At 44.8% G+C, this 134747-nt stretch overlaps 5 protein-coding genes across 5 annotated transcripts; all 5 read right to left on the reverse strand.

The window, feature by feature from the left end:
* Positions 1-6569: 6569 nt before the first annotated feature.
* INTS5 (integrator complex subunit 5) lies at positions 6570-15330 on the reverse strand. The gene is made up of 9 exons (XM_078864288.1): positions 15193-15330; positions 14386-14496; positions 13724-13957; positions 12890-13238; positions 11929-12302; positions 11172-11384; positions 10133-10318; positions 8695-8995; positions 6570-8264 (listed from the first exon to the last, which is right to left on the reverse strand). Exons 1-9 carry the CDS (start codon positions 15288-15290, stop codon positions 7062-7064), a joined length of 3069 nt encoding a protein of 1022 aa, XP_078720414.1. The 5' UTR covers positions 15291-15330; the 3' UTR covers positions 6570-7061.
* A 2384-nt stretch (positions 15331-17714) lies between these two features.
* EIF2AK4 (eukaryotic translation initiation factor 2 alpha kinase 4) lies at positions 17715-61992 on the reverse strand. The gene is made up of 42 exons (XM_078864289.1): positions 61558-61992; positions 60827-61023; positions 59275-59387; positions 58631-58733; positions 57998-58171; positions 56180-56260; positions 54683-54831; positions 53941-54053; positions 52313-52470; positions 51716-51876; positions 50603-51031; positions 50034-50146; positions 47699-47850; positions 46844-47391; positions 45460-45520; positions 45305-45349; positions 44519-44617; positions 43877-43999; positions 43419-43526; positions 43239-43305; positions 42968-43047; positions 40585-40686; positions 39634-39684; positions 37752-37988; positions 37059-37134; positions 36006-36127; positions 34883-34932; positions 33522-33687; positions 32146-32262; positions 30615-30680; positions 29049-29219; positions 28343-28477; positions 27239-27346; positions 25852-25980; positions 24040-24117; positions 23781-23893; positions 22870-22928; positions 22376-22473; positions 22185-22253; positions 21994-22038; positions 20226-20344; positions 17715-18960 (listed from the first exon to the last, which is right to left on the reverse strand). The coding sequence occupies exons 1-42, from the start codon at positions 61679-61681 to the stop codon at positions 18903-18905; spliced, it is 5367 nt and encodes a 1788-aa protein (XP_078720415.1). The 5' UTR covers positions 61682-61992; the 3' UTR covers positions 17715-18902.
* A 1348-nt stretch (positions 61993-63340) lies between these two features.
* On the reverse strand, positions 63341-84161 carry SUPT5H (SPT5 homolog, DSIF elongation factor subunit). The gene is made up of 29 exons (XM_078864290.1): positions 84024-84161; positions 82658-82764; positions 82147-82315; positions 81486-81551; positions 80535-80607; positions 79930-79998; positions 79627-79695; positions 79090-79120; positions 78916-78984; positions 78194-78445; positions 77522-77611; positions 76825-76895; positions 76558-76663; positions 76110-76203; positions 75096-75235; positions 74176-74331; positions 73346-73492; positions 72974-73120; positions 72386-72511; positions 71887-71971; positions 71657-71755; positions 71129-71234; positions 70427-70557; positions 70009-70117; positions 69301-69456; positions 68602-68767; positions 67783-67986; positions 65792-65887; positions 63341-65161 (listed from the first exon to the last, which is right to left on the reverse strand). The coding sequence occupies exons 2-29, from the start codon at positions 82739-82741 to the stop codon at positions 65021-65023; spliced, it is 3252 nt and encodes a 1083-aa protein (XP_078720416.1). The 5' UTR covers positions 82742-82764; positions 84024-84161; the 3' UTR covers positions 63341-65020.
* A 1397-nt stretch (positions 84162-85558) lies between these two features.
* Positions 85559-91907, reverse strand: LOC144937055 (uncharacterized). Its single transcript, XM_078864291.1, has 8 exons — positions 91653-91907; positions 90578-90791; positions 90360-90422; positions 89650-89749; positions 89348-89462; positions 88758-88816; positions 88562-88636; positions 85559-88004 (listed from the first exon to the last, which is right to left on the reverse strand). Exons 1-8 carry the CDS (start codon positions 91744-91746, stop codon positions 87867-87869), a joined length of 858 nt encoding a protein of 285 aa, XP_078720417.1. The 5' UTR covers positions 91747-91907; the 3' UTR covers positions 85559-87866.
* A 7846-nt stretch (positions 91908-99753) lies between these two features.
* On the reverse strand, positions 99754-116846 carry LOC144937056 (cdc42 effector protein 3-like). Its single transcript, XM_078864292.1, has 4 exons — positions 116594-116846; positions 107304-107536; positions 105375-105635; positions 99754-102844 (listed from the first exon to the last, which is right to left on the reverse strand). Exons 1-4 carry the CDS (start codon positions 116754-116756, stop codon positions 102257-102259), a joined length of 1245 nt encoding a protein of 414 aa, XP_078720418.1. The 5' UTR covers positions 116757-116846; the 3' UTR covers positions 99754-102256.
* Positions 116847-134747: the final 17901 nt, after the last annotated feature.

Below are 134747 nucleotides of genomic sequence, written 5' to 3' on the forward strand. Positions count from 1 at the left end.
GTAATTGATCGTGAAATACATTTCAGATCATAAACCAGAGCTTCTGAAAAGTATTGATCGTGTCAGTACTATGTGCCACCCAAAGTTTGAAGGAACGTCCCTTCGCCTTAGTCGAAGTCTCCAGTATTCTTCACAAGAGAAGCAGATGTGCAAGCCTGCTTGAAAGGTCTAACACAAGCTCCGAGCATAAAGGAATCAAAACTAGTGCTTATACAACGTGACTCAACATGTTTGTGCAAGGCTGTATTGTTCAGGGTAATGCAAGTCCGCATACGTCATTCAGTGCGCTGAAGACCTCCTCCACAGCGTGTCCATCCCCCACGGTCCCATGATGCTTCCATGAAATTCATGTTTTATAAAATCACTGGCAAGAGGACAACCAGGCTTGATATTGATGGACGCTGTGGTATGCAGAACCCCTCTGGTGAATTTACTCCTGCAATTCGTGGGATCAAAATTGTCAAAGAACCTGCGAATAGGATGTATTTTGCACGTGACTCCTCTTAATATTGTGCATTAGAAAGGCACTTGCTAACCACAGATAATAGGGCCACGAATATTATACGTTTCTGGGGACCACAACTCCTACATATAATAGGAAATGCGGGACGTAGGGCCACTATTAACAGTTCTTCTGTAAATGCAATGGATGTGTGAACATGTAAAAAACTAACAAAAACAGAGTTCACAACCGATAAGTCTAAAAATGCAAGTTTATAACTGCACAATATTAGTGCCATAACATAAACTTCTCCTTAGACACCAACGATGTGGTTAACATTTCTCAAGTTGCAATTTCACTTTGTAAAATGCAGTGAAACGTTGCGATTATTAAACATGCAATCACCATTGGGCTCTCTCGTGCCGAAATCGGAGTTTCTGTTCCTCCTCCGCGCTGTGATCAACGTTTTCGGCCGGGCTCACGTCGAGCCGTGATAAAACGTGTGATCGGCAACTCGAATCAAGCAATTTAGTATAGAAAGTTGACCATTTCACACCCAATAGATACCGTGAAGCTGTAGGCAAAAACTAAACACCAACCACTTTGGTAATGCTGCGTTGGCAGTAGTGCACAAGCACAGATAACAAATATACCTCAGCACATTTGTCAATAACACTGTGGCCTTAAGATCTAAAACTATAATAGGCGACGTTCAAGGTGTTGGCCTTTCTTCACACCACATATATGCAAATTACCTTTTTTATTTTTAAGGCAGTGTTATTGATAAAGTGCCACAAGCACTATATATTACTTCAATGTAGTGCAATGTGTAATTAGTGATAATCAAAAACAGAATCTTTATTTAGACTGGAGAAATCCGATGAGCTATGAAGCTCTTTTTCACAGACGTGGTGTCCAGTACAGATGTCGAGATACGAGTGAGGCACACGGTCTTCTGTAAATGTGAAGTCTTGTGAAATCCTGGAGCCATTTAAAAAAACAGCCGATGTACTCGTCTTGAGCGTCCAGGCACGCCGCTTCATTCTGTGGGGGGAAAACACAAAACCCATCACTTTGTAGAACTGTGTATAACGAAAACAGAACGTCTATACAAGTAGGTTATTACTCAACCAAACGCAACGTAGTATGATTTTGAATATTTATCAGCAATAGTGTAAATCCTTTGACCAAATCACCTGTAAATGAGCCCAATCTCATCAGATCTAGGCAGCTTAACATCTGGATAAGTGTGCTTAGATGGGCGACCAACATGCACACTGGTGATCTCGGCTTTGTGCACAGTGGAGGAGGGTAAGTGGATCGACCACAACGGCATGGGGGGGAAGCCGTTATCCAGCAGTGGATTGGCAAAATATGCATGGAACGTGAACATGTCACGTAAAGATTCAAAGTACAGCATACAAACGTGCAATCACATTAATTGCACGTACTGTATAAACACACTTCTTCACGAGAAATGACCACTTAATTCATCACTCTGTACCTGCAGGAGTTTCCGTGTATGTTTGGTTGTGTAATACAGGTCAAGCACATTAGTCGTCATCTTTAGCTTGTAGTAAAGTCCACGTGGAGAGGGATTTTACTGGCAGCCTGAGATTCATCAAGACCAAAATCGAATGCTGGCATCTATCAATAATTACTTGCAAATTATTTATATCGTGATAGTTATCTTCTATGCCATTTCTACGTCCAAAAACCAAACCTTTATCTTCATCATTAGGACCTTTAACTCCATAGCTGTGGGAAAAGCGTGCAATCATGACGCTCTTGTGAGGTCACCCAATTAAGTTAAACATTAATCATTGCAGCAACACCATGGCTACAACGCCCAAACAGTGACTTTAGAGCTTGCTTCTCCTATAAATCACCTGCCGACTTACACACACACACAGCTTGGGTCAGACTTTGTGTGTGTCTGTGTGTTCAGCCACAACGCGGCCCGGGCCCCTGTCCCGGCGAGCCATTCCTGACGTCCACGTGGGCTCGGTGCACCTAGCCTGGCACATGCCTCGTCGCCATAGTTAGAATGACATGTCTAAACCATTGTCACTGTGTTTAATGTTCTGTATTGTATCATTTCGTATTGTTTGTGAGGTGATTTATTGTTGTCGATTTCTTGCCAAGTCCCCCTCGCAAAGGAGGTTTTTAACCTCAAGGTATTTTTACCTGGTTAAATAAAGGTGAAATAAAGGTGAAGTAATAATAAAAATCGATTAAACTTCTGCACTTCACAGGACTTGATGTGGGGGCTGCATTTCTTCAATTTCGTTTTAAATGTCCGAGGCTGCTCGCCGACCGCACTGACCTTGTCGAGACTTGGGCCCGAGAGGTCACCACCATCACCACCATCACCATCACCAATAACACCATCACCGCCACCATCACCACCGCCACCGTCGCCAGCAACACCGCAAACACCAACGACGCCAGAACTACCACCCCGAGCGCACGCGAGGCGACAGCTGCGAAGGCCGCCGCCTTCGCCGCAGCTCACGCCAGGTCCAGCTTCTTCTGCGTCTGTGCGAGCAGCGCCTGCAGCCGCCGCTTCCTCCAGTCCAGGAACCTGCGGCGCGTCTTGTTGCCCTGCCAGCCCAGCAGCGCGCCCGCCACGAACGACAGCGCGCACGCCGCCATCAGAGCGCGCTGCGAGTAGTCGCCCATGGCGAGCCAGCGGGAGACGAGGCCGGGGGGGGGGCACAGGGGGGCGGGTGGGGACCGTGGGTGGGGCCCACGGTGGGTGGGGAGGGGCCACGGTGGGTGGGCGTGGCCCACGGTGGGTGAGTGGGGAAGTTGGGTGGGGGGGACGTTGGGGTGGGGTGGGGGTGACCCCCACCACCACGTCGCTGTCTCTCCGCTGCTGTGAAGGCGCTGTCCATGTTGCTGGGGGTCGGCCGCGTCCATTGCTTCTGAGCGCCGTGGTGTCGCTGGATGGGCGGAGCGGAGACGTCTCGGCGGCGCTTCCGTGCGGTTGGGGCGCGCAGTCTCCCCGACTCGGATGGCCGCCAATTGCATTGAGGGTCTGACAGGCGTCGACTGTTTGCCGCGTGACATTGGCAGACGCGTGCTCAATGTATCAAACTATATTTTGGTTCTCTCGGTAAAGTCATGTAGATAGAAACATTATAATAAAAATAAAGTGCATAAAAATAAAGTGAATAAAAAAACACTGTCAACTGTAGCCTGGTTATTAAGCTGGGTGAGTGGACTGGCAGTCTATAATGTAGACTGTAGCAATGGTTATTGATCCGGGTGAGAGTACTGGCAGTCTATAATGTAGACTGTAGCCTGGTTATTAAGCTGGATGAGTGTACTGGCAGTCTATAATGTAGAATGTAGCGATGGTTAAGCTGGGGGAGCGTACTGGCAGTCTATCATGTAGACTTATTATTTGGTTCTTTCGGTAAAATAAAAAAAACCACGACGTTTCGATCACAACACAAGCGATCGTCTTCAGGAGGAAAGGGAGGGGGGGTCACCGAAGGCCACCGCTTTTAAAGGTTAAAAAAGTGGCCGTGGCACAAGTGCCCCGGCGGTGAAGCACGGGACAGGCAGTGCCCAGAACACGTCCTGGTGTCAGAACCAGTGGTGAAGCACGGGACAGGCAGTGCCCAGAACACGTCCTGGTGTCAGAACCAGTGGTGAAGCACGGGACAGGCAGTGCCCAGAACACGTCCTGGTGTCAGAACCAGTGGTGAAGCATGGGACAGGCAGTGCCCAGAACACGTCCTGGTGTCAGAACCAGTGGTGAAGCACGGGACAGGCAGTGCCCAGAACACGTCCTGGTGTCAGAACCTGTGGTGAAGCACGGGACAGGCAGTGCCCAGAACACGTCCTGGTGTCAGAACCAGTGGTGAAGCACGGGACAGGCAGTGCCCAGAACACGTCCTGGTGTCAGAACCAGTGGTGAAGCATGGGACAGGCAGTGCCCAGAACACGTCCTGGTGTCAGAACCAGTGGTGAAGCACGGGACAGGCAGTGCCCAGAACACGTCCTGGTGTCAGAACCAGTGGTGAAGCACGGGACAGGCAGTGCCCAGAACACGTCCTGGTGTCAGAACCAGTGGTGAAGCACGGGACAGGCAGTGCCCAGAACACGTCCTGGTGTCAGAACCAGTGGTGAAGCACGGGACAGGCAGTGCCCAGAACACGTCCTGGTGTCAGAACCAGTGGTGAAGCACGGGACAGGCAGTGCCCAGAACACGTCCTGGTGTCAGAACCAGTGGTGAAGCATGGGACAGGCAGTGCCCAGAACACGTCCTGGTGTCAGAACCAGTGGTGAAGCATGGGACAGGCAGTGCCCAGAACACGTCCTGGTGTCAGAACCAGTGGTGAAGCATGGGACAGGCAGTGCCCAGAACACGTCATGGTGTCAGAACCAGTGGTGAAGCATGGGACAGGCAGTGCCCAGAACACGTCCTGGTGTCAGAACCAGTGGTGAAGCACGGGACAGGCAGTGCCCAGAACACGTCCTGGTGTCAGAACCAGTGGTGAAGCACGGGACAGGCAGTGCCCAGAACACGTCCTGGTGTCAGAACCAGTGGTGAAGCACGGGACAGGCAGTGCCCAGAACACGTCCTGGTGTCAGAACCAGTGGTGAAGCACGGGACAGGCAGTGCCCAGAACACGTCATGGTGTCAGAACCAGTGGTGAAGCATGGGACAGGCAGTGTCCAGAACACGTCATGGTGTCAGAACCAGTGGTGAAGCATGGGACAGGCAGTGTCCAGAACACGTCATGGTGTCAGAACCAGTGGTGAAGCATGGGACAGGCAGTGTCCAGAACACGTCATGGTGTCAGAACCAGTGGTGAAGCATGGGACAGGCAGTGTCCAGAACACGTCATGGTGTCAGAACCTGTGGTGAAGCATGGGACAGGCAGTGTCCAGAACACGTCATGGTGTCAGAACCTGTGGTGAAGCATGGAACAGGCAGTGCCCAGAACACGTCCTGGTGTCAGAACCAAGTGGGCGGGGCATGTGCCCTGGGGTAAAGTAACAAGTAAAACACAAGTCATGACTTGACCCTGTGCTCCCTTGACAAGTCCACAAGGACGGGCGTCAAGTGGATGCCTGGATGGCGTCCGTCTCAAATTTTTCCATGAAAAAATTGGCTACAACCGGAGACAAGGGAGAACCCATGACGTAGGCGTGGTCGTTGTGGGGATCCAGGGCCAGGATCGGCTGGAAGAGGTCTCTCCCTCCTCGTCGCCGGGCGGTGTTGGATGAACCCCCGTCCCGTGCAGACGAGGGAGAGGGCCCCAAGGGATAGTCGAGAGTTGTACAATACAGAATTCGGGGGTCCAGGGTAAGAACCAAGAATAGAGAGCACCTCCCTCTGGTGTGAGTTAGTGTTGTGTGAAAGTGTTAATAAAGGGCAACAGCCCTTATAGTAAATCCCGTCTCCGTGTGGTCTACTGCACAACACATTTAGCTGACATTGTAGCGGCTGATGAAGCAGTCATGTTATCTACATGTTCCCAATCAGATGTCGACATTTTTTCTGTCAATGTTGTGATTTCAAGAGTGTCTTGTCTACATGATCTAGTTCAGTACGGAGCAGTCTAATTCTCCCTGAGATCAGGGCCAAGCTAACCCTGCACAAAATTCGTTTGCCATTGGCAGATGTGACGGCAACAGAAGTCGGTGTAAATGAGATCGGTATGACGCCTTAGAGTCGTGGAATCTCTTCAGAAATGTGAGTGACTCGATCAGATGAGATTTCTTGTCTCGGAGTTTGTTAAAAGATCTTATGGTTATGTGGAAACCCTCCTCATAAAGGCAGTTACATTTTTACTTAAAACTCGTGATTGCAGAAATTCATATTATTTGGTTCTTTCGGTAAAATCACGTAGATAGAAAAATTATAATAAAAAATAACTGATTTGTGTTTGGTTTGTTGTCCTTCCCCCGTACCTCCGATTAGCATGGTTGGCTACGTTCGGTGCAAAAGAAGTTCCACGTACATATGGCTATGGCTTGGAGAGGCTTCATTAACGTCAATTATGTTCAATACATAGAAACCTTGAATTTCAGACTTACAGAGCCAAATTGTTTCACATACATACATAAAATAACACTGACACTGGTTCCCAGAAAAGTCCTTTTTAAGTTTACAAATATCTTGCCAAATGCAAAGCAAATCGTAAAAAAACCCACGATAATTAACACAACCTTTAATAACAGTGGCACTGGTGGGAGGAACAAATTACAGGGTTGGATTATGCTCCAACTGGTAGTACTCGGCTATCAGTACACAAGCTACAAGTGAAAATCTGTACAGCTGTATTGTAATTGTCTGCTTCCTTACAACAGGATAGCGCTGCATTTAGATACAGAAGTGAAAATTGCTTCAACAAAGGCTCCGTGATTGACACAAAATGGCAGCAATGAAAAGACTTCATATATACACAGCATACAAATAATATACATCATACGTTACAATTTGAAAAGGATTTAATTATCAGTGTTGACTAATTTATGTTTGCCCGAGCCTGCCTAAGCACACACATGGTTTTCCAAGAAAATCAGGTCTGTGGAGCCAATAATGCGAAAGACCATTAACTTATAAGTTCCTTGTATGGCCTCAAAGCTCGAGAAAAACTTAGATCTGAAATCTTCCTAGGAGGTGACCAAGCGTATCTATGTTCTTGTGCAGGACACTGTAGAGCTCGGTCAGGTGCTTGCCAACATCACCGTCCCTACTAAAGTCGCGGTAAAACTGCCCCGCGTGCGGCTGGAATGTGAATTTCTGTGGCAGTGGCGCATTGTCCTGCACGTACTGCCAGACGGACAGCAGCAGCATGTGCACCTCGTGTGGTGTTATCAGGGCAAACAGCTCGTGCACGTTGGCCAGCACAGGTGGCAACAGCTGGCCCTCTCCCATGCTCGCGATCAGCGCCTGCGAGGCCTCCAGAGCCCAGGCCGAGTCCACGGCTCGTGGCTCGCGCGATGCCTCCCAGTGCGTCAGCAGCGTGGCAAGCAGCCCGCGCAGAAGCACCGAGCAGTAGCACAGCGCAGGCCGGCCAGATGCCACGAGCCACAGCAGCTGGAAGAGGAAGGGGTTGTCCTCAAAACGCCGCTGGATCTTTAGGTCTCGCTCCACCGTGTGCCGGGCGTGCTCCTCAGGAGGCCACGCCAGCTCGCTGTTGGTCACGTCGGGGCAGATGCTTTCAACCAGTAGCACGGCGAGAGAGCGCGCTGCCTCTGGGTTGATGGGCATGGGCGGATGCTCCTGGCGGGCGTGCTGCTGTTGCTGCTGCAGCTGCTGAGCAGCGTCGCAACCCGGCTCTGGGCGACAGGCACCCACGGTGCTGCTACTGCAGCAGCGGATGAGGAGGCTCAGTAGCCACTGTGTGTTATCCTGGCTGGGGGGCTCACGGCTTGGCTCAGTTGGCGCCTTGAGCCCACGACCGATCACGCCGGCATGGAACACAATCCATGGGCCAAGGCCGTAGTTGGCAGCAGAACCGTGCTTTCGGTTCAACGCGAGCAGGCGAGTCTGGAGATCCTCCGAAATCGGGTCGGTGGTACGGGATGCCTCCGTCTTTCCTCCAAACAGCACGGCATTGTCTGCATGCATGGCTCCCCTAACCAGCTGCGCGAGCACCTCCTTCTGACCACGAGATGAAACGGAGCTCAATTTGGTGAGGAGCCTGGAGCAGTGGCCTATGGCGCCTGCCTGCTTGCTGTGAAGCAGGATGAAGAAGTAGGCGGTGCCTGCACTGATGGCATTGTACAGCTGGCATACGCCAAGGGTCTTGGGAAGAGGCAGAACGGCCAGCATCGCTACACATGCCTCCGCCACCTGCGAGAGGCGAGGGTTACACACTTTAGCCAAAACATCTGTAGCAAATGTGCAAATAAAATTTTAGATAGCTAAGCAAGGAACCGATAGATTACTAAAATATCGCAAAAATGTTAACACTTTTTTAAAATGTTACATATATATATAGTAGATGCATCTACATAACAGCCTGTCCTCAAACTCAAACCAGTGCTTGGGTTTGCTATCTTAATTGTCAAACTGATTATACATAAAAAAGAATATTCCCCTCAAAACCTTTCCATTTGGGAAAAAAATACCAAAACATTCCCGCAAAGCAGCATTTGTTCTAACAACTCCGGCAGTGTAATGACTCGCTAAGTCAACCCCCAACTGAGCCTTTGACTCAGAACTATAACAATTATACAGACAGCCCCATGTTTTAACCGCACGGTGCAATGCAGCCAATTACCTGGCCGTCGGGGTGCAGAAGCAGCCGGCTGACTGCCTGCAGGTGCTCGCACACGGCCTCGGTGAGCAGGCGACCCGCGGGCACGGGGAGGGCCCTCTCGGCCACCCCGTCGGGTGGGTCCCACTGCAAGAGGCAGGCGAAGTTGTTGAGCAGGCAGGCCACGCGGCGAGCACTCATGTAGCCCTCGCCGCTGCACAAGACCTGGGCCACGGAGAGGCGCACCGCGGCCGGCAGGAGCCCCGTCATGGAGCACGAGAGCTCGGCGTAGAGCTGCACCACCAAGCTTAGCTCCTCCGGTCCCCTGAAACAAAAATTTCATCAGTTTTTACTTGCTGACAAATACCGGTGATTAATGTCCCCTGCCACCAAGGTCTTGAGCTGTGACAGCCTCACGTCGGTTCTCTGCTGTCGCCCCCTCGGTGTGGAACTCTCTACCCCGTTGCACATCCACAACATCAAATCCACTCCGACTTTCATGAAACATTGAAAGGCCTAACTGTTTGGTCTGAGCAAAATCATGTAAAAAAAGTCTTCCCAAATTCAAACTGTGGCTGTGACATCATGTAATAATATGAAGAAATCTCAATTCAGAACTCACAAAAGCACTGTACCACGACATACGTGAGATCAGTCATTGGAAGGTGACATCACACAAGTACTTTTGAAATCCCTTCAACTGCATCTCTTCCATACTCAGTGGTGAACCTCTCATATTCCTTGCTATAGAGGTGCTCATTATAAGACAAAGTGAAAATTGTGTCATTTTTAGACTGAAAATATGCGAAATTTGTGAAAACCAACGTTAATAAAGGTTATAGTTGTGCCATTGATGACCAGGCTAAGACCATCAACTTGCCACACTTCAAAACCTAGTTTACATAATACAAATTTTTTGTTACCCAATAGCTACTAATAGGTAAATATTCATATAAAAATAAAAAATTGTTCATCAAGATTTGTTTTATTAATTTAATTCTGATCAGGCCCCTATGGTGTCGAGCGCAGTCTCCAACTCGCATCTCTTTGGCCTCTGGATTCACGTGCGATGAAGATGGGCGATTGCCCAAAGCAACAACTTTTGTAAACTTTTCCATTTAGGTCCACATTGTTATTGAAGAATGTAATGACTTTTCAGTTTAATGAAGGGTGCTTGCCCATATTCAAATCCAGGATCTAGTAAGTACGAGCTCTCGTGGTATAAGCTCCATGAGCCACCCAACACGGTTGGCTACGCAGTGCAAAAAAAGTTTAACATACATGGAATCTTTGTTTTTAGACCTAAATGAAGCAGTAGTAACACCATTAATCATATTACATGCACAATAAGTAGTGGCTTAGCCGAAACCATCCAAAGTCACTGCACTTAACCATGTTTTATTAAGACGGTGATAAATAGGTCCTGAAAGCCTTGGAGATTAAAACACAGCAGGCAGCTCACCTTGCGAGGGACAGAGAATGGCAGAGAGCCTCCGTGGCCAAGCTCGCCCCCCCATACACACAAAGGAGGCTGAGCAGCTGCTGCAACCAGAGGTGGCACTTCCAGTCGAGGCGAAGCATCTCCTCGCATATTTCGCCGACTCGTGACCGTAACCCGTCCAGAAAAGGCACCGATGTGTCGCTGAGCCTATGCCGGGGACACAATGTAACTGTGTAAGAATATGTAATGTAAGAACATGAATCCCTGCAGTCACGAAAGCTTTAAATCGAAACACAATGTAACGTTCAATAACCCGACCGCCGCATGATGTGCTTTTAGAAAAAACATTAGCGTCCTCACAAAAGGACACTTCTAGTGCTAAGTGAATGCAGTGAAAGGTCCAGGCCCTTTGGAAAGTTTCATATTTAAGTAGGGGAGACAGGTGAAAACATTGTTTAATGTATTTTGGTGGATTCTTGCACGTTCTGCAAAGAAAACTTTAGACTCTATAGTCCTCGTGTTTCTCAATATGTTCAAGCTTGCAGAGCAACGCTCAAATAGAACAAAACACAGAGCATGTGGTTAGTGCATACATGCGGACAAGTTGGACAACAAGTGTTGATATCAATATCGCGCTACTGATAAAGATGAGTGTAGATTGGTGAATGCAGGGGTGGAAAGATCAGGACCAGTTCAGGTATTATTGTTCATGTTAGCCATGGCCATCAATTGAACTCTGATTACTGGGATCGCAGCGGTGTGCTCATCACCCTGACACACAAATACAATACGTAGATATTACAGTATTGTTACACTATTAATGCCATCTATGATCTAGGTAATGTAAATTCCTAAAAAATCTAAGATAATTAAAGACGTGCACATGTCACTTGCAAAGCCACACAGGAGGTGTTAATGACTACGCCATCGTTCAACCCCCTTCATTCCTTGACTGATAATACCACACACAATCAAATGAAATGATGACAGCTCATTCTGCAGAGTACATTTTTGGTTCCCAAAGTTTCTCTCCACCAATAATGGGGCAGGTGCGTCACACCGATTGTTTGGCCGGTTGTAGACCATCTTGTGCAGGTTGAGCAGCAGCAGCTGCAGGATTCTCTCGCACGTGTCGCGCACGCCGCTCGGCACGTTGTGCTGACCGCCACGCAACGTTGCCCCCGCCACATCTTGCCCGGCCCCACCGCTGCCGCTCCCGGCTACCGAAATCACGGAGGAGGGGGTGGCCATGCGCACCAGGAACTGCAAGACCCTGTCAACATAACACACACACACACATTCATATCAATGTCATTTGTTTAAGGTAAAGTGTCACTGCAACATGGGCTCAGGATAAACAAAGGCAAAACAGGTCACGTCGAACAAGTTCGTTAAATAATTGGAAATGTGTGGGAGGAAGAGTATGTAGACCTAGGACAATTATTCATGGTGGACCAGAATAAAATAGATAAAGAAGCAAACAAGAGTCAGAGTGTGTTTCGAAAGCTGAACTTGATAATGAAAAGTAACATGAAAGAGAAACATGACATTGACAATTACAATGTAAGAGCAAAGAACAATGAGAGATCCATGCTTGGAATTACACCGAGACAAAAAGAACAAGTAGATCAGAGATCAATTGCAATTTAGGCATTATATCGGCCGTTACGAAAAGTAAATGGCTTGGACTAATCACTGAGTGGCGGCCGGAGGAACACGCACAAGAGGACAACCGCCACGGAGCTGTAGTAACGATAACAGTTCGCATTATGGATCACCACATCACGAGACCGTGGATCGTTAGGCAGCGCTTGTACCTGTAGGCGCCGGCCTCGCCCGTCTGCCCCACGAGGTGCACGGCCATGCCCAGCATGTTGTCGAGCTCGTCGCGCGGCAGCGCCGTCAGCTGCTGCTGCAGCCGCTGCAGCACCGCGGCCGGCGCCAGCGCCTCCATCAGCTCCGAGGAGACGGCGCCGAGCAGCGGCGGCGACAGCGACGCCAGCTGCAGCAGGAAGGGCACGGTGGCCGCGCGCAGGCGCACGTCGCCCGCCGGGTCGCGCCCGTCGCCGTCGGGAGGCGAGAGGCTCTCGTGGAAGAGCTTGAGCAGCTCCTGTTTGATGCTGTCAGCGTGGTGCCCCGCCAGGTGGCCCAGGATGCCCACCACCGAACCGATCTTGGCCACACGCTTGTCCTAAGACGTGCAAGCCGGTGTTAGTTTATTCCTAATTTTGTTTTGGTCACAGTCTTAGTCTAGTTGATGACAACCTATGTAATATTAGTCATGTATTAGTCTGTGGATATCATTTAGTATTTTTTTTAGTCTAGGAGACTAATGCAGTAAACATTCTTGTCGATGCAAAGTCGAGCCTTTGAGAAATGCTACTTTTGGGTGTCTATTTGGAGTGGAGTCAATTCTCAATTTCCCAGGGTAACGGACACAGGAAACATGGACTGGATAAACAAAAAAAGCTTCATCAAAACTTTTAAATATTAGGTCATAAACACGTATGTATTACCTTAAATTGGGGTTGACGTAAAATGTCATGTTATTTTTTTATTTTAAGATTTACTTGCCGGAAATGTTTTTGTCACATGGGCAATGAGTCACTGATCCCACAATGAGTGAGGAGCAACTCATAATTGCAACAAACTGCGCCAGAAAAGGTTGCGATAATGGATGGTCAACCCGCAAACCCGAATAATTCACCCGTTAATAATCGCGAGTTAACTGCACTCAACTTCTTCCCCTTTCACAACAAAGCAAGCCCGAGCCATAACCTGATAGACAGGGTCCACCGCCTGCGTGCCGACTCCGGACAGGCAGAAGTCCTTGAGGCCACAGGAGAGCACGCGGCTGATGATGGTGCTGGGGAACGACGATCCGATATGCGCCACCACCCAGTCAAAGTGCGGCGAGTGCCGGACGGACGTGTCGAGCAGCGCGCCCACACACACGTCCAGCGAGGGTCCATCCAACGATGCCAGGCACTGTACGTACATGTCCATGAGGGTGCGCGTGGCCTTGCAGCCCATCCAGGTCTGCAGCAGCTCGTTAAGCGAGCCCGTGTGCGGCACACCGTGGCGGCCCGCATACTTGCTGCTCAGCCGGCCCATGAGCTCCACTGACCTGCGGCAGGACCAGTGGAAGTATTACGCATTAGAGAATGTTAAGTCTTCAGGATAAAGTCGGCGGAGCAATTCATAAATGATATGGATGTTTTGTTTACACTCGCAATAGGCTGCAAGATTAACTTACGATATATGCACGTTATATGAACGTTATATGTTTAGGTTTAATTTGGGCCCTTGCAGCAAACTGAATGACATATAACAGATGTAAATAATAAAAACAAGACAGAAGGAATTATTCATTAACGTTTCAACCCAGAATTCTAACAATACAATTGCTGGGAGGATCATTTTTTTAATGCCTATCCAAAGTCTAATTCATGCTTCGCGGAAGGAAAAAACAGATCAATTCTTGACAGAAAAATTACCAAATCTCCAGGTTGATGCACCATATTGGCCCAATTTCAGCCAATACGCCAAACAGTTGTTTCAGTAAATAACAACAACCACAGCTTCAGATGCTTCCCCTTGGACCATACGCACCAGGCTGAGATAAGCGGGGCCCAGGCTCGCGGGTTCACGCGCACAAACTCGGCGATGGTGCGGTGAGCGTCCGTCACGACGTCATCCAGGTTGAGGCTGAGGCCCAAGTTCTGCATGCCTCCGCCCATGCTATGTCCAGGTTGCTCGTCCATCTCCAGCACATAGTTGCCCACGTACTCATCAAAGACACCGCACAGATGCTCCAAAACCGCGCCACGGGACGCCGGCAGGTGCCTGCGTGCACATGGAGGCGACCACGACCACAATACAAATCTCCGACATGTATTCTGGTTGTACCACGTTTAGTTCGCTATGGTGCTCATTAATCCAAACAAGACTGCACAACCTGAAAACCCATTGCAGGTCTCCACTAATGGCAGTCATAAAACACCTTTAAAATATCAATTCACTGGAATACATAACAGTTATTTAATAAATTAACAATGTTAACAAAATAATGGTTGTATGAATGGTTAGTGTGTACGCATAAAAGACAACACAAATTCACAGTGTCTTAACGTACCGAATACACCAACAATGCTAAAACCTATGGAGTGTGAACATTTCAAAAATGCAATGCAGAGGTTAGAGCATGTATGCGTCTGTATTCGAATTTTCGGAGCTGCAATTTGCACAAGAATAGACAACAAACGAGGCAGCACCTGAGCAGCAGGAGGGCACACTTGGCGTGGTCACGCAGGGTGAGCTTGTTCCCATGCACCGGGTCCATGCCCGACAAGAAGGCCTTGATTTCATGCTGCACCTCCTGTGGGCTGTACACAACATACTGGCTTTGTTAACTAACTTTGTCAGGTTGGCAGTTTCACCACAATGTTCGCCGCAATGTTCGGATGATGGTTTTCAAGCCGTTTAAGAGAGTAAGGCGATGGTTTCTGAGCTTTTTAAGTGTAATCGTGTACACGCACTTTAAGCATCACAGTGTCTGTCAAAGTCACACAAACTGTCTCTGGGGTGGTCATTCATGTCAAAAAGGCAGGCCCTGCACCAGCGGTGGAAACTCCACATTCCCGTGGATGGACTAGGCGTTGCACAGGCCAAGAATGTCGAACCTTTTCCGTACCGAGGGTCGAACTGAACTTTCAAGATAACTTTGAAAGCACGCATCCCTCAAAAGTCCCTGCTGCTGTAACTGCAAGAGGCAGATGCAAGTGACAGCAGGTGACCGAGACAGAAATAACAAGCAGAGGTCGGATGCCAAACGCCACAACGAGCCAACACTTCCACGCGCAGTTGCCACTCGTTCGAGCCATCCCAGTGCCCCGGACTAAACAAAAACAACCACGGCCACGGCAGCTTCAGCAGCGGCATTGGCGGCATCATCCACGCGGTGGGCGAGAGGCGAGAGCCCCCCCCCCCACGCGGCCCTCGGGACCGACGATCGCTGCCGGTGACCGAATGCGAGCGAGGGTCGCTTCGCTACCGCCGGTGCAGGCAAGACGATGACGAACCTGGCCATTGTGTTGCTGCTGCTGCTGTTGTTGTTTGTGAACGAGAAGGGGATGGAGCCGCCACCACCGCTGCCGCCTCCTTCCACCGCGCTCGCCATGTTCGCCGCGATGACGTCACCGCCGTGTTTCTCAGGCTTCTGTGATCACGTGGCTCCTCCTGCTGTGATCACGTGACTCCTCCTCCCTCTGCTGTGATCACGTGACTCCTGCTGATCCGAGCACGTGGCAGCAGCAGCATAACAAACACTGCTCTCGCTGCGTCTCGTGCCGGGTGGCGGGGGTTGATGCCGCGCTTATGAGATTCCGTGAAGCGGTTCAGTGTTGTTGCATAGGTAGTGAGTGTGTGTCTGGAATGGCTGCTGGTTTTCTTCGAGCGTAAAAAAAGGAGTTTTGAAAGTTGGTTGCATTTGCTTATCACTTCGGCAGCCTTCTAACATCCTGTACCATTCTGGTCCTTGTGTTGTGTCGGCAATCAGTTCAGGAGCTGCATGTCGAGGTCTGCTGGCCACGAGGGGTGTGTTCGTGTGGTCTTGCTCATTCCTCTGTTGGTTTACACTCTTCCAGGTTGGATGGCATGCACACAATCACTCATGCGGGTTGTCGTTCATGATTCTAGATTTGAAGCTTTGTGACTGCAAGGATTCATACTCTTAGGTTTTTTCGGTAAAGTCACGTAGGTAGAAAAATTTAAATAAAAAATAATAGAAGTAATAATAGAAATGCTCCACTCGTGAATATGAGCATCCTTTCATGTTTTCCAGAAAATGTGCATTGAGGATTTAACCTCTAAATGTAAAAGTTATTTATACAATTCTGAATAGTGCATGGCTCAGCTATGAATACGAGTGGATTCAGTTGATTATACATTTATAATTAATTGAAGCAATTAACTTGCTAATTTTAGCAGTATACTTGTTTTTTTGTTAAAACTTTCGTGACTGCAGGAATTATTATACTTTGGTTCAGTCGGTAAAGTCACGCCGATAGAAAATAATAACATAATAAATAATAGAAATAAACATTTTCAAATTTATAAAAATCAAAAACTCACGTTTTGATAGCAACACAAGCAGTCATCAGGCGGAGATGATGATGACCGCTTGTGTTGCGATCTAAACGTGAGTTTTTAAATTGTATTTGTATTTTATTTTCTATCTACGTGACTTTACCGACAGAACCAAAGAATAGTACATCTAGAATAGTATACTTATTTTTTGGTATGGAGTAGGTGCTGATTATTCGATAAAAAATATTGGGGGGAAATTGATGAGTTGCTTTTCTATCAAACATTCTTAAAAAATGTATCCAACTTAATAACGTGCTCTTCATACATTTTATATTCACCTTTAATAACGTGTTTATATTTAATTGTAATTCAAATAATTTATATTTTCGCTCTTTTCATTTTCTTTCAATCCCTGTATCTGATCCGTCAACAGTAAACTTTCTCATCCACGTGTGCACCTTTTTAAATTCCGGTCTGCATTCAATCATTCCCAGGTGTATATCCGGCTGTGTTTAAGTTGTCCCGGAGATTCTGCAACTCCAAAATTGGTACCTTTTATTGTACTCACTTTAATCCGCTTTGCATCCTTTATTACAATATTCTGACACTTAACCATTGATTGTTATCACTATATTTTGTCAAATTATATTTTAGCTTTTTGAAATCCAATATTTAAAAAAACCGGCACTGAATAACTCATGAAATCGTAGTTCATTTTCTGACTCCCTTTAACCATCTTAGAAATTATACATTTTTAGGTTGTGTAAAAGCTTGGACTGCATCAATTCTCCCCCGAGCCAAATACCATTTAATAGTCTGCAAAGGCTATGCCATTTGTAATACAATATTCATCTGTCTTTTCCAGAACATGATTGACGGTATGTACAGAGAACATGGTCAGTCGTGGAGAAACCCATCTTAAACCTCGGTTGCTCATGTAGTTGTTTGGGTACTACATTTCCTGATGTTGCAAATGACTTTTGTGATTAATTTATTTACGTACAAGAGACTCAATCGTGGAATGGTTCCCCAATTATATTTATCATCACAAATATGACTTCAAGAATTAGACCCACGTACGCAGAAGGCTCTTTCCACTCGTAAGTGACGCGATATTCTTCTTTGGGTCTTTCGGTAAAGTCACGTAGATAGGTTCAAATTAATAAAAATAAAATAAACAAAAAACTACGACATTTCGATCACAACACAAGCGGTCGTCTTTTTCCCTCCTGATGACGATCGCTTCTGTTGCGATCGAAACGTAGTTTTTTGTTTAATAAATTTTAACCTATCTACGTGACTTTACCGAAAGACCCAAAGAATATGAATTCCTGCATTCACGAAAGCTTTAAGTCTGTTAAGCGATAGTTTATGTAATATCGTTTGAATTGAGGTGTATGTAAAATACGTAGGTTTTCTGTAGCTATTATTTCGACCCTGTACACTTTTTTTCAATGATTTATTATACAAGTTTTGTATAATATATGCACACATTGAGTTTAAAATAAATAAAATGTAAAAAAACGTAATTCAAGTTTATTGAAACTGCCGAGCTTGCCGTTTTTGGTTTCACAATCATAACCAGAGAGACTGGACCCTGGCTAGAATGTCACATTGTCCAACATTAAACGAATAAGCCATTACAAAAATATACAATGATCTCTCTGCAGTATTCAAACTGTCAATGTACATGCAGCTACACAGCAATTATTTTTTTGCAAGAACTTTAGATATAAAAACAGAAGTCTTCGTATGAGTTAAGGGTGCAACTATTCAACATTAATTGAACCACGTTCCAAGACTCCGTCCAAGGACCCCTTTTTTCTTTACAAATTGGTGAACGTGGCAGCATCCTTGTGGCTCAAGTCACATTATCTATGATACACAAACACGTGAATCAAAAGATAATTATGATTGATGCATCAAAACAAAGGTGCTTCTATGCATGGCATAAGAAGCTAAGAATCGATATTAATCGATATTAAACGATGGATCGTTACACTCCTGGTACTTCACAGCAAGTGGGGGAAAACAGGGTTTAAGGATTTTAAACCTGACATTGTAGACTTACACATTACTGAGATAGGCATGACGAGCGTACTTACTTACACACGACTAAAGTGCACTCACACATCGTCAACATTATCAGTCTTGTACAGTATTCTTTAATCCTATAAACTATCAAATCTGACACTTTTATAATCACTCGTATTAGGCAAATGTGAACACCTTTATAATGTACATTAATTCAATTAAAGTCCTCTCTAAATGCATAATTGATTTTTCTCTGAATAAGGCTGATGACTAACAGTATCCTATTTCCCTAATCTAACAAGCATTGAATACAAGTTTTTCACTAAAGTAACAAAACATGAAATTACGTACATTTATGTATACTTGAAAAGCATCAGTACAAAGCACGATTATCTTCATAACATTTTATTGAAAAACTCATGCTTTTGTTGCATGTATGATCGGCTCAGTATCTGTAATGTGACATTTCCGTGCAGCTCAACGGGGTCTTTGCATTAACGCACTTCATATGAAATACACGGTCGTCCCATGCCAATGTGTGCCCTTCCTCTCCTGGCTGCCTCCTCTCCCCATCTCTGGTAATTTCCCCACCGCCTGCGTTCAAGTAATACTGCTGGAGGCGCAGTGAATGGTAACGGTGGGTAGGCAGACGTGTGCAGCTGTGCCCTGCTCAGAAGATGAAGCGGTGAACGTCATCCCTGTAGCTGTAAACGATCACTATGGGCACCCTGAAAACGAGACGACAATCCATGTCAGTTGTGTTTGGCAGCATCCATCTGCCAACTTGACAAAGATCTGTGGACAACTTTTGTATGGGGGCTCTATTTCGATAATGAATGCGTGATGTACAATAAACCTACCTCTGTCCACCTGGTGGTATAAATGGGTGCACCACAGGATTGGTTTTGGTGGGGTAAAGTCTCTCACCTCTTCCAATATTTCTGGCCAGTTTGGAAGAGTAGGCCAATACTGAATTGAGGGGTTTTCTAGAGCCCCCTCTAGTGAAGGACTTTACACAGATATAGGAGTGGATTACAGAATAAATTGCTGGGCTGTACCTTGACCTTTTAACCAGTCAGAAGGTTGTGAGTAAAAATCCCAGTTGGGTATTATCTCAGCCATCATCTTTAATCGGTTGATAAAATTGGTAGTTGTACCACTTTGTAGGGGGTCAACAGTGGTTGCCTTAATGGAGGTATTGACCTCTGTCGTAGGAATGTTTAATTTACACATCAGGCTCGAATCCACCAACACACTGCCCAATGGTCAGATGTGCATTAATGAACTTTTAACATTAACAAAAATTGCTACAGAATTTACATTAATGTTTTGACTGAAATATACTTTGGAATGGAATCCAAAACCAACTTCAAATGTCATCAAACTTTAATGTCATTTAATGAGAATAGTTCTCAATGAGAGGAGTGTGTTTCAATCTCATCCGATAAAATAATAAATGATCATATCCATAAAAAGTAGCAACAATAAACAATACTAAAGCAATCATTACGTTCAACAGTGAGAAATATGAAACATGTTACCTACCATAACCTAAACACATTGCTAAATGTAAGATGCCCACAAAGGTGTCCTCCATTAGTAAAGAATAGACATTGGTTTGTTTGGTGGTATGAATATTTTATCATATTTGGTGGTATATTTTATCATACAAGTACCATCACCCTCGATATCCACATGTCCGCCAAGGTGTCGGCAACACACAATCGTATCAACATTTTAAAGAACTCCAGGTGTTTTTCAATACCTCCGCTGTGATTGCTTATTCTGCTTCTGTTATGTGTTGCTAAAGATATGCTATTGTTTGGTTTAAGAAATACCCAAGTAGAAAAGGAATATGTTCTGAATATTTAAACAGTGCCGTTCAAATGGCTAGATAATATAATTATCATGGATGACACCTCAATGGATACCCTGTAGAACACAATGAATAGTGTGAATTTGATATTTAATCTGTCACTGGTGAGCCACCCACCGTTTTTCTATCTTCAGCTCGTGGATTTGATCGCAGATATCCTCCAAATACTTTCGCTGCTTTGGCAATTTGACGATTAATTCCTTTCTGCTCTCTTCAAAGGACTCTTCATCCTCACACTGTAAAAACAACAACAATTAAATAAGGCAAACCCCACACAATCCGAAGTCACCTCTCCTAAAGTTAAGTTGCATTTAAGTATCCCTTCCGGATGTATTGTCTCCTGAACATAGATGAATGTGTTGGTGATTACTGTCACAGATGTTAGTGTCAACTCTACGGACCACAGAGTGGATTTTGAAAAGACCCAAAGGCTGACAAAGTCTGATGCAAAGGAGCTTTCAAATCAGTTATGCAGTGGCCGCTAATGCACCCAATGGATGTTTTACCCGCAAATAATGTTTGGGTGAGCATGTTCAGATGAAAAGAATGATTTAAAAATAAGTAGATAGATCTCTTCCCTTTGCCACTAGTTTTTTAAAAATAAGTAGATAGATCTCTTCCCTTTGCAACTAATTTTTTTAAAAATAAGTAGATAGATCTCTTCCCTTTGCCACTAGTTTTTTTAAAAATAAGTAGATAGATCTCTTCCCTTTGCCACTAATTTTTTTTAAAAAAGTAGATATCTTCCCTTTGCCACTAATTTTTTAAAAATAAGTAGATATATCTCTTCCCTTTGCCACTAATTTTTTAAAAATAAGTAGATAGATCTCTTCCCTTTGCCACTAATTTTTTAAAAATAAGTAGATAGATCTCTTCCCTTTGCCACTAGTTTTTCACGGCACGTAGCCAACCGTGCTAAGCAGAGGTGCGGGGAAGGACAAAAAAGACAAAAAGCAGTTCTACAGAAATTAGTTTTCAATCTGAATGTTAAAGTGCATAAGCTCCAGTGGCTTCCTAATAGCGGAAGTAATGACGTTCCAGATGACTGCAGAAGCACATTCCTTGGTTACAAATACATGGGTGCAAACTGGACACCTGGATTTCGCATCTGCGACTTACAACGCTTAGACTCTGGCGAATCAATCTTGTTGAAATGGAGACAGAACTGGGAGAAATTGGGACATAGATGGTATCAGCAAGGTGAAGAGAAAGGAGGATAGCTCCTTATTTAATAGAGAAAGAGTAAATAATTAACACCAATTGTGGAGGAGTGGACTGAAATGTGTGGTGCATTCCAAGTGATTCGGTAACACGAGTATTATAAACATCCATGGCAATTATTTATGAGGGACCAGGGTCAAAGTAAAGAAACGAGTTGATTAAGAGCAACAGACCAATGTCCATAAATAAGGACATTTCCAAGTGGTGCATATTACTTGTTGTGACATGGATCATAAACATGGATACTGACAAAGGAAATGGAACAAAAGCCGAAACGTACACAGAGAAGCATGTAGAGATGTGTGCTGGGAATGACATGGAGAGAGAAAGAGGAAGACATGGATCAGAGAACACAAATTGGTCGTTTAGAAAAGTGGGCTTGAGCAGGTGACACAGCGAGAATGGATGATGACCCATAGACGGCACCGATGATGGAGCAGCAGCCAAAGGAGAAACCATCCCCGAGGGGACAACCACCATGGAGTGATGAGATGAGCTCATGTGCAGGAGCGAGATGGATTGTGCCATCACACAATACCATGAAGAATGGCAACGATGTCTAGAGGCATTCATCTAGCAGTGGATAAATCATGGCCGATGCTGACAAACACATATGGCTATAATATCCTAGTGCAATGATCTAGAATTACTTTAGTCTATATACCTCCAAATGGGCAAAATTCTTCATCATGTTTCCTGGTAGATCCACCTGGTATTGGGAACAAAGACAATGTATGAATTCAGAAGTCAGATAGTAAACACAAGTATACAAATCTTTATTTGAAGCATATTAAATGTTTTTTAGCTTTAGTGTCCATTGAATACATCGTGATGATAGTAATGTCCAGAACTTACCGCAATCACTTCAACATCCAAGTGTTTATGAAACATGTTGCTTACGACTGTGTGAATCCGAGAAATAATCTGAAGCACAATATAAACAAGCTTTGGTAAAGAAGAATAAATTAGAAAACAACCCAATTAAACAATGTAATTTTTGATCACGAAAATAACATCGTGCGACTTATCGAGCGAGTCAAACTTGCCTGTGCTTCATATCTTTTCTTGGTATTGTAGGGCAGCTTTTCAGTTGTGACGAAGTTAATGTTAGGCACCGTTACACTTCCAAACGTTTCACTGGCACCTGTGAATTACAAAAAAGAATACAGGAATGTATTCAGTCTGACCACAAGGTAACGTTTACCACCATGCTCATAAACAAGCCACCAAACTAATTGCAAGCTGACCTATCAATAAGCCTGGTTTAGTTTATAATGAATGAGACGGTGATGCTCACCACGTTACTACATTTCAGGAGAATGTGAATTTAATATTTAACGTTTTTGAGGTAATTTATTTAAAGCTCCTGGTAAAGGTATTTCATCTTTTATGCAGTGGTCTATTGACGCTTTAAATATTAATATTGGCCTTGTAAGTGCTCCCGGGAGAATACCGATATGGACTCAAAGAACTGAATTCAACATTCGTCGGGTTCAGCAGATTATAGCTGGTGCATTTTAGACCAAATACACAACCTCACCTGTGCTGTTAAAAGTTGGTCCCTTTTGAGTTGTAACAATGACTCCTTCTGATGTATCTCTGCAAAAAAATGTGAACAAATTGTCGATGATAAATCCTTGCTTGTGTGGCAACTTCACGAAACTGCCGAGACACCAACGCGTGACACTGTGTGACAGCCATTGTTTACCCAGGAAAGGATTCACTGACGCTGCGTTTTCATGATCATTGGAAGCATACATTGCTGCTACATTGCTGCTTTAGTGCTGCTTTATTGTTCCTTTATTGCCCCAATGCTGCATGAGCCATGTGGCTCCATGGACTTGGAGACTGGCTCTGCTCCCCGAGCTCTCTCTCCCCTCCTCCTTTCCTCCCAAAGCAGGAGGAAGCGATTTTGATTAAAAACATTTTTTAAATAGGTACACTTGGTAGCTCTCTAATGAATCAATTATGCATCCTTCAGTTCCTGAAGAAGCTCCTAGCATGAGGAGCGAAACGTCAGACATCTTGCTGAACAACACGCGGTACAACCAGAATATACTTCAGAGAGCTAGCTATAAAGCACAACAGCAAAAACATGCAGCAGTAAATCTGTGGATTTGGCAAGGCTATCTCAAGCAAATAACGATGAGTTTTATATTTCCACCATGTTTTTAAACACCAAAGCCATTCCACGACAAGGCTACATTGGGAATGCGAACTTAACCCAGTTACCTGGTTCGTGAATCAGGTTGGCTCACTATCCAGTGGTCACGGGAATATGTAAATATTCTTGAGACTATTTTTCAGGCGAGGCCTAGTTATAATGTTTTGACGACGCCATTCCAGGATTTTTGCATGTCGAAGGAAACTGGAATTGCAAGGAAAAAAATCTTTGGATGTGCATGTGGTGGTAACATAAACAATGACTTCACACACAAGATGCCAACCAACCTGCAATTCCTTTCTTCTGCAGCACGACTTTTCAAATTCTGCTGAAGGAAGCTGATAACTTCAAAGTCGACAACCTTTTTCTCCGACTGCCATTCCTTATCTACGGCCTTCACCTAATGTAAGAAAAAAAGACCCCCACAGTGATCACCACAATTGAGGTGCACATTAAAGCCTTAACCAAATTAACCAAATCATCGGCATCCATCACAAATGTATTAACACTACAATGATTGTGATTAAAAGACAGAGGTCCACGTACTCGCACAGTCCCAGACTCCAGCAGCACCAGAAAAGGGATGTCTGCTTGCCTGCAGTAATCGTGTAGGTCCACCTGCGACTGAAGAAGACAACATGCGAGCATTATTAATCATTGCCATTTTTGTTCAACAAATTATTTGGTGCCACTGTATTGGCAGTGGTGCACAAGCACAAATAACACGAAAAAAATACATCCATCAATCATACTGCCTGAAAGGAAAAATGTAAATAGGCTACGTTTTGGTAAATTTACCTTCTCCTGTGAAGAAGGGCAGTTCCCCAAAACATCTGAAATCTCTTTATTTATTACAGAGGCAGATGACGGTCGAGAAAAAAACGATCTGATGGCATGGAACAGGCAATGAAACGAACAGGAATGACATTGAAACATCAGCAACAGTTGGTATATTGGCAAAACCTGACAATCACCAACAATTGAGGACTCCTACTGCCGGAATTTCATGGGCCTAGCGGCTTCCATAAAGAGGCTGTACAAGATCTGATATCTTTTGTAAAGCAGCCCATTGAGTTGTGATCCAGGATATTTTGAAATCATCCCATCGGCAAGACGGGACAGAAACATGTTCTTCCGTAAGGAGTGTTTTGCAAAAAGGATGGAATTGGGAGTACCCAAGATGCAACGCAGGAGAGAAAACCCATGGCTCGACTGCTATCCGCTGGACACATCACAGCCCAGCAGATTGGGAGTGTCAGAAAAAATGACGATCTCTGAGGGATTTTCGCCAATCCAGTTTTCAAGTGGCAGACGACACGAGGGCACCACCAACGTGTTTGCATACGCACAAGCTCAACTGGTCCCGCTGAAGTTGGGACAATAGTATTAGCCAGAACTATATAGCTATAAAAAATAATAGTTTTTTTTACCCTTTCTGGCAATAAAACAGATGTTAAGATGTTCAAACAACAAATGGGAATCAAGTGTGCATTAACCACACATACCCGTGCGTGGTGAACATGCAAACAAACTTGATTCCTTGCAAAATATTTATATTTGGTGTTTCAACATCTTAACACCTGTTTTATCGCCAGAAAGGGTAAAACCTATTCTTATTTTTCATACATTGATAATTATGTAGATCTTGCCGATGACAAATCATTTGGAATGTACCCAATGTCATTGAATCACAAAAGCTAAGTATGTTTGAGCCTGGCTAGCGCTTGAATAGGTCGCCAACTTGTATAAAAACAGATCTTATAGGCTGCTGCAGGGCTATGTGGTGGGCAACATCGGGGAGTGCAAGACAACCCATCGCATTGTATTTCTTTGGTCTCGCATCGATGCTCTCCTTCACCGTGCACACCGACTTGCATGGCAAAACATATTTCACCCTTTCCCGTTCTGAGGCGACTGACAGTTGTTGCAGGGTGGGTCCTGTTCACTGCTGAATCTCGGAACGCGCAAGCGGTTCAACGTTAATTTTATTTAGAGAGGCATAGCGCCGTTGATTTTAAAGACATTGTACTCATCGCAGAGAACCAAAGCGACACGACCACACGCTATGATAGCTGGCGCCAAATTGTGTCACATGCTCTTCCCGCATGGTCTCGTGGAAGCCTCAGTACCTATAAAGTTATTTTATTAAAACATTTCTTCCGATTCCGTTCTGATGATGTACACGTGTGTCATCGGAACGGGAAAGGGGTTAAACAACCTCCACGGCCCGTGCAGTGTGTGGGGGGGGGGCCCTCTCATCCAGAAGTGGATTGACAAAAGGGCTGTGCATGTGCATACAGCTTGTGCCGATGGTACACGTTTTTGCTTGTGCAGTGCGACCACGATTCTCTCTCTCACCTGCGCCACGTCGTAGTGCACCCCGGCACGGAGGCCAGCGGCCCACATGTCCTTGACCAAGGAGCACGCCCGTGGACGCATCGCGTCCCCGACAGCGCCAACCAGAACGTCGCACAGGTTGAAGCGCGGCTGTAAAAGTGTGGGAATCCCCGTTGACGTCAAGACAGCACCACTGGGAGACACGACAAGAGGATTCACTGCATCCACTAAGGGGGTGGGAGTGGTCGTGCAGTGTAAAGGGCACAGTGCGATATACCCGAGTTTTATTTCCGGCAACATCAGTGGCGAGTGATATCTTAAACGGTCCTGGGCCCATCCCCTTTCACCAACCCACGCCTACCAGCTTGGTGAAGTATGGTAAGACATCCACCATGAGCCACACCTCGTCAGTCATGGTGTAGGCAGGCCTTCATCCAACAGTGGACTAAGGGTCTGCATTCAATAGTTTATAATTAATTACTCACTCAATTAGAAGTGTCTATCAGCACCAATGAAATGGTTGCATTTTAATAGTCAGTCCTGTTTGACTTTGTTGATTGGATTGTTTAAACCAATATACAGGTCTTGATTGGCTGGTGAGCACTGATTAAGGTCTGCATTTATTAGCCAAACTTAATCGTAAAGATTCCTCAAAAATTATTCCCCTACTTTGCTGGTCATACGAATACAATATAGGTTCTTAATAAAATGCAGAGGACAAGATTTCCTTTCACTACTTAATGAATGCACTATATCCACGCTTGTAAAAATATTGCGAATACCAGTTTAAATATTTATTGTAATCTTTGGTTCAGTAATCACATGAGAACGAACCATATTTAAGTAATGATACAAAAGTCCCCGGAATATGGCGACTGGCAGCTACCCTTGATTAAATTGCATTATCTAGTGCAGCCAGTTTAAGTCTCATCCCTGTTTCCAATGACGGAAGAATAAAAATAACATTTTACACTTGAGCGTGTTCCAGCTCTTGAGAGTGAAACATTTTGATTTCATTAATATACTACAAACACTCTTTTGACAGGCTTGTAATAAAACGTGGCCCTAATATGGATTAATAGAATGAAGTGAATGAAAAATTGGCCACACCGTGTTCCAGGACTGCTCTCTAACAGGGCGATGCACTTTAAGCTGCACAAGTTCCAAATGGCAAGCTTCATCTCCTGACATGATGTCGATAGCACGATTGGAATATAATTGGATGAAAAAAACATATGGAAGTTGTCAATAACCATCAGCGTCAGTGCACAAAGTCTGCAAATCAAATTAACGTTCGAGGTTTTCTTTCAGTGCCGGTGTTGAATGTTGCACCACGATGTTTAACCCGAGCCGCCGCAAGCCCAGGTTTGATGGCTGTGTCCATGCATAAGCCACCCCCCGCCCTCACCGGCTCCTCCTTGCTTAGGATGGCTGAAGTGATCTTGTCGAGCGCCAGGCTCACCCCAACCGCAGAGGGAACAGGCCCCGATGACTGCGGTGCTCGAAACAATGAAATCTGCACACGGAGAGAGGCACGAGACCAGCGCCCAGATAATGCTGTGGATGCATTCACAAGTCTATACAGTGATTGTCAATGTAGGTGGCGTAAAATACAAGTTGCTGTTGTCACTGTCCTGTACAAAATGCACATCAACCACTGCCTCCAGACCTTCAGGCCATGCTTCCACCCCCATATGAAAGTTGCCACCCAATTATGCATAACCCTGCCAAGCCACGCCCTTGCCCCCCCAGTGCTCCCTGGACAGAAGCTCCCTTCACTCTGCTGTCCAGATATGGAGCTGCCTCCCTGGACACATTGTCGATGAAATGACCAATTTTGGTTTTCAGGCCTTCAAATGCCGAACACATGGCCATCTCCTAGCTTCACCACACGTCTTGTAGGACGGAGTCACTGAGCTGCAGTGAACCAATGATCACGCCGATTAGCTGTACTAATGTCTGGTATGGCTGTTGTTCACAATTTCACCCAATAAAAAGAAAATACAGTGACTTGAACAAACACTGGGGAATACTCACTGCTGGTGACATGCAGCGAGACTGCATGTTAGGATGCAAAAGGGTACCACAGTCCTGGCCTCCAAGAAGTTCAGTTGCAGTAAGATAGCAGGTTAATACGTTTATGGCACGATTACCAGTTTGTATACTTGTATAACTTTCAGGGGCCCCATGGCTCAGTTATTGTCTCCTTGCATATAACGCTCAGTAGAAATGGCAATCCATAACCGACTGCCACATGCTGATGGGTTCCTCCACAGGTGAATCATCTTTGTTTCTCATGTTAGCATGCCTATTGCCTTTTTAAAAAGCTGTTCAAACGATATATAGATAATAATTTGTAATAAAATAAAAGCCATCATTAAAATTTTACAAAGAAAAACATTTTGTCGCGCGTGGTGGCACAGTTGTTGAATGCGGCGGCATGAGTTCAATATCCGTGTTCATGACTTGATAATAAACTAAGCGGAGACCCAAAGCTTCTGGTTGTCCTCACCAGGTTATCGTAGCGCCCCCCAGCGGCCAGGATGTCCAGCACTGTTTTGTTTTTGCGGCGGATGAAGCTGGTGAATTGAAAGATGAGTCCGCTGTGAAGCTGCACTTTGTAGACGAGTCCGAGGCTTATCACAACCTGCGCCGCAGTCACATCGAACCCACACCGCATGGCCCCACCATGTGACAATGACATGTTTCAGTACTTTTTTTCATTTAAATATTTTCAGGGTTGGGTTGCTTTGAGGGCCAATGCCCATGTAAAAACATTGATACACCACTGTTGAATTGAAATTTGGCAGTCATAAGGTGTCAAGCAAAGTTACCAATGACTACACCAATATAATACTAATGAAGTAAAGTCAGTCACGGCTAGTCCCTGACTCAATGTGATGGACTCATTGTAATCCATGGTCTGAAGAGACAAGGCCATATACCACACTTGGGATAGCAGTTTCCATAGAATGGCCTTGTTGGAAACTAGATTGTCCTGGGACAGAGGCAGAGGTCTTTGGCAAGGTGAGATTAGTCTTTCAAGGCCACTGCAGTAAATATAATTTCCACATGCACCACAAATAAAAAAAAATCAATCGATTCTTGAGTGAAAAATTACGACGATGAAGGGTGAAAAATCATTACAATTTCTAGGAGGGCAAATCGTTGTCTTTAAGAAACATTCATCGTCTGAATGCACTTCAAACCTAGCTCACCTGATGCCGAATGCACATGTACTCCAGGTGCTTCATGACCTCCTCCAGGTAGCTAAGCCCCTGCTTGACCAGCCCCACCGTCTTGGAGTGTTTGCCCGCGAGCGGCCTTAGTGCCGCCAAGACGTCCATCGTATTCCCGCGCCGCTCCACAAAGTGGAAGAGCAGCGTGACCTGTGAGAGGAGTGGGCGGACGGACCAATCACCCTGACTTCTGTGCTCATTGGCCAGAGCTCGTGTTATCGTTAGGAGTTCGCGGAGACAATGATTTCCCTTTTCGTCACAAAGACCAGTGCGTTTCTCAACTGCAGCCCTCGCAATGCCCCACACCGCAACTACAGCTTTCCGTGATTACCTATCATCATATGAATATAAAGATTGGTGGGGGGGGGGTGGAATTACCAAGTATCTTGAACTTCTTTTTCACACGGTAAGTAGCCAACCGTTCTAAATCGGAGGTACCAAGAATGGAGTTGAGAAACACTGCTATCTTTTTAAAAGGTGACCTGGGAGTAAATACTGTTGTCGCAAAGGGTATTAGTGAGCACCTATTAAAGTTGCAAGGTATACGAGGGGATAGTTTTAGCCAGCACAATACTGTCTTCCTTTTTTTATTCCCAGTGTTGAGCCTCACGTACTGGGCCAAACATGTGTTTCAGGTCAAGTCAACTTAGGAGAGACCCATTACAAGTGTAACTACCTATTGCCCATGATATGCATTGCTGGAAACCAAATAGGAGTTATGGAATCCTAAAGAATGGCTTTCCAACACGACACTTCTGTTTTCCCAGACATCACACATACAGACAAATATCAATACATCGCAAGTGTCGATACATGGCCGCAAAGGATTGTAGTCACATGAACAAAAAATTAAGTGTAGATTACAATTTTCAAAGCAGCATTGTACTGTGTGTACAAGTCCATATCCAGCCCTTTGCCAGAAATGGATGACAGCCGCCCACTACCGTATGGGTCGTAGGGTTATGGCCCAAACTTTGCCACGTCAGTCAGTGTGGGTTGGTAAAGGTGAGGAGCATTGACGAAGGAGTATAGAAGTGTGGTACAAGAATACATTTTGTTGGACTGCCCTCTGCCATCCACCATGTAGGGCCATAGGCTACGACACCTGGTACCCAGGAGGTCATCCATCTAAGCACAATCAAGGTCCAACTCTGCTTAACGCATGAGATCTGATGGGTGCATTCTGGATTATTTGGCTACAGAAATTAAACTGTATTTTTAACCCCATTCTTAGTTACCGCTAAATCCTTAATTTCATTCTGCATCATAGATTCAGGATGCAGTGTACAGCTGTGCCGTTGAGTGGGGAAGCGTGGGAGAGGGGACACGAATAGGGCTACAGATTGATTTAGTCTTCATTAAAAACAACACAAGTACAAATTAAGTACAGTCGTGGCATTTCCGTTTAGGTTACTGGAACATACAGCTGTGGTACCTAGCAGTCACATCACACGAATTATGGGAGAATTAAATGTCGTAGTTATCCGAAGGACAGCATCATTAAAATCCGCGTGCGTGAACTTGTAATGGCCGAGTGTGACTCACGGTGTCGGGATGCAGGCCCAGGCTACACAGACTTGCCATTATCTGCTGCTTTGTTCGTTTCTCATTCTGCAAACAAAAATAATCCAACCACAAGTCAAATTAAGGACTCACCTTTAGATCAACAGTGCATACGTTTATGTAAAAACACATGAAAATTGACTCTGAAAATATATTCTTATTATATATTCCATTTGTGCATATTAGTGTCATGCCACGGGACAAAGGACATGTAAAATGTTTGAACCCTCCCACAAAGCAATGCATAACACCATGGTAGAGAACGTATTATTCTGGTGGATATCAGAGCTCCTGGTGTGAGAGCCTTTGAACGTCCACTCGGGGGTGCTGCATCTTTAGCTTCTCATATCCATATGTCCTGCAACTGAGATGTTCCTCGCATAAAATATTTTTTTTTGCAATTTTCAGAACTAAACATAAAACCGAAACTTATTAAGTTGTTTTGCGTTTAAAAAACCAAATGGGCTGACATATATGCATAAACATATATAAGACTCATGGAAGCGGCTTCTTTAAAACCACAAAAAAGTTCAAAGGCAAAGTGGAAACCAGTTACGATAAATATTTAGGCTTTTACACAAAGGACACCCAGAGATAACACACATTTGGCTTAAACCATTCTCCATTCCTTGTTTGTTCCGTGACTTTTGTTTGGCAAGCACACACCCTCGTTACAAATTGTTGACAGGAGCTGCAGTCTTTTTTTCAAAGATAGATCTTATTTCGTTTCATAAGATACATTTGTTTAAGCCAATACTAAGCAATCCCTGTGCAGCCAATATCACATTCATTATCCAACCTTTTTAGATTGTACTCCAAAACTATACTCCGACTCACTCCAGCATTGCGCTCTCTCTGTTGGAAAAGTCCAATTAAAGGGATGGTATTTCCATAAAACAACATACGACGGCTCCGTGGTAATGAAACTTATTTAACAACTGATACCAGGAGCAATAACAAGCATGCTGCACATAGTATTATTCACTTTTGACTTTATAAACATCTAAGTGAATTTAATAAGGCAATGATAGAAAGTTCTTACTATGTACACATCTCCAAACCGTTTCATAAAACATAATTGCAGTGACAGGACTGGAGTACTTTGTACTGTGATTGTAGTCTCATTTGAGGCCAAGGCACACACACTGCCTGTGCATTCATCTCAAAGATACAATCCATTTTAGGCTTGCTTTTCATCTTTCTGGACCAAACATGACCTCTACTTTGCCACAGTTTTAAACCAGGACTGATGATACATTGTGGGCAACAGAAGGCAGTACAGAAACATTCATTGTTGTATTGTCATATTCTCTCCTTACCTCCAAGCGGCACGAGCCAGCATGGAGAAACGTGGTGAAACAGCCTACAAGCCACATGGCGGAGGGAGGCCCTCATCCAGAAGTGAATTGACAAAATGGCTGTTACATGCACATTTATTCATCATAGACATGTGGTACAAGGTTATGCATAAAAAACTAGGCCCTTTTATTTACGTATTTACGTATTGCCTTACCATGGTGTCACAGAGAATTCCGTAAACCTGGTGGTGCTTGTCTTCTGGAATTCCGCAGTGGATAAGGATGGCCTTTATGAGGGCTGTGTGGTTCAGATGCACGCAGTAGTTGCGATCCTGTAACCACACACCCAGCACACCCACGTAGTCATCAGCTGCGAGAGGTAATGCACACCATGCTTGCGTGGTGTATAATACTCTAGACTGCATTCATATCGGATTCACACACTCACTGGCACAGTAGTTCGAGGGCACAGCTGGTAATCAAAAGGTGTAAAGGTCGATTCCTGATTTGGGAACAATTAGGAACTTACCCCTATCATAAGAATGTTGAATTTGCTTAGAGATTTAAACGGAAATTGAGCCCCATTCCATACTCACTTGAGCAGAAACTTTTTATTGGTTGTTTAAAAACCATCAACACCACCATGATGCGGACCGACAATAAATGCAGGGCATTTGATCAAAAACTGCAAAAAAAACGAATCCATCTAAAGTAATTTAAAACTGCCTTTAGTATTTTTTTTATAATACAGCAAATGTCAGGAATTAATACACGAATGAAATTACTCCCATGCCTGCGTGCTGCAATGTCATCTGTTACATTTTAATCCAAAATAAATTATTTAAACCGTTTAAAATAAATGAAATTTGCTTGGCGCTTCTTTAAAAAAAAGACCATTTAGCTTTTTTTTCTGCGGCTTACTTATTAAGAGTGAACAAAAAAATTCTGTATAAATGTAACTTTTGTTTTAGGCTTGCTTTAAATACAAGCACAGTACGACGAATCATTGCAAACGAGCTCTCAGCGTGTAACACACGACACTGGTGTGCACAGTAATGGATTAAGGCAGGGAGGGCTTCCAGGATCAGAGTACATTTAGGAGGTCCTTGTTGAAGGATCGTGACCAGCAGAGGGATGGAGGGCTGCTATGAATATAGAGTGGGGGCGCCTCTGTGTAGCCCACCAGTAGAAGGCCCCTTTTCAGAAATGAGCGACACACCACCTGGCACCTTCTGGGAACTGCACAATGTTTTATTGTAATACACGAATCTGGTTGCTGCTCCCATTAGTAGTGGGCAACAGCTATGGCTACTTCCAATAAGATCGCAGAGGTCACGTGACTACCCGGCAGTAGTGCGCTCTGAAGGCCAATCATTTTTCACGAAACCCAACTTTACAATGAACTCCGTTTTATTTGGCAAGACAGAAATCATCCGCAGGTCACACTTGCATCGTCATACTGAGTTAGCACAACTACCCATTAAAAATGTATTGCAGGTGACAATTGCCGCCAACAATAGCCCTGAATTTGCCCTGGTGTATCGTGCTCCTCCAGAGGTGACCATGGCCACTTTCAAAGTTGTGCGCTTGCCTGCAGAGCCGGGAACTCCTGTATGATCTCGGACGTGGTGTAAATGATCTCGGCGTCCGGGAGGCAGCCACCGGCCGATGTGACGATGTCGAACGCACACTCGACGAGCTCGCGTGGGTGCGCGCGGTGCAGCTTCCTGGGCCGGAACACACGCTCCACGCAGTACCTGCCGAGGTGGTGCGCAATCAGAGAATTGGGAGAAACATTATCGCTCCTCATACAAAATTACGCGCATATTTTTTTTTTTTTACAAAGTTAATGGTGCAGCCCTTGTTAACTGCCTGCTCACGCTACTGTTGGCAGAAGGGCCTCAATGCTGGAGAGACATCTTGGGATAAAAGGGAGTGCCCCACATTCTACCTCACCACACGCAATCTGCCGATCGACTGTGATGTATCCATTTATACAGAGGTGGGGGGGTTGAAAAAACTTGCACCATTGTTTCAACTGCTGCGCCAGGAGATAGAATCGAAGCAGCGACCTCCGGATTGCAAGTCGAGTGTGCAGACCATTACACCATGGTAGCTCCCAATGCCCAGGTAAGAAATCTGCATTTCACTGCTCAATTAAGCCTTTTGCAGTGCTCATCTCTGTTGGTGACAGTGGTATAAATGTCACATTACTCTAGCAGTGGCCAGTCTCTACAAAGGACAAACAGTGTTAACTTTCCACTCATTGATATTAATTTTCTCGACTGACTAGGGTAGATGGTGGGCTGAGTCAATCAGAATCAGGATTTGGATTGGCAACAGTCAGGTGGTGATTTGATTGTATATTCGACTTGCAAACAAAAGGTTGCGACACGAACAAAAAAATAATATGAATACGCTGCCAAGCTGAGCAGTGTTTTATTGGAGTGTTGTCTTTCCGACAGCTCTGTTCTTCACCTGTGGACGGCTGCTTGTGTTGTGGCCGAAACGTCGTGAGAATTTAACGTTTTATCTTCATTATTTTATTATTTCCCTTATACGTGACTTTACCAAAAGATCCAAGAATATAATTTGAATAATCGTTTACAGTCCTTTGTCAATTCGCAAGCGAAATAAGGCCTCCCTGAACCATCAGCCACGGAGGCTGTTTAACTATACTTCACCAAATCGGTTACTGCAGGCTGGTGAAGGGGAGGCTTCTATACTAGTTCAGATATCATTCGTTGCCGATGCGAGACAATAAATCACACTCAGGTGGCCAGGTTCAGATTGCGCTGCTCACTATGTCACCACTCCACCTTGATGTACGATTTTAATGTCTTCATGTCATGTCTATGATCTTGGGAATGAAAATAACTCCACGATCATCGAAAATAAACACCGTATTGTTAGTTATGAGGAGGAAAATGCATTGAATGGCCTGGAGCTGACCTTTTGAGGTTGGTGACATTGTTTCTTGCCACAAACCGTGCAAAGGGAACCTAAAAAAAATGAATACAAATTAAAAGTTGAAAAATGCTTTTCGCCAGAAAATTCCACAAAACCTTTTCAAAAGCGCAGAAGTGCATGCCTGTCTTGTAAAATTAAACTGCAGATGTAACACGTCCCTTTCTGCTGCAAATTAAGAGGACTCTCTCCCATTTCTGTGCTCAACTACATTGCCTCTGCACTCTCTCTCCCCTTAAGTGCTTCTCTGTGGAGCACTCACCAGCCCAGCTATAAATACTAAAACCCACTCGTGCCAAGTGCCAAGTAAATATTTAAGACCTCGATTAGACCTATTCATCTTTATGCCTATTAATCTTCAAGAATAAACTCTAAATCACATGTAGGATTACAACAAACACCTATCATCCTTGGACTGCCTTGTAAAAGAGACTTGTTGTCATTTGTGGTTAATCAGGAAAGCCTCACGGATTCTCAAAACTTTTTCAGCACACACCTGTATTTGGATGTTTGGCCAATTCCCTTTAAGAGGTGTTTTGTATTTGGGAAGCAACTGAAGTACATGGGCAAACCCGTGCGTACACAAGGGAAATGAAAAGTTGCATACAGATCTATTCATGAGCCCCTTTGTTTGTACTGTTTGGGAATTACACAATTTTGCATTATCAACCAACCCGTACGTCTAAAACGCGGGATTAAACGTGTGCGCCATCATGGTGGGCATATAAAGGCCGCCGTAATATTAAATTATCGTAATTCACATCGATGAGCAAATGCATACCATCAATTCTAAACAGTTATATTCATTCATACTCTTTGTTGCAGTTCCAAAAAATATTGATGTGAATTCAATTCCACCACGTGGCACATACCAAAGAGTATACCCAACAATGACCAGGCATTTTGTGTGTTTATTTTGCGGTCCTTCCCCCGCACCGATGATTATCACACTTAGCCACGGATGATGTGAAACAAGTTCAACATACACACACATCTCCGGATATTACCGGGAGAACATTAAACGTTTCTGTAATGGTTTGTCGCTGTTGTTGTGGCTGGACAACGTCCTAAGCGCCGCACGCGCCCTCGCGGGATGGGGCACAGGTACCCTCAGGTCGTGCGGAAGCAGCACGAGGAAGCCGCTGTGGTCCATGAATGTCGCTGCCTCATTGTTCTCGTAAAGGTGCCGATTCTTGGGCATGAGCAGTGGCATGTGCAGCTTCACCGCACCTGCAGGCAGAAAGGAACAATTCTATTTTACGATCAAGTCACCGAGATGCCAGCTGCCTGCCACAAACTTCTAAAAAATCAAACTTGTGAATCATTCTTTAAGGCAACTGCAGGTAATTTTTCAACCTCAGGAAACATATGGTGCGTGTACATGCACTCTGCACCATAGATAGTGAACATACATGCACCATGCATTTGGCAGATATACGAATGAAGTTCTGATTAATTTTCTGCAGTTAATGGGAATGCCATTGCCTACAAAATGGTTCCCCAAATACTCAATGACGGTCACACGCTACGTCTTTTTGAATTCACCAAAATTTACCTCCGTTCAAATCTAAATTAAGTCGTTACACAGTGAGTGTGACATATTTAAATTATTTTTACCAGGTAACGCCCACTGACCTCAATAGCTCTTTTTCAGAAGCGACCTGACCACATATGATAGCTTAATGAAGTGGCTGATCATCACGTGGGCATTTGTAGAAGGATGCACCATGGTGCAGTGAGTTAATGTGTATTTGAACCATGCCAAATGGATGCGCTGACGTTCCAAATAGCAGGACCAGTAAGACCGGTTTATAAAAGTCTGTGAAACATTTTTTGTTGCTGAAGGTAAACAACTGGAGGAGCATTTGCTTCATGCCACTATGCTATTGAAGTCAAGTGCAGTGGCGGGTGACTTTGTTCATTTCCGAAAGGTGAGCAGGTATTTGACGTTAAGTTTGTGTTTTGGAGATATACTTTCTGGAAAACAAAGCTGAATATACATTCAAAAATGCATTCGCATTCAATGTGATGTGCAACCATCCCCAACATATTACGCACACAGTAAACAGTGCCACTTTGAGCAGATTAACTCACTTGGCAAAGTTGACGTCTGCTTTTTTTACATTATATAATGGAAAAATCAAACGTACGGTGAACTTACCGTGCCTCTCAAAGACTTTGCAGACAGTTTGGTAAACGTAGCTTTGCACCATGCTGGAAGTGGCAGCAAAATTCCCCTGACAAAAATACAAGACGAAGATATTGTAATGATAGGGTGGACAAACCAATCCATTGTAATATTTCATAATTATAGAAACACTAAATGAAAGTGAAGCGAAATATTGTTCACTCAAATATGAAGCCATCACCACACCAGCAACTAAAATACAGTTTAGTATTCAATTCCTGTTTTTCAGTAGCAGTCGGGGTAGTGATAGGGGTAGTGATATGGATGATAGGGGTTTGCTGGTTGTAGCTGTAGGGCAGAGGTAGAGAGTAGCAGTAGGAGAGCCAAGACCAGGGGTCGGCAAACAATATAACCAGAAACATTTTTTCGAATATGAGACGGGGGCCCTTAATAAACAACGTCACAAAGCAGTCCTAAACGAGCGGAATTTGGCTCCGGAGCCGCAGATTGGCTAGGGAGAAGAGAAGGGTTTGAAGGCAGGAACAGAATCAGGTTACGGCTCATCATCGCTAGGAACCAAACTCAAGTCCGCCAGGTTCACATACCAATGCATCAACCGCTGCACCGCCGATCCACCCAACAACAACACGTGCAGCGGCACACGTACGTATGTACGTTGAACTTCTTTCGCACCGTGCGTAGCCAACCAACCGCGCTAACCGGCACCTTGTGCACGTCGATGTCGTAGGTGAAGTCCGCCGGGAGCGCCACGCGCTGGGAGAAAAGCTCCCCGACGAGCGAGCGGTAGGCCTTGCCGTCAGGGTTCGCGAGCGTGTGCCGGAGCACCTCGTGCAGCTCCGACTCCTCGAGCTGTGGCGGGGGGAGCTGCTCGCTCTTGAGCAGCTCCTGCGCCGTGGGGCGCTGGCCCGCGTCGTGGTTCAGCAGCCAGCGGATGATGAACGCCTGCCGCCCCCCCCCCCCCCGCGGGAATGTCGTTATCGAACACGCGTCAACAGCCTTGTTTTGTTAATCCGCTGCTGAATGAGGGCCTCCCCATGTGGGGATGGTATTTAACGTGACAAGATGTTGAGAGCAGAGTGCAGTACAACAACAGAATTTGCTGCGTTGAACTCTGCCGACAACGCAGCCCCGCAGCAATCCATTACACCCGCGTCAAGCACGGTGGTCGCACACCTGAGCACCATCCAGGTATCTTCCGTGGCTGAGCTCAGATGCATTCCGGCTGATTTGGTCAAAGGAAAATCCCAGTAACATGTGTTAAGTAAGGATTTCCTTTCATACTTCCCCCCCCCCCCCCATTTCTATTCCAATTGTGCTATCGACATCATGCCATGAGGGTGAAGGAATTCCTATTCAGAACTCTTGCAGCTAGCAGTGTATCAGCTTGTGCCAGACAAACGGACGCAGAAGCTTATGTCGCTGATCTCGTCCCAAGTCATTTCAGTACGGGTGCTGCCCACGCGTATGTGTGGGAGCCATGGCCCGGGTGGAGGGTGGGAGGCGTGATGCCAGCACGATGCATGAACTTGGATGCGGGTGACGTGATCACCACTGCGCACTTGCCCACCCACGTGCCAGCCAGCCAGATAAAACTTGGAAAAATATAGTCTGTTCCTATATTTTTGGGATTAATAAAGCATCTATAAATGACCCCACCAAGATGCAATGTAAAGAGGGGCACATGCACGTCAGGATAATACAGAAGAGGGACGTTTGTTTAAGAATCTTATAAGGGCACATTTTACAGCATTTTTTCTATCGTCAATATTATTTATTTTAAATACAGTGCAGCACTTTTTGTTACGAGGCCCAAAAGTGCTTGAATAATCATTCAAACCTCTGCGATTTTTTCATTTATAAAGGAAAAAAACCTAGTAAGATGGGCTAAAATTGTAATAAAACTGTTTAAATTATCTCAAATGCTACGTGCAAATGTTATACACTCCCTCGAGTAATTTATCACCATGTACTCCATTTTAGTTTCAGGTGATTTCAAGTTCACTCCCAATAAAGAAAGTTAAGTGCTATTACGCAAACTCCCATTGCGCAATTGCCAAATCATCCCAATGCAGAACCAAAATCAGAATGCCCTCGAGGAGGATAAATAATTATATTATCGTTACTGAGGCTGTAAAAGGACACTTCTGCACTAAATGGTCATGTGCATTTGGCTCCAACACCGACAAAAATAACCCATTCCGTGAAAAGTGCACGGGGGATTTTGGTTTTACCGACTCTTGAGTGTGCTAAAGGACGGCAAATAGAAATCTCACAAAGAGATTCCGCACTCTCGTTTTCCATCCAATGAGAATGGGACCAAAGTTTGTGTCAAAACCACAACCACACACAATCACACACAAAGACACACACAGACACACACAACCACACACAGACACATACAACCACACACGACCGCACACGCTTAAGCCACTTGTACCATACGTAACAAGATACATTTCATTATCCAGGCAGCTGCATCGAGACACGCAACTGAGAACACGACACTTGCCACTGTGAGTGTTTAACTGGAGTCGCTGTGACATTCGCGTCACTTCCCATCTGTCCACAGAAGCACATGAGCACTCACCTGCTGCTTTAGTGTTTGCGGATGAAAATCTTCAGGGAACTGTATGGTCGGCTACATGAAAACAACAGAAAATTTACGCATTTTAAAATATAACAAAAGGTAGTATTTGTCCTAGCTTACGTCAACCGATATGTTGATTACGTTGTACTGGGTGTCAATAATGTCCTCTCACCCCATGGGTTACCCAGTTTGTTAAAAGACTAACACAGAATGTGGCGTAGGATCATCTCTTGTCATGCCAATGATGGCAACACACTGACCCTATGGACAAGTAACGGCTAAAAGTAAATGCTCTTATTAGTGTGACACGTATGAACAAGCCATCATAATTTGTTGTAAAGATATTTTACAATTATAAAAGTTTCATCCGTGGCACATCGGAGGAAGGGGAGTAGAGAAAATGATGCAATGTATGGAATAATAAAAGGAAAGGATGCTGGGATGTGAATCCTCAAGGCGGACAAAGAGGGCATGGCTCAAGATGAGCACGAGGAAGAAAGGAGCATCAGTCACGGATGGGAGGAGGGGGGAGGAGGAGTGACTGGGCCAAGATGTCAGCGACGAGAGGGGAAGAGAGGGAGAGGAGGAGTAAGAAGTGAGCTGCACGGAGCAGCGTCTGTTTTCCAAGGGGGTAGGGAAATAGGGGGGAGGGGATTCAGTGTTGGGGTGGCCACGCATTTTCTGGAGGTTTGAGCTGATTTATATCTATAGATTTTAAGCTCATTGAGATATATATATGTATAGAATAGTCCCTCGATTAACGTTTTTTAATCCATTCCACGAAAACTACTGTTAACCAAAATAACTATTTAGTCGAATAAAGGTTAACCGGAAAGAAAAAAAACGCTAACCGATGTTACTGTTAACCGAAGGACTACTGTATTCGAGTATATCTTACTTATACATATGACGACGCTAATAGGACATTGTGGACAGCTTGAATTTCCTTACCAGGCGTAGCTTCTGCAGAACAGCCACCCTCTCTGATCCCGTCGTCATTGGATGGTATGTCATCTCAAAGAAGATGATGCCCAGGCTGTACAGATCTACTTTCTGCAAATAAAGTTTCAAGGACTGTGTTAGCACGATGCATAAAGTGCGCAGTTCTATGCTCTAAAGAACCACTGCCTAAAGTGCCCGCTTGCTATGTATGCTTGTGTTAGTTAAGGAGGAATTGTTCGTGATAATTATAGACTGCCAGTATGCTCACCAAGGTTAAGAACCAGGCTACAGTCTACATTAGTGGTTTATTATTTTTATTCACTTAATTTTTTATCATTATTTTTCTATCTACGTGACTTTACCGAAAGAACTAAAGACTATACATTCACATACCTGTTAACCCCTTATCAGTGCCTACCTTATTACAGACCAATTCAGACCTTATTGGTCACCCCGTGCCCTTATAAATCTCAACGTTCATCCTACAAAGTCCCATCACAAGGGAGAAACACAAAGACAAAAGCAAATGTGTTTTCGCCCGTATTGAAACAGCTGTACACCGTATTGTCCTGAAAACTCAATTTCCCTGTACAAGAGTACGGGTAAACTGTATGGGTTGACAGGTATGCATTCAGCAGGATCATCACACATCTGCATCCCGATCTTCTTAGTCTATACATAATTAAAAATATATATATAAGATTTACATTAAGCCTGTAGTTGTGACATGTAGCAATTCAAATCTGCTGGCACATGTGAGTTTAATAAATTGTGAATGAATAATTCCTCTTTTACACAAGAGGAATAAAGATGAGAATCTGCCAATTGCACCATGACGGTATCTCACGTGGTGCGAAGGAAATGATTCGTGCAAGACATGTCGAGGAGAAAGTCACTGCACGTCGTGGTACTCTACCAAGACACGTGAATACTAATGATACAAAATAACCATAAGAATTAGTTAAGTAAGCAAAGAAAATAAATAACTTCCCACCGGTGTTTACAACATGTGTGGGGGTTGCAGACAGAAGCCTTAAATCACACCAGACCATGTTGAGGGATCTTACGATAAAGAGTAAATGTCAAATGCTGCAAAAGTCAAACTAAAGCGACACATTTAAGCACCTGTTTGCCTGCACAACTAAACTAGTTTTTATTTTAGCAGGTAAGGCCCACTGAGCTATAACGGCTTTTTCTTTTCAAAACCGTTCTAACCACAAATGATAGCTCAACGAAGCGGCTTGTCACGTGGAAATTTATATCAGCCAAATACTCGAAACACACGTTTCTAAATGTGCAGGGAAAAACCGGAGGACCCGGATAAAAATCCACGCGACCACGGGTGGAACATGCAAACTCAAAATATACAGGTGTTAGTGTTGGGATTGAACCCACAAACTCTTGCATACCAGGCAAGGTAGCTAACATCTCACCACCATGGCGCCCTAAGATACTGAGGGCAGCAGGAGAGAGATCCCCCAAGCAATCCTGAATGGCTGTCTTGCGAGAAAATGTGGCAGAAGATTTTATTTATTGAAATTACATCCACCACTTTTAAACTTTTCTCTTCAAAAATGTGCTCATACATGCTATTGCTTATTTACATTGCCCGATTCTAGACCCAGTGTGATTATATATTTAAAGGCTTAAAGCAATGCAGTATTGTACCACAGGATGCATTCATTACGTAACAATGTAGTAATAGCGCACATAATAATTCTACAAATATCAGACACAAACACAGACACCTCAAAACCTTACAATTTGCCATTTTAAACACACAAAAAATTTAAAGTGGGACAATACTAAAATTATCATCTCCATTATTGGTAATCAAACAGTCGTGGAAATTCCACATTCCTATGAATAGAATTGTTTACATGTATACCTTTGTTTGTCTAATATAATTTTCCTAAAAAAATCTGGTAATGCCGCTTTGAATAACTACAAACGTGTGTCTCCCATTCCGGTACTTCAGCCATGCAACCTCAGTGGAGCTGTTACATTTATTTAAGGCTTTTTTTCTTCTAAATATCTTCATCTAGTAAACTGAAAACTCATTTCCTTTCGAACTGCTTTTTGTGTTTAGTTTGTTGTCCTTCCCCCGCACCTCCGATTGGCACGGTTGGCTCCGTACGGTGCGAAAGAAGTTCAACACAAATACATCCCTCCATTACGGCTGATGGTACCAATGGTTTGTGAACCAGCCTCACCACAAAGCAGCTACCCCCGACTACCCACAAAGTTATTTGCAGTTCTGTCTCAACAGCACAAGCGCAGGACAATGAGATTTCACGGAGATTTATTTTTGACTCATCGGAGTCGATTCTTAGTTCAAATGCTGCCACCTGCCTCTGGTCCCAGTGTCACATGGGAGAAGATCCCTCCTCACCTGATTGTAGACCGCTTTGATGTTCCCCAAAACCTCCGGACTCACGTAAAGTGCCGTGCCAATCTGCCCCGTGAGCCCACCTGTACAACTCGCACGCAAGTTGCGTGCCGATCATCAGAGGTGCACAAAATTAAACGATTACAATTGTACATATGCATATTGAACTTTTTTCGTACCGTACGTAGCCAACCGCGCCAATCGGAGGTACGGAATTTCCTATGTTATACAAGTAATCTCAACATTGTGCAAACATTGGTTTTCAATGGATTACCTGTTACATCCATATTCTCCGTGGGAAGTTCTATATTTGTAGTTGAAACATCTATCTTACTTGATTCCTAAAAAAAACACACAAAAACCATCAAGATTGTATTTAGAATTCACTTTTATCACACAATGCTGTGAAATGAATAACCCCCTAACATGAGAGGTGAGCGAATATGCGACTCACAGTTGCAACGAGCCGGTGATCTGTAGCCAAACCAAAGTCTCCAATCTTCACGCTGTCTGAAGAATCCAGGAAGATATTTACTGGCTTGAGGTCTCTGTGGATCATGCCCTGCAAAGACAAAAATGCCCCCCCCCCATTTCATCTTACAGACTCATGGCAGCAAGCGCTGTTCATCAATATATAATTTATTTATTTATTTTACATATCTCTGTGCTAAGTTCTGTGGATCCATTTTCACAAAGCTGTCATGGCAGTGGTAATTGTGATTTAAAAGATGGTCACGACGGTGACGACGATGATGGTGGTGAGTGATTATGACAAATGTTATGACGGTCATGAAGTTATTGATGGTAATGGTCCCCGTGGAGGCAATAGTGATAATAATCGTAGCGATGACGATGATGACGACGACGATATTGACGACGGTCATATCGAAGGCTATCAGTAGTTGCCAGCACCTGCTCATGAATGTAAGCCAGCCCGTCCAGGATTTCACGGAAAAGACGCCACATGCGATCCGTCTCCATGTGCAGGCCCTTGTCTATGGTGTCGCGTAGAGTGCTCCTCTCGCAGTATTCCATCTGCCGGCAGGGGCACACACTTACTAAACACGTCACTCCGCGATAACACCTTGCACAGATTCAAGTCAATACTCGCTACACGGCATTTGAAAGCGGCGACAAAAACGTCAAATACACTAATCTTGCGGATTGTCATCTTCATTCATGTGGGTGGTCTAAATTAGGCATTTAAGAGAGTAAATCAATCAACAAAGAAGTTTTATTCATGTGTAGTAGCCTTCATGTCAAGTGTCACTCCTGCACATGACAATCTGTGATATGTGCATTGCCCATGAGAGTAATCTTTATTCCGGTTACACTTGCAAATGAGGCTTAATTAAAAAAAAAATCTGAATACTTCACCATCTGTGAAATATATCAACGTTTGCTTAAAATCCCAGCATTGTGATGTACACAAGTTGGTCACGAATGAAAGCATTGGGAATGATTTTAACATTAACGCTACAAAGCTGAGAATATATAACGTGGCGAATTTAAGTGGAGCGTATCAATAGAGATTGAATGAAACAGCCCACAAACCTGTATGAAGAGATGGTGGACCACTGTTGGTGTGGGCTCGCAGACCGGCGCTCGGTTTGTGCTCAACTCTTTATCAGACAGTGAACTCTCATGAGACTCCTGGGAACAACATTTGTGAAAGTGTAACGGATCGACAATCTCGCTCAAAGGCACGTAATTGCATAGCTCGGTGGCTTTATTTCAAGTCACATTTTCCTTGGGTTATTTGACGGCGCCCAACACCCATCATTGTTAAGAGCAAGCCGTCCACAACTGCTGCGCCCACGACGTGAGCGTGCGCGCTTTTCAGAATAATGTACAAGAACACTGCACGTGTGTGCAAACTGTTAATCTTTTAATCCAACAAAATTCAAACCACACACTCGGTGCGCTGCATGCACCACACTCTGCAGGATAGTGCAAGCGCTAGCACACAGAACCGTAACCAACAGTGAAGAGCACGGGTGTTATAGAATGAGACGGAACACGCTACGGTTAATTGCGTAGGAGGACGATGAGTGAAGTCAGCCTGGTCAAGGGTTATTGGAGAGAGCAATTACCCGTTTCAAACACCAATCGCAGTTTACAACTTAAATTGCACCATACGCAGCCATAACCCGGCTTACTCCGTTCGAATGTTATTTCATTGATGTTATGGACAAAAGATCTATGCATAAACACCCTGAAAGCAAAGGCCAAAATGTGGCTTTGTAGTCATTCCATAAACGCACGCACACACACACACACAAACTTGAGAATACATTATTAAGGTGCTCTTTTATTTTGTCCACAGCAATCACAACATACCCCACTGCTCTCTGAGGAGGAGAGGAAAATGTGTGAAAGAAATTCCTGGGGAGACAAAGGTGGCAGGGCAATGTATCCGTCAAATAAAAAAATAAAGACTAAGCACATCTGCCAGTCGATTTGTGTTCAATGCCGAGCTGAAGCATCACTCTCACCTGGTTTTTTTCACCCGAGTTCTCAAACACGACGTCGCAGTCAGAATCACTGCCCGAAGGTCTGCAGCAACAACGGACAGCACAACGCCCATCACGCACCCCGAACAAAGATCACATCACTTGGGCAAACAAAACAACTGCGATGTAAGTGGGCGGCCAAAAATACTGCTTCGCCAACAAAAAGGTGTTTTGTTAACGGGAGAGCACTAAAAGTGGTTGTGCCGGGTGGCATTGTTGAACTCGTGAACAGTTGTTAAACGAGACCAGGGAGCAAGCGAAAGTCTCGCTTTCGCAGAAATTTTGTCAATACGTGAATATTTTAATGAAACCTCAAATGGGGTGTTTATTTTCTTTTCGGTGCCAACTTTAAGCTGGTGGAGTTTTCGAATCAAACAACAAATTGTAAAAATTTCAATCAATGCGTGTTTATAGAGTCCTGATAGTAATTCAGTCACCAATGCACATGTACTGGGTTTGCAGGCATATGGCGCTGATCCAGCAATCGCTTTGGGGGCAATTGTTGGGGAACACAGAAGAGTTATGAAATTATTAAACCCACGGGCTGCATGTTGGACAGTAAATGAAGGCACAGTCAATGGGTTTGTGTACAAAACCACGTATATCTTTGAGCTTCATCCCTAACACTGCCCAACATGGATCGGCCAAACATCCCAATGCAGGACGACTTCCAGTGTGCATCGTTCATTATCGTTTCCTTCATCAGTTCAAATCTACAGCCAAGGACCTTCTGCCGTTTTCAGCTATGGAGTGGGAGTGGGTCTGTACTTTAGCGAATAAATTCATTGCATGTGGTTATTCCCTCCAATGCTCTGCCACATTGTGTCTTTTGCCAGAAATACAGATATGGTCGTTACATCATGAGTAGTCATTGTCACTGCTCATATCTATAAACACACATCAACTGATTCAATAGTTTACAGTGAATCAGATTAAGCTACCTTTATACACTTGTTATGATAGATTGTTCATGCCCTAAAGGCTCACAGAGCAAGGCAGAGGCCGTTTTAGGATTCTAAGACTCAATGGTAATGTATGAAACTTAGAAAGCTAATATCAGTGGTGGCACAGTCGCAGGAAATCACACAACCATTAAAATATAATTAACCACGCACCTGAGATTTTGACAGCTATTAATAACTCATGGATTTTCCCTTAAAGCCCAAATTCATAATCTAAAAACGGCTATACATTGTTACTCTTGGAAATGTTTACAACAAGTCACGTGCTTAAACCGAACAAATGTGTGCTATAATTCCCTGGCCAATTATAGAACAGCTGCTCAACAGCAATCGGGAAATAAAAACATCGCTCCGGCCAAGGAATCCCCCCCCACCCCCCCTCCAACCGCGTATCAAGCACTCACACAAAGGACCGTCCGAAGACGGCGTCGTCCTCGTCGTCCTCGTCGCTCGAGTCGCTGGAGCTGTCTCCGGTCGTGGAGGGGCCGCAGCGTGCGCTCATCGAGTGCTCGTACGACATGCTCCACTCCACCGAGCCCGACGCCACCGTCCGCGTCGACGCCGTCACGGGAGGGGGCGCGTTCGCCTCCACGTCGTCCAGGCCCGCGATGCCCGACAGGCGGCTCAGATGCATCGACGGCCCTCTGCCCCGCACGTTAGCCACGTCGGGAGTCTCTTTGGCAGCCTCCGCCTTCCCCGCTGCATCGGGGTTATGGTTGTTGTTGTCACTGCTGCTGCTGGCGGTGGTGACGGTGCCGCTGTTCAGCCCAGCGCACTCTGACGGCGAGAGCTCGTAGCGCTCGATCCAGGCGTTGTAGTAGCGGACGATGTTCTCGTGGTTGAGGCGGGAAAGCAGGGTCACCTCGCCCTTGATGCGGCGGAACTGCCGGCTGGTGGGGTTCACGGCGATGCGCTTGAGGGCATAGTAGCAGCCGTCCAGCTTGTTCTTCACCTGCACAGAGAGCAAAACCGCTATGGTAATGATAACAACTATACAGCTATACAGCACGACCATGAACGTTTGGCTTTACGTGGTAAGGAAATCAAAGCACCCCACTCATACAAAGGGGTAACACCCAAAGCTCCACACACATAAATACAAGAACACAACACCTGGTGTTCTCAGACACGCTCCCATCCAAGTGTCAACGAAGCTCAGCCCTGCTTGGCATCTGGGATCCATAAGAGCAAACTCATTCAGAGTAATTTGATCACAGGCTAAAGATTTGTAATGAATGAATGAGTGAATTCTTGCATGCCTTGATGACGGCCCCGAAGGCCCCCTTGCCGAGGAGGGCGAGCTCCTCGAACTCGGTGTAGTAGCGGGAGAGCTGGCGCTGCGAGTCGAGGTGGGAGCACATGCCCAGGATATCACGAGACGGGATGAGGGCCTCCGCATAGTTCAGGTCATCTGCGGCCGCCGTGAACACCGCAGAACAAAACATAAGCAGCTTCGCTCCACGGGCCAGACGCTTGTTGTACAAGACAGAGAAAATCAGTTTTCCCCTCCAGTCTATTTTCCGGCTGTCCGTGTTGTTGTTGCTGAATCGATCCGACGAGAATGCACGCCCTTCCGACTGCGAGTCTGACATCCTCGCCACAGTGCAGCCTGGCTGGATTCTGATCAACATGTTTGTCAAAAGTCAGTTACCCATTGCTACATGTTACCCAAGTTAAATTCGTTATTAAACGAGGGTGATCTTTGCCACAAATTTAATCAGGCTGCTATGCAATCACGCAGCTGAACACAATTCTAGAAGGGCATGTAAAGTTTTCCGACAATTGTGCCTGAAATTAGCAAACAGGACCAACCTGTGACAATACCATCACAATGTGTCCAAAGTCTGTGTATATCCACTGTGATGGCAAACAATTCTCATCTACTGAAACGCTGAACACAGTTCTGGGGCGTGCGTGAGTGCGTGGATGCTGCCATCACCGTCTTTGCTGTCCTTCCCCCGCACCTCCGCTTAGCACGGTTGGCTACGTACGGTGCGAAAGAAGTGCAACGTACATACATACACACAGACACACACAGACACACACACAGACACACACAGACACACACACAGACACACAGACATACGTACAGACACACGTACAGATACACGTACAGACACACGTACACACACGTACACATACACACAGACACACACACGAACAGACACACACACGTACAGACACACACACACGTACACATACACAGACATACACAGACATACAACAACAACAACCGCCATTCGCCACTAAGTGGCGGTGACGTCACCACGACGCTTGTGCCAGGCCATGTGCACCTTGAGGCCACGTGAAGTGTCGAACGCCCGCTGGCAGGAGGTCACGGGGCAGACCCAGGTGCCACGGGTCGACTGACCGAGATGACCGAGATGACTGGCTGATGCACCACCTGTGCCCCCTACTGTACCAACTTGCTGTGCTTTAGCCACCCGGCGCTCCGCTCGTTGTTGTGAGCATCGCTCCTCCGCCCTCCGTTGTTGTTGGAGGGCGACTGCCTCCAACTGCCCAGTAGCGTCCTTCACGAGCCTCCTCCACTGAGGCCGATCTTGACACTGCTGGTACCATTCATCGGCAAGTCCACTCAGCTCCACGTCCTCCTGTACCACATCACTCCATCTCTTCTCTAGCCCGTGCCGCGCCCGTTTAGCCCCCTCGATCCGGCCGAACAAAAGCTGTTTAGGCATGCGGTGGCTGGGCATGCGGGCTACATGACCCAGCCAACGCAGCCTTGCCTGCCAGAGGAGCTCACTGATGGGACTTTGCCTAGATCTTTCAATGACTTGTGAGCTCCTCACACAATCCAGCCTGGTTAAACTCAGGATGGATCGTAGGCAGGCCAGCCTAAATGTTTCCAACCGGCGAAGATGCTCCACTAGGGGGGTCCACGTTTCGCAAGCGTAGAGAAGGGAGGGAATGACCGTGGCCGAGAAGACCTGAAGCTTCGTGCGGAGCGACAGACCAGGTAGCTTCCACACAGCGTTACGCAACCGATGAAAAGATATTGCCGCTCGACTGATTCGGAGTGAGACCTCTGCTGATAAACTGGAGCCGGTCATAAGCACACTGCCCAGGTATGGGAAACTCTCCACTCTCTCCACAACTGCCCCATCACCAATTGGGAGTTGTGGGGGTGGAGTGTCCGATGGTACAAAATACCCAGGCAGGTGCTTAGTTTTGGTGGGGCTGATGGTAAGGCCCCACCTCTTAGTGGCACGCTCCAGTCTCAGCAGCAGCGTCTCCAACTCCTCTTCTGAATGAGCAGCTATTACCAAATCATCGGCATACATAACGTGGTTGACCAATAGGGAGCCATCCCTTGATCGCACCCGGGCGTCGATCAGCCTCCCATTATATCTGTACCAAATGGAAATTCCCCCGGTACAGCTATTGAAGGCTTCATGAACTACACAGACACACACACAGACACACACACATACAGACACACACGTATATATACACACACACGTACACACACACTCATGTACACACAAACATACGTACAGACACACGCAGACACACACACACAGACACACACGCGTACACACACACGTACACATATACACGTACACAGACACTCACCATCGGGACTGTGTGGCCTCGTGGATGGCGAGCACGAGACGGGCGACTTGATGAAGGGATGCTCCAGCAGCTGCTGCGTGCTCCACCTTTCCTTGTCGTCCACGCACAAGCATCTGCACGACAATGGACATCAAGGCAACTCGTTTCAACGTTCATCGAATGACGGGGGAAATAATTTTTTTACGTAAAAAATTATGTTAAAAATATCAGCGGTGCCCCCCCCTCCCCATGCCCAAATCTTTAATTTTTTGAAAGGCATCTTTCTTAAAACCAAGGGCCCTCAACGTTAATTATCCTCCATTAAACTTGAAAACTATGCAATTACAAAAGTAATTAGGTTGATAAACTAATCAATGTAGTTAAACAGAGAAAGGCGGCACGTTGTACACATTATGCAAGGCTCACGGAAAGCCCTACCACCAAGAATGGCAACAGAAAAAAAGACAAAGCCCAATATGGTGATGGGATAACATCCTGAATGCCTGCACCGAGAGGAAGTGTTGGCACGCAATGCTCGGCGGCCTCCAAACCCGGAGCCAACTTCCGCTGGACGAACGCGGGCAACACACCGGCTCAGGAACTCGCGGAAGTCAACGGGGAGATTGGCAGGTGGCGTGTCGGGCGAATCGTTGTTGCTCTCCCGTCCCATCGCGAGCTGCTCCAGCAGCACGCCCAGCCGCCACACGTCGCCCTTCTTCCCGGTCTTCGGCGGCTGCGAGCGGGCCGCCGCAGCACCGGCCCCGGCACCGCACTCGGGCTCCACGAAGTGGACCCGCGGCACGCCGGGCCGACCGGGCCGCTCGCTCGCCACGCAGGCGTCGGCGAGCCGGCGCGCCAGGCTGTAGTCGGCGACGCGGAGCAGACCCGTCGCGCAGTCCAGCAGCACGCTCGACAGACGCAGGTCACGGTGCACCACCGAGCTGGCGTGCAGGTAGTCGAGCACGTGCAGCAGCTGGGAAGCGTACTGGCGGACCGTCTCCACCGGCAAGGGGCCAGTGCTGCCGCAGGAGAATTTAAACAAACATGATTGGTTTCAGCCTAAATCTGATTGGCCTTTAGCTTGTGACCAAATCACCCAGAATGTGTCTGACTGCATCAGTTCTTGGCAGGTAAGCAAAGTTGAACTTGGATGCTTTCATGGGCACCCACCCTGAATAAAACAAGTGTCGTATGTTTCTGCGGGACGACATGGCGCGTAGCAGAACAAAGTGCAGCAACATCCATTATTGTATTGTTCTATGTTCCAGTTCTAAACTCCCCGTCTATACCAATCAAGACTGACCCGAATGGTGAAGCATGGTTAAATAATCACCACATCCTGCAGGGTGTGGGGGAGGTCATTACACAGTCGTTGACTGACGAAGAAAAGCACACGTACATGGTTGACTATGGTGCCACCTCGCTATCTCGGCAAAGTAAACCAAATGACTACCGTGTACACGGAGGAGGCTCATCCTTGTCCTCCTCTTGGTTCTCCATTTGAAAGCACAAAAGAGTGTCGACTCACTCCACTTAAAACCCCGGTTTAGTCGGAGGTTGCCTAGAATTGAACCAAGGATTATTATCAGTGATGTAGCATTCCCAGCATCATAGGATGACATCTTCAACAATAACCAAATTAAGTGGGTGGATGCCAGCGGTCATAGTTCAGTGTCGGGGGGGATACCGCCGCGTTGCCTAACCGGGCAAGGTGGCCGGCCAGGCTCGTGCCGGACACGTGCTCGGCCAGCAGGCGCACGTTGAGGGCCGTCTCCGTCTCCTGGCTCTCCATGGCAAGGTACGGCACCAGCGCCTCGTGCCGCAGTTTCAAAAGCGACTGTAACTCTGCACTGGCCCCTTGCACCTCGTGGACAAGCAGGCATACATACACACATCAGCACAACGGCCAAGATCCCCGTGTAGCCTGCACAGATTGTTGTGGCAAGTACTGTTTGCGAGCACCTCTAAGTGCAGCTACGGCATATAAGAAGATCGTGTGGCCAGCACCATGCCCAGGCTGCCTTTGTCTCCCCAGTACTGATGTTTATACATCGAAACCCGGAACTAGTTTAAGGCTGGAATGACCAAGGAGGGGCCTAGGACTGGTTAAGATATCACTAAACACTGATGCTAGCGTTGTCAGGGAATCAAACAGTGAGCTGGCTTTGTCGTTCAGTGTGCCAACCACGACAAAGTGGAAGGTTCAGGGGGATGAGGCTTATATGCAGAGCCTCAAACGTTATGGCAAGGCACATTTATAAAGACCCACATCATCCACGAGTTTTCATCGGTCCCCACACCTGCTTGCGGCACTTCTCCATGTGCTCCTTGTCTTCGCTGGTGCGGAGGTCGGGGTGTCCTACCGGCCAGCGCAGCACCCACTCGTACACGACCACCAGCTCGCCCGTGCTGTTGTCTAGCGCGTTGAACACTTGGCGGTGCAAGTGAGTGCTCTCACCTGCCGAGCAGCAGAACCGTCATGTTAGCAAGGGCCAGCCTCGTTGCTTCACAACGCTCGCTGCATCATCGGCTTATTTATAGGCATGGAACGATTTATCTCCTGCACTTGCGATTCGATTAATGTTCATGCTACAATCACAGTTTAATTGAACAATTTATTATTTGGTTTAACTATTATCCAAAATAAGTATTTCCAACGTATATATGTTGAACTTCTCTTGCACTGTACACAGGCAGCTGTGCTCATCCGAAGTGCGGGGGACGGACAACAAACAAAACACAAAAAGCAGGAAATTAGTTTTTTATTTAGCTTCAAAAGTGCACAGTTCCAATGGCTTCCTAATATCGGAAGGAAGAGCATTCCAAAAGGCCGCAGAAGTGCATCTCAAATCGCGTTATGCAGTGATTGTCCAATGGAGGGAATATGCCCTCCACTACCAGTGATGGAGCAATTAAATCGGCTTGTGTGCAGAGCAGACGGAGATTTGTGCATTGTGAGACCAAGAAAGATGGTGAAAATTTGGGAAGGTCGTCATCTACAAGTGGCAAGATCATGCCTCGTGCTAATGATAAAGAATATACCATCTCTACTGGCTGCAAGGGTTACATTGACCAATTTTATGCAAACATTTACCAACAAGCATGCACAATTTTACGCATTATCTTGAGCATAAAATTACACTTCAATGAATGAATCGATGCATCATTACAATCAATACTATTTCAGGCATTGGTCAAACTCAGGAAAAAATGAATGTTTGAGAAACATGACCTATATTTTTCCGAAATTTATTTTTAAAAGTTAAAATCACAACTAACATCGTAACATGGCTTACAATAAAAATCTTTCAGCGACATGGAGTGGATTTTCTCTGGATTGGCTTCACTGTTTGATTTAGCTTAGCTTGGCTAAATTGCATTGTTTGGCTAATCTAGGCTTTATAGCTGGCTACGGCTTAGATAGGTTTAATCTAGATTGTAGAAAATACCAATAATACTCAAAAACAGCACATTATGACACATTATTGTAACGATTTTGCACAGAATCGGCCCCATAGCAGAAGTGGAGTGTTCTTTCCAATAACAGCTGGTATTTATAGCAACATTTGTTCAACACAATTGACTGATGACTTGACCCAGATGATTGAAACCAATCCCGAGTTTGTCTGCTTAAAATAATGCTGTTTTTACAGAAGGCTTATGGACTGATAAAAATATATTTATAATCTATGTGGAGGGACGGACTTTCGTCTGCTAACTTAAATATTAACCCAGTTGTTCAAGACTGACTGACTAAGCTTGATTTATCAGACCAGGTATCTACGTGAAAATATCACTTAACCTGAACTCTGTGAGTAATCAGCTGGGTCCAGCCACTGGTAGATAAATGCACAAAGTGCAAAACTCACCTTTACACCTCATCCAACGCAAATCGGAAGCAAAAACACGTACAGAGCACACCACGTACCGATGCACTTTCCGCGGTACACGGAGCGCTCCCCTTGCGTGTGGAACTTGAGCACCTCTGCTCCTGGGCTGCAGTTGTCACTGCTGCACAGGGATGTGAGACGCTCCCTCTTGCTGCCGGACAAAGAAAAACACGACGACAGCATCAATTGGGTCACAGCAGTGAGACATTCAAAAGTGTAAAGCAAACAAACAGTGCAAAAGGGGGTTATGGTTAGTATTCGTGGAATGGCTGCTACCAGGTGCTCACGACTACTTGTGTTAGAACGAGGGGGACTTGTGTTTTAGGGTTCGTGCCAGGAGCTAGATGGAGAGTCTGATTAGGGCTCGGGGATAGGGCATGGTTGGCTAGTGTGACTGAAGCTAGGGCAAGGAATCGCGTTAAGACAGCAAATGCAGTTAGGGCTAGAGTAAGACCAGTATCTTGTTGGCAAGTGTGAATACAACTAGGGTTTGGGCTAGAGTCTGGTTAGTGTGGCAAGGGCTAAGTTAAGGCATCGCTGGCTAGTATTTTCCATCCCAAACAGCTTACTCCGAAAGTACGTAGGCCTACTACCCCCATCGCCAAATAAAGTCTTGTCACTTTTTGACAGCTTTTCACACAATTTGCCTGAATATGCTACCACTGGATAACAATGAACCTAAAAACCTCAGGCACACACACACACACAGGAGAGTATAAGGGTGAGCAGGGCTCAGCAGCGAGGCTCGTGAGCGCATGTGCGCGTATTGCGAGGCTGCACCTGGAGCGGCTCGCAGAGCGGCTCCGCGTGCGACTTGAGCCCTCGCCCTCGCTCCATTCCCCAGACCCCACGGTTGGTTTCCGTGATGGCTGGCCGCTCACGCCACCGTCATTCGTGGGGCTGCCTGCCATTCCCTCGCGCATCTCCTGCTGAGTGATGCACAGCCAGGAACATAACATAAATAATGATACATGCACTTCCATACACATTTGACGAGGCATGGTGGCAGGATAGTGAGAAAGCTTGGAGAGGCCTAATCTGGCAGTGGGTTGCTGTGCCATGGTCGCCTGGTATACAGGTGATCATGGGTTCGGTCCCCGACCCCGATGCCTGGATATTTGGAGTTTGCATGCTCTCCCCGTAGTAGCGTGGATTTTTATCCAGGTCCTCCGATTTTTCCCTCAATATTTTGAAACATGCGTTTAGAGTACTTGGCTATTATAAATTTCCACTTCGTTGAGCTCTCATTTGTGGCCAGGTCGCATTTGAAAAGGAGCTATATAGTTCAGTGAGCCTTACCTGGTAAAATAAAAAGAGTTTTAGTTTAAGAGTTGGTTACAGCCGATAATGACGACAGTGGTATGTAAATATAATCTAGTGCCTTGACTGAGGCTTGGTGGATCCTGCAGGTTGCATCAAGCATGTCAACCTCCCATCCTGCTTGGATCTGGGATGGCAAGTCAAGAGCAGTGCACCTCTTTTATGTCTTTTTCCCACAACTTACTCCACTGTGCTATTGGCATCATGTCACAGGATGAATCATACATCCGTAAATTTCGCAGGGTGCCGCGTGCATCAGAAAAAGGGCTCAGAAATAGCTTCATCAAAGCACTCCTGAAACATCCTTAAAGTGGTACTTCAATTCTTAATACATTTAGTGGGTGCACTTTTCCATAAGCCTTTGCGATGAGATTGTCACATGACAGTAAAACTAATCTTTATTTTTATATATAACATTTTCGTGGAAATTTAACAAAATTATGAGAAAATTATTTGACTAATTGAAAACTTTTCCCACATTACAAATATCTCCCCTGCGGCTCGACCTACGGTGGACACACACAGAGATGGACACACACAGAGAATGTGTTTGCAGCAGTAAAGCCGTCAATCACTCGCATCACTGCCCTTTCCACCCACAGCTTTGCATCTTGTTTAATGCACACACGCTAACAGCTACATTCTTTACAGACATGCACATGCCTGCCCATCATTTTTCACAACCCACAATTCCAAATAAACTGTCGCCACGGAACATGAAAAAACCACATACATTGCCGGAAAGTTTGTGAACATTCATGCTATCCACTGTTAGAACAGGTTTTCAGGACCGAATGCCAATATTTTAAAATATTACAAAATACATTTTCATTTTGCTCCCTGGACAGGCCATTTGCATGGAATCAACAATTAGATTCCTTCCAACTGAAACCCAGTAACTACCGTAGACTGCTAATAAACAGGAAATAAAACATTTTGTTTAAATACTGCAATCACCTGCTTAGCCAATTCCTTCCTCTTCCTCTCCTCTCTCTTCTCTTCCTCTCGTCGCATGAGTTCATGATCAATTGCACGTTTCTGGTTAAAAACACAAGATCACAACATACGACCAAACACACACTGACAACAATGGGTATTCAACAGACGTGTAATGATGCATTGATTCATCAATTCAAAACTATTCCAAGAATCCATTATTTCAATTCACACACCTCATATGGGGGGGGGGGGGGGTGCAGTGATTTGTGTACTGTGCTATGAACTCAGCAGCCTGAGCTTTATTCCCAGCACTTCACTGACAAAGGGCTGTGTAAGTAATGGAGATAATTGACTTATCAAGAGGCTGCTACATTCACCACAGTGGAAGAAAATGAGACCTTGAACTGTGACGGCACATCGAATCGCCAAGGCGCAAACTGTTACACTCGTATTATATAGCAATGGGAACATGGCATTGACAACAGGCATCTGGCATTAGAGACACATCCCAGGATGAGCAGGCATGTCAACATTACAGCCTGGTCGCCACAGTGGCAAGATGTTAACTACCTGGTATACAAAAGGTCGTGGGTTCGATTCCGATCCTGACGCCTGTATATTTGGAGGTTGCATGCTCTCCACATTGGACGCATAGATTTTTCTCCAGGTCCTCCACATTTAGAAACATGCGTTTAAGAGTATCTGGCTGCTACACATTTCCACATGATCAGCCACTTCGTTGAACTATCATTTGTGGACAGGTCGCTTCTAAAAATGAGCTATATAGCTCATTGGGTCTGACCTGGTAAAATCATAATTGTTTAGTTTCATAGTTTTTAGTTGAACAGATTAATAGCAATGTGTTATTTGTGTTAACCATAATGCAAAGTTAAATGACAAAAAAAAATCACTGTTGCCATCCCCACTCCCAACCCACATGTTCAATATCTACACAATGGATTAACATTTTTCAACCAGAATCTTACAGTAATCGTCACTGCAGTTTGTAGCTGGTGACCTAAACCATTCTCAGTTATTGCTATGTAGGTGCGATGATTTAAATAAGCTAAAGATCTATTTATTTATATTCCCACTTTCAATGAGCACCAGGGTTCTCTCTTTGCTAATCACTTTAAACAAAAAGCTCCGATCATCCAAAGCTCAAATTAACTCACCAATACGTACAACAAACACAATGCCGACTGACATGGATACAATTTATAGCCGAGGGGTTCCATTACCCTGACCAAACGTATGAGGTTGTTCATAACATCACACATCATACTATTATCTCCTGTATACAGCATTTTGTTTTGGCCAATCAACAGGCCGGAAAGAGCGTTACTGTGACACACGCACAAAACTACTAACTTTTATATATATATCGATTTCAGTATCAAGTTATTGATATAAAAGTCCATCATGGATAATAATTACTCTAATACAAACATGTCAGAAGTTTATTTAAAGGCATACATAACTCAATAAAAAATCCTTTATACTTGTAGATACATACCGTGGCTGAAGATGCCTTAATAAGTCAACACTGTCGTGTTAGTCAGGTTTTCCATTATCGAGCTCCAGTGAAGCCACTGCATTAACGTTTCATTGAAGCGCACACGAGTGCCATGTTGGTGACAACAGTTAAACTTTGAAGTCTATTATCTCATTAACATGGCCTAAACCTCATGTAAGTGCTAAACGGATGCCTACATTACGTAACTGTGAGAAACGGAAACGACTTGGGGAGGCCTCCATCCAGCAGCAAATCACGACTGACGCTAATGTCAATGGTGCTGCATCGCTATTTGCAGCTGTGGCATGGGCAGCACTGACCTCACTCTCCTCCTGTTGCAGCTTTTCACGGAACGCCGTCTCTTGCTCCTGAGCCAGCCTCTGTTGCTGCAATGCTTGATTGCGCAGCATTTCCTCGTAGAAAGAACACGGCGGTGGCACGTTGAGGTCGATCAGGAAGTTCTTTACGTGATGGGCCAGCTGAAAGATCATCACCTGTGAAGCCAGAAGCACACGAACACAGAGGTTGCGACAATATGACCAAAGGGCAACCTTCACCTTGCAAACGCAAGGCAACACATGTTTAGCACATATACTCTTTGCCAATTGACAGCGGGTGAACCAAATATATCTCAATCTGTCTCGATAAAGCTTTCAAGTACTGTAGTGTGTCACGAAGGCTTGACTAATGGCACCAAAATAAATGATACTAGCATTATTGAGCGGTGCCGACTACATACTGGAACAATTTCTACCAAATCCAGACGTCCAAACATAAATCAAGCAAACTATTTAAATGCATCATATTTATCGTTATCCCGTAATCAAACAAAACAGTCATATTTGGATACTTTATAAATTAAAATTGCAGTGTGTTGCATTCTGCTGCCACACAAACATCTGTGAGCCGACCCTCCGAACACACATGCACTCGTGACATGTGCAGGTTTTTACCTCTCCACGCAGTTCAGATACCAGGGATGTCAGCTGGGCTTGCAGCTCTTTCACACTCTCATTGGACAGGCCTTTGGCATTGTTCAGCTCAATTTCTGGGAGCCTACAAGAAAAGTAAAACGTACAACGGCTTATGTCGGGTTCACGTCAGATCACTTCATGTGCACCACACAAAGTAATTACCACTTAGGTGTGCGTTCACACAGTTGTTTTTATTATAAATACCCTGCGTGCTTTTATCTTTTATATATAAATTAATCACTTTGTGGCCTCTGGGTGAAAGGTGCTTTAAAAGTATAAAATATGATCATTAGGATAAGTGAATGTCAAGTGTCTTTTGTGACGTGAAACATGTTCACACCACGGCAACGGAGCTTAGCTAAATGCAAGCACCATGTGTTGTGTCCAGTTGTGTGTGACCGTTGCTTCGGAGTTCATAGCGAATCCTTCTTTTGTGGAACCCCAACCCTGAATGGCTGCCAGTTCACTTTTTAAATAAATACCTGAAGGAGGTTGCTCTAGCAACCTTCAATGCGTAATGGTAACCAGCCTGAGCTTATCAGTGTGAACATGGTTTAACTGAACAGCTTTAAGCGGGAGTGTTGTGGGCTGTGTCCTAAGTGAAGTGCAGCATTGGTGCTCACTCGTCCGGATAGCGTGGAGGGCAGCTGACTGTGAGGTCCACCGTCACGTAGCACGCACCTCCTGCGCTATCGTGGGGTGCCAGTGAGATGCACACCTGTGGCGGGCGGCGCACCTGCAGAAACAGGAAAACTCAACGCGTTGATCGCTACGACCACCACCAACACACGGGGAGACACCGAGATTTGTCTTTCACCGGGTTTCCAATAAGTTGAGAAAATAACTCGGCTTCATCATTCTCATTGGCCATGATCAATGCCCTGCTGGATGAAGGGCTTCCCAAGACATCGCTATCTTTCACAGTCCTGCGATAATTCACCCAGCCTGCACGCAAGCCAATTTCATTTTTCTACATTTGCGGTAGATGTCCTCTTGGGCACATTCCCTCGCTTGACTCGGCTGATTTAAAAGTAAAACGCATTTTTTAAAGTTGTGAAACCTAGCTTTCCCATTACAGAATAGTTTTTTTTTTATATAAAGACCAATACTGGTGTCATGTACTGTGATTTATAGATTATTTTATTTACGTTTTGTGGTAATGATGCGCAAACGGTAGGCCAATGGTGCATTCAATCTATGAGTGAATAAAATGTACAAACGAGATATAAGAATCGAAAGATACAAATAAGATTGTAATATGTGCTCCTGTAATGTAAGCATGACCCCGCACCTCCGATTCGCACGGTTAGCTACGTAGGGTGCGAAAGATGTTCAATCGGGCACACATGCAACATGGCCATGATTCATGCCCAAAAACCAGTGATGATGTAATGTCTCTCTGCATTAGCAAATGATTGCTGGGCGTTGCTAACTCCACGGATGACCCTGTGTCAGCTGTGGAAATTCCACGTTACTATGGCCTGTGGGGGCAGTTTCACCCGCAGGTCACGGGTCGTTGAGGTCCCACAAAGTGGGAGACCACAATGCACCGGAGTGGACAATGTTTATTTAAATACACAATCATACCATGAAATGGAATCTTATGTCTAGCTATCAACGAGTGTGGTAAATGGGTGTTCGCGGTTGCGCTGTGTCGCTGTGATGTGTGTACTCGGGTTGTACCGCGCGTGGCTCGGCGTTGATAACAACAGCACCAACAGTAGCCGGCAAACTCTATCCTGTACTTTGATCGAAAGTGACGTGTTCAATTCAGAAGGAGCTCCCAGCACGTGGGTGGGGCGTGGAGCGAAACGTCGGGACACCATGCCGAAAAACAACACACCGCTGCCACACCTCCCCAAAACACCCCACCAGCTGTCAACCCCTGATCAGTGCCTACCTCATTACAGACCAACTCAGACCTCATTGATCACCCCGTGCCCCTTATACATCTCAACGTTCACTCTACAAAGTCCCATCGCAAGGGAGAAACACAAATAGACACAAAAGTTGCCCGTATGAAAACGTCTGTACGCCGTATGGACCTGCAAACTCAACTTCCCCGCACAAGAATACGGAGTGAACCGTGTGGGTTGACAGGTTGACAGGCGCGCAACATCACAGCTGGGCCCAAAGAGCAGCACAACGCGCGGGCGGGTTGGGCTGCTACGGCACCTTCCATGGGTCTTGCTTCCTCAGGTCGGTCAACTCGCTGCCGTAGATGGCCGTGAGCACCTCCAGCTCGTTCTCCTGCCGGTCCTCGTACGACTCTTGCTCCCAGGCGTCCGCAGACAGCTTCTTACCCGCCTTGCGGTTCGCCTTCATCTCTGCCGCCGTCCGGCTCGCCACCCCGAAGGGGCCTCGTGGTGGAGCTCACGGACGGAATGGACGCGTCAACATCACGGCCCTGAGGGGTGAGGGGTGGGGGGGTACCACTCCGTCCTGCTGGGACGAGATTCACTCTGAGAGCGATGGGGAACCCAACTCTACCCGAGCTGCACTCTGCGTGGAACTCACCCAACCTCGGGTAGGTTTACTCCACTCCACTCTACCTGGGAACGTCGTCTAGCTGGAACTCTACCGAGGTCCCACTCTACCCGAGCTGGCACCCACTACCCACCTGGAGGCTCAGCTTGAGCAAGGCTGACGATAAACAACCCAATAGATGTGAAACTGACCCTGTACGGCCCTGTAAGTGGCTGTGGGGCTCACTACACCCGAGTCAGGGTCCACTTCGCCAGGGATGGGACTGACTCTACCGTGGGTAAATCCTTTGTGGACAACCAAGTTCATCACCTGCGACACCCTCCCCTACCCTGGGACAAACCCCACTGGGCTGAGGCTTCCCTCCCTCTCCTCACAGCAGCTCACCCGCCAGAGGGGCCGTGTCGTGCCTCCCCGCTTACCCCGTGCGTTCACACGCAGCAAGGCGCCCTGCTGCTGCTGCTGGTGATGGTGGTGCTGCTGCTGCTGAGCACGACAGAGAGAGCCGCTGGCAGGGCTCACAGGGCTCCCACTGTAAACCCGCATGCGTCCCAAGCTCGTCCCACTGTACACGGGCAGCCACGTCGAATGATAAAACTACAACACGGCTCGATATCCCCACGGGGCTTGCTCAAACACTTTTCCTCCTTACATAATTAAACTTAAAATAAATACACTACCAAAGTAAACGTATGTGTGTGTGTGTGTAAAATCCGCTAAAAAGGCAACGGCAGGTAGAGAGACTTGATAAACTAAACCCCGACAAGTCGCCACGCAGCCCTGGCGCGTTAACGCAGCTCACGCAGCCCGCCCGCCCGCACCGGCTGACGACGGCAACCCGGAACCAAAGGCGTGAAGTGCCGCGTGCAGCACGCGGAACACGTTCCGGGGTGGCACCGCCCACGAGGAGGGTGGGGGGGGTGAAGATGGTGGGGGGGATAGGGGGGGAGATGGTGGGGGGGGGGAGATGATGGGGTGGAGATGGTGGGGGGGGGAGATGGTAGGGGGGGGTGGAGATGGTGGGGGGGGGTGGAGATGGTGGGGGGGGGTGGAGATGGTGGGGGGGGGTGGAGATGGTGGGGGGGGGTGGAGATGGTGGGGGGGGTGGAGATGGTGGGGGGGGTGGAGATGGTGGGGGGGGTGGAGATGGTGGGGGGGGTGGAGATGGTGGGGGGGGTGGAGATGGTGGGGGGGGTGGAGATGGTGGGGGGGGTGGAGATGGTGGGGGGGGTGACGTCACCACGCGACACGTTGCCGTCTTGGTCTTGCTGTGGGAGACAGGACCCACGTCGTCTCCTCGCCATCACAATCTTTATTGAGACTGGAGAAATCCGAAGGGCGATGAAGCTCTTGTTTTCACTCATTCTTTATTTAGACTGGAGAAATGTCATGAGATATGAAGCTTTTTTTTACAGATGTCCAGTCGCGGCGGGTCAGAAAGTTACCACAAACATAAAAATAAAACCCGAGCAGAACGCAAAGTGTAGGAAAGAAAATCACTAAAATAAATAAACTAAAACTAAACTTTTATTTTATTTACTCGGTAAAGCCCATTGAGCTATTAGTTATTTTTCAGAAGCGACCTGGCTACAAATGATAGCTCAACGAAGTGGCTCATCATCATGTGGAAATGTTTCGCAGCCAAATATTCTAAACGCACGTTTCTAAATGTGGAGGGAAAACCCGGAGGACCCGGAGAAAAAAAATCCACGCGACCACGGGGAGAGAAACATTCAAACTCCAAATATACAACAGCCATCAGGGTCGGGGTATCGAACCCACGACTTCTTGCATCCCAGATCCAAACCAACCCTTCGGAGACTCCACTGCTGTCACCATTAAACGAGAATTTTAAACCCAGACCCGGAGGAACGCTACCGCTGTGCGAACAAAGTGGAATAAACGGGGACATCCACAATAAACGCCTCATTCGGAATTCTTTGAAAGGTGCAAGGTGCACTTTGAAGGCGGCAGACACAACTGTGCGCTTTGGCCGTACTGCTCGAATACGCAAAGCATACACCTTCCCTTTGGCTATGGTGGTCACTCATCCAAGCACTTTGCAGATTCAAACCCTGCTTAACTGAAGAGGTGAGACGGGATCGGGCGCATTGTGGGCGATTGTCACAGTATGTGCACTTCACGATTTGGGGAAAAACTGAACGCATCACAGAATAATTATACTATCGATTAACATCACACCGCTTGTCAAGATGTGTTTTATTGTTTTATTATACATCCAGAGTTATAAGTGAACAGACTTAACCAAGGTTAATTACAGCTCACCATGTTCAACATATTAGACGGCCAAAGCACTTTACTGTACTTGCTTTCAAACAGTATCGGGACGAATTTTACAATGTTGCAACTTCTGTGACATAAATGCTGTATTTTAACAATATTACACGTAGGGTTAATGGCTACTACCACTGGTACAATATAAGCAAATAACAGAGCACACGATTATATGTCAAAAGAAAAATCATGTGAATTACAGCTCTAAATACAAGACTATTCTAAAATAAAATGGCACCTATTTCTACAATGGTTAGTTGATAATTTAAACTGGACATTGAAATTTAGTTCGGTTTTAGTCGCACTGCAACATTTACAGAAACTGTTTTAACCTCCGGGTAAACTATTGCAGTGTACTGTTCGGTAATTACACAAACTATTTTGCAACGTACTTTCATTGAATGTATCTCATTCTAACAAATGGCATCTTTTCAGCAGGCACTGTTTCTGGGAGATGAACCATAATGCAAGTGGACCATGCTTTCAGTTTATATTTGTTTAGAACAATGCTTCCCAAATGTAATTAACTTACACAATTATGTACTCCCTTATGAACTGTATGGTGACATTTCTGAGAACAATTTAAATGCAACATACCACTGATAATTGCATCATTGTTATGTCTTCGATTGCAGGTTTTCCCATTAGACTTTCATCAAGACAAGTATTCTATTTCAATATCAAACTGGCAATAGAAAGAGAAATGTTCACACGTTAAATGTTAATGTGGCTTGCAATTATTTGATGCAAACACAAATGAACTTGAAAGCAAGCAATATTCAAAGGAACAAATACTTCTGCTTCAACATAAGATCAGTGCTTGCTAAACAAGCAAGGTCACGACCAAAGCTGTAATCAAAATGTTGAAGCTCTGAACATAAATTTATCAAACAAGGACCTTTTGGCAAACATGCTCGGATATGTTTTATAAACAAGTTTGCCAACTGTTTAGTCTTTACAACAACCATGTTCCCACTCACCCCAATCTGAACATATTTATGTCTCGTGTACAATAAGGGTAAAATGAAAAAAGTTGTGGAGCTATATTCCGTGGTGCATATCAACCACAAATACATAAACACATAAGTTGGGAATTTGGACAACCCAAGCAATTAGATGGACATGAGTTGACAAAGTCGATTTGAATATAATGTGTGGCCTCAGGACTGTCCACACCATAATCCGTACATTGTATACATTTGCAATTTAATACAAGACCAGGTAAGAAATCAAAATATTACAAGAGCATATTTTGAAACTGCATTATAATGGCTCTGAAAAATATAAGATCTGAAAAAGGAAAAATCAGGCATAACTATGAGTTTTAAAAAGTGTGGCCATGTATTGTCCAATAAACTGGACAATACCTTCCAAAAATGCTCTTTATCAGATTTACTGGTGCATTGCAAGGAAGTGCTTCTGAAATGCTGTCACAATCACATGTCCTTTGTTATTGCAACACTAAGTAAGAATCGGAACAGTTGGGGAGAGAGTGGGGACCACCTAAACATTTGTGGGGCTATGACCCACTCACATTTCTATGTTCACAAACCGATGTGCCGCCTGCTTCGGTGTGGGGGCACAGCTGGGTTAGGTCTCCAGTTTGCCCAGGAAGCGCAGGTTAAGGATCTTAAGCTGGTTGTCCAGCTCCATGCGCACGATGCCATCCTCTCCGTCGATGCTGATTAAAGTCCCAGTTGCTTCACGATCTTCGCCCAGGATCACCTTGACCTGGAACCAAAAGCACCCAAATGGTCGTTGAAGTTGCAAAAGAGAAGATGGAAAAAAAAATCTATGCACACCTCAATTAAAAAAAGTCTCGTTCATTCTATATAACAAACCGATTGTCAAAATTAAACCCTTGGTCACGTAACTTTGTATATCTTATCGATATGTAAATGTTTTTTTTTACCAACTTACAGACCTTTATCAGTCTACTTCGAGACGAAGGCCTCACCGTGACCCATACTTGACCACGCGAGTCGTTGCAGGTTTGTGAATGTTTGGGAACCAATATTAAATGTTTGTGTTTTTATTCTAATGTAATTATAAATAAGATGAAAACAATTAATAAACAAACCTACGGAACTCCTCTTATCCCAAGTGCTATGGGGGACCAATACCGCAGATACTGTTATCTGTTACCCGCAGGGTTATCTTAAAATGTACTCGTCTTATCTGAGAATAACAAAATGCAAATAACCCACGGATAACAGGATGATTTCTTTGCACAACATGTGGATACAAGGAGTTGTGGATATTCAACTTAGTTGAATTTTATTGCTCATTCTCTCAACATTTTTCATGTCAAGCCCTTGCTGAACACACTCGATTGCTCACGCAGACTACATATTTTCTTACCTTGTCATATTTTGCAGGGATAACTGGCTCTAGATGGTCACTGGCAATGCTCACTACTTTGTCGCTGTCAGGCAGGTAAACGGAGCACATTCCACCCTGCAGAGAGAAGGGGAACAGTGATTAATAATACATTTTACATTCACAAAGTCTGATACCACTCATTCACATAAAAAGACAATTGGGTTTAATCATATAAATGAAATCAAGTTTAATTTTCAAGGCAACAGTCCTTCATAATCGGCGTAACCCAGTAGCGATTGTCACATCAAGGATTTAACCGAATGTCCTCAAACCAACCGATTTAACCGAGTATCATCAGCAGGTTGTGGCCTGTTAAGCTGACAATGAATAAAATACATCCAGTATAGGCATGCATTTGAACAATGTTTTATATTTTGACTTAAAGCTTTTGTGACTGCAGGAATTTATATTATTTATTTTTCAAAGGAAAATGTATTATATTATTTGATGATTCGCTTCCAAGCAACACGAAGTCTGTGAATATCGGAACGGTTAAATTATTTTTACTTCTCTCAATTTCTATAGATTATCTAATTAGTCTTGGCCAGGAGGAACTAGATTTGCACAGAACTTCAAAATAAATTGAGTGTCCTTGTTGGCATGCATGTTCTGCCACTATTTTAGGAACCGAACAGGAGGATTTCGCCACAAATCTGGCAGTCGCCTGATGAAGCTAGTTGTAACTACTGGCGTAACATCGAACTCAGATTGGAAATGTTGTGGCTTTGCTCTCCAACACACCGGTGTGCTGTACTAGTGACGAATTGGCCACGTTCTGTTTACGTGACAAACCTTACTAGTTGGCTGTGTCGGGTGGTGGCGGGTTTAACACCACATTTATATATTTACGTGATCTAACCCCAAAATCCTGTATTATGAATAGATGGTAAATATTAGCCTATAAAACCTATACAATGGTGTGTTGCCTGGCCTTTGAGCCTTTAGACAATAACAAGTTGGCTATTGTAAACAAATGCAAGCTAGCCATAAAAGAAAACCATTTTGAGTATGACCAAAACCTCAAAATACTTGAAAAAGGAATAAAACAAATATCAGTCAAACAATAAGAGCTCTTGAGTTAGTCTCTTCGCAAGTACTGGAGAAGGTTGTTTGGGGCCGTTTGAGATGGAATGAGGAATATAACTTGTTGGCCCCCTACTCCTGCTCTCACTTGTCAGAAGGATATAAAACTATGAACTATACGAGGGCTATAAAACCTGACATCCTGACATTGCACCAGCTGCAAACGTTAGGCTTGGCACTCTAGTTACGACTAAACAAGGTGGCTTAATCTCCGGTTGGGGCACATTTTGAGCGGAACAATTTATACAGATTAGATGATTCATGTTTACATTTTGCCTTTATTTAATAAAACAGAAAACATTCACAAATGCCACCGTGTCAATATCTAGTGGAAAAAAGTTTATTTACTGAACTACCGAGAGGTGCTTTCAGACAAACGCTATCTAAATGAAGCACTCCAGCGCTTGCCAAATAACCCAGACAATTACAAAAATAGGTGTTGGCGTTTGCATCGCAACACATGCTTGATTCTAGTCTTTACTGTACCTTCATGAAATGCAGTCAGCACTCAAACCAGACAAAGTTGGCAAACGCTCCAACTAAAATATACATAACTGGATGGGTGGCTCATGTAAATACTCAAGATGTTTAAGAAGGGCTGAATTGCTGAAATATCAAACAAATATAGTCAAGTCTATGATTATACCAATAAAAAAAACCCCAAAAACCTACTTTGGGCCCCCATAATACAGTCTAATGGTTAATGAATGTTACTCATAGGGCAGGGTCAACCTACTATAAAATAGCTTTACATCCCATGCTAAACACTTTCAAAATATACAATCCTCATCAGTAGCAAAAAAATAGTGGCTTTAGTGAGATGTGATGCCAAAGCTTGTAAAAAAAAACAGGAGGTTGGGGGTGGGGGAGAGAAGTGGGTTACTCACCGAGATGCTGCGTATGACTCCCTTCTGCCCCACAAGCTGGGTATCAGGCGAGCTGTCGCGCACGCCCACTAGGATATCGATGGTGTGCCAATCGGCCGTGCTGGGGTCGATGGCGGAGCCTGGTGTGAGCGGGTTGTATCCGGCTGGCGAGCCTGCGCCCGGCGTCATGGGGCTGTAGCCCAGCGGGCTCGGGCTGGGGCTGGACTGTGAAGCAGCAGGAGGCATCGTGATGTTTGTTAAAACTCGAGCAGTTCAGCAACACTCCTATCCACTGACATAGATCATTGATCGCAGTGAAAAATCGATATACTAATGCCAGACATCTCAGTCGTAAGGAAATCCACACAAGCAATGGCTGTGTGCAACTTAAACTATTACGATTAACTTTCTCAGAAGGCTATTGGGAGCGTGATAGTCTATAGGTGGAAGTGCACTTGAACCTTATGGCGGGACCCCGGGGTCCCATAAGCCCCCGGCTCTCGCATAAACTGCGTTGTGACGTCATTTTATGTCTGTTGAAGGCGAACGACAGGGCAATCTATTCCTCTCGACGAGCTCTACACGATGCGCTAATCAACGTTTCAAAGTTTTGTTTCTTCTGCGTATTCCGTCCTCGCTGCGCTTGGACATGACAACAGAATGATCCGCGCCAGGCGGGTCGCGGCGTTTATGTGCGCAGTGGGACGGAGTCCACACATTTTTTTTTATTAATTACGATTTTTGACTTCCGTTTATTCGGGTCCTGCCATAAGGTTCACTTGTAAAGTCATCTCAAACGGGAAAATGTGGACTGTGATTTGTCGCACTCCCAATCTTCACCTGGTATGCCATGGGAGATGGAGTCGGATGGAAGCTGGCAGGTGACTGCGTGTTCTGGTAACCCATGGGGCTGGGTGCTGGATGGAAACTCTGTGGGCTCGGCGTCGGATGGTACGAGCCCTGCGGCGAGGGCGTCGGGTACGGGGAGTATTGATCCGTGTTGTACCTTCACACATGTTAAAAGGAAAGGTTGAAAAGATGTTATTACTGGTCCTTGTTTAGTACATTACAAGTGCTATGAGCTGTATGCTGCATGGGAATTATAAGATATGAAATTATCAAATCGATTGACTTTTAGGCAACTTCTAAACATGTTTTAATTTCATATAAAAAACATAGCAAGAAATCATTAAAGGATCAACATACTGTTGCCCCACTCGATTACCTGCTTTGACTGCGGTTGACAAAAAAATATTATTTTAATATATGATTGCTCATCACACTTCAATTACCAAGAGTAAGATGTAAGCAACGAAATAACGACTCAAGTATGTGCAGTTAATCATTTAAAATTGTCTGGAGCAGTTGATGGAAATACCTGCGATATACATTTTAAGGGCATAGATACCTAGATTTCATAACCGCCACAACGAATGTACACAGAGCATAATCGCTATCTTTACATTTGGCTACCAATCCGTGGAGTGCCAATGTAAAGTGTACGTGTGGGCTTTGGGTGCTCAGCGTAAGACGACTCACAGGGCCGGTGTGCCAGGCGTCTGCGGGTTGTAGGTGGTGTTGACTTGAGGGGAGGGCACATCTGTGTACCCTGGCGTCTGCGGTGTGGACTGGCCCCCATAGGGCTGTGGAGATGGTGATGGCTCATCGAATGTGTACTCAAAATCGTCATCTTGCCTAAACACGAACAGAGAAAACTGTCACACACTCTCCAGCTTCTTCAAGTCACCGAGCATGGTGTCGCACACCTGTGGAGCTAGTGGCTTACACGGAGATGATCATACATGTGAACTCCCAACCTACAACATGTAGGAAGCCAGGAGACCTAATAAATTTGTGCATATTTTGAAAGTCATCCAATAACATGCATGTTTTTTTCTGGGTACTGTGGTGTCCTGCCAAAAGCAAAATACTAATTGTGGAAATACACAAACATCACAATACATAATTATCATGACAAAGTCCTAAAAGTCTGCGTCTTTCCTGGATACATAATTTATTATTAAATACATTCTGCAAAACATTCAAACACTTCCGAGTTGACAACTTAACAATCTAAATTCCCCAAGTTGTGGAAACGGGTATCCAAATTGGTGGATGCCAAAATTAACCTCTAAGAGATATTGAACTGGCTTTACATTTTATAGCAAAATGCTCAATGTACACTACACTCCTGTTTCATCACCACTGTTGTTCTTGACACAATGAAGTACCAGTGACTCAATGTACCTGGATGGGGTGTTAGCATTGCTGGGATCCCAGGCTCCACTCTGTCCCGGTGTACGGCTCCCATCGTGCAGTGGTGTCTGGGAGCCATAGTGCGGCGTCCTGTTGCCGGCTACATTAAACATCGCACGTTAAAATTGGGAAAGGATACGCAACTAAAAATATATCTTGTAATTTAATTGATATTTTCATTTACTAACTTCAGTTATCAAAACACAGAGCAAAATGCTAAATAAAAAGAAAACTGACTTTGCACATGCAGACGTGTTCCATAATTGCCAGCTGGCACTGCATAAAATGTACGATTTTATTATTTCATAAGCTATAGCAAACGTTATTATAAGCCACACCTATTACAGCAGTCTTCAAAGCTTCATTAAAGTTACAAATGAAAAAAACACCACATGTACACAGGGCTTACCACTATCATGCAGGGGCGTCTGCGATCCATACATTGGCGTGCGCGAGCCAGACCCATACATCGGAGTCTGGGAGCCATACATGGGTGTGCGACCATACGTGGATGTCTGGCCAGTCCTCCTGATCCCATCCCTAGACATGCACATGGACCACACAAACAAGCTGCTCATACAATATGAAAGATTTAACAGACTTATGTGGTGGTGAAAGAGGTGGAACTATGGTGGTTAGTAGTTGATAGTAAATATAAAATATGATTCATGGTAACACGAGGTAATGCTCACCTCGTGAAAAATTAATGACCAGATATTTTGTTTTACACCACCTCTACAGTAAATGGGAGGAAGTGTTGGCAGTAGTTAGCACGCGCACTGTGCTATGAAACTGACGACTAGAGGTCAATTCTTGACCACAGATAAAACTTCTGGCAAGCGAGGTCATATAACCACCACGGTGTGGGAAGAAATTAATTCAACAGTGGATTCAAAATGGTTGTAAATGATTAATTGTGAAATAAAATGTTTTGCTTTGGTGAAAAAACTGTAATATGAATATTAATTTGCTTATGATGGCATGATGTGATCAATGTCTCAGCAAGCTGTGTAATGTCTTTGATGTCTATTACAAATGTGTGTACATATGCAAAGAGTATGTTTCCCTCAACAGTGCGGTTTATGTATTCGATAAGACAAACAAAACGCACCGCATAGAATGGAGGCGGGTCCTGTCCACTGAAATGGTCTGGCACGTTGAGTGCAGCTCAACACGAGCGGTCGACTCCGTCGCGTCCTTGACCACACCAATGTATCCTGAGGAAAGAGTGCAACACCTCTTGCAACAGCTGCTCATGCAACTGGCCATCGTAATGAACCCACATTTACACGCATTGCACATGATGTGCACTCACGTGCGCCTGCCAAGGCAGCTCTTGTGACATTCATGACCCATCTTTGTTTCAGACGAGCGGTGGTGGAACAGTTAAGTGTATTGCTCTAAAAATGGTGACGTAATTTTGATTCCCAGCCAAGGAAAACATCAGTGGCGAGTGATATCTGTCCTGGGCCATTAACCAGCAAACATTAACCAGCGAGGTGACTTAAGGTCACAACACTTCCACATTCAACACAATGTCTGGAGACCTTAATCTACCAATGGGCTGATACCATTTATCAGAGATAATTTCTAAAACTTGAGTCCTCTTTTTAGTTTCTTTCATAATACACATCGTTACCTTTGTAAGGGCCATGGGTGATGCGCACCGTCTGCCCAATGAGCTCCGTGTCTCTGCGGCCTCTCCCACGGCCCATGTTCTGCTGCATTCTCTGCATTCCTGTGCCATTCAAGATGCCAAAGAAAAATCAAACATAGCAATGTAGATTCAACTCCAGGGTCTTGCAAGTCAACACAGCTGTGTTGACCAATTCATTTCTTGATTAAGATGTAAAAAGTTGTTGCACCCACCTCCTCCGCTGGGATGCATAGGACTGGCGAGGCGAGGGCTTTTGGGGGCAAATGTCCCGACTGAAAAGTTGGTCACATCTCTCGGCTGCACAGAGTGGACAAGGGCAGCAAATGTAAGTGTAGACATCAACCAAAAGTACAAAATCGTAGCACTGTACAACCTCGTTTTCTTCAATGAAACAAATCATAGATGCTTTATATTGTGAGCCACGGCCACATGGTATATAGTATCTCCAAGAAAATATATCCCAATGCGGTATTACACGCATATGCTTTTAATACTATAATACAGTTTTATGTGGCCCATTGTAACTTCTCAAAGTCAGAAAATCACATCACATTAGTACACAACAATACTGTTGTGTGGGATTTATCCGAATATGCAATGAACTCAAACCCGTCAGATTTGCATAGTGCATTCCTCTCTGGAACAATAAACAGGTGCCATTGCAGTAAAACAACGACAGAAACCAAACACAACGAATGAGAAGATTCCTACCTTGGCCCCACCAGCCAGCACCACGTGCCGAGTCTTGCACACGAACATGCCTCCGTTCTCCACAAGCCTCTTTGAGTGCAGGAACGCAAAGCTGCGGTACAGGTGCCTCACCTCGCCCTCTCGGCCCTGCCACAGCAGACAAACCAAACCGATGACCAATCCTGTTATCCACTCTCTCAGGCTTCCCTGGGCAATCCTCCAGCACATGTTAGGCGTTTGCTTCTGAAGGGAACAAGGCTTAATTACAAAATTCTACAAGATCCGAGGATATCACATCGAGGTCTTCTTTGCAACATGTATCGATCACATTTGGTTCTCAATTCATTTAAATAACAAATTGAAAGTGTAATAAAATTTCAAACCAGAATAACCAAATTTTTTTTTAAAAGTTCAAAGATATTACAGTCAGGCATACTTTACATGTGGTTCTTGATTTAAACAAAATAATAAAAAAATTGCCTCAATAAAAAAATGCTTAGTCTGTCTTGAAATAATGTCAGAAGAGTGATAGAAACTAATCCGTAAATGGTAAAAGTCCAACAATATTTAATACAAAATTTCTGTAGCAATCAAATGGACAAAACGTACCGAATGGGGACCATCAATAACCTTGACGATATCCTTCACTTGGATGTTGTTCTGCTCCGAGTCAAGAGCCACAGCGTGCCGGTTGTCTCTCTTCTTCGTCACCGCCTGGTGCTTCAGCGTTACCACTTTGCCATACATGTTCAGCACCTGGGCGCACAAAGGCCACACCCATAACAGTTAGCAAGAGGACTGGGATGTTGAACACTGCCTGAAATCGAAACCAGTAATTCAGTGGTGCCAGATTTCTTTTCCGACATGGTGTTTAGCAACTTAAGCCACGTGGCCACCTCCAGGGTTGAACATTTTGACGTCTAGAAAGCAGCCATCGACATCAACCGCTGCTGCTGTGCGGCAAGTCGTGGCTCGGCTGACCTGGAAGGTCTCCCTCTCCAGGCGCACAATGACGCCCACGGTCTGTGGGTCAAGCAGCACCAGTTCGCCCCACTCGTGTTGCCCGCCCGAGTCCACGCCCGACGCCGTCTCCGAGCACAGCTGCAGGTCACGTGGCAGCACCTTGAGCTGTTGGGGGGGGGATGACGTAGGGGCGGCACTCGCTCATCAGTAAAGAAAGCTGCAATATGCTCAGACTCTCACACAGCAACCCAATAATGTCAGATTTAAACTTGAGACGAAAACATCTGGAATGTGGAATGCACCCGAATTTGTTATGTAGTTCATATATGATAACATGTTTTACACAAGTGAATGAGCATGAAATCAGTCAATTTCATAAAATATAAAGTACACAAAAATGCAAACTTGGTTTAATATATGCAGAAATAATTCAACGAGCATCAATGAGTGCAATGGCAACATTACTGATACTGTATTCTCCAGATTATAAAATGCTTTGGAAAGTAAGACGCACCTCCAAATTGTTATTTGGATAAAAAAAGTTGTTAAATAAAAATTCCTATAAAAGCCACCTTCTATGAAATTATTATGAATGAGCTGCTTTAAAATTCATTCGCGACATATTTCTGGTAGATTATTCTGAATGTCTTGTTGTCGAATCCTCTGTGTTATTTTATTGTGACGAAGAATCGTTTTGCGAAAGAGAAATCCAAGCAACTCGATTCTGGAAGACAAACGTATTCTGAAGATTCTAAGGTGCTTTAAAATTCAGGAGAAAATGCGTCTCATAATTTAAAACAATATAGTATCACAGAATAGCAGAACACTGGAATTGCGAGAGGAATTACCTCGTGCATGGTGAGGTCAGAGAAGAGGATGACAAAGTTCTCCTCTGCTCGCACGATGAGTCCTGTGTCGCCCTCGTATCGGCCCGCAATCACCTTCACGTGGTCGCCAATCTTGAAGTACTTGCGCAGTTCATGCGCTGGGAACTCGAGCGGGTCCTATATGCAAACAAGATCCATTTGGCTTACAATACCTGCATCGACTTGATGGGTAGTAATATCAAACTATATATTGGACTTTTTTTGCTGGCTGCCTGGCTGGATTACTGGCACGCGGGTAAGCGTGCGTGTGCGGTGGCGTCGTCAACACGCACGTCTTCGTGATGACGTTACCGGCATCCCAAAGCGTTCAGCCGGGTTTGTGTGTGCTTACATTACACCTCTCCCCATTCACCCTCCTGCACCCCAGCCCGTGTATCCCACACAAAGGCGTAGGTTATCCTATCAAACTATGTTTGAAAAAAGATTTGCTCACTGGCTGGAGGGGAGGGAGAGGATATGGTCATTCTTTGGAGGTGGGCTGCCAGTATTATGCTCAATATATGCTTCAAATCGTTCATGTATTCTTCTGACATTACAGCAATCCTGAAATATCTTGTTTTTCGAACTTTATTTCCAGTTGTTGACATTTTAGTGTTTTATTTGATGCATGCAGTCATTTAAATCTAAATTATTAATGTTTTGCTACATGTGATAATGTGACAATCATGTTAATGCAATCGCAATTTCATTCTGATTGCTACCAAGCCAGACATAGAACCAGAAACAAGGTGTTTAATTCCCTTATGTCATTTTAGACAGTATACACAATATTCATAACCTTAATAGAGCGGCTAAGGATAGCTAAATACTTGTCCTGCTCCTTTATAAGACACCTCGGTATCAATTACTTTTCAGGGAGATAAATGAACATTTCCCGTCACCTTGAGGTCTTCGTGCTTGGGCATGATTGTGATTTTGTTGCCATCGACACTGAGCACTGTGCCCTGCAGATTGATCAACTCTCCCTCGCACACTTCCACGTTGTCTCCAGGCTGGAAGTTGTGATCCTTCTCACCTTTACCTGTCATGCATAAACAAACACAACATAGTAAGGCTCCTCTATTGGGGGGTGGTGGCTATTGGTGTACACTATTATCTATGGTAGTAACTCCTGTTATCCCTGGTCAGCAACGGATAAACATGAACAATGGGATGAATTTGCTGCTACTTTTGGGTTAAGTTTTATCAATGGAAAGATGCACATAAAAGGATGAATGTAGCACTTTCGGGAAATCATTTATTGGTAACTTAACCTCAGAAACACAGACCATGGTGTGAGTCACCACTTGCAGAGGATTCCTCTAATCCAGGTTACACCAATTAAGATACTAAGTCTGAATTTCATTTGGCTACATTCAAATCTGGACAAAATTTTATACAAACAGCATTTAGAATGTGTTTCATTATTGGTCATGGATAAATACATGTTTTTGCCAAGAGTCAAATGAAAAAGAAAGTTCACGTTTACAGGAATCAAGCACGGTATGTTAAATAAGCTAGCTCACTAATGTTTCCATTGCCAAGGATCATTGATCCATACTAAAGTGATGTGGTGTGACCAAAGGTTAAGTGTTTCTCAGCATTGTATTTATTATTTGAAATCTTTGACATGTTTATCCAAATCTCTAATAAGGGAAGCAGTGGCCAGGTATAAATGCACTGTGACATGAAAAAAGGCACTGGTCACATCGTCAAATATCAAATATCCTATCAACATATATAGAAACATACTTGTTAGGCATTAAAAGTAAAAAAAATATATTATTAAACATGATGTTTAAAGTTTACGTATTTATACGTTTAAACTTATGTTCAATCTATAGACTTCCACATTGTCTGCGATGAAATTGCTTGAGTCAAATGTTGACATTATTTCACTAAGCAATGAACATTACCCTTTGCTTCAGAGACGAGCTCCAAATCGACTCCTTCTGGCTGATCCTCAAACTTCTCCAGCTCAGACAGCGTCGGCTTCACTCCCTCAATGATCTGCATCAATCAGCAGGAATCATCAGCCGTCATTTCAGAGATAGTCAAGCTCACTTGCCCAGACCGCAACACCACACTAAACTTCAAGAAAAATGTATTTAAATGAAAATTTGTTTTCTATTCTTCCAATATTCCTTGCGTTCAACATTATATTCCAGTATAGGAGCCCCTATAGACAAGCGTTAATTCATTAACTCCACTAACAACACACATTTTAAATATGGCAATCAATGTTGTTGCCTTCCAACACTTAAAAAGCAGAGTGCATATAAATATACATAATAATAAACTAATTACATGCAAGTGTAGCTATAGTCTGCAGCCAACAGGGTATTAGTCTTCACCGCAACTCACCACAGCCGACATGGCGAAGCCCTTAATGAGGAAACCCTTTCGGGTGTATTTGTTTCCTTCAAACTGCAGAAAGTCACCATCTGACGTCACCTCGCCTCCCAAAGACCTGAGCGGCAATGTAACAGGTGACATCACAATTTTGGAAGGCTACATACAAGTGTGCTGAATTTACGCATTCAAAATGTAATTTGTATTGAACTATACCACATGTATTCTATGCACTGCCGATTTCATTTTATAACACGGCTCGTTAATATTGATAAGAACCTTATTTTGTCGACGTCAAAGAGTCTCTGTGGTGGCCTCTTGTAGCGCTTTCTCTTGGCAAACCAGTCTTTCTGTAATCACAAAGCATTCGGTAGGGAGTATAATTGCAAAAATATATTAAATACATATAGGAAATGTGTAAACAAAAGGAATTATTCATTGTGCCTGGCAATGCCGTCATCATCATCTTCGTCAAATATTACCTATGCACTGGTGGATGAAGGCCTCCTCATGTTGTCGCCATCCATTAAAGTCCAACAATGCCATTCCACCACCAGTTTAGTCCATTATCATTCCTATGATAAATGTGTCCTGACAAAGCCCTTGCAACCTTACATAACAGTCAATGTCTCTATTTTGTGTTTTTTTTCTCTGATCCATGTCTTCCTCTGTCTCTCAAAGTAATTTCCAACTGGCATATATTTAATATTATTCCACTTTTTTCCAATGTTCATTGTTACACTCCACCCATGCCATGGTCGGTAAAGATCAAGAATGTGCTTCTTTTCACACATTGGTATGTTTTTCTCATCATCAAATTACATTTTGCAAGAGTACTTCATCCTGCCCTTGGGATTAAACATATTTAAATACCGTTTAATATAGATATTTTAAATTTACTTTAGACTATATACACATAATTACCTTGTTTCAATACAATGTTATAGAGCATCATCTGTACTAAAACATTACTTACCATGCTCATGCGGGATTTGATGCGTTCATAGTCAATGCGTGGGATGAGCTTCAGCCCAATGGTATTCTGACTGGGCTCGACATAATCCACCTAGCAATCACAATGACATCATCATCATCACCACCTTCAGAATAATGGACAACACACTGCACGTTTCTAGCGCAACTCCAGAATGTTCAGTGGTACATGTCACAACAGTGACTATTTTAAGAGATATATATTATTAATATAAAATGAAGTTAATTCTGCAAAAATATGCAAACAGAGTACAATGCCTATATAGACCAAATAATTATTTAATTTAAAACAGAATAAACAAAAGTTAGTCTGAGGGACTAACCAAAAGCTTTCATACACCTGTTTTTAGCCCACCACTACACCATGTGACTAAATATGAAGGTTTAAAAAGCAATGCATAGGCATGAGTACATGTATACATGCTTGGTCAATCTACTGCTAAATAAGGGCCTCCCCACACCATGCGTGTTTCGAGGCTAACAGTGGTCTCCCATCCAAGCACTATCATGGCTCAAACCCTGTATCATTTCCGAGACCTGATAAAGATCGGGTGCATTCAGCTTTTACTGGCACAAAGCAAATACTCCCAAGTACCATCACAGACGGAAGCCAGTGACCGCGCAATTGTTTTTCTCTTCACATGCTTCTCTGCACCTGCGCAATGTCATCCTTGAAGATGCCCCTCCTGAGCCGCACCCAGGACTTGGGCTTGAGGTTGGTCACCTCATTCACCACCTTCATCACGTCCGTCATCTCCTTAATGGGCACCATCTGCTGGTTCCAGAAGCCCATGCGCAGGTTCCCGACTCCCTCGATGGCCTGCTTCACATGAGTCTGCTTGTAGGCCTCGATGTAGATGTAGCCCTTCAGGTGCTCCGGGGCTATCACCGACTTGATTTGCATTGGCTGTGAGGTGAATGGAGCAAAAAAAGAGGACATGGTTAAGACACCCAGCAGAAACAAAGTGTCCTCGTAAATGTTACTGGCCTGTGCCCAGGTACAACAGCATTCGCTGAGCTTTAACTTACAAATATTGTAACAAGGTGAATAGTTTTCAGCTACAGAAAAATGACTTGTACCACCTTCTCCAGATTATAAAGTTGGGTCTTATAAATCAGTTATGTGACTGTGTGTGCGAGACAAGAATTGTAAAACTTTATTGACACCGGACACAAGTTTGGGGGTGTATCTAACTTTCCGGGGCATCTCATGCAGATTTAAGATATTATACCGACAGTTCATAAATGTAGGAGGGCTTGAAAATATGTATGGTGGCGAACGATAACGATACAGGAAATGCACCCGATAGGACATTACGCTCATTTGTAAAGCGTAAAAAGTTGTGGTTTCGTGCAAAGATAATAAAGACCACTTACAGTGTCAGAGAACTGGTAAGCAATGAACTTCCGCATCAATCCAATGGCTGTGGCTCGCTCCTCGCCAAGCTTGAACAGAACATTACAAAGCAATTTAAACAAAACTGCAAATGAGACAAATTACGTTATGCTAAGATCCACAAATTAAAGCAAATGTTCAATACTTCCACACACCTTGCACTTCACTGTCCACAAATTGGGATCCCTGTAAAACACATCATGGTTTGTTAGCCAAAATAATGTGAGAAAAGTGGTACATTATTAGTTATCACAGGTAATACAAGCATGTAATGCATGATTAAATTATATTCTTCTGCTTAAAATAAATATGAATGCAATCACTACATAGATAACATTTTCTTAAACGTATGTGATATGTAACTTCTTCACAAAAACTCTCCAGCCACTGTAGATTTATTTTCACTACAATGGCAAAAAAACTCTTGAAATGTATTTCAGTCCCCCCCCAATCAAGTCAATCAATAAAATTGACATCGGCAATAATTGCTGAATCGCAATCAATTTAAATCAAATTTTAAAACTTGTATAGGTGGAACCCAAGCTATTGTTCAAATATAAACAAAGGAACAATCTATTACAAAGTTGTATTGGTCGCTTTTACTTAGATGTAACAGTTACACAAGTAGAACAATGTTCACTTCAATTCAATGTTTATTAGAACAGGGAATGAAGATTAAGGAAAAATCCTACTTGACTCCAGGCAAAAGTTGCTGTTGAGTAATGTCATCTGATAGTTCATCGGAACCACCAACTCCATAGCTGAAAAAAATATAAAAAATCACAATAAAAACATTTTAATATGGAATAAAGCTGAAACAATTGCGTCCCAACATATTAAAGTGATTAAACTAATTGCTCTTATAATACTGGATGGATACTTTAAACACAAATAGACAGTATGAATTAGCAGTTTTCACACAAGAAACAGAATGTTTATTTTATATTGCAGGACACTGCATTGGTATCGGTGTATGATTAAAACAAAACACTTACTGTTCTCCAGTTGAGCTATTGGCGTATTTCTTCATGTAATACTCACCCAATTCCTCCTCACGCTGTTCCCTGAAAGATTAAAGTGAACAATTACGATACAATACAAATTTTATTTTGTAATTCAGAAAAATATAATAGCCAGTATGCCAAATATAGTGAGCTCTGTCAAAGGCAATTATTCAGCTACAAGATGGCAATGGCAGACATCCCTACCTTAGCAAAAAACCACCAATGAACTCTAATAGCATTGTATGAAGTTAATCAGTAAAACATTTCCTGCTGGTTTTCCAAGAGCACATTCAATGTAATGTGTTTACCAAACCCCAGGATAGATTCGCTTGAGGAAGACAGAAACCATCAAAGGGCCATATTCCCTAAAACATGCTGGGAAATTCAAAACTCTGGCAAAAAGGATGCCTTTTTACATCTGTAGACACATACCCATATAAATGAATAACTTATTTGATGGTGGCACATCTAGGGTTTGTCTGTTTAGATTGTGATACGATTGCATAAGCCTGCATGGTAATGACACACAACTTACACAAAACAAGTGTCCTTATCCAAGGAGCAATAAAACATATTTTTCCATGGAGAGGGCTTACCTCCATAGGTTCTGCAACCTCCGCGCACCAGAATTGTCATCATTTCGAATCGGAACATCATCAATGTTTGTGGCTACAAAAAAGTACAAAGGATTGTGTTAAAATATGACTTAAAAGTATATGGGTAATATGTTTTTAAAGAGCACTCTATTAATAAGCAAATATGAACAAAAACCGGTTAGTTTTTTTTTATATTCTGCCTTATACAACCCCTTTCAGTTTTTAGCATAGATAATTATCCAAGTATTGTCATTATAGACAAACAAATGTGCGTAGAACAAAAGTGCACGAAACCTTCACAGTAAATCATGCAAGTAAAAACAAGGTATAAAAAACGCCTTAATCTATGACAAACCATTCCTCAAGTGTCCAAGATCAATTAGCACATGCATAATAATGATATGCGAATGGTTAAAAAAATATTTCAAAATCAAAACCTACCATCAAGTTCTTCTGCTCAGGATTGATGATCACACATTGACCCAAACATTACCAGCACAATAACACAACCATTCATGAAAAGGCAAAATGGGAGGGAAAAAAATTAAAACAGGAGAATGGAAAATGTTTAATAAGCACCCAAAGCAAGGTGCAGGAAATAGAAGAGAGATGGGGGAAATAATGTTGTGCAAATAACTCAGGATGGAAGTCACCATGACACACAATTAAATTGCGTTTAGAGTACATGACCAAATCTGCCAAAGTAATAATCAACATGTGGGACTGTACAAGTCCAAGACATTATACTGAAACGGTATAAAGAGCTAACAAGTCGTTGGTTGAATATTGCTGCAAATTGAAGTCAAAAATAAATTATCCTTTTGTGTATGGAAACTTTGGCATCATTTTAACTTCACAAGAAATGAAACGCAGTGTGTTTTAGTGCCATCCATTCTCAATTGCAAATCAACCCTATATACACTGCCAATGCACTGCCACGACTGTGCAAACCTTTCTCAAGGATGTCTTCTGCTCCCTCTTCCCACTGTTCGTCGTCCTCATATTCATCATCGACATCTACAGAAAAGCACCAACATCTCATATGAATCCCATCATTTCAACAGAAAAAAAATAGCCAAGATACAATGTGATCACACTGATATTGGCTGATTGATTTATATTATTGTATAAGCTTTAAAAACGAGTGCTTTATTATAGATTATAAAGCACTAACATTCCATCTGATTTCACTGCAAATTTGCAACGTGTTCCGAAATTTACCAATAGCCATGTATATCACTTGACAATCATCAGTACACCAATAAAAAACTAATAATGAAGTTATTTAGATAAAAAATAACTAATTTCACAAGTAAGTTTTGTACCTAACAGTGCCAATTCATCGTTTGGTGTCCCCTGTTAGATGAACATTTATTGTGTTAATATTTCTTGACAGTTTTTACAAAGATAAAACAATTCACATTTCTATGGTAGGGGTCAGGTAATGCACAGGAATAACAGTACAGACTTGTCACAAATCGTTACATATTTTATTAATGCAAGATGGATGATAAACAGTAAATCATCAACAATGATTTGAACTCGTAACTGTCAGATGCCACATTTGATGTATTTGTCAATGTGAGCCAGGTGTTCTGCTAAAGTGCATTACCAGCTTCATCCAAGATGAACTGGCTGTGACGAGGTTTCTTCCTTGTCCGACCCGACTCCTCATCCTCTTCCTCCTCCTCATCATACTCGTCTTCATCTACCAAGTCCTCGCCTTCTCCTTCTCCTTCCTTATCGCTGCCAGTAACGCTGCCCTTCTCTGAGGGTTCATCCTTTATGACAACACGAAAAAGACTTCACGAGTTGAGGTAATAGCCAAAACAGGAAAACAAATTGTGGGTAATTTAGCACTTTAAAGATAAGTTATGTCCACAATTATTAAAACAAAGGATACACTCATCATGAAAACATTAAAGCTGCTTGAATAAGTTAATTAAGCGTAGGTTTTATTTTAGTCTGTCATATTAGTCAATGGTATATAATTTGCTAATCTGGACATGAGCAACTAACTCAACACAAACCAAAAAACGTGTATAGGTTAATGTGTTTAACCAATGTGTTTACTGCCAACTAGTGCGTTAAACAACAGTTTTGGTTGTTATAAAGGAGCTCACCTCCTCTGCCTCTTCGGCCTCACTGCCGTGGAAGCTCTCCTGCTCCTCGTTGTCCGAGGAGTTGCTGCCTTCACTGTCCGACATGGCTGTCCTAGCCTCTCGGGCACCTGATGACAATATAAATACAGGCAACACGGTTTCAATCCCCAAAAATGCATAAAAAATAATAAATAAGACGGGCAAAACTCATCTATATTCCCAGCACAACCTCTATTCTTTATTTACAATGTTCACGTTAACTATTCACACTCACCGATCCGCATTTTGTATTGCCGGTTTACTCCTTGAATTAAAAAACGTTTGTAATATGTAAGCATTTTTCATGTTTTAACTATTGTTAAATTACTACCAATATAAGGTTCCATAGGTATTAGTATTAATGGATGAGGTCTTCCGGAAATACAAAACTTATCCAATTCACCATTCAAACGAACGTGCAATAGAAAACCTCGCATCCTCAAATTTCACCCAATGGCCAATCTTCATTTGAAGCGGAGGTTTCCATAGCGTGTTACAGTGATAAGATGCCACACGAATTAATCATTACACTTTCCTCTGAACAAATGTAATATTGTGAAAGCGACGGTTCCATATTTTTCAGTGTTAAAATAACAAGTGCATGGAGGAGACTCGTCGGAGATATGTAGCGGTTCTGAATACAATGTTTTCTCCAAATTCTCCATATTATTTTAATAGGGTATTTAAAAATGGACCACACTATTTTGATTGTATGGCTTCCTTTTCCCTGTGTTTTTGCTTCTCACTAACGAAGCTTCTGACTCGTGTGGGAGACCCATGGCCAACTTCAGCCCGTCATTGTAGGTCAGATAACATATCTGTTCATAATGTGAAGTGTCTCCCTTTCAATAATGGGGGATGATACGTGAGCACAGGGACAATGCAGCAAAACATCAATTGGCGTCCTGTTATCTTCACCAGCTCGCACTGACCAGTATGCAGACATCTGGTCAAATAACCCCACACGGCAGACGGGGGCCGTCATCCAGCAGTGGAGTAACAAATCAGCCGCACGCGGCCGCGTTAATTTCAATGCAGGCCGCTGCACTTTGTGGCTTTCTGCACTCAGAAGCAGCAGCAGCTGTCAACTCGACACGCGCTCACGGTGCCGGCCATCGCGTTACACAAGTAACACAACCACGTTAACGCCTGTGTAAAACACGAGACGCGTTAAATGTAACCGATCGGATAAACTACGAACATTACCGTTTTAAACCCTCGCCGCTGGGCACGCTATGCAAAGCCTGCACTGGGCCTAGGATAGCGAGGCCTACACATTTTCGCAAATGTTTTGACCACACTTTCAACATCTGTCAAGATTCCAGCGATGCTTTACGGGTGCCCTTACCTGCCCCGAGCAGCTCGCCGAATCGCCGCGCCTCGAGTTGTTCGTGAACAAACACAAAAAGCTGCGCGCCGCGTCTCGGCGCAGTCAATCGCCAACGCGGGCAGAGGAAGCTAACTGAAGAGGCGGTCGGGATGACGGAAGCCGGGACGCATTTTGGGAGGAAACGCGTTTGGTAATTGTCACGCTGCTCCACTGGGACTCAATGGGCTTGACAATGACCCGCATGGGCAAGAGCCGGGGGTCACATCCCGTGTCAACCCCACACGGTTTATTAACACGTTAATTAACACGTAGGCTTTAGCGACCAATATCATCCATAATATAGGGTGTTTTGTGCGGTTATATCGCGTGAATGTGTCGTTAAACCCGCCACCAGGCGACACATCAGGCGACAGCAACAAACGTGGCTGTCGCCTGATGAAGCTAGTTGTAATTATTGGCGAAACGTCGTACTCGGATTGTACATTTTGTGCATTTGCTCTCCAACACACCGGTTAGTGCTGTACTAGTGACGAACTGGCACGTTGTTTACGTGACAACCCTTACTAGTTGGCTGTGGCGGGTTTAACGCCACATTTATATATTTACGCAATCTAACCCCCCCCCCCCCCCAAAGAATAACCTATATTATGGGACTTTGTAGGATGAAAGTTGAGATGTATAAGGGCACGGGGTGACCAATAAGGTCTGAGTTGGTCTGTAATGAGGTAGGCACTGAGAAGGGGTTGACAGGTAGTCTTTGCTACAGTAATACAAGCACAAATAATAATAAAAAGTCAATACACTTCCTGAAAAATGTCAAAATAAATGTGATACGTCGCCTATTATATTTTTAATTGAGACAATGTTCACAATGAATAGTGAGATGTGTAAGGTTTTGGACATCGACTGGACATCATCGGATTCCCCCAGTATGAATACATGTGTAATGCGAGCGTGGGGTTGCTGCTGGGCTCTGGCCCAATCACACGGCCCGGTTAGGGGGCCGTGTGGGAGGGGCCGCCGTTCACCTCGGCTCCAATGGGAAGCGAGGTGAATGGAGGTGGAGCCAGCAGGGCAGTATGGGAAGGCCGGATCTGACGATCCGGAAGGGGAGGAGTCAGGGTCACGTGGGAGAGACGATATAGAGGAGAGCCCGGAAGAGATCGGGGCCAGTTGATGGAGTGAAGAAGTGGGACCACGTTGGGTGGCCGCCGCGCCATCAGCCACGTGGCTGATGGGGCTTCGGCACACCGTCGGCCAGCGGTGTGCGGAGCGGGGAGGAGCGGAGCGACTAACGGGAGAGCGCGTGCAGGGCATGCGCGAGAAGGAGCTGACAGAGGAGCGTGCAGGGGCACGCGAGAGGAGACGCTGGTCCCTTGTCAGGACCAGCGGGGTGTGAGGACGAGTGGAGGAGCTAACGGAGGAGCGTGCGTGGCACGCGAGAGGGAGCATGCGCGGGGCGCACGTGAGACGACGCTGGTCTGTGGAGGAGACCAGTGGGGTGCGGAGAAAAACCTGAAAAAAAGACAAGCGGAGACCAGCAGTGCCTGACGGAGTCTTTTATTACACATGTTCTGATTCTGATCGCTGGGCATGATGTATGAAGCCTATGAGTTGGTCCACGCTGTCGATCCTGAAACAATTCGCATCACGCAATTTGTTCTCGCGAAAAGAACGGGTCTCTATCTCTGCCGTGGACACGGAATAGTGTACCGGCTGTATCGTTTCAATACAGAAAATACAGCAATTTAAATATACTACACAATGAAAACGGGACTGTACATGAGATCGTAAAAGCAAAAGAACGAATGAGTTAGTGAATCAAATCGTGAACATTCATATAGTTACGAGATTTCGAATCGTTAGATGACTTTTGGGTATCTAATTCTGCATTCGCCACTGGCCGACAGCCTGACACTTGTGCCTAAAGGTTTTTAATCACTACACGTTGCCCATTGACACATCAGAAATACATTTACCTTATCTTCCCGCATATAACCCGCGGGGTAGACCACTTGTTACAAACAAAACAAGACCCTGCAGGGTATACGGAGGTGCGGGCTATCCCAAACATATTTTACACGTGACATGTCGTAACTCGTTACATTTTGTCATGGTAGGTCTATCCACTATGCAACTTACCTTTCACCAAAGCACTGCTGAATCAACCACTCACACTAAAATTGCACATGTTATCACGTATTAAATGATTTGTACAATTAATTTAACAGTACAGGAGTGCCCTCATAGTAGTTGGTGCCTTCCCTGGTCCTTTACCATCAAGTATGGTATTTTTGTATGTAAAAACTTAGCATTGAATTAACATTTGTACGTACACTGAATTTCATCAACATTTTATATGGTTTGGTATGGGTTTTTCTGAGTAAAGGAAAGGTATATTTAGGTAAGTAAGTAAAACATTTCACTGTACTTATAAGCCATTAAAACCAATAACTTTATTCGCTTTTGATACAGGCTTAAACATATCTTGATTTGAAGCTTTCGTGACTGCAGGAATCCACTCTTTGGTTCTTGTTCATTTTTCTACCGACGTGACTTTACCGAAAGAACCAAAGAGTACAGGCTTAAATAGAGCGAATATACATTATGATACACAATAACACACTGCTTCAGACATTTAATCAAGAACAAATCTTGCACGTACATAATGTTGAAGTTCAAAACACACTTGTTCCTCGACAGATGCTTTATACACAAGCACTGTTGCAAAATACTATAGCTGCGGAAGTTGGAGTGAGCATCAATTTACAACGAGAATGTGAAGTGTCATTCATGGTTACAACACTACTTAATTTTCAATGAGATGCTGAAGTCATTGTACCGATCACATTTGCCAACGTAGCCTTTCTGAAACTTGCTACACAAAAATACTGTATAATTCATAGAATGCATTCATTTACACAAATTATATCCTGATTGTGCTACCAATATCAGGAGGCAGCATACATTCGTTGGCCTCGGAGTATTGCGACTATTCATGTGAGAAAACAGCCCATGGACACACATCACACGGAGCTACCTCCAAGATCCCTTCACGCGACATTATCTTAAACTCAATTACATACAAGTGTTTCACACATCAATTGAAGATATTGCCATTCAAATATCAGTGAGAATTAGGCTCATTAACTGGCTATGATGTTCCCATCCTATCGCCTTCCTATGTTAGTTGTGCTTTATGCCCATTTCACAAGCTTCACAACGTCCACTTCGCGAGCAGATTTCCATTAACATGCTAATCTCATTAACATGCGAATTTTCACCTGGCAGCCCTTTGATTGGTGGAAAACCAACTACCGTCGGGTTGGTGCCCACCACTTACATTAACATTGGCTGCTGACATTTGGGCTACGCCCATTTCAAACCCTTAGTTTGCCTTTGGAAGCTAACCCCCCCCCCCCCCGTTTCCTGAAGACGACCACTTGTGTGCGATCGAAACGTCGTAGTTTTTTGTTATTTTCTTAAAACCTATCTACCCAAATAAGATAAAAATTGGGTTTTGTTTATGGCCAATTGATATGCAATTGATGCAGTTCAACAAATGTGTAATTTAATAAACGAAACTTCAGTGATAACATAAAATACACTGTATGCATTAATCTTTAAATCTAAAAATTTTGGAAGAATACCTAAACCGCATCATACTTTGAACCCAGGATAGCAGGTGTCGTGCAAAACCTTTCTTGACATTTTATTTAATCAAAACCCCAAATTAACAATGACATTCCACAACAGGCAATCCTTATCATCTGCTTCAAATGAAATGTTTTAAAGGACCTACAGTGCCAAACAACAAACATGTGTTCAGCTACAACAAAGTGACAACGAAGCAGCACCGTTTTATAATATGCTGTTATCTGAATTGACCTCTTGCTGTAGCATTTCCATTTTTGCCATGAAATTCTTCATAGCAGCCATGTGGTCTTCGTGTATCTTGGCTGTAGCTGACATCATTGACTGCGCCTGGTCACATATTGCCTTACAGGACATTCATATTATGCAAAAAGAAAAACATCTTTGTCAATTCACAAAAAACAGCCAAATTTAATAACAGGTTCAAAAATAAATCTGACACATTTTATTAGATTTAATTTATCATTGAAATGTAACCGATTTTGCACAACATATGGTACAATTGGGATTTATCAATCATCCAAAAACGTGACTGCATCTCAAGAAGCTGTATGGAAAAAATGGGAATATTTTCAGAGGCATCCATAGACGACGCAGACAAGAGAACAGAGCAAAGGTTGACACGGGACTTCGATAGAAAGCCTTGGTTGTTGAAGTGGAGCGTGCACAGAAAGCAACAGAAATTATAGAGAAGTAGATAGGGGAACGTCAACAGAGGATCTTAAAAGATAGTCAGAATTAGAAATTGATCTTGGATCACATTTTGCAGTGGAGCAACTGGGAGTATTGGGCTAATGTTGTCTAGTCTATAGGGTGTAGATGATTAATTCAGCATTTAATTATATCATACCATTCTCACAAACACCCAAACATTACAAATCAGGTGCTCATCATGTACTCACTTGCAGAGATGTAATAGTGGTTTCTGGTCTTTCATTCAATCTTCTTTGTTGTAATACGACTTCTCTACAGTTTTTCTACATGGCAAAAAAAACAAACATTGACAAAACAATAACATGGGCAAAAGTTTACAAAATCAGCATCTAGTAATTATGGATGTCTTACTTTTTAAACATTGAAATATTGACATTTACTCACCCGTGAGTTAGTGTCCAGATCTTTCTTCAAAATGGCTTTAACAATTGGCTTGCCTGACTCTGTGAATATACAATTACAATATAAAGCCTTAACTACTGTTGCCAACCGATAAAAAATAGCGTCATAGAAAGTGCTATACTGTACTCCCATTCCAGAAATGAATTTAAAGTCCAGTGTACGAATGTGCCAACCTCATGCAAACATAAAAAAATGCCTTTTAGTAAAGGTGCATTTAACTCTCAAGCATAGTAACCATTACACATAAATGTATGCATGTTCCTTTCACCCCTCCCTCCAATTATACTCCAATTGTGCAATCAGCATATTATTAGGATACACATTTATATTCAAACTGATTGTGAACAATGTACCACCCTGTCTTAGAGAATTCCCCAGATATCACAGAATTGCTTATAAAAGTCCTCTTGTTCACAAATAAGCACCGTCTTATGCACTACGGCACACCTTTTATACAGACACATTGTGGATGTTCTTAGCAAGTCATGCATCTCAGTAAAATCCTCAGCTGAAATCGTTCAAATAATGATCTATACAACTATGCACATTGACAAACACAGGTTCAGAAGTACCTGGATCCAAATGGAAGATTTTGAGGAACTCCTGGCATTCATAGAGCTTCCTGTTGCAATCACGGTTTTCCTTTTCCAGGTGATCGACGTTTTCTGAAAGTTTCAGCACCCCTGCCTGCAAACCCAGCAAACCCCATTTACACAGCCTTCTACACACCCATTGTGATGCACATTTGTTCTGCATGGACATTTGCAACACTCATAGTACAATTGTCTCAACACTTTAATTCTTGTACACATGTGTAGGTTTTCATATATATAAAAGTGACCATTGTATATTAAGTCATGTTATACAAGCATACCCGGTATTGAATGACTTCTCCTTCCAATGCTTCAATTGTGGCACTTTGCTGGTCAGTTTTTTCAAAGAGTGCAGCCTCAGACTTCACTAATGCTGATATACTGAAACACATGCACAATCATCGACTTACTCTTCATTCATTTAAAAACAACACAAGCTATCCCTCTTGTATTTTAGCAAAATGTAACTTCATGTTATTTTATTCTCCTAAAGAATACCGGAACCAGCCAGTGATGAGAAGGAAACTGGCACTATTTAGACACATGTATAGGATGGATAACAGGAAAATGAAAAGTGTGTTGTACGGAAAACCGGAGAGGAAGACCAGACAGAGTAGCTTGAAGACATAAGAGATTGGTGTGAGAAACATGTTCACTACTTAAGCATATTTGCACAATACAGAGGAAAGTGGAAACAAATGACAAAATGTGCGCTGGACACGTATGGGCCATCTGCCCATGGATGATGATGACTGTACCAAACCACCTTCACGGACAGACTAAAACGAATATCAGAACATAGAATTCACATACACTGAAACTTGAAATGGAATGCTCATAGATATTAATGGAGATGTTTCCCAATTACTATGGGTATTCCATGTTCCACTTTGGTATTTGGGCATTCAGATATTCATTCCGGTCTAAGAGTTGTTTTGGTTTATCCCCATCGCCATGAAGTATGGTATTGACTACCATGTGATCGACTCACCCAAAGGCAGCGGCACTCCGTGAACTATATTTCAACTTCTTTGGATTCTTGGAAACTGTAGTACTACAAAACACAACATAAAAAGAGCACATACATCGCAAATGCAGCACGTTCATTGGGACAAAAGTGCTAAATCTGTAGAAACCATCCTCATACCAAACTTGTATTTCCATCTTATCATACAAAACTGCACTACTGCCTGCGAGTGAAATCTGTACCTCTGACCACGGGTGTTGAACTTGACTCCCATCTGCAAGCCAGACTTTGTAAACAAGAAGGATGCGGGCATGGCCGGGTCGAAAACGGGTGGCTTGGGTTTGGCGAGTTTACTTTTGTCGACAGATGTTTTTATTGCGGCCTGAACCTTGGGTACAGCTGCAGTGTTGACGTCCCACCGTTTTTTCTTATTTGTGATATCAGGCGGTATCTCACCTGCATTCATCGACGTCAATGATAAGCCAATATTATGTATCACATTGCTATACAGTCTCAACTGATCGTATAAAGCAAGCATCAATATAACACAATGTCATTCCTACAGGTCTGACAATCCCCCGTGTAGCCTTCACAGACTGTTGGGGCAAGCGCCGTTAGCGAGCACCGGCACGGCACACGAGGGGGTGGGTGGTCAGTACCACGCCCGGCCGCCTTTGTCTCCCCAGTAGCGATGTTTACTACACACCGCACCAGGTACTCATTTGAGGCCGAGTCGACCTAGGGGAGGCCCAGAACCACTATTTGACACGCAGTGTTATACACACCACACTCACACGTGTGTACGGGTGGAGGTGACGCACTCTGTTATCGCCACAGTTATTATCTCGCAACCCATCATCAATTCCTGGGCTTGTGAGTGATACATCTCAAAGTTCATCCTATAAAGTCCCATCACGAGGAGAGAAACACAAACATTTAAACACAAAAATGCCCGCATTGAAACGGCTGTGCGCCGAATGGACCTGAAATGTTAATTTCCCCGCACAAACAATACGGGGTAACCCGCATGGGTTAACAGGTATGGAAACGTAGGAAAATCACTAACCAAATACAAAACATAGTGTTTTATTATTATAGCGGGTCAAGCCCACCGAGCTTCAGAAGGCACAAACTAATTGTGTTATAGTCTCAGCGCACGTCTCGACACGTGGAGAGAGGTGCGCGGCAAACCACGCCGAGTCTTATAGATGTAGCAGCTCGTGGCGTGTTTAGCGAGTGAAGGGATGAGTTGTTGTCTACACGAACTAAAACAACAACAATAATAACAACAACAATAATAGTTTAAAGACTCGAAACCTTTGGCCTGTTCGGAGATGAGCCTCTTCTTGTGCGGCGCGGCGTTCCTGTCGCACGGCACGGGCAGCCTCGACTGCGTCGGCGCGGTCGTCATTGTAATCAACACAAACACAATAGATAAGAGTTCTAAACTAGGACTAGTAGTTGTTGTTGTTGTAATTCTTTTCGCCGTCGTGTTGTTGTTGTGCCGATGATCCCAGTCGGCACCCTCCACGCACTCGACAATTTGACCGCGTGGGCGTTCTTCACCGGTTTTGAATTCATAGTGCTGATAGGCGAGGTCGAGTCCCGCGGGCCAATCGCGTGTAGGCCTCGTGCGGGCGCGCTCGCTCGTAGCCAATGGGGATCCGCGGAAAATCCCCACGTCGCGCATCCTATGTGGGAAATACAAACCGTGTTTCAGATTTCCGTTGGGATTTTTAAACGCGGCCTCCCGACAACCTCTGCGGCTGTGACGTCACAGGCACCTCATTTGCATAATAAAATCACGTTGCACGGACTCCTCCGCTTACGAACTTTTCGACTTACGATCTTTTCCGAGATTCGCACAAACCTGGCCCACATGATGCATCCCTGTCATCCCACACGGTGTATTACTCCGTGCTCTTGTACAGGGACATTGGGTGTTTAGGTCCACACGGCGTGTACAGCCGTCTCAATACGGACAACAAAGATGTGTCTATTTGTTTGTGTTTCTCCCTTGTGATGGGACTTTGTAGGATGAATGTTGAGATTTATAAGGGGTGACGACAAATAAGGTGTGAATTTGTCTGTAATAAGGGAGGCACTGATAAGGGGTTGACAGGTTTGCTTATGCCCAGTCGCCTGTTCGAACCGAGAGTCGTAAGTTCAACTACCGCACAATAGATGGCGGTAGTGGCATCTTCATCTACAGAACATGAACAAAGCAAAGTTTGTGGGGAATAATAATAGCCATGTTCTATACTTGTTAGGCATAAGCAATTAAGAAATAACACTTAGTACCCACGAACAAAAAGTGCGTCACATAGTGTTATTCAAATTTTAAAGATATTCCCCGTGTTTTGAATCGACAGGAGTAAAGTTGGACTTACGAACAAATCGACTTACGAACAAACCTCTGGAACCCAGCTTGCCGTAAGTAGAGGAGTCCCTTCATTGTGCCGAAAATAAATGCCATTTATCACTCTGTATTAAGACTTGCAGAGTACTGCATGCACCGTAATGACATTCTCTAATAGGATACATAACATGTATGCAATATCACACGCTGTTTATTTGCGGAGTAATGTATGCTCCATATTATAGGACATTTAGATTGTAACTATGAATTAACATTCATGTAGAGCAGTGGTCCTTAGCCTGGGGGTGCGAGATGCCCTTTCTGAGGGTACCAAATGAAGCCCGGGCAAGTAAGTACAACTACTTAGTTTCATAAAACCGACGTATTTATTAATATGATACTTTTTTTACTATTGAGAGCCAAAGGGATACAAGGCTGCAATAACAGGGTAAGAACCACTGATGGTAGGACAGTTTTCAGTCAGTGCACATACACTTAGTGGCAATTACATACATAAATAACCCGTTCTTTGACTCCTACCCAGATTATAAACACATGCCCACCATTGGAACCTCCTTTGCCAGTAGCAAAATATGAAAATTAGTTTTTTTGCCTTTTATCTGGCAACAAAACTGACACCTTTTTTTTACACATGCCCAGTTAATCTGCTTAAGATTGCACGGTTTATGTATTTGGTAACATAAAACCATACCACATACAGTATTTGTTACGTTTAATACCATTACATCTATAGTTCAAAAGAGTGATCAACAATGGTATTGAGCCGTAGCATGGATAGAGTGCTGTTGGAAAAACACATTTATAAACTTGTTTATTTTTTTGTATAAACCAGCACATAAAGTATTGTGAACAATATTTTTCATGGAAATTCCATAGCGTGTGAACTAACGTGATACAGGTCAATGGACTATTCAAGGTAAGTTATGGAAATGTTAATTAATTTCATTGGAATATTTTGGTAACATAGCAAAATGTGCTTGAGAAAATCAATATTGCAATGATTATTTCCAAATGTACACCAGTTACATTGTGATTATATTTCCGTCACACTTGCAGTAATACAATTTTACCAGCAGAGATCTGCACATGCCTATGACTGGATTTCAAATTGATGAATGACAAATTACGTCATTGTTGTACCACATCTAAAATTCGCAAAATTATTAAACAAAAGTGATTGTTCTTGGAAGGTGTATTTGATGCGTATATGTCCGTTTCCATTTAATGTATACACATACTTTGTTGATTAGTATAAGAATGGAAATCATCGTTCCCCAAAATCGCTCAAGGCCAGTGTAATACAGAAATTATAACTACAGGAATTGTGCGAACAGTGTAGTTTCTTTATTTTGTCTCGTCTGTTTAAATGTATCAAGGCGAACACTTGCAAAGGTTTGCTAGCCAACGTGTACACGTTCAATTGTGAGCACAGTTCTGAATATGACCGGTAGAGGTCTACACATGTCTAGGGCAATTTTTTTGCAAATATGAGTGCCCTTGAAGATCCCGCAGCCAAAAACACATATAATGCAGTTCATTGAAGATTCAAAGTACGATATTACTGTACAGGGGCTTAAAATATTGTACATGTATAAAGACGACTGAAACGCACTTGTCTTGAGATGGTTTCTTTATTAAGGAGCCACGTGCTCACACTCGAACAGACGCAGACCCCCACTACAACAGCCCCGAGTCTCCCGCACATCTCCCTCATATACGGCCCGAGGCCTCGCCCCCATCCCCGCACCTTCTCGCTGGTTCTAGACAGCTCGCTCCACCAGCTCGCTCCACCAGCAGACTCTACAGTCCTCTTCCGTCACCTGGCCACGCTCCTATTCTCGATCATTGCCGTAGCCACCAGTCCATTCGTACTGCAAGCTGACTCCCCTGTCATTACCTCCCGTGGCCACTAGTCCACTCACACCGTAGATTGACTCTACTGTCATTACACGTGTGTACATGTACAAGCACATTTGACAATCCACTGCCAGATGAGGAGCTCCTTGTTGCCGTGCAGGCTTGAGGGGTGATGGTTATTTGATCAGTTTGGTGAAGGTGCGAGTAGCACTCAGCAATGGATTTAGTTTACCACTGCCAACTGCACCTGTTTTGGGTGCATGGCCATCACTCATGCAAACATTATTCAGGCCAAATTCTGGAATGGGGTGCAATCCAAATCAAATATTATTACAGACAAAAATATGCCAGTGTGGTGGAAATTGTATCTCTATTTTAATTTAGATTGCATAGTAATTGATTTCAAATGTCACCTGAATTAATAATGTGGATTAATATTGGATTGATAACATGTTTTACTTTATTGAAAAAGGTGTTTTAAATGTACGTACTGTGTGACAAATATCTCACAATGCTAAATAGCAAACCTACAAATTCGTCAATGAAAAATAAGCATGCCATGCTAATTATATGCTGCATGTTTAAGTTAAAACAACAATAAAAGTGAATCCCATTTGATTATTATCCTGAGCCAACTTTGCATCATTCTTCATTGTGGTTTTCAATCACTTCCTGTAATTCACTTCCATTGGTTGTTTACGATTGCCAAAACAAAAGTCAAAACAAAACTCTTGTACAACAAGTTTGCTTCAACAATTGAAGACTGTTGGAAAGGCACACATAACTGGAACCCACATCAGAGTACGTATACCTAAGGCAATTATTGAAGGTGGTCTGGGATCAAAGTGGTGAGAGATGAGTGACAGCAGGTTGGAATGTCTTTAAAACACCAAACTTGAATATGACAAATACCATACAAAAGTGCATCAGTTAGATAGTTATTAGGTTTTTTCGGTAAAGTCACGTAGGTAAATTCTTTAATTAATAAAAGTAAAATAAAAATAAAATAAAAATCACGAAACGTCGTGATTTTTGTTTTATATATGAATCCTTGCAGTTACGAAAGCTTCAAATCTAGAGTTAGATAGTTGTTTTTAATCTATCTATTTTACTTGCTACAATATACAGATCGGAAACATGGACACTGACAAAACATGTAACAAAAGCTGAAAAATGTGCAAAAGAGCACGGAGAGTTGTGTTCTGGATTACAATGAGAGGCAGAAAGAGGGACATATGGATGAGATAACAAATACAAGTGAGAGACATGGGCAGGGCACATCACTAGAAAGGATTATTGACAATGGTCGAGACTGATGTAGTGCCAACCAAAGGAGGAAAATACCCAGAGATACAACCTACACGGAGATGGAGCGATGAATTAAGTTTTTTTATGCAAGAGCATGATGCATTGTTGAATCACAAGACAATGAGGGGTGGCCATGGCTTTGGTAGACCTTCAATCAACAGTGGATAGACCATAGCCGACGATGATTGGCAATACTAACATTGTGAACAACGGGGAACATAGTATGGGGGAACTCATAGTCCAACTATTTTAGACCAAAATAACTTTTCTTTTGTGAACACTAAGAAGCATAAGCGAACATGAATCACTTTGGGAGAGCAAAGAGGTCTAGTTTCATGTCAAGACAGGTTTATTTTAGTCAGAATTAATGTCTGCTTCTATAAGGGTCAGAGGCAGACTTTACCAAAGGAAGTAGAACAGATTTAGCTTCTGGCTTTAGATTATGGTCACACGTAAATAATGCGTAAAATATCATATCAAGTCCAGAATAAATCGTGGCAGGAAACCTTTAATTGTCGATGTAATCATCAGGAAGAGGAGGTTGCGATGGGTGTGGCACATGTGTCGGATGGAGGCAGTTATGTAGCATGGTTAGAATGGGCCCTGATGCAAAGAGTGAAATGGGGCCCCTAGTTTCACCCCCCCCCCTCTTTGTAGCCTGGCCCAGTGTATGTGTATCACTCGTATACCACGGGATGGAGGAGAGCAGAGTTACTAAGACAGACATGGGGGTGACACCCAGAGGTCAGGAACCAAGGCGAATCGAGATGGTGGAGAACATTCATTTCCTTAGAACTGTTTTTTGTGTTTAGTTTGTTATCCTTCCCCCGCATCTTAGCACGGGTGACTACATACGGTGTGAAAGAAGGTCAACATACATGCGTATGTCAACTGTGCAACAGCTGTAGAATATAGCAGTAGAATGTGAGTGATGGTTCGAGTGGCACTTAAGTGCACAGGTGGTGCAACTGCACCGGGGAACCGTGCACCGCAGGGGCGCAGGTTTCGGGTTACGAAGAGGGAAGACATTGGACGGAGGTGTGGGGCCAGCTAATCCTTGCACCAGGGCCCATGCCAATCGTGGTCTGTGCCACGAAGATGGCAAGCTGCGGTGGCATGAAATATGTCTTAAAAGCTTTGACCGTGTTGATATCATCAAATTGTACACATTGTTTTTGTGATATTGCACTGGCAGTGGTGTACAAGCACAAATAATTAAAACAAAATCCACACATTTGCCAATAACGCTTCCTTAAAACGGAGAATATTATAGTAGATGACATGTCAGGGAATTACTCTTATTCATACTAGGGAGATCAAGCAGAGCCCTTGTCAAACATACCACATATTATATATGTGTGTTTTCCTCTTCAACTTGCAGACGGGTCTTTCTCTATACTCCCTCAGGTGTTGCCTTTGAATACAGTGGGAGGGGGGCATAGAGAGGCATCGCTGTTCTTCTTGTGGATCCCGTCAACAAGTCTAAAGTTAATCACTGGTCACATGAGCATTGAAGTTGTCCACATCATCTGTTTACAACCCTGAGTCAGTGGTAGAAGTTCAACTTCCCTATAGCGGGGGCTAGTCTATCCGTAGGAGAAACCACTGTTGACTTGCCAACAACGTGGTACTAATTTTATCGACCCAGTAGGAATGATGGGAGCAGTTAACCTCCAACCACGATTTAAACTCACATCCTTCTGAATTTGAGCCACTCACTCTCCCGCCGAGCCACCAAGTCCTTATAAAATCACCACTGCAGCTGACGTTGTCCAAAGGTCAATTCCAGGTTTATAAATCAGCCAGTAATCTGCCTGGCAAGCAATGGCAGGCATGTAAGCTCATTAGAGAGCGATTTAGTTAATTTTATATTTGGCTCGAGAGGAGGCCTCAAATCAGGGTGAACCGAGCCGGCCTGGACACTTTCGACAGTCCTCTCCCTGCGAACACGTCGCACACATCGCTCAGAGATTGCAGTTGCTATTCAAGTGGGCTCGTGAACGGGATGGTGAAATCATTTCTAAAGGGGAAACCGTGCAAAATAGAACGGCATTTGTGGCACGGTCATTGTTACACAATTAAACAATGCGTGCAACTTTAATTGAAGAGCTGCCAGTGTTTAAGGAAGCAGGTTTATTTGGCAATCGGTCCTCTGTGCACCTCCGCTTTGGGCCGGGAAAGGACAGGAAGGATTTAGCTGTGATTCTTCTCTTTCCTTTGTCGCATTGAGACTGGGACGCTCTCATTCCCACAGCCAACACAACCCACGTGAGCGGTATCCCACATGCTGTAACTCACCACACAACCTCCACATGCCTCGCTTCACGATAGCGAGTTTCATTTGCTGGAGGAGATGCGCTGCTGTGGTGTAATGGTTAGCACACTGGACTTGCCTCGCAGAGGTCCCCCTTTCCATCTCCTGGCACCACAGGCAGTTGAAACAATGGCGCAGGTTTCTTCAATGCCCCAACCGAATGGGTACACCACGTTTAGTCGTTCCGTAGGCTGCATGTGGTGGAATAAAGTGTGGGTACTTCCAGTGTGATATAGGGGTTTTCTCGAGTTCCCGCTAGCAGAGGCCCTTCTGCAACCAGTAGCATGCGCTGGTTAATTATAGGGCTGCACACGAACTTAGACGTGAAGCGATGCCACGTAGAAGTGATTGAACCGCAGACTTAATAGCAATCTGCTTGAAGAATAGTGCAACAAGCTCAACTGGCGACAGGACTCAGTGGCATGGTGTGTTTTAAATGGGGTCTGGTGCAAGGAGTGAAATGAGACTCCATGAACCAATCTCCTCCTTCATAACCCGGCGCCTGGGCCCCCTCCCTTGGCCCACGAGGTCCCAGCGCAATTGCACCGCCTGCACACTCGACAGTGACGCCACTGACAGGTCTCTCCGCCTTTCCTTTCTGACAGGGTGCCGGCTGCTCCGTGTACTGACCGGTGCTCGTCTCCACTAATGAACGCCAAGCTTCTCAGTCCTGCGGGCGCGTCAATGAGCAAGTCACAGCAGACGTTGAGTCGAAAGCTACAAGCATATCCGAATGTTCCTACGGCATCCCATTGCACGGTGTGAAAGAGTGCGCGATTGTGCTCGAGCCACAGGGAAATTAACCGGCCACCTGACTGCAAGTTGCATGTTCTGCCATATAACCAACTTCATCCCCCACCAACGTAAGCTTTATCCCGACACATCTTCACTCATCACTATTTCATTAACAGTCGTTTGTACACGTGCAACCGGTTTGTCAACCCACTGCTGGATGAGGGCCTACCGATGCCGTGCAGGCTGTGAGGGTTGTTTGACCAAAGATAACCACGCTGGTCAGTGGTGGCTGGCGAAGGTGAGGAGAGTACAGAACATTGTTGGACTTGGCAACACTGCCATCCCTTGCTCACAATGCCTACTACACCTGTATTTCAGCACTAACCAAGGCTCAATCCTGCTTAGCTTCCAAAGTTTAATAGAATCAAGACACATCCCAGGTGATAATCTTGCCTATGTACAGAGATATTGAATGTATACAGCAGTTATAGAAACCTTGGGGGATGGTTGCCACCCTATCCTGGTTTTCCCAGGATTGTCCTCCTTTTGTGATAGCTGCCCTGGGACATCTGTAAGTGGTCCTATGGCATTGCAAGCGCCATTTTTGTCATCTGCATAACAATACCCCACTCAAGATAACAGATTAGCGTGAAAGGTCTACACTCTTCAGTCAGGTATTCTCAGATATTCTTCTTCCCATGATATGTCCCAGTTGTTTTTTGTACCGCATAGGTGGCAACCCTCCCGTGCTGGCAATTGGCGGTAGGAAGTATTGGATTCTGGTTTAATGCCTCTATGAACACAAAAGTCAGTCGCACGCTATGCATTAGTCACAGCAAATGTAATTCAAAGTGGATAGGTTTTGTACAGTAAAGAGCAAAGAGCAGCGGCATTGACGACACAGTCATTACAAAAGCATTCGCCGCATATTGCGAATCATGTATGTCATAAAATGATTTACCGCAAGATAATGCCACATAAATCCAGCATTCTGTATATGTACAGAATACTAAAATATATTTACCCTTTCGACTATATACATTACACTACACACAAATATAGTCCGTTGAGACAAGCACGCGCAAACGACATATTTGATTAGCTATTGCATGTTTAAAATAAATGCGTACAGTACTGCATTACCCAATACATCAATACTAATACAACATTATATTTTTTTCTCTTGATAAGGGTCCAGAAAATGTATTTAAATGACCAACAAAATGAGTTTTTTTATTTAGCAACTTATAATTATTTCCTTTTAGTCATGATATAATTAACTTATTTTATACGTGTATAATTACTTAATGATTTGGAGCGATGAGATCAGTGTGTGCGCAGGAGTGAGGTGGATTGTGGCATTGCAGGACAATGGGGGGTGGCGACAGCATGAGGAGTCCTTCATGCAGTCGTGGATAGACCATGGCTCGTGGCAATGATGATTGAAGACGATACTCTCAACAATGTGAGTTCACAGCTATTAATTAAACTGCAAGTGTAAAATTACACAATAGAGGAGACTAGTTTGCGACAATGTGCACTGTTATATTGAGAGATGGCGATGGCTTGGATGGGCCTTCATCCAGCAGTCGACTGATGTTGACTGATGATCATCATCATCATAATTGTATCACTCCTGTACACTTACACAACTGTGCTTATAAAGTTATGAGGCAAGCAGCGATTCTGGAAGATGACACAAAATATCTGTCACTGGAGTAACTACAAGATCCTGTTTTGAAGCGCCATCTTCTACTCAGAAATGTAGAAAACAATCGTATTATAGACTTTGGAGGACAGTACTGAAGGGTTTTGAAAAATAAAGAATGCACTTTTTTTTATTTCCAGCTCTAAAAGTCCCATCTTTCACATATACACAACATTTTTTGAAATACAGATATATTAAAAAGAAAACCCAAAACTAACCACTTAAATTGTTCCGAGAAAATGTGCTATATACTCGACTTAAAGCTTTCGTGACTGCAGGAATTCATATTATTTGTGTCTTTCGGTAAAGTCACCTAGATAGGTTAATTTTCTGTGCTAAATACGTTGTTCACTTCTTAACTATGTATTTCATGTACACTTTTAGTACTTATAGGCCAAAACACCTTTGATCTGCCTTTGTTGGCAGCAACACGGAGGGGGCCTCTAGCCACCCCCCACCCCACTTGACAGACATGGGGAGCGAATAGGAAACTTTGCTCTCTCCCCTCAAAATATCTGTGCTAGATGTTATAATTAAGATTAATTACGTTAACAAAAACAGCATTGATCAGTGCTGATACGTACACTGGAGCCAAGGGGGAGATACAAACAACAAAGTGAATCTGAGGCAGGGATTCAAACAGCGGTTTCATGTCAAATCCCCTTAGTAACAGCTCCTCCATGCAGTAGATGCCGATTTAATCATCCATAACATCTGTAGCCTTGCCTCATCCCTGTTCCCACATTTCCTCCACGTACTGCCACTTGTAAAATGATGGCAATCCGCCCGTGCCTGCCCTTCTAATTGTAAAACAGCCGAGTTTGAAAGTGCTCTTTGTATCGTGCCGTTTTACAGCGTCTGCGCCACGGAGTGTTGGGTGCGCTCTGTGCGGCAATTCTGGAACGCACTTGGCATCGTGCGCCCATGCCTTCGTGCACTCACAGTGCTCTACAGAGGACACAATGAATCTGAGAACATAAATAGAAGTGGGGGTCACCAGATGCACCCTACAAAAGCCGATATTACGCCGCATTCTCAGGAGTAACCGGTGGTTTCGGGAAGGTAATAACAGCCTAAAGTAACATGTGTCATGCATTTTTTAGGCCTGTTCCCCTTACCCCCCATTACCGCACAAAGGGACATCTAATTTTAAGAACATCCATCCTTCTACTTTTGTTAATTAAGTTTCAAAATATATTATAAAAACAGCACGACAATCGTGACTCCTCTAGAGTTGTAAACAGCCACCAAGGAGCTAAAACATTATTGTGTTTCCATATATGTTTGCCCCATGCAGTTTATAATTTAGGTAGGCAATATATATTTAGGCTCATTAAAGTCACTTTGTTATTTGTGTAATATATATTTAAAACAACAGCTGCTGCTTGAATGTTTTGTAAGTGTACAAAAGGCAAGCTTGGAACCTCCAGGCAAAAGTTATAACAAACAAAATAGTTTGATAAGGGGCATTCGAGGAGTGCTCGATTATTGTTTTTGTGTGCGAAAGCTTCAGAATGTACCATGCAATCGTAATGTCATGGCAGTACTGTACTGCCAAAACCAATACAGTACTTGACTCTCTCAAAATGAATGACACACTTCGACGGAACCAGCTTTTCTCACATGATGTAAGTTTTGGGCCTTTGCCGATTAAAGCTGGCATCTTCATTTTTGTCCTCCATGACACTAAGGATGTCTTCCAGCATGGATGGTCCAAGGTCAAGCTGCAGCGAAATCAGGGAACCCGACCTTGGCTTGGTCACCTCTTGGCCGTCTCTGTGATTGGTCGACGAAATGACGAGAGGGTGCACATTGCCCTTACGTCCTTCCGAGGCGCGCGGGGAAGTCTGCTGCCGATCCACCCGCGGTGCCGCCCCTGTGTTTCGGTGAGCTTCCCATGGGAACCCGAGCCCATTTGTGAGTCCTCCATTCGCGACGTGCCCATAGCCACTGCTCCGCAATGCAGCATTCTTCTCAGGCAACTCACTCTCCACGTCCGAGTCTTGGGATTCGGAAAGTCGCTCGTTGCCCACATTGTGTCCGTTGCTAACGCTGGTGCCAGGAGACACCTGGTGTGAGGAATTCATTGTTCCGTTCGTGGGCAAGGAATCCAGATCTTGCGATGTTGCGTGGAAGACTGACTCACAGCCAATGGAAGCACTTCCCTCTTCATTGTCCTCTGTGCTTCTGTTGGACTTGACATCATCCTGAGAAAAACACGGAGCAATGTTTAGGCCACTGACAATAACACTTTTCACTTCCCATGTAGTGGACTGTTATCGATATCCTGTGTTGAATTGTTGAGGACGGACATGCCACTGATTATCTTGGATTTGTCTGTTAGAATCAATTCAACTTAATTCCTTATGATGAAGATAGAATAGAAAAATCAGTGCAGGAGTTAATACATGCCCTGTATAGTTTACATCATCAAATAAGTGAACCATAATTATTGGAATGAAATGTGTATACTTATTTGTTCAATGTTTAAGCAAACACAACATATCTAAATCATAGAACGATGTCTGCAATTAATGCAAAAATAACCAAATACCTTTCTTTTGTGTAGCATTTTTTATACGTGTGATGCGAAAAAAGTTCAATATACATGTACAAGACAGCATCATATACCAATAGCCTCCAATCTCACAAACGTATTGTATTCGTGTATTATTACACTGAACTACATTATATAAGGCTTAAAACAATGAAGCAAATGTATGCCAGTCACAATAAACAATCAGTATTTGTTTAAGTCATGATATTAATTATTGCAATCAGTAAAACATACAGTATCGGTGAGCAAGAATAGCTCCGGAACATCTAAGGCACGACTGCCGATGGCTAAAACAATACAAAACATTCTAGCGATTGTTGTAAGAGTGAGTCCCAAATAAAATAAATCATGCCATTGACGTCACTGCCTGACGCGGTCATTTCCAATCGCGTGCAGAGGTGGGCAGGGCACAGAGGGGCAAGAGCGCACATGGGAAGCAGTGCCTCCACCCCACCCCCCGAGGCGCTGCCACAGACCTTTCTCAAAGTCATTTGTTATGTTTCGCCCCGAGGGAGTTGCTAACATTATCGTGATATAGTTACGTGTGTACATAGTGTGGGGAGCGGTGGCGCAGTAATTAGCACGCCACGCTATGAACCCGGCAGCCCGAGTTCGATTCCCGCTCACGGCCAACACCGGTGACGATTATCTGAATCGGTCTCGGGCCTCTCCTAGGTCGACTCAGCCTCAAATGAGTACCTGGTGCGGTGTGTAAACTACGCCATTCAGGAGACAAAGGTGGCCGAGCGTGGTGCTGGTCATGGGCTTCTCCCCACCCCTTCACCGACCAGCACTGACCAGTGTGGTGAAGTATAGACAAACAACCCCAATGATTGGCATGGCATGCAGAGGCCTTCATGCAGCGGTAAATTGAGAAAGGTCTCTGTCGATCAATATTTTAATTATTTTAGACATCAACAATGTTTTAATCAGTGCCGTTGATCTAAATATTATCCACGAAATACATATAGATACTGTACATGTTCATAATCTTCTATATATCATCATGATGATGAATTCTAAATATTCATGCTGTTACTGGAAATTGTGGTGAGGAATTTTTGGCTTCTATATTTTGGCCGTGAATTTTTTTTCATTGTCCTCTCATTCTGGTCATGATTGAGGGACTTCATCAATTTATGTAACCTCATGCTGTATTGCGGAATTGTTGTTACATCACTGCCAAAACAAACATGGGTCTGCCCTCATCTGTTTATAACCCTGAGCCAGTCAGTGGTGGGAATTCCATATTGCTATGTCAGGAATATAATGGTATTCTTCGGACAACCAACGTCGAATTCACAAAAAGTGGCACTCAATGTATTGAACGGGAAGGGTTGAATGATGAACTCGATTGACCCCAGATCAGGATTTTAAGCAGTGGCAATTTCTATTGGGGAGGGGGCTGGAAATTCACTTTCTCCCCACTAATAAATGAGTCTCCCCCCCACCCATTCAGAAGCTGCTTCTTTGGTAGCTAGGAAGGCACTCAAGTTCAAGGTAGAGAAATCAGGATACCACCAAACCTCCCTTCTGCCAGATTCTGTTGGAGGGAATACCAGACCTCCCTGGTGTGCTCTTAGGAAGTGCTCTGTCACGTGTGGAGTCTTTACATTGACCATGTGGATATGGGCTCCTCTGTGACCATCCCCATCCTCAATTTTAGGTGGCGCTCCTCCTTCCCGTCCCCCTCAGTCCCCCTTGTTTACTGTCTCCAAGAATCACTGCTGTGCTCGAGTAATAAATAAAATCAGAATGTTTGTTTTTCCATTGTTGAGATAAAAATGAAATATTGCCGAGATGTTATACACAGATAGACTCTCCATGAGTTATGGAAAATGCCACAGATAAGTTTATGTATTTGAGGAAGCCAATCCCTGCCTAGCAACGTTGTGGGAAATCAATGTAAAATTAGTTGTATGAAATAATGTACCATACATGTAAAATCATCTCACGACTTGAAACTTTGCAGCAATGAGCTCGACTGAGACCGATTTTCCTTCCGTTTAACGTCACCAAAAAAAAAGCACTTGAGGACTCATTGTGACGTCGTGAGATGTGCGGCTAATGTCACCGTGACATTATCAGATCCATAACACATGCGCTCTCCACAGCAGAAGACATTTGTGACCTGTGTAGCAGACAAGTGGTGACGTTGGCAAGCCCGTGGCATCGCTCACCTCGTCGGCAGCCTGGTCCAGGTAAAGCCGGGGTGGCTTTGGTGGTGCCAACATCAGCGCTCCTTTGGAGGCCATGCCCACAGACCCGCTGTGCTGCTCGTGCTCTCGCGGCAAGGCCTGAGGCTCGATCAAGGCTGGCAGTGACACTGCGGTCTTGAGCATGGGCTGATCGGCCGACAGGTCTGCCTCTCGTCCATCCATGTAGCCTTCGCTCGCAGTTGATAAACGCCCTCGAAAATCTGGCACCAAGTCAAAGCGGCCCTGCACACCCGGACATTAGTGGCATTGACGCAGGGTGCCGGTTGCTTTTTTTCATCCTATACCGAACAAAGCACTGGGTAATTTGGTTTCCTTCCACATGAAAGACACTCATTAATAATGAATTGGACAAACGTTCCCGATGCCAGACCCTCCTGATGGCTCTGAGACACAGTGACGCTTTCCTGTTTGAACAAAGTCCATCACCGTTGTTGCTAAACATGCCACCAACAGTATGATTCAGTGGCCCTGTAGTCAAAGCGAGTGGCTCGCAATTCAGAAAGTTAAAAGTTAAATTCTAGTTAGGGGTTAAGTTCAATTCTCGTTCGGCTTCAACTCAGGTCTTTATCCCTTTAGGTCAATGAAATGAGTAGCACTCATTTCATTGACCTAAAGGGATAGACTTCCCTGCTCCCACACATTTTTCCCCACCATATGAATAGGGAACTTTCACCACTAGTGGCTCAGGGCTGTAAATCAGACATGAGCACCATAAGACCACTTTCACTATTACAAATCCAATCCCTGAATGACAGGTTTTTTCCACTAAGATGTGCTTTTATTGTACGTAGCCAGATAGTTCAGGGGTCAGAGCAATGAGCCAGACCTGGTGAGATCCTGAATCCAGGTGGTCACCCATGATGAGATCAAGTGGAGCAAGTTGATTGCCTAAGTCCCGTCACCAACAACTGCACAACAAAACTGAAGTATATTAAATTTAGCTCTGTACTTATTTTGGTGAAATTCTGACTCTTGAGAATTATAAATATCAGTTTGACCGTCATGCGACTGACATCTCTTTGTGGAAGTACGGGTGTGGAAGTACTGTCCTCTGCTGTGTGGATCAGAGGCCACTTTATAGAATCATCAGAATATTTATTTATTCTGGAGAAATCCAATGAGCTATGAAGCTCGTTGGCACAGATGTCCAGCAGGGGCAGGTCAGAATGTGACAGCAACAAATAACACAAAAAACGATCGGAGTGTAAAATATATTGTTACGGTAAACACAAGTACAGCAGTTATATGATATCAGCTTCCACAGGCCAGTCTCTACCTTCAGAGGCGGGTTGAATGGATTCAGCATCTCATGACATGATACTGATTGATAGGCAGGGTTTAATTTGTCACTGAATGCTCTCCGGGTCACCAGTATCGACAGACACGTAACGAGTATCCATAGTTAGAGGTACACTGGATGTGGTGTGCCAGGTCTGGAATATTTTTGGGGTCATTAACCTAACCAGACCCGGGTGGAATTAAACCCTAACGATGGTCAAATCGGGTTGAAGTTTGGAGAAAAGACAAAAAAACGAAGTCATAAAATATAACTAAAACCAAATTATTTTTCCCCAGGAAAGGCCCATTGAGCTATATAGTTATTTTTCAGAAGCGACCTGGCCACAAATGATAGCTCAACGACGTGGCTTATCATGTGGACATTTCTAGCAGCCAACTACTCTAAAGGTATGTTTCTAAATGTGGAGGAAAAAGCCGGAGGACCTGGATAAAAATCCACGCGACCACGGGGAGAGAGACAAGCAAACTACAAATATACATCAGGCGTCAGGGTCGGGATCGAGCCCACGACCTCTGGCATACCAGGAGAGGTAGTTGACAATTCGCCGCCGTGGCGCCCCGAAATAATAATAATTAACAGTGTGTACACACCTGGAGGAAAGTGAGGTCTCCGAACATATCCGCCTTGCCGGCACGTCCGATGTGAGCCAGGTGTCGCAGTTCCCCCATGGGGGAGCTGATCATCTCCGGTTTGAGGATATCTCGGAGGTGAACCTTGCGGCCCCTTTTCGACAAGGGGGTCTTGAGATAGATGGGTTTGCCGATTGGCATGGCAGCTCCGCTCGCCAGTTCACCAGGGTGGGGGGGGCAAGCACTGCTGCTGCCTGTCAAGAAATGTAAAATCAACAAGTCAGACATCGGTCAGTTTCCGCTCCTGCGTCAGTTTGCGCGGTTGTGCTTCATAGCTCTGGCATGCGTTGTTGGGTTGTACAGCATGTGTCGTTCAACACGGTGTCCAACGTTTCACACCACGCGCAAGGAGCTTCTTCACGAAGTGAAGACACTCCTGGCTAGGTGGTTCACCATGCAGACACCATAAGGTTTTCACCTCTCCTTCCTCACTCCCCATTATCCTTTGCAATGCCCTCGTGTCTGACGGCATCAATCCACTACTCTATTCTTCTTCTTTTGTTAAAAACCAACTTGGCCACAACTTCTTGTCTGCCACTCATCTATAGTCCTCATCCGATCCTCTTTATACTTTCAAAAGATCCCAGCTCTTCTTCTTCCATCCTTCCTTTACTGAAACATGATATGTTTTCCCCGTGTATCAAACAGTCTGCAAAAAAAGTTTGACAAAATGCAAACTGTGAAATGTTTCCTACGAACGCTGTGTCCAACAGAAACGTATTTTGTGCAATATGTTATTGTCTATATTTACAACGACTCGAACAATTAAACCAATACATAAAGCACACCACGTTGGGAAAGGCGCGATTATCAACTGCAATGCGGTAATCAGACAGGAACTCTGGAAGGACTCCACCATTGCTCTGGGGTGTGTATTTTGGGTTGTTGCTGCCAGCCCTCGGTAAAAACTGAATACACATCATATAGCCATTCAGCAACAAAAACCCAAAGCAGCAGTACTCTCCATTATTGTGATGTAATTGCCAAAACACACACTTAAAGTGTTTGGCTATTCCGGTCTGCTAATATTACTCACCCACGTCGCAAAACTCAGTCACACCCCACCCAATGGGCAATGCACTCTTAAATGTTAGACGTAACCTAAGAGACAGCGCACACGAAAGTTAACATGCAGACTTTCAGGGAAAAGTGGAATACACATTGCAATGTCTACACATTTCAAAGTCTATGCGATTGCTGACGTGAGCGTAGAGGTGGTGTCAATCTATTGTTTACAGCGCTGAGCCAGCCGTGTAAATCCCACGTTAAAATGATGATGGGGGGGGGGGTATCTATCACTAGGACAACCGCTGTTTATTTCTCCGCAACGTGAAACTCGTTTTATCGAACCCAGAGGGGTGATGGACCAAGGCAACACCCAACGAGGATTTTAACTGCTCGCGACCTCCTGGCCAGATTGAAGGTTTATACTTCTGGTTGCCACAGCAGTCTTCATTATAAATATAACGCATCTCATAGTTCACATTTTGACCGTATAGCACACAAAGCGTGACTTGATATTATATGCGGGTGTCTAATGGCGGAATTCCTGCGTGCATGCACACAACGCTGCTTTTGTTTATCCATTTCACAAATGTTTTTTTAGTAAAATGGATACTAAAATAATTCAGATGGGAACATGCCAGGGGGTACGATAAGCTTGTGAAAGAACACAGCGTGTTTTCAGCCGCTTCCCGTCACAAAACACCAAAACCAGCTCTTCAACTCGCAGGCTGCCTTTGTCACGAGGAGGAACGGTGTGTGTGTGTGGCAAATCTGCGCTGACGCCAGCCATGGGTATATTTTTACGATGAACTTTTTCAACATTATCTTGTGTGCAGTGACGAGGCAAGATTGGATTTGTGGGTGATAGAAGGATTAAAGTCACTATTCTGCATTTATATACAAGGCCACACGAGCCAAGACGTGTCGACGAGGTTCTGCAAAGTAGCCGTGCTAAAGCAGGAGATGTTCACCCTTTGTATCTTTGTTGTTCTTCCCGCACCACACAGGTTGCTATGCCAAATCCACTTCCATTAGTCACGTCACTGTCCTATTCATACAAAAAAATCGCTGAATACATTTTTTTCCAGATGTCCTTTGAGCATACACACGCATTTTTCAGATGGGAGTCCGTAATGTCTGAATTTCAAACACCCGCTTAGCTCAAAATCTGACTCGAGCATTTCAAGTTAATTTAACAAATAAAAGTGCACTTCATGAAAAAGGGTGCTTCAGTTGCTGTTATCCAGTGTTTTAGTCGTAAGGTGCCAATGTGTAATGGTTCACAAACCAGACTTGCAACTCAGAGGTCGTGGGTTCTGTCTACCAGCAGTTGAAAGAATGGTGCAGGTTTCTTAAAGCCACCAGCCCCCCCTCTATCCACCCCCACCCCCTTTATCCACCCAGCCCCCCTTCCCACCCCCACCTCTATCCACCCAGCCGTATAAGGACACCACAGTTAGTCCACCAGCAGGTAGTTTGTGGTGGGGTAATGTGTGGGTACTCCCATCTCATCTAGACAGCTTGGACTAATAGGCCAATATGCACCTTAAAAGGGGCGCTTTAGAGCTCCGTCTAGTGGAGGCCCTGATACCAGCAGTGGTGTGAGAAATACATTGCAGCCCGACACGAACAATTTGTTCATACTTTAAAAAGTTTTCTCAGAAATGCAAAACTGTGACGGTGTCTTGTATGTAAAGAACAACGCAGAGACCTCCACAACACATGTGCAGTACAGGGGAAAAGTGTCAGCAAAGTGGGACTCAATTAGGCAGGAAATATTGAGCATAAATTATTCAATGACTCACAACAAACTTAGAAAACCATGTTTGGCGCAGGCAGATATGGTAGTTGTCTGTTTAAAGCCATTTGTTACCATATATGGTAATACAATTACGGTAATACATTGACCTTCATTCAGTGCCGGATTATCCTCGTAGCAAAAGTAGCCACAAATGCTACGGGCCCCGCACTTTTAAGGGCCCCGCGCTAAATTCTTTCAAGCTATCAATTCCGGTTCAGTGATTCTGCACTTGCTCTATTACTATAGTAATACACTGCCTTCAACTTTTATGAACGACTGGGTGTTTAAGGCTAGCGATTTGTCGTATTATCTGGCTGTATAGCAAATGAAAAAATGCAATTACTTTACTGTGCAAGTTAAACATTTGTGTTTTAATATTTTTTTTATTTAGGGCCCCTTTATAACATATGCTACAGGCCCCGCACTTGCTTAGTCCGGCACTGCCTTCATTCTGTAAAATACAATGTATGTCTTTAGTCTATCAGCCTATTGGCCTTCCAGACTTGTGATTACCAGCAGCATTTTTTTAACATGGACCGGTTTTGACCTTCTGAGTCTCATCATCAGAGTTAAACTTAGACTTGCAAAACAAGCACTGCTGGTTTTACCCGACGTTATTGATAGCAACCTATTATCCAGAACACGCCGCAGCAGCACATAATGAGTTTGGTAACATCAAGAGTAATACAACATAATGTACAGCCCTTGGTCAATCCACTGCTGGATGAAGAGCTCTTGACACTGTATTGGTAATGGGGTTTGTTGGCCCATCCCTCACCATGCTGATCAGTGTGGGTTGGTGAAAAGGCTCTGACGGTAGGACCGGTTTGTTCAGATATCGCGCGTCACTGCTGTTAGTTCGCCTTGGGTGGGAATCACATTCAAGTTGCTGGGTTGATCATGCGGTGGGATAAACAGCGATTAAATTTGGGGGGAAATCCCAAGCGACTTATTTCCCACTTAATGGCACACATGAGGAACACAAGGGGAACGTGGGTTTCATTCGCATTGTCTCACCTTCTAAATCATGATGCAGTCTTAAATGTCTGATTTAACCACTTGTGCTAATTCTCAACACCACCGCTCCACCCCTTTAATGGGAATTCTCCAATACAATTCCATATAAATTCCAAATAAATGTCAAACGGTGTTTTGTTTTGGCGGTTAGGAAACACAAAGACGTAAGTAACGCTGGGTGATGTCCCCTTTGACGATTGTGCCTCTGATTGCTTTTGGATAAAGCAAACAGGTGGGCCACGGAATTACGCTGTACATTGACATCATTTGCATTCAATGCCAAACTTCTGCCTACCAAAACACCGGCAAATCCAAAAGTGTGGAATTATCTGACAATGAGGCAGCTCGCAAACAATGGGCGATGGGTTTCCCAGTGTCCCGCTGCTGCTGTTTGGAAAAGCCTCTTCCCTGTCCAAGCTGTTTCCTTTCATTTAGCTTTAAAAAAAAATTATGGTTCGGAGCTTTATCTTTGTTGTAAATCAAAACCTACTATTGTTGTTCTATGGAGTTTGGTTCGACTGAGTTGAGCATTTTCCAGCTCTGACGTAAACGTTGAATTATACTTTTTCACGACTTAAATTATGTGTTTTAAATGTTATTAAATGTCTTTCCATATTACAATTCACAGTCATGTGTCTTACCCTTTGAACAGAACAGCTATAATGCTTGGCTAAACAACATTTCAAATCATTTGGCAAGGACCAGGAAAGCAATGCATATTTTTGCAAGGCCATATTTGCCTTGTAGGAATACATTTCTTACTTATTTTTTATCATTTATAAAGTATATAGGCGCTTTGTTATATAACATGGAAATCAGGCGTGTTGGCCAAAATAATGACAAGTATGCGTTCACATGGCCCTGAGGTCATTTTATATGTACTTATACTAGCTTTACTACCCGGCTTCGCCCGGGACTTGGATTCACCACGCCCGGCCGCCTTTGTCTCCCCAGTCACGAAGTTCATACACCACACCAGTTACTCGTTTGAGGCTGAGTCGACCTAGGGGAGGCCCAGGACCAGTTCAAATAATCGTCACCGGTGGTGGCCGTGAGCGGGAATCAAACGCGGGTCGCCGGGTTCGTAGCGCAGCGCACTAACCACTACACCACCGCTCCCCCCACACACACACACAGACAGCGCACTAACCACTACACCACCGCTCCCCCCACACACACACACAGACAGCGCACTAACCACTACACCACCGCTCCCCCCACACACACACACAGACAGCGCACTAACCACTACACCACCGCTCTCCCCACACACACAGACACACAGACAGCGCACTAACCACTACACCACCGCTCCCCCCACACACACAGACACACAGACAGCGCACTAACCACTACACCACCGCTCCCCCCACACACACAGACACACAGACAGCGCACTAACCACTACACTACCGCTCCCCCCACACACACAGACACACAGACAGCGCACTAACCACTACACCACCGCTCCCCCCACACACACACACAGACAGCACACTAACCACTACACCACCGCTCCCCCCACACACACACACAGACAGCGCACTAACCACTACACCACCGCTCCCCCCACACACACACACAGACAGCACACTAACCACTACACCACCGCTCCCCCCACACACACACACAGACAGCGCACTAACCACTACACCACCGCTCCCCCCACACACACAGACACACAGACAGCGCACTAACCACTACACTACCGCTCCCCCCACACACACAGACACACAGACAGCGCACTAACCACTACACCACCGCTCCCCCCACACACACACACAGACAGCGCACTAACCACTACACCACCGCTCCCCCCACACACACAGACACACAGACAGCGCACTAACCACTACACCACCGCCCCCCCCACACGCACACACGTCCACATACACGTGCTTGCAGCAGACACACACAACTTTCAGGGTGCGTATGGCAGTAAACGACTGAAATAATAAAGCAGCAATGCTGCGCGAAGAACGCGATAGACCTGCAACACATTTGTATGGCACTTTACTCGTGGAGGGTTGGGGGGGGTGCGTAACATGAGCAGGCACACTGCGTGACGCTTCCACATGCGGGTGACATGACAGATGTGACGTCACAGCTCACTTGCCGTGCAGAATCTCTGCATTATTGCGCTCTCCCCCCCCAAGAAAAATACAAAAGTCTATTTTTTACATTTTTGAATGGTGTACAGTCTGGAAAGTACCCACATGGCAAATTTCAAGTTTGTTGCATGACGGGAAGTACGTTAAACATTTTGAACAGACACACACAAATTTTCCTTATATATAGATTACTTAGGATTAACGTCAGTTTAATTCATGAAATAATTTTAACGAACTAAATTTGTTTGGGAATACAGTGGTGGTTTTACTTCCTTTTTGCTGCATTGCATTATAGATGTCATATTAGTTTTGTGGTATGTTGAACATCTGCCGCACCGTACGTGGCCAACTGTGCTAATTGGAAGTGTTTAGGAAACCGATTGACTGTAAATATGTATAAATATGTACGCAGTAAGATGCACATTCGGTCGCCTTGGCCTTTTTCATGAGCAAACCCAAATTCTTATACCATTTGTCTCTGAACCGCTCCTTTGTTTACATGTTATTCAGCAAGGAAGGTCAACTAACATCTGTAGACGCAAGGGAATGAGTACAAGCCACCAAGATGAGATGATACAAACCCATGGCTTTTGCTGTGTGTACAGCGGAAACATTGCACACAATAGTGGGCACACATGAAGGTCCTGAGGCAGCGCACCACCACCGATGGTCAGAATGATCGTGGGAATAGTCTGGAAGGACAGGGTCACCAACAGAGAGGTCACGAGAAAAACCGGATGATCAGCGGTGGAGGATATCAAACAGAAAGAGATGATAGAGACGCGTAAATTGTCTGCATCGTATGGACGAGAACGGCATTGCAAGGCAAACTGTGAGCTGGGCAACAGTGAGAACGTAGACGGAGAAGAGAACATTTGAGAGACGCAGTCAACGGCGACCTGGCGGTCACGGAAACGTCACGTGATGAGGTGGCTCGCTGAAGACTTCCAAGTTGTGGCAAAGTTGTGTCTCCCAACGTGCCGCTCTTCCGTCAGGAACTAGGCCCGTCACATTTCGCCCCCTCTCCCAATTCAAGTGATTGATATAATTCAGGGTTGTTATTCGATCCATAAAAACAAACATATGAATACTAATTTAACATTACCATGAGTGCTCTTTGGTTTTTTCGGTAAAGTCACGTAGGTAGAAAAATAAAATAAAACAAAAAATTATATATCACGACGTTTCGATCGCAACACAAGCGGTCGTCCTCAGGCGGAAAAAATAATCCAGCAGTGGAAATGCTGAACCAGCTACGTGACTTTACCGAAAGAACCCAAGAGTATGGATTCCTGCAGTCACGAAAGCTTCAAATCAAGATTACCATGAATGTAGCAGCACCCGGTTGGCTGCAATAGTGATATGAAACCATTCTATACAACATACATGACTCGATAAATGTCATTTCTTACACCCGCAAATCAATTTGTGACTGGCGGGCTTAAGAATCAAACATCAATCAATGAAAAAACACATCGTTAACCCTCCCCCCTTGTTAATTACAGGCACTTGGCCCCTTTAACCACGTCTCTTGCTGTATGCGTTTGCCGCCAGAACTTCCGTCCGAGCAGTTGGGGTGTACTTCTTGAAAATGTATTTCTGGTAAAAAAAACAAGTAAAAACCTATTATCTTATGCAACACCCAGCTTACGCCATCGCTGTAAAAAAAAATCCCGTGTAGTGAAATAGAAAAAGAGAAAAAATAAGGTCTGTAATAAACCATCCGCCTATGCAGGAGTGAACACCCTCTGGAGGGGCTCTCCAGAGATGCCTTTAGTGGAGATGCTCCACCAGCAGCAGTTGCACAGATCAAGAATTTGCAGGGCTGCACCTTTACCTTTTACCCAGGGGTTCAACACATACAATGCCCACGACGAATTCGATTAATTGTCGCGACCAAAGCTTGTGGTTTGATTCAATAATCTTCTTTTGAACGTTGTGGTGAATAGTAGCACCTCTAGTGGGTGCCACGGTGATGTGAACCCCATTACATATAACTGATCGTTAATATAATCGGCCATTATCGATCCACTGCTAGATGAAGGCCTCCCCGAAGCCTCGCCATCCCGAACGGTCTTAAGCAGCAACAATGGACCTCGCTCTTGCGCAGAAGCTGATGCCGTTGATTCATCTCCCTGGTGGACATCCACTCTCTGCTGCGTGTTCGCGTCTTCGGCTGCTATTAATCTCGACCACCAGCCATCATCATTCCTTGTCGCAGCATGTCCTGCTCAACCCCACTTCCCGTACTTAGTCAACATGATGTATGTAACTTGTGTTTATTCCTCTTTTTGCCTCTATCTATAATTCTAATCAAGCGCCTGACGAGCTCGCAATGCATTCTCTGCACACGTTCAGCCTTTCCCCATATTTTTTGGCAATGTCCATATATCGGATCCGTGTCATTGCAAAACAGGTGACACAACACCGATTAAAACGTTATGGCACGTCGGTGAGCTTTGGTATTCGTACATCGTCGCTGATTTGATGCCCCGTTCCATCCCCAAAGCAAGCCAGTGTGACTCTGTGCCGCACGCTCACCCACAGATATTATATTTAGCTTCCATGTAAGGAACATCAACAATCTACGACACATACACCACGTTGCTAGTATGCTCTTATGTGAACGCTACCGTAGTTGTAAATAAACATAACTTGACAATTCTGCATTTGCGGTTTACATTTAAATGTTTTTACATTAGAAAATCGGTGTACATGTAATTACCTCGATATACTACGATAACTTTATATTGATTTGACCCCGAGTATTATCAGGCCATGTCACTGCAGTCACATCAACACCGGTGCGTTGTACACGATGAGAGAGACATTCATGTCGACTCAACTCTCCTAGTAACCAAATTAACAAGCGAATTCACATTCACAGCAGACGAAAGATGTCACAGACTTATTTCACACGCGTAAAACCCACGTGTCTTGTCCTCCACCTCTGCCAGTAAAGTAATTTACACACAAAGTCCACCGCTGCTGCTCACGCAACATCATCATCACTCAACACCATCACTCAACATCATCACTCAACAACATCATCACTCAACATCATCACTCATCAACATCATCACTCAACATCAACATCATCACTCAACATCAACATCATCACTCAACATCATCATCATCACTCAACATCAACATCATCACTCAACATCATCATCATCACACAACATCATCACACATCATCATCATCACTCAACATCATCATCATCACTCAACATCATCATCATCACTCAACATCATCACACAACATCATCACTCAACATCATCACTCAACATCATCACTGACACTCGCGGCCGTTCACCTTCCAATCTGCGCGAGGTCCTCTCGAATTGTGACGTCGCCTCGGGGCGAGGAGGACGCGGGGCGCAATTCCCGGTGGCGGAGACGCTCGCCGAGACGAAGGCAGCGACACTCGCGAAGGAGGCGGCGCGGGCTGTGACTGCGCGGTGAGAGGGGCAGTGCATTCTTACTCCTCTTCAGCCTCCGACCGGGACACCACCCACCAACACCACCCACCACACCCACCAACACCACCCACCCAGCCACCACACCCACACCAAATTGCAGACGCACGCGGCTCACGTGGCCCAACCTCCCGACCAGCCACACCCCCCCAACCACCAACACCACCCAGCCACCCCACAACCACCAACACCACCCAGCCACAACACAACACCACCCAGCCACCCCCACAACCACCAACACCACCCAGCCACCCCACAACCACCAACACCACCCAGCCACCCCACAACACCCCCATAACCACCAACACCACCCAGCCACCCCACAACCACCAACACCACCCAGCCACCCCACAACACCCCCACAACCACCAACACCACCCAGCCACCCCACAACCACCAACACCACTCAGCCACCCCACAACACCCCCACAACCACCAACACCACCCAGCCACCCCACAACCACCAACACCACCCAGCCACCCCACAACCACCAACACCACCCAGCCACACCACAACCACCAACACCACCCACCCAGCCACCCCACAACCACCAACACCACCCAGCCCCCCCCCCACACCCACCAACACCACCCAGCCACCCCACAACCACCAACACCACCCAGCCACCCCACAACCACCAACACTACCCAGCCACCCCCACAACCACCAACACCACCCACCCAGCCACCCCACAACCACCAACACCACCCAGCCCCCCCACCCCAACCACCAACACCACCCAGCCACCCCACAACCACCAACACCACCCAGCCACCCCACAACACCCCCACAACCACCAACACCACCCAGCCACCCCACAACCACCAACACCACCCAGCCACACCACAACCACCAACACCACCCACCCACCCAGCCACCCCACAACCACCAACACCACCCAGCCCCCCCACACCCACCAACACCACCCAGCCACCCCACAACACCCCCACAACCACCAACACCACCCAGCCACCCCACAACCACCAACACCACCCAGCCACCCCACAACCACCAACACCACCCAGCCACCCCACAACCACCAACACCACCCAGCCACCCCACAACCACCAACACCACTCAGCCACCCCACAACCACCAACACCACCCAGCCACCCCACAACCACCAACACCACCCAGCCACCCCACACACCCAGCCACCCCACAACCACCAACACCACCCAGCCACCCCACAACCACCAACACCACCCAGCCACCCCACAACCACCAACACCACCCAGCCCCCCCACCCCAACCACCAACACCACCCAGCCACCCAACCGAGGGGGAAGCAGAGGGGAGGGAGAGGGCCAGCGAAGGGCCCACCGCCACTCAGCCCCTAAGCGTGCAACTTAAATCCGCGGGTTGGGAGCGGCGGCGGCTGTGATGTCTAAATTAGCGAGGGCCAGGCACGAGCGGGGCGTGGGATGTGTGTTTCTCGCTGTGCGCCTCCTCCCGTGGGGAGGACGATGGGCCGTGCCACTGAGCCCGTTCGCAATGCCGACCTCTGAAACAAGCAAACGCGGGACGAGAGAGAGAGAGAGGATTGTTGGCAGCCAAGACTCAGCCGGCGATGTCGCTTCAAGCGCGTCATGGAACTGGCACTTCCAAGTTGAAAATGTTGAAGGAACAAAAAGTTTAGAATGAACGCTACTCTAGACAGATTTGTCCAGATGTCTTGTGACCTCCAACTACTTTACCCCTAACATTTGTCTTTTCCCTTTGGATATTTCTTTCCGTTTTAAATAAAACCCAACTTTCAAATATTAAGTTTTAGAGGATCACATTGGCGGGTCACAACACATTTGGGCCACTCTGTACAGTACAAATAACATTGCTGGAGCGAGCCACGGTGTTGGCGAGTCGTGCCCCTCGACCATCGGTGGCAGCCCTCTCTCTCCCTCTCTCTGCAAGGCGCTGCTGTTGAGAAATATTCACAATGTTCACTTGCATTGACGTCCGCTGTAATGTGGTGGCTTCAACATTTCGAAGAAATGTTATGAACAGTTTTCACCTGATTCTTGACCAGTTTTTTTCCCCATCAACAAATATTTAGTAGGAAACAGCAGTAAATAATATATTTTTTTGCAAATGGATATGTTTGTTCATTGTTAGAATGGGCATCCCGTTCTTAAACAGTGATCTATTAAGACATCACACTTTGTAAAGCTGCTTTTATTACGTTCTTTTGTTCAGAGCTCAAGTCTCACGTGCGTGTCTACATCACATAAATCCAGACGACGGTGAGTCATCACAAGACATTATAAAGGATGGTGCACATGACACCTTCAAACAGACCAATACATTCTAAATGTCTCCGGTCGACATTATCAGCCAATCATCCTCAAAGGGTCAATACTAGAGATACCACATTTAGATAACCGATCGATTAGCATAAAACAGCATAGACACGCAGTCATCCACCACAGCAATGTGGAATGTCCGCTGCTGAACGGCCAATAAGAGATCCGACATCCCAATGTGACAATAACGGAGACCCGTTGACGACTTCCACTCCTCCCTGTCGAATCGTGGTTCCTGCAGGACACTCAGAGGGCGGCACGGACACGCAGGGAGCGAGACAGAGCGGGGCCAAGAGGCGGCTGATAACCACCACCATCATCACCACCATCACCACCACCATCACCACCACCACCACCATCACCACCACCATCATTACCAACACCACCACCACCATCATCACCACCACCATCATTACCAACACCACCACCACCATCACCACCACCATCATCACCACCATCACCACCACCACCAACATTACCACCACCACCAACACCACCACCACCAACATTACCACCACCATCACCACCACCATCACCACCATCACCACCACCATCACCACCATCACCATCACCACCACGTGCTGAGCCCGGCCACCGTCACGCCAGAGGCGCTGTGCAACCCCCCGGAGTGGAGGCTGGCGTCCTCAAGTCGTCGCCGTGTGTGGAGGGGCTTTTCGTTCTGGGATGGGGATTTTGTGGAACTCGTCTCGGAGAGAGACGGGCGACTCACGGGCGGGAGTGGCGGTGACGTGACCCCCCCCCCCCATGGACAACAATGCCCCCACCGCCGTGCCTCCTCTCATTGAGAGGCAGTCCATGAGGATCACTGGGGTTGCACTGGCCTCGTAGTGTCGGGGGGGGGGGGTGTTGTGGGGGATGTAGGGGGCTTAGCTGCCCTGCTGTACCCCAAACCCCGCTTCTAAAGTCTCTCCGGTATTATCATTCATAATAGAGGTTTTCGTTTAGATCGCGTAAATATAAATGTGTCGTTAAACCCGCCACCACCCGACAGTCAATTCGTAAGGGTTGCCACGTAATCAAAAACATGCCAATGCGTTACTAGTTCAGCACATCGGTCTATTGGAGAGTAAACCCACAACATTTACAATTCGAGTATTATACTTAAGGGATGGGAATTGCAGCGCTTTCCCTGATATGCACGGGGGTGGGAGCTAGAGTAGAATGCATGAGAGACAAATCCAGATCACATTACTCATTCTGTTGAACTTTTAACATTTGTTTAAGGTGTGTTTAACGTCGACCGTGCCGTATGCCCCTCTGCGTGTGTATTGGACATTGTTCCCAATTGTGTGAAGTTGAGGACTGTTCGAGAAGAAGTCATTAAACATTGCCACCCTCAAACCGGAGAAACCAAAATGAACTGCCCTTGCAAATGTAAAACTTTCAGCCATTTTCAGAATGTTTCAGAGGGTAGCCTGCACACGTTATCTATACAATACGCTCAGTTGCTGCTTCAAGTATATCGTGTTTAGAGAAAGTTGTAGGAGTTTCCCTGAATGGCCTCCACTTGAGCGAGCTCTAGATAGGCTCTTCTAAAAGGTACTGTATGTGGTCTACTCTGCCACGGTGGCCAGACGCCTTCGAAACGTTAAGAGCATCCACACTTTATCGTACCACACGTGACCTATCATTCTACAAACTGTGCTGCATCCATTTGTACTGCCGGGTGGAGAGAGGCAAGAGGGTTCTAAGAACACAGCCTCATTGTTACAACTGGCCAGCAAGGAGATCAAACCGGCAACCTCTGGATTTCAAGTCTCGTTTGTTGACCATTACACCGCAGCAGCGTCCCTTAAGACGAAATACAGCAGATGAAATACAATTGAATACAAGTTGAGCATTAAGTGCAGTTTTGTTTGTTAATACTTGAGTCAGATTTCAAGCTAAGCTTGTGTTCGAAAGTCAGACATTGGGATGGTTATTTTTCAGCTTTAACCACAAAATCCTCCCCGTCTGAAAGATGCGTGTATTCACAAGGGACATCTGGAAACACATTTATTTTGGGAAAATATATATTTCAAATATTTCACCAAGGCGATATCTTTATTCTAGTACAGCCAGCATGGAATACAGTAATCTGCAGATAACTCTTCAGTGAAACGTCCATTTTGTTGGATAGCCTTGAGACTGGAATACTGTATATAATATACAATGATAATTATGAAACTATTTGACAATTTAGATGAAAATGTAATGGATTTCAACAACAATTGGTATAATCAGCAATAATATTGTACTCCTCCACTCTAACTGCTGCAACAGAGTAACACAAGATTTGTATGTGTTGACAAAATGTTTGATACAATGCATTGCACATTTAACAATTAAATATATTTATATTGAACAGTGGTGTCATTGTTACCGACATTGACTCCGCACATTACACGGTTTAATGTTGGTGCTTTTGAGCTTTCAACGTACATTGTCTCATCAGCAGTCAGGGTTGCTTCAATCAGTGCTGGTGAACTACCAATCTTACAGACAAGGACCCTCTATTTACGATTTGGGGGTCCCAGTTTGATGCATAATTATACTACACATAACTCAAAACAATCATGAGCGTCGTTGTGCAAAGCAAAAATAGCAATAAGACAACAAGTTGTCTACATGTATCCATCTCTCCATCATGGTGTCTGTCGTTTGGTACCAGATTGCAAAACTTTAGTCGTTCCGATTTCATATTCTTTGGTTCTTTCGGTAAAGTCACATAGGTAGAAGAAACATAATAAAAAGTGAATAAGAATAAAATAATAAAAACAAAAACACACACTAATGTAGACTGTAGCCTGGTTCTTAATCGGAGTGTGTGTACTGGCAGTCTATAATGTAGACTGTAGTCTGGTTCTTAACCTCAATGCGCGTACTGGTAGTCTATGATGTAGACTGTAGCCTGGTTTTTAAGCTGGTGAGCGTATTTGCAGTCTATAATACAGACTGTAGCAATGGTTATTAAACTGAGTGATTGTACTGTCAGTATATAATGCAGACTGTAGCCTGGTTCTTAACCTGAATGAGCACACTGGCAGTCTATAATGTAGATTTATTCTGGTTCTTTCAGTAATAAAAATAAAATAAAAGTAAAAAAAAACGACGTTTCTATCGCAACACAAGCGGTCATCATCAGGAAAAGGGGGGGTTAGCCTCTAAAGGCAAACTGTTTATAAAGGTTTAGAGATGGGCGTAGCCCAAGTGTGTCAGCAGCATGGGCGGGGCAGCTGATGTTAAACCTTTATAAACAGTTTGCCTTTAGAGGCTAACCCCCCTTTTCCTGATGACGACCGCTTGTGTTGCGATCGAAACGCCGTTTTTTGTTTTTTACTTTTATTTTTATTACTGAAAGAACCAGAATAAGTCTACATTATAAACTGCCAATACGCTCACCAGCTTAAAAAAACCAGGCTACAGTCTACATTAGTGTTTTTTTGTTTATATTATTTTAATTCTTATTCACTTTTTTTCTAGCTACGTGACTTTACCAAAAGAACCAATGAATATGAATTCCTGCAGTCACAAAAGATTTAAGTCAAAATGTCATTCCTATTTATTTCCTTATGACTAATAAGAGTGAGTTACAGAACATCATAACCCCCACTCGTTTCATTCGCTGTTGTTGGCCACACACAGACTTTGAAGCACGAAAGTGATGCCACAACAGGCAGCAAACCTCGTCTGAGCTCATGGGCTGTGCGTTATGCCAAGCATGCAGATCTCCACGCTTCTTTGTCCACTTCTCGGCTTTTATTCCCCTTGATCAACTTCTGTGTTTATAATCCATATTTTAGAGTGGGTAATGTGCACTTGTTGAAAACGTTCTTCCTCATGCATATTATTGACATCTTGTTACATGTCATCATCACCATTAGTTGCTCTACGATGTACAATCTCCTGGGTTTTAACAAAAATAATTTTATACCCCAAACATTTTTTTTCTAAAACAAACATCGTGTTGCATGACTTTTGCTCACATTGATCCTGAGCCCAGATTTTCAGCCTTTCTTTGTTAACTTCTGAAATAATTTCCTTTCAGCCATTTTCAATTGTTGTCATGATGACCTGTTTCATGATGTATCCGAGATGGTTAAAACCCAACCCTGTTTACATTTCCACCTTTATCCCTCCTATACCACAGCCCTGCTGAGTGCAAACCTCCCTTGGATCATTTGTATCTTTGTCAATGTCTTCAGCGGTATCAGCACAGGGAATCACAATTTTGTGCATGTTTAAAAAAAAAAAGAATGTCTATATTTATGCTACAGAGACCTGTGGCTTGTGAGACCTAAGCAGGACGAGCAGTTTACTCTGCATCCAACCGCAGTTTCGAAGTCTAAATATAAACGCATGTATTCTCCGGAGATCGACTTCTCTATTGCTGCTGTTCCTTCATGAATGCTGTACTGTATTTCATTGCGCTGTGAGATGCTTCAATATGAAAGGCGCTTCATATGAAGGCCATTATTATCACGATACCGGTCAAGGCTAGAAACTCCCTGCACCAAGTTGCTGAGTGGGTTTGTTAGTGGGAGAAAAACGTCGCCAATCTGTTTTTATATATATATATAAATGTTTACATATACCCACTGTATATCAACACACACGTAATTCACACCTGCGCAATATAGAACACGTGACATGAGTAAATGTTTCCAATCTTCAGGCTCAACAGTTTCAAAGTCACGTCATCATCTGCCCCTTCTTAAAATATTAATCAATCCTTCTGTCATGTGCAGCTGTACAATGCAGTACAGCGAAGGCCGAGCCGGCGTAGACCATCAATTATTCACAAATGCCGTTTCGCATTCGGTTTTTTTTCCAGCTCACTCTATTCAGCCATCAGCCACGTCAGCTACAATAACACAAACACGAGCGTCTTGCAGAATATCCTGAGAAAAAAATAACGACAGACTCCCACATATCGGAGATGTATTTTTATTTGGTTTCTTTATTTCTAACTTCTTCCTTGGGTCTTCGTTCAAACAGCTGAGCCCACGGGAGTTTGAAGGCGACCTCGGGAGCCGTGGAACGCGAGAGCTTGTTGGCAAGTTGGCACGGGGTCACGCACAGGGGGGAGGAGGGATGCAGCAGAGGTGCCACTGGGCATGGGCACAGCGAGCGAATGCTCGGGGCCTCAAGGATCTCAAGGGAGCACGGATTCATCGGGAGAACAAAAATGGGGGCGGGGGGGGTGAACTAAATCTCAGCTCAAATGTAAATCCTAACAAACACAAGACGGCAAAAATAAACGTAAAACAATCAAACGGCATCGCTATCATCCCTATCCCGTCTGCATCCCCCTTATCTCGCTCCATCTCCGTCTCTTGTCGACTTTGCTCTCGTTTCATTAATCTCGACCTCATCTGCATTTTAATCTCGTTTCATCTCGAACTCTTGTATATATCACTTCTGTCATATCCACTCGGAGTTTATCAGCCCCCACCACCATCCCCCAATGGGCCAGCGACCCACAGTGGGTCCCAGTGTGTTGCGACTTGTGGTGCAGCTCCGATAGCAGCTGGGAGGCAGTCAACTCCATGAGCAGCGGTGCCGCTACGCAGTGTGAAGGCGCCGCCCATTTACATCCTCGTGCCAGGAGGGCCTGTGCCAACCCAGCCACGCCGCTGGCATGAGGTTATTTGCCCTTTTAAGTTTGACAAAACCACCTTGGGTGCATTTGATCCCATTGGATCTTGGAAACCAAGCAAAGTTGAGCCTTGTTAGTACTTACGAATCTTTATTCATCATGGAAAAATCCGATGAGTTATGAATCTCTTTGTTCTTAGATGTCCAGTAGGCGCAGGTCAGAAAGGTCAGAAACACGATAGCAGTGCAAAGTGTAGGAAAGGTGAGCAAATCACGTAAAGTAAACAATGAATGCATTGTGCTTAGATGGGTGACCACCAGTGCATAGGGGCCGTCCATAAATGACGTCACGAACCTAGGGGGGGGGTCAGACATTTGTGACGATGTGTGACGAGGGGGGGGGGGTTGAGAAATGTGACGTCACATCAAAATGCGCAACTTTAAATAAATATAGACAACACGTTCTACTTAATTAAATGTACTTTTTATACATGTTTTCTCCTACAACATCAGAGTGCAGCGCCACATTAAATACGCACTACAATGACAATAGTTTAAAGCGATTTGAAGCGTGTTTTATTTTTGGGGGGGGGGGGCAGAGCTTTGTGACGTCATATTTGAGGGGGGTCTGACTTTTTGTGACGCCGTGTGACGAGGGCGGGGGGGGTCAAAAATCGTCCAAAATCGCGTGACGTCATTTATGGACGCCCCCCTACTAGGTTTTGTTGATGTGGGGCTGCGAGAGTGGCAGGAAATGTCAGTACAGCAACTGGTCCAGTCCACAGATGATGGAACAGCCTCCACTACGGGGAGCGATAGAGAGCCTCTGTCGTAGAGATGGTGCTGTATTTGGCCTACTATTCCACGCTCATCAGACGTCGTGGAAGTGCTGGAAGTGCTCTCACTTGAGCCCACCAACCCACCACACGTGAGCTGCCGGTCGACGAGCGTTATGGGAACCAAGTGGAAATCTTAAATAAAGGTTTGCATTGCTTCACAATAACATTTGACTTACGCAGAGCACTGTCAAATGTGTGTAAACTACGGAAAACCCAAAGTTCTAGATTTGTTATATTTCCAAAACAAATTCAGGGTACTTCATGAAAATTTTTTTTCGCTAACCCATGTCGCCTTTGCAAAAGAGGCAACGTTTCACATCTGAATTTGGTTGTATTCCATCTCCTGGTTAAATCATGGATTCTGACAGATTGATTCAGTCTACTTTTACAAACATTTCATAAATATTCGTTCACGAACACATGTCGATGCTCATAAAACATGATTTTGACTAAGTAATTGTGATAATGCAATTATGACGTGTAGCGAAGTAAACTCGTACAGCCCGTACAGTGCGCAGATTTCTGTTTTGAGATATTTCCCGGCTGCTCGGTTCAACAAGCAGAGTGGGACATCGTATCGATGTCATTGACATCGTATCGATGTCATTGACATCGTATCGATGTCATTGACATACCTCTACTGCCGCGGTCGCGGTACGAACACAGTGGACTGTACTTTACACCGCTTCTGCGTTTTGATGACATTGCTGAACTTCATGTTGCATAACGATCGAGCAAGACAAAGATATCCCGTATAGGTAAAACAGATTTTTCTTCAACAGGTGCTATTAGTGAGCGACTATGAAGGCCGGCACGGCACACGAGGGGAGGGTGACCAGCACCACGCCCGGTCGCCTTTGTCTCCGGAGTGACGATGTGGGGTGGCACGGTGGCGAGATGTTAACTACCTCGCCGGGTATACAGGAGGGTGTGGGTTCGATCCAGACCCTGAAGCCTGTATATTTTGTGTTTGCATGTTCTCCCCGTGGTCGCGTGGAATTGTCTCAGTGTCCTCCGGTTTTCCCCTCCACATTTAGAAACGCGCGTTTAGAGTATTTGGCTGCTCTACATTTCCACATGTGACCAGGTCGCTTCTGAAAAATATCTTTATAGCTCAGTGGGCCTTACCTAGTAAAATAAAAAAAAGTTTAGTTTAGTTTAGACATTGTACCCGGTACTCATTTGATGATAGAACAGACACACACCCACGCACTTGTGGTTTTGGGTGTTACTTGGCCACAGATCATATGGCCTGCTGAGTAAATCAATTTGACCAAAGTTGGGCACGTCATGCGGTGAACACCAGAGTGGGGCTTTTGGCGAGAGAGAGATTGGGGCTTTAATTTTGGAGTGGACATGCTCAAGAGGTAAACGACAGTTTTTGAAAGATGACTTGAGCAGCGATGATCAATTCCGTGCCAGGAATCCCAGGGCGGCTGTGGGCACCCGCCCTGGCCTCGTGAGTCACGGACAATTCGCCTGCGGCGGGATGAGCAGGCTCAGGCATGATGGCTCAGGAACAGGATAAGAGGCCTCCCCCAAGGGTAACTCAGAGTCACTACTGTATACGAATTAATACGTTACACGAAATCATACTTATTTGGCCTGTGATAATGAAAATGGCCCCATTGCAATCCTATGGATTGTTAATGATATGGGGTTGAGATTCTATTCAGGAATTAATTATTTACAGTAGTGCACAAAGGGACTCTAAGTGACACAACTTAATGCATATGAATTCAAAGTAACCTATTCGATGTGTGTATCGTGAGCATAAGGAACATGTTTAATCGATGAAACGATGCATTGTTACGTGGTAAATAATTACATAGATTAGTAAGATTCTGCAGAAGTGCTCGTGATGTACAGAAACACGTCGTGAGACACACTCCAGTGGACTTCCTCTGGAATTTAATTCAAGGCCATCGGGATGTCACAGAGGAACCTTTTTTCAACCTGCCCAACGCTCCTGTAACCTTTGGAGCAAGGGAAGCTCTTGCTGAGTTCGGGACATTATCCACACAGCGGCAGGCCAAACATTTTGCAGCAAGGGGGCATGCTTCTGCTCTTGACCTGGATATCCTGCCAGACACTCGGTCACATCTATAGGCTCCGTGAGAACGGGGTGGAGACCATACATTTGGCAGTATATTTATGTATGTTGAACTTCGTTCGCACCATATGAACCATATACCATATGAAGCCAACCACGCTAACCGGAGGTGCAAGGGAAGGACAACAAACTAAACACAAAAAGCAGTTCTAAAAACGTCGTGAGAATAATTGTATTATGTTTAATTTTTATTATTTTATTATTTCCATTCTACGTGACTTTACCGAAAGAACCAAGAAGACAGTTCTAAAGAAATAAGTTTTCAATCGAGATTTAAAAGTGCATAGCTTCAGTGGCTTCCTAATGTCGGTAGAGTGTTCGAGACGGACGTCGAAGTGCACGTGAAAATGTGCGATGCAGTGGCGAGACAAAAGCCACTGCGAGGATGGCTTGAGTTCACGTGATGGTATATGCTCATTGACAAGCTCAGCAAGGTCTTGTGGTTCATTTGTGGCGAGCACTTTGGGTGGCTTGGAGAGACTCAACTGCCTAACCCCTCCTCCATCCGACACAGTCAATTAATAAAGTTATCACGTGAACAAGCGTGCCTATTTTGTATTACCTCGGTACACCGGTGTGTTGGAGAGCAATCCACACACATTTGACAATTGGCCACGACGTTTTGCCGGTAGGTACAACCAGCCACACCAGGTAGTTTCCAGAAATCTGTAAACGCCCTCAAGTCCTGGGCCTTAAACGGGTGGGGCAATGTCATCAATGTATGCCCACAAGAAAACAGGAAGTGATACATATATGTGTAATTATTTTCATAAACGATCATGTATTATGTTAGATAATTCGATTACAATCAGAATCTTTATCCTGGAGAAATCCGATGATCTATAAAGCTATTATTTCAGCAGGCGTGGGTCATAAAGTTACAACCAATACAACGATCAGAGTGCAAAGTCCAGTGTAGCAAAGGTCGGCAAATCACAACAAATAAATACGCTAAATAGATTAAGTATACACGTTCATATGAGTACACCAATTCCCAACCAATTGTTAGATACGTTTCTAGCTGAAATGTTCGTATTGAACTTAAGAGTCGGGGTGCCGTGACAGCATACGCGTGGTGTTTAGTGCGACTGCTCAATCTGCCCAACTCTCATGTCGTGTCTTTACTTAGTCCTTCTCAATGTTGTTGCTTTGGTGTTTGAGTTTTATCTGAGTATATTACGTGGTTGCTTTCTACAGTGCCGTGAGATGCCATTGTATTTAGACGCCACTTTATAAATGTAACTTGATGAGACCATCAACTCGCCCTCTATACACGAGAACTTCATCACAGGATCACAGCTGCTTGGATTCTCACCCACGATCTGGCAAGTGGCAGCTCAGCACTCTGACCTCAGTCACATGGCCACCTCCAGAGAACATGCGACCATAATGCATTGCGCCCATGTCTATCAGTCTAGACAGCAGTTGTCACCATGGCCCCCGGACAAAACAAAAACTGGCTGTTGTAGGCGTCATTGCAACACCATAAATAGTAGCAAATTGTCGAGGTGATCCCGCATTAGCGGTGGTGCACAGGCACAAATAACACAACATGACTCAACACAAGTTGTCAATAACAAATAACACAATATGACTCAACACAAGTTGTCAATAACGCTCTGGCCTTAAAAGGACAACAAATATTTTTGAGGCGACATTTTTGGTAACGGCCCTTTGTCATAGCACAAATCATAGCTTGCCCGACACATGATGCGTGGCGGTCGATAGCCGCTGCTTCCAGACTTTAATAATTCGGCTGTCCTTTCAGCGACTATGCCGTAACACTGTGCGCCCTTCGAAGCCATCTTTTAACTGCGGTCACCGCAATCTACAGACAAATTTCCAAAGATTTGCTGCACATTCGCAATCTTTTGTTGACTTAGCGTGTGTGCGAGGAGCAAACCCAAGGCGATAAAGTTGTGTCCACGTTGTTATACAAAGTCAGTAAACTTAACATTACGTTGTCTTGAGATTTAGTTTATAAACAGGAAAATTTCGCTGAATCTAGATATAGTTTTTCTCTCTCCAGACAGCCTTACATTGGGATGTTTGTCCAATGCCTCGTCATGAAGTGTTATGTGTGAGGGAGGACGCTGCAATGCCAGGGGGAAACCGACATATATGCGAGAATAAACAACTGAAATGACCGCACAGAATTTATTTATTTGCCAGTTTCGACTCCTTGAATTAATAATTATCTGTGGACTGAATCATCGCCCTACTGTACCGGCATTTCCTGGCTACTCCGCAGCCTCACACCTACAACATTTGGTAAGCACTGGAGATCACCCCCCGACGTCCCAACCTGACCCCCAGGCTTAGCCTCCAACCCCACTTGGCAGCACTCAAGAGAACCACAAAACACGTGAACACTCACCCACTTGCTGTACTCCCCCAGGCCATGGTCATCTCGGAGACGGAGATGGATTTGGGGTTTCACAACTCCACGTGCTCCACTGCACTGCATTGGCGCACGCCACCACGCCCCAGCCGCCTGTGAGTCATTCACAACAGGAAGCAGGAGACCCGTGGTGACCCAATTAAACTCCTTGGCTGACATCTGCATTGTGCCACAACCGGCGTGGCGCGCCTGTTTACCATGCACGTGGGACGTGCCCCTCACAATGGAGCTGATGACTGCTCGTGTGTGGGGGAGCAGCTCATGATTTGGTCAAATTAAGTGGAAAAGGAAAGATGGAAGTGAGGGGGAAACAGTGAAGTTGAATCTTGCAGTATGAGTAGACATTCTGTCATTTTGTTGGAACATTGCCAAATACTCGTAGTAGTAATAATGACGCATGACAGAGGTCAATTTAAACCTGTGGTTTGTAAAGTACATTTTGGGGAGCAGCAGTGGCAGAGTGCTTATTATTGTAATTCGCATTATGTCATTATGTACACGTGTGTGTGTGTAAATGTTGCACCTTTGCCACGGGGTTGGGAGAGTCTCACACATCCGCTGGCTTCCAGGGAGTGTCGCCTTGTCGCCGCTCCGCGAGGGATCGGGGGCGGCTGTAGCGACGCTGCCGTGGGGTTTCTGAGACCGCGAGAATAAAATAAATGCCCTAAATCCAAAACAGAAGTCCGTGGACGATTTTTTTTGTTTGTTTGCCGGACCCAGAAAAATATTCGAAAACTGAGGCGCGCCCGTTGGGCACGTGCTGGTCATTGACGGCCCACTTCCTGTTTGAGACCCACGTGGCCTGAGGCAGCGACTTGAGTCGGGAAGATGACCGAACGATGAATGTGTCCGGCTCCCAACAGCCGCCGATCGCACGCTGTTTCTGCGCAGTGACTGAAACGTGACGGGCGGGCAGGAATCTGTGCACGAGTCGGCGATTCTATTCTTGCGTGAGGCGACATGTGCAGGGAGCTCGATGCCAATGTTGAGGTCTTCTGGTCACGAGAGGGCTTCAGGAGCTTTGCTTTCCTCTCAGTTGGAGGAGCTGAGACCGCAGTGGTTTCATATACAGTATGGCCCACAGTGTGCGCGTCGCAAGGCCGCGATCACGGTAATTGTGGCTCGTGTCTTCAATGTCCTATTTACGAAGGCGATGAATGCATCGGCCTGTTGATGTCACCTCCTGTCGGGTTGATGGTCACACCGCCGGTGTCTTTGAGGAACGTCACAACCAGCATGTGAATGACGTCTGCGTTGTTTCCACCCTGTCCGCCAGTTTCTTACGGATCTGGATCCGATGTTAGGATGGCGACAGCAGCGCGATCCTAGAAGGGGGATCGGGACTCGAGGCGACCACGAGGGATGCTTTTGAGGTTTTGGTTGATGTTGGGTAGGTGGTTGTCGTTGGCAATAAAACGTGGACACTCCCTCGCAATTTGCATGCTACTGCAGACATTTGGTCATGGAATATTCGCCAGAACAGAGAGCCAAGGGGATTGGTGTCGGTTTCTGTGCTCCAATAATGATCCGCATGGCGTTATTTAAGCTGCGCATCTGCCAGTTGTATACACGAGCGTGTGGGCCGGGCTGGCGTGCGCAGTGACGCTGCTGCCACCGAGTAGGTCGCAGTTCGCAGCACATCGACTGAGACGCCGCAGGACGTTCATTGCAAGTTTCTGTAACAGGGCGATTCTTGATTTGGTACTTTCACAGAGCTGTTTTGTGTGAGCCTTGAAGGTCAAGCGTGTATCCGTCATCACCCCTATGTGTACTCACAACCAAAACGACACGGGGCCCACATGGGCAGATCATTCGTAGCAAATGTTTGCACCAATCAGCTGCGACAGTTGAGCGCGTCTGTAATTCACAGCCAGACAGTTTCTCGGATAAACATTGCTGAGGATCTGATGGACACCGCCGACTGTATCCACATTGTGCTCAACCACCATGCTGCAGGTCACAGCACTGCCTGCTTCTTCCCTCGCGCTGCGAACATTTGGAATCCCCTCCCACGTGTGCGAACTCAATTCAAGAAATGTGTTAACTCTCAACTATTAGATATCATAGCTTTAATAGCGCTGAGTTTCGCTGGCCGGTTGGCATATTTTGCCTTGCACTCGGCAACTATTAGTAGTTAGAAAAAACGCACTCTAAGCGACAAGAGTTAAACCAGGAAATGTTGGTGTGTACATGGCCGCATCAAATGTGGATTAGCTCAGCTGGTAGAGCGCTCGCTTGGCATGCGAGAGGTAGCGGGATTGATGCCCGCATCCTCCAGTCTTCATAGGGGGAGCGATTGCAAACCCAGTGAGCGACCCGAGTTCGATTCCCGCTCGAATACTGCATTTAGAACCAGAACTGAACTAACCAAGGTGAATAACAATGAAATGTTTTGCATCGGGCATGGGTGGTGGTAAAACATTGATACTTTACGAAGAAGGGGCCCCCACCCAAAACTACAAGAGCCCTGGGCCCCCTAAAACTTAACCTGGCCCTGCTTACACGTGACTGCGTCACGTGTCCAATCCACAATTCCTCGCGGTACACATCTTGGAGACACCGGCTTAGTTTCTACCACAATGGGAGACGTCACCAAGGCGATGCAATCTGGCCACTTTGTCACAACGTGAATGTCGCCCCGTGTACATCAACACGCATCACTGTTGTTTTGCAGGTGTTATGTTTGTCGTAAAATTGTAAAGTCATAGAGAGCATCTCCCGCCCCCCCCCCCCGATGTTGCAATTGCAAATACCAGATCACCTATTCTAGTGAACACATTTGCATGTGATGCCAAATGTCATACTTCGCATTGTTGACTCTTTGACAAACAATGTGAAAAGAATTTACAATCAATTGCCTCCAAGAGACTTGCCCTAGTCGCTTGTGTCATGGATAAGAAATGTTAAACATGTCAAATATCTGCTTTAAGGTGAATTCCAGTTTGTTGGCAGCATACCAAGTAAACTGCATGAATGCATCCGAAGAGAATTGATGTCAGTGGATCACAAAACCTGAATTGACAAATATTGCAAAAATCTGTCTCTGTGTCACCTATGCCACGACGTGGAGATGAGAATCATGTCTAACCACACTCAGACTCAGGCTTGCGTTCCGATCAATTTAAAGTGCTTGTGATATTAAAAACTAATTTCTTGATAACTGCTTTCTGTGTTTCGTTTGTTCTTCTCCCACACCTCCGATTGGCATACATACAATGTAATAAAAAAAACCAAACATTATCAAACGACTATTAGATAAACGCCTCCCGACGTGATGAAAGTCATAGGAGTTATTGATGATACTTCACCATGCTGGCTACCGTTGCTTGGTGAAGGGGTGGAGAGGCTGCTGCTGTCCACTTGCCGCTGATGTTAGTCGTGGCCGACAATCGAATTTGGACCGCTGAGTTCAAAGCTCAGCGCGCTAACCACTGCACTGCCGCTCCATTCCCTTCATTGCCCATATGGATATTATCGTGTTCAACATCACCATCATCCATCAACATCGTTATTGTAGTCACATGCCTGCTGTAGCTCGAATGCAGTGTTGACATTGCACAGGCTGCTGTAACTCGCTGCCCACGCCGGACATCTGTGAGAAAGAGCTTCATAGCTCACCAGATTCCTCCTCCTGCTGCACTCTAAATAAAGATTCTGCTTTTAAGATATGTAGGTGGTGGCGGGGGGGTACTTTTATGTAAATTATTTTTTTCCAAAAAAGATAAAAAAGGAACAGGCCATTCTAGACAGGGCGGCTTTGTACAAGTGTAGTGACGCACTCAGAGACACGAAGAGTAGGAGGCACTCTGTTTATTAACAGCCTTCACAGTTCACACAAAGCAACTACAGCTCCCAGTCAGGACAGCTGGCAGACTGCCCGACTGACGACGCCGAGACGGTCAAGACGAAGACGGCGACTCCAGCTGCACGACGAGGGGATCCCACTCCAAACGACAGCCCCGAGCTCCCGCTCGGAGCCCCCTTTTATCCTCCCAGCGTGGCCTCGCTCCACCCTGGCCACGCCCCGTTTTCTAGAACCTACCAGCGGGTTCCCGGGCTTCCCTCCCGTGCCCCCTCTGTAACATGTCCCCTACATCCATCTCTCTGGTCTATCACGTGACCTGCTGTCAGTCAGGGCTGCTGTAACTGCAGATCCCCTTCCCTGCCAGCAACAAGCGCTACGCTGCTACGTGACCGATTATATGTCACTGCACAAGCACGAAATATATCACTGTCCTAACGGACTGCTTCACATGCCCCCAGTGCTCAACGACTTTGAAAATGCGAAGGGGACAGTTCGTGCATTGGTTATTTTGCTATGAAGGAAGACCATCGCCCAAAACATCATCTACTCTACATTTGTTTTCCTGTTGGAGGCAGTGTGTTGTTGGCGTACATGTTGAGTTGTGTCTATTGTGCTTGTGTACCACTGCCAATACAGTTTCACATTTTTGTTCTTTTAAACGTGTATGATGATTTGTGAAGCAAGCCGCGTGGGCATGTAACGATGTGCCAGTTCATATGCAAAATAGATTCTTAACCTCACGACACATGCATTGAATTGTGCATCTAAGAATAAAAATAAAATGTATTTGTATGTGTTGTATGTGATTGTTTAATGTAAACCATGCAGTCACAAGAGGTGCAAAATTCCACGTAAATGCACCAAAACAATCTATTCGTTCATTGAACCGTAACCCGAAGGAATTTTTTGTTTCGTTCAAGCCGGCGGTGAGAAC

The sequence above is a fragment of the Lampetra fluviatilis genome, chromosome 18 (assembly GCF_964198595.1).
Source record: "Lampetra fluviatilis chromosome 18, kcLamFluv1.1, whole genome shotgun sequence".
Classification (NCBI taxonomy): Eukaryota; Metazoa; Chordata; class Hyperoartia; order Petromyzontiformes; family Petromyzontidae; genus Lampetra; species Lampetra fluviatilis.

What these genes read in the sequence shown, in the direction of transcription:
- SUPT5H (XM_078864290.1), bottom strand. Translation starts at nt 82,741, where the DNA reads ATGTCGGACAGTGAAGGCAGCAACTCCTCGGACAACGAGGAGCAGGAG. An exon ending in CAACTTTTGCCTGGAGTCAA is followed by an intron (nt 79,121 to 79,626) that starts GTAGGATTTTTC and finishes TGTGTTTTACAG; the next exon opens with GGATCCCAATTTGTGGACAG. An exon ending in CCAAGCACGAAGACCTCAAG is followed by an intron (nt 74,332 to 75,095) that starts GTGACGGGAAAT and finishes GTTTGCATATAG; the next exon opens with GACCCGCTCGAGTTCCCAGC.
- EIF2AK4 (XM_078864289.1), bottom strand. Translation starts at nt 61,681, where the DNA reads ATGCGGGTTTACAGTGGGAGCCCTGTGAGCCCTGCCAGCGGCTCTCTC. An exon ending in ACTCGGGTGAAAAAAACCAG is followed by an intron (nt 45,350 to 45,459) that starts GTGAGAGTGATG and finishes TTGTCTCCCCAG; the next exon opens with GAATTTCTTTCACACATTTT. An exon ending in CAAAGTCTTTGAGAGGCACG is followed by an intron (nt 36,128 to 37,058) that starts GTAAGTTCACCG and finishes TTCTGCCTGCAG; the next exon opens with GTGCGGTGAAGCTGCACATG.
- INTS5 (XM_078864288.1), bottom strand. Translation starts at nt 15,290, where the DNA reads ATGGCGAGCGCGGTGGAAGGAGGCGGCAGCGGTGGTGGCGGCTCCATC. An exon ending in TGTGCCCTCCTGCTGCTCAG is followed by an intron (nt 13,958 to 14,385) that starts GTGCTGCCTCGT and finishes ATGTGCACGCAG; the next exon opens with GCACCTGCCGGCGTCCCGTG. An exon ending in CATTCTCTGTCCCTCGCAAG is followed by an intron (nt 8,996 to 10,132) that starts GTGAGCTGCCTG and finishes TTTTTGTTTCAG; the next exon opens with GGGACCGGAGGAGCTAAGCT.
- LOC144937056 (XM_078864292.1), bottom strand. Translation starts at nt 116,756, where the DNA reads ATGCACTGCCCCTCTCACCGCGCAGTCACAGCCCGCGCCGCCTCCTTC. An exon ending in GAGACCTCACTTTCCTCCAG is followed by an intron (nt 105,636 to 107,303) that starts GTGTGTACACAC and finishes CCGGGTGTGCAG; the next exon opens with GGCCGCTTTGACTTGGTGCC. An exon ending in TGGACCAGGCTGCCGACGAG is followed by an intron (nt 102,845 to 105,374) that starts GTGAGCGATGCC and finishes TGTTTTTCTCAG; the next exon opens with GATGATGTCAAGTCCAACAG.
- LOC144937055 (XM_078864291.1), bottom strand. Translation starts at nt 91,746, where the DNA reads ATGACGACCGCGCCGACGCAGTCGAGGCTGCCCGTGCCGTGCGACAGG. An exon ending in CATCTCCGAACAGGCCAAAG is followed by an intron (nt 90,792 to 91,652) that starts GTTTCGAGTCTT and finishes CGATGAATGCAG; the next exon opens with GTGAGATACCGCCTGATATC. An exon ending in AATCTTCCATTTGGATCCAG is followed by an intron (nt 88,817 to 89,347) that starts GTACTTCTGAAC and finishes GTATATTCACAG; the next exon opens with AGTCAGGCAAGCCAATTGTT.